General features: G+C 45.7%; 1 protein-coding gene across 1 annotated transcript; it reads right to left on the minus strand.

Annotated features, from left to right (window-relative positions):
• Positions 1–7,921: 7,921 nt before the first annotated feature.
• On the minus strand, positions 7,922–72,196 carry KATNB1 (katanin regulatory subunit B1). Its single transcript, XM_068130335.2, is given in 20 exon segments — positions 7,922–9,228; positions 12,428–12,544; positions 14,189–14,263; positions 17,203–17,279; positions 17,935–18,066; positions 21,661–21,765; positions 22,815–22,888; positions 26,747–26,812; positions 27,463–27,593; positions 27,963–28,129; positions 28,287–28,352; positions 28,354–28,438; positions 42,283–42,354; positions 46,342–46,457; positions 47,078–47,161; positions 52,366–52,407; positions 56,079–56,179; positions 62,355–62,472; positions 67,208–67,338; positions 71,808–72,196. Coding segments are annotated over 20 exon segments (1,932 nt in total). The 5' UTR covers positions 71,848–72,196; the 3' UTR covers positions 7,922–9,095.
• Between the last annotated feature and the right edge of the window lie 71,983 nt (positions 72,197–144,179).

Raw genomic sequence — 144,179 nt, forward strand, 5'->3', positions numbered from 1 at the left:
CGATTGACAAATCTGCAATTTGAATTTCATTTGAGGTTGAAATGATTGCGGGAGATCGCGTTATAGTGATGACGTCTTGGATGGACATCCTCTTCTTCAGTCGCTCATAACTTTGAGTGAAATACGATCGAGTTAAAAATAGTCAGAATTTGAGCAAATCTGTTTCATTCGTTTGTTAATATGCCTCATCTCTTGACAAATCTGCAATTATAATTTTTTTTGAGGTTGAAATGATCGCGGGAGATTGCGTTATAGTGATGACGTCCTGGATGGACATCTTCTTCTTCAGTCGCGCATAACTTTGAGTGAAATACGATCGAGTTAAAAATAGTCAGAATTTGAGCAAATCTGTTTCATTCGTTTGTTAATATGCCTCATCTATTGTCAAATCTGCAATTATAATTTTTTTTGAGGTTGAAATGATCGCGGGAGATCGCGTTATAGTGATGACGTCCTGGATGGACATCTTCTTCTTCAGTCGCTCATAACTTTGAGTGAAATACGATCGAGTTAAAAATAGTCAGAATTTGAGCAAATCTGTTTCCCAAAATCTAATCAAATGTGTCCCGTATAATAACCAATCATCCCACCAAATTTCATGCAATTCGGTTGAATACTTTTTGAGTTATGCGATTAACATACACACACACAGACATACAAATAAATACACAGCGATCAAAACATAACCTTCCGCTTTTGCGAAGGTAATAACAATACTTATGATAATGGCATCATATTAATGATGTATTTTCAATGTCCTAATCTAACATGTCATAATATGCACGTTCTGATCCTTTCAATGACCTAATCTAACATTGAAGGAGCTGGGGCTCCCACGTCGATCGGAAGAATGGACGCGACAAAAAGCTGGAATTCATCCGAGTTGCTTTAATCAAATCAAACACTCAGGCACTCTGAAAACCCTTTTATCGGGCAGCAATATATATCTATTATCCCGGGAGGTTTGCCCAGGCCCGGCGCCAGGGGGTGTGGCCCAGCGTCCTGGCTGCGGCCTGGCAAGTTGAGGGCGAGCCTGCCCGGGCATGCCCGGGCGTCCCGACCGAGGCCTGGCAAGTTGAGCGCGGGCCTGCCCGGGCGTCCTGGACGAGCCCGGCATGGTGATCGCTCCGCGTCCTTGATAGGTGCAAGGCGATTGTGAAAACCCAGCGGCAGCCGCTACACACGTCCCCCCAGAATCGACTTGCACCGGCAGGGTCAATTTGAGGGGGGTCCTGATGACCCGGCCGAAGCGACCCCTGGCGGGTCGTGGGAGGGGGTCCGGTGAGGTGGTGGGCGGTCGAGTGGGGGGCACCGTGGACGGGGGGCGGCCTCGCCGCGGCGGAAGGGCCACCCGTGGTGGGTGGTCGACGTCCACGTGCGCCGGCTTGAGACGGTCCACCGCAATCCGGTCCGACCTGCCGCCGATGTCGATGACGAACGACTTGTCGTCCCGTCGCAGCACCCGGAAGGGCCCGTCGTATGGCGGCTGGAGTGGCCACCGATGTGCGTCGTGACGCACAAAAACATACTCCGCTGTGCGGAGTGCTGGGGGGACGTAGGACTGGGGGTCACCGTGGTGGGATGTTGGCACGGGGGCAAACCGTCGGGCGGCCTCCTGGAGGTCCGAGCGCTGGTGAGCTGCGGACCAGGGACTGGTAGCGCCGGGCACAAATTCGCCCGGGACGCGTAGCGCCTGGCCATAGACAAGCTCGGCGGTGGATGCCTGGAGGTCCTCCTTGGGGGCTGTGCGAAGGCCCAAAAGGACCCACGGCAGCCGGTCGGCCCAACCGCCGTCTTGAAGGCCGGCCATGAGCGCGGCCTTCATGGAGCGGTGGAATCGCTCGCACAACCCGTTTGCTTGGGGGTGGTAGGCCGTAGTACGGTGGAGCTTGACCCCCAGGTTGCGGGCGACCGCGCCCCACAGCTCGGAGGTGAACTGTGGTCCGCGGTCTGACGAGATGTCCGCCGGTGCGCCGAAGCGGGCGACCCAGGTGGCGATGAAAGCCTGCGCCACGTCGGCGGTGGTGGTGGAGACGAGGGGAACGGCCTCCGGCCACCTGGTGGTCCTGTCCACCATGGTGAGCAGGTGTGTGAACCCCCGTGACGGGGGGAGGGGGCCCACCAGATCCACGTTGACGTGGTCGAAACGTCGTTCGGGCACGGTGAAAGGTGCCAGCGGGGCCTGGGTGTGTCGGTGGCCCTTGGCCCGTTGGCAGGCCGTGCAGGTGCTGGTCCAATCGCGGACGTCCCGACGAAGGCCGTGCCAGACGAAACGCGCCGACACCAGCTTCTGGGAAGCTTTCCGGCCCGGGTGGGAAAGGCCGTGGAGGGAGGCGAAGATGCGGCGTTGCCAGGTGACGGGCACGATGGGGCGAGGCTGGCCTTGGGAGACGTCGCAGAGCAGGACAGTGTCCGCGCAGGGGATGTCGGCCAGGCGGAGGCCCGTGTCCGCCGCCCGGAGGGCTTGCACCGTGGAGTCGGTGGTTTGGTCCGCCGCCATAAGCGCAAAATCCACGCCCAGGTGGACCGCGTTCGCGCTGGCCCGGGAAAGACAGTCGGCCACGGCGTTGTTTTTGCCGGCGACGTGCCGGATGTCCGTGGTAAACTCCGACACGGCGGAGAGGTGGCGCTGTTAGCGGGCCGACCATGGCTCCGTGACCTTGGCCATGGCGTAAACCAACGGCTTGTGGTCGACGAACGCCGTGAAAGGTCGGCCCTCCAGGAGGTGGCGGAAATGGCGGACGGCCAGGTGTAGACCGAGGAGCTCCCGGTCAAACGTGCTGTATTTGAGCTCGTTCGGCCGGAGCTGCCGGCTGAAAAAAGCGAGTGGCTGCCAAACCCCGTTCACCCATTGCTCATGTACGGCGCCCACCGCGTAGTCGGAGGCATCCGTGGTGAGGGCGATGGGAGCGTTGAGCACCGGGTGAGCGAGCAGTGTTGCGTCGGCGAGGGCCCGCTTTGAGCGTTGGAAGGCCGCATCCATTGCTGCGGACCAGGCGATGTCGTGCTTGGCCGGCTTGCCCCGGAGGGCTTCGTAGAGGGGCCGCATGAGTTGAGCAGCGCGGGGCACGAAGCGGTGATAAAAATTCACCATTCCCAGGAATTCCTGCAGGGCCTTTATGGTGCAGGGACGCGGGAACGTGGTGATGGCCTCGACCTTGGTTGGCAGCGGCACGGCCCCGTTCTTGGTGATGTGGTGGCCCAAAAAATCAACGGCCGTCGTGCCGAAGTGGCATTTGGCCGGGTTGACGATGAGGCCGTGCTCGCTGAGGCGCCCGAACAGTGTTCGGAGGTGGAGGAGGTGCTCGGCCCGGGACGTGCTGGCGACGAGGATGTCGTCCAGGTAAACGAAAAGGAACGGCAGGTCACGCAGCACGCCGTCCATCAAGCGCTGGAACGCCTGAGCCGCGTTCTTGAGACCAAACGGCATCCGCAAGAATTCGAATAAGCCGAACGGCGTGATGACTGCCGTTTTAGGGACGTCGGCCGCCCTGACAGGTACCTGGTGATATCCCCGTATGAGATCAATTTTCGAAAAAATGACCCGTCCCACCAGACGGGCGGAGAAGTCTTGGATATGCGGGATCGGGTACCTGTCGGGGGTGGTAGCGTCATTGAGACGGCGGTAGTCGCCACACGGGCGCCATCCACCCCCCGGCTTTGGCACGATGTGCAGTGGCGAGGCCCACGCGCTATCGGAGCGCCGCACGATGCCGAGGTGCTCCAACGCGTCAAATTCGGCCTTCGCTCCGGCAAGCTTGGCTGGGTCGAGGCGGCGGGCCCTGGCGTAGACCGGCGGGCCCGTGGTTGGTATGTGGTGCTCGATCCCATGCCGTACTGCGACGGCCGAAAACGTCGGCCGCGTGAGGGCCGGGAACTCCGTGAGCAGGCGAGCAAACTCGTTCGCCGCCGGGACGGTGCATGCCAGCTCGGTCGGCGCGGAGCTGCTCAATGTGCATACCAGGGAGCTGAAGGTTTCGGCGTTGATTAAACGACGCCGTTGGACGTCCACCAGCAGTCCGTGTGCGCAGAGGAAGTCGGCGCCTAGCAGAGCCATGGGCACGTTTGCGGTTACAAACGTCCAAGCAAAGCGTTGGCCGCCGAAGCAGAGGGTGACGTTGCGCGGGCCGAAGGTGCGGATGGTCGATCCGTTGGCCGCAACCAAGGAGGGGCCGCAAACCGCGGATTGCCTGTCCTGGTCAGAGGCGGGTATGACGCTCAGTTGGGCGCCGGTGTCGCACAGGAAGCGCCGTCCGGACGCTTTATCCGTGATGAACAGTAAGTTGCCCGTGTGGCCGGCGCTCATGGCTGGTAATGAACGCCGGCCCGGCCGTTTCCCGGCCTGCCGAAGGTGCACGGGGGTCGGCATGTCCGGGCCTTCTGTCCGAACCTGGCATGATAGTAACACCACGCTTGGTCAGGTGGAGGCCCCGGTCGTCGTGCTGGAGGTGGTCGGCTCGGTGTAGCGGCCGCCAATTGCATCGGCAGTTCGGCCGTCGACCGTGCCGGGTGCTCGGGCGCCATGGGTGTTGCGTCGGACGGCGGTGGGTCCCATGTCGCCGCTGCGATGCGCTGTCCTGCGGCGGAGATCTTGTCGGCTTCTCTGGCAAGGGCCCGGGGATCTGTGATCGTCGTGCTTGCCAGGGCGAGGCGTACCGGGTTAGGCAGCTGACGGAGGAACAGCTCCCGGAACAGGAATGCCGGAGAGTGCTCGCCGAGCAGTGAAAGCATGTAGTCCATTCGCTCGGAAGGGCGCGTGTCGCCGAGCTCAGGCAGTTCGAGCAGGCGCCGTGCGCGTTCCGCCGATGGGAGGGCGAAAGCATCGAGGAGAAGCTTCTTAATCGCGCCGTATTTGTGAGCGGCTGGCGGGCTCTCGAGGAGGCTCAGGGCGCGGGCCGCGGTAGCTGAACCGAGCGCAGCTACCACATGGTGGAAGCGGGTGTCGTCGGCCGTGATGCCTCGCAGGGCGAACAGGGACTCCGCCTGTGCGAACCAAACCGCCGCGTGAGCCTCCCAGAAGGTAGGCAGTTTAAGGGCGACTGCCGTGTCCATGTCGGTAGGTCACCAATGAAGGAGCTGGGGCTCCCACGTCGATCGGAAGAATGGACGCGACAAAAAGCTGGAATTCATCCGAGTTGCTTTAATCAAATCAAACACTCAGGCACTCTGAAAACCCTTTTATCGGGCAGCAATATATATATCTATTATCCCGGGGGGTTTGCCCAGGCCCGGCGCCAGGGGGCGTGGCCCAGCGTCCTGGCTGCGGCCTGGCAAGTTGAGGGCGAGCCTGCCCGGGCGTCCTGGACGAGCCCGGCATGGTGATCGCTCCGCGTCCTTGATAGGTGCAAGGCGATTGTGAAAACCCAGCGGCAGCCGCTACAACATAAGTAATATTTAACTAGAGCTTCCAGGGAAGCAGAACTCAACTGAAGTGACTGGACAACTTTCAAGTAAGTCAGTTGTCTGTACTAGATTTGACTTAAATGAAAAGCCAAGTTTCAGCATCCTAAATTCTTGTGCTTTTCTTAAGAGCTGAAAAAAATATGCAGGCCTATGGCGGCCATTTTGTGACAGATCGGGTTGACATGCGATAGAAACCTACCTTGTGTGGTACGAGTCTCACACACCAAGTTTTATCAAAATCCATAAATATTTGTGGACGTTAAAGTCTTAACGTCGTTTCGGAGCTGAAAACAATATGGCGGCCTATGGCGGCCATTTTGTGACGGACCGGGTTGGAATGCAATAGCAACCTACCTTGTGTGGTAAGGGTTAAACATTCTAAGTTTGATCAAAATCTATTAATATTTGTGGACGCTAGAGTGTTAACGTCGTTTTCATGACCAAAAAGAAAATGGTCGCCTAAGTCCGCCATTTTTCAACGGATCGGGCTGAAATGTAATACCAACCTGGTCCTTGGGGTAAGGATGCTGCATGTCAAGTTTGATCAGAATCGGTTGATATTTGTGGATGCTGGAGTGTTAACGTCGAAAAGTTAACAGACGACAGACGACGGATGCCGGAGGGTTCAGTATGTGATGAATTCAACTGGACGGTATTCCAGTTGAGTTAATAATAATTGGCAATAATAAGGATAACAAGTTTGACATCATTAGCATTAAGAGTTTAGAAAACAAAGTCCGGAAAACTGTTCTTTGCATGACGGACGGACAGACGGAGTGCAAACCGAGTCCCCTCCGGTGTACACTGGTTGGGGACGAATAACATGACTTCCTCTGGCGCTCCGGTCGTAAACGGGTGCACTAGTGCTACGAAATTTGGGTTACAAGTTTAGCCAGTCGCCGACTGGGCATCCTCCGTCGTGCGAAGTCCTTCCTTGGCACACCTGAGCTCCTCACCACATACAAGGCTTTCATCCGCAGCTCAATGGAATACTGTTCCCCCCTCTGGGCCGGTGCTCCTGCCTCACACCGAGCTCGTCTTCATGCTGTTGAAAGCAAAGCTTTCAGAATCATTGGAATCTCCCGCGATGAAGCTAACGCCGAGGGCCTTTCACTCACTCACCGCAAGCAGGTTGGTGGTCTTTCCGTCTTCTACCGACTCCTCTCCGGCCTTGCTCCCCCAGCCCTGTCTGTGCTCTGTCCCCCAAATATTCCTACAGGTCGCACAAGATCTGCCTGCAACCCTCTTATGGTTAAACTGCCGAAATCAAGACTCTCTGCTCACCTTCACTCCTCTTTTCTCCCGCCTCTGGAACAAACTCCCTCACTCCCTTCAATCCCACTCGTCCCTCCAGGTCTTTAAAACAGCTGTTCACCACCATCTCTTATCTTCCCCCATCCAAAACCTTGATCTTTTCTACCCCCGCTAATTCACCTCAGATACACTTTTTTGAAATTCCAACTTCTTTCCTGGAAGTCCTTGCAGTGTTCATATGTTTTATACCTCTCCCACCTCCCCCCAAGCCCTCTCCCTCCCACAGATCTCTCGATGTCCCTGCTCTCAAATGTTGTGTTTGTGTCCTTCCCCCTCTCTCCCCATATTTTGTGTTTTGTGTGTGGGTTTGAGTTTTTGTGTGATTAATGTTTGCTTTTTCACAAGCCTCGATCTTGTATACAAAAAACCCCACCAAAAAACAAAACATTAGACCAGGGTGGGTAGGGATGTTAAACTGCAGAGGGCACGCCGATCACGTGACCGGAAGTGTGGCGAAATGGCCGACTTCGTCAAGTTATTGGAAAAATCACATCAATTCCTTAAAGTCCTCCTGACCCTCCCTTCAGAATGCTACCACATTTAGGTTACATTAGGCCAGGGCCCACATAAGCTTCAGGTCCAGTGGTCCTATTTTTGAAATACAATATTATGCTATACATGTGTATCGTTTTTGGCCCCATCTCTCAAACAGCTTGCTGGGATGAATGATCCCGGTGTGTACCCCGGTTTAGAATAGGTACACCGTATCCCTGCGCATCGTAAGAGGCGACCAAGGGTTGGCGTCAGGAAGGGCATCCGGCCATAAAAACATCGCCTCAAACAGGTAACCATGATTGTCATGGGGCCCGCAAGGCTAACCCCCACTCTATTGGGGAAAATGGCCTTAAAACGATCATTCTTCTTCTTCTTCTTCTCCATGGTGAAGAATCACTTTAAAAATTAAAAAAAATTCTCGGATCCAGATCTTCTCCAAAATCGAATCAATTCGCCCTTGTCACACACCCAACCTGCCCACCAAATTTCATACAAATCCGTCCACAGCCTTTTGAGATATCCTGTACGCAAACAAGCAAACAAGGTTGAATAATGATGGTGAAAATAATAATACCTTATTATATAATGATGATAATACCCTATTATCACAGAAAGTGGAGGTAATAATAATAAGAAACATAAAACACAATAGAGTACCAGGCCTCTAAGGCTTGGTATCCTATGGTAAGAATGGAGATAGGAAACCAGATAGACACCATACAATTTATATAGGATATTTGTGAAAATTAGCTGGGACAATTGCATGACAAATTTGACAATGTAAACTAGAAGAGCTTTATTCTAAGCATTCTTTGATACATTCAACTTGATATGAGATGCATCGAGGCATCATCATGGAGGGGATAAGGCAATGTGAAGAAGCATCAGTTCCAAGGTGAAGACTTGTCAATGATGCAAAAAGGTTATGGCAAGTGTCTAATCAAAAAAAAAGTATACATCAAAAGCGACCAGAAACGTCCCAGGAAGGATGGTTACTATGTTCACCAGTAGCACTGACATTTTGTCAAATGAAACGAATTGTGTTCTGCTTTGCCATCACCGTACATATCAAAGTATATGTTTATTAAATTATATTGTTTATTAAATTATTTATTAAATCAAAAACTTTTTTTCTTTTTAAACACAGCATCAGGAGATTCAGCAAGAAGGCTTGACCATCATGTAGAGGTGCATGACATGAATGGAGGAAAAAGCACAATGTACTCATCAGTTGAACCACGCCATCTTCCCTTCGGAGCCATTTTATTAACAAGCCAAGGAAAAGCTTAGTCGTGTCCAGTGACAGACAAAATGTTAAAACCTATTACGTACTACAAACAAACCCACAAGTATTACAGCCTAACAGGCCATTACGTTAACAAAACCAACAGACCTAAAAAAAAATGCTGTTAACTGTACAATTTGGTGACCTATTGGAACCACTGCATGCAGTGCTGTATTCTGATGAGGAACCACCATAACAGCACACTTACCAATTTTAAACACCTTTGACAAAGCACTATCTTTATTAAAATAAATAAAAATCAGAAATGATCACAAGTTTATTTGGTAAAACGAATCCTTGTTTTTTTATTTTTACATTTCAAAAAAGGCATTGAAAAAAAAGAAAACCAGGCCTCCATGTACCACCTTGTCATTGCTACGGGATGTGTGGTGCAGTAGGTCCTCCGAGGTTACAAGTTCCAGAAAGGCACCACTCAAGATCGCAGCTTCGATGTTCCATCATTACTTTACTGATGTCAAATGATAAATATGTCAGTTTCAGGAAAGCTTTAAAAAACAGGCATCCATTGAAACCTACTCAGAAGAGACGCACAGCTTCTTGACTATGTTCAAGCAGGTCCAGAAGTGCTAACGGACACTTAGTCCAACGTCATCATGAGCAAAAGGAGTTCACGGAAGGTGACACCTATGCGCCCAGCAAGTTGAGCCTGTCTGTCCAGCAGAGGTCGTAGCCTCTGCAGCAGGCCCATGCACTCAAAGCACTTCTTGTATCTAGGTGGAGGGTATGGGACGACGTGGATAACACATCAACGTGACCGACAGTCAGGTTTGCTTGTTCCTGTAGTACACAACCTCTGGTGGCCTTTTCATTACTTCTTTCCAGTGGTATAGTGAAAATCTCCAGGTACAATTGCACAGAAGTATCACTAATTAGACTATGACTAATGCTGTTTTTCTTTTTAACAGCAACAACCCCCCTCCCCACCCTGCACCCCCTCTATTCACTCCCTCACCCAAGCTCATTATATGGAGCTTGCACTAGAATACAAATTACAACTTTAGCAGACAAGAAACAAATAAAGATGGGACGTGGTGTTTAAATCTGGGACCGCAGCATCATAAGCTATATGCTCAGATGAGAACAAACAGCACAACATCCCTCAAAACATGAAACTTTGTCACCTTTCATCATCATTACTGGTTAACATAGCCATACATAGCCATTACTGGTTAACATATTTCTGAACCATTCCTCGGTTTAGGCATGACATGACACGATTGACACGGTGCCATGTTATGCACAAAACAAAAGTACTCGGTGGCCCCATGCCATCACCAAAAATGTGGAAGAGTGATTTAAAAAAAATCCAACTGTTGATGATGATGAACCTCTGAAAGTTTGACGAAGATCTGTCTGGCCATCTGAGAAAAATGGTGACACACAGACAGACAAACATCTTTCTTCTAGTATAGATAATTGTTGCTTCAGACGGTTCCGCTAATGCAGTCTGTCTGTGACTGGGATCCAAGATCCCGCGTATGACTGAAAGGGTGTTTATTTTTACTCCACTGCATTCAGAATATTACCAATCCAGTGCAACGTTTCCCCAAGGATCACCCAAAATGAAGCCTAACCTGGCGGTGTTCGCACGGGAAGGCAGGTAAACGCTTCTTATAATTAAAAGGGGGTTTATTTACAAAGTAAAGGGGAAGACAAGATGCTCAATAAACAGTACAGATCAGGCAGTCGACAAACAAATAGTGATGATGGAACATGCAAACCTACGCACAATGGAAACTATAGCCAAACCCACTAATGGCACCGACACATAGCAGAATCACACAACGAAGGGGGAACAGGAGAGGACTTGTGCAGGCACGAGCTGGTTGTGGCTGCAGTTTGATGTAGCACAAAGCTGGCGTGGTACAAGGTGAAGTGCGGCTTGGAGTGCGAAGAATGGTGATGCAGAGTGATCATGATGAGGACAGGAGACAAGAAGATGGCGGCCTGTCCGATGTCTCCAGCACATACTTCTCAAGCAGTGACCAAAACAGAGGGAGATATTAACTCTGGCAGGGTCCAACTCCAACTGGCATGCGCAAGCATGGCCACGGCCCTCGTAAACTCTAGAAACGCCCTCATGCATGATGGGTCCCTTTCATTGGCCGCCCGTGCCATCCGTCACGCCCCATGGCGGCCCCAATAAAACGTCTTTCACCCCTCTCCAGGACTCTGCAGCAGACTTTGCCACCATGGCTCGTGGTGATCTGGCCAACGGATTGGGATGGTGGTTCCTTTAAAGCGCATAGAAGAGCTTTGTGCCTTTTGTGCCCACAAGTCCTCACCTGGCTTTGCCAAAGAACAGGTTTTACACAATACAACCTTACTCTATCTGCTTTACAATGGATGCTTGCTGCCTTCTCAGTCCATGGTTTACAATACAACTTACTTCTAGACAATAGTGACATGGGCATTGAGGAAGTTAGGAGTGGAGGAATGGTTGATCAGAGTAGTGATGGCATTGTACAAAAGAGCACACACAGCTGTAAGGACGAAGGACGGGAACAGTGGTGAGTTTGAGGTGAAGGTGGGAGTGCATCAGGGGTCGGTACGAAGTCCACTACTATTTGTAGCTGTGAGGGAGGTGCTGGCTCGGAACGTAAAGGAGGGTTTACCGTGGGAGTTGTTGTATGCAGATGATCTGGTGTTGATTGCAGAAAGTATGGATGGACTGAAGGAAATGATGAACAAGTGGAAGGAATGTATGGAGACAAAAGGTCTGAAGGTGAATATCGGAAAAACGAAGGTGATGGCAAGTGGTAAAGTATGTGGTGAGGTGGAAAGAACTGGGAAGTAGCCCTGTGCTGTGTGCAGGAAGGGTGTCCGAGTGAACTCCATTCAATGTACAATGTGTGCTGAGTGGGTTCATCAAAAATGTAGTGGTTTGAGAGGGTCATTAACCAATGTGGCAGCTACATTCAAGTGTAGGGTGTGCACAGAGGGAGCTGCAGATGGAGGAAATGTTGAGTTGGATCTTGGAGACGGCGTGAAGCTGGAAGGTGTGAAAACATTTTGCTACCTCGGAGACATGCTGAATGGAGAAGGTGGATCAGACTCGGCAACGGTTACTCGAGTGAGATGTGCATGGAAGAGGTTTCGGGAACTGAGTGGCGTGCTGACGACGAGGGGAGTGTCGTTGAAGCTGAAGGGAAAGGTGTATGCTGCATGTGTGAGAAGTGTTATGATTTATGGGAGCGAGACATGGGTAATGAACGTAGAGCAGCAACGAAGGCTGGAAAGGGTGGAAATGCGAATGGTTCGGTGGATGTGTGGAGTATCGTTGAGAGAGAGGAAGACAAATGATGAATTGCGAAAGATGATGGGAATAGAGCCTGTGATGGCTGCTGTGAAGAGAAACAGGTTAAGATGGTTTGGTCATGTGTTGAGGAAGGATGAAAGTGACTGGTTGAGAAGAGAGATGGAAATGAATGTAGAAGGAAGTAGAGGACGGGGAAGACCGAGAAAGACTTGGCTAAAGATGGTGGAAGAAGAAATGCGAGCAAGGGGGTTAACAAGGGGAGATGCAGAAAATAGCGCAAAATGGAGAAGATTGTCATGGGGACCGCAAGGCTAACCCCCGCTCTTGCAGGGAAAATGGCCTTAAAATTCCTGTTGTTGTTTGTTGTTACTTCTAGACAAATAGCTCCTACAGGGCAGAAACCTGAGCTACTCGATCACACTCTACACGAAAGTCTTACCACAATCTAGCTATTCACTATGTATGGACATCCCCCCTTACACATAACATAACATGTATGGACCTCCCCCCTTTCACATACATATAATGCAAATTATTTTATCCAAAACCTTTGTCCTTCCCCTTCCCCCAACCTCACTCCCACTTGCTCCTCCTTTCTTTTGTTAAAAAAAAAAAAAATTAAACAATCTCCCTCCCTCCCACTGTCTTACCGCTCCTCACGTGTAATGTCCACTCCAACTGAAGGTGATGCCTTCATGTTTGTCTTTATTATGTCACCAAAGTTTTGTAAGATCAACTTCAGGGTAGCACAACCAGTCTGCATGTAGCTGTAAAAAAAAAAGGTAGTTTTTCATCAACAGCCATTCGCAGAGTAAACCAAGAAAAAGAAAATTGGGAAAATGAAAGTCAAGGAAGGGAGAAAAAAAAGGGAAAGGAAGTGAGGGGGGGGGGGGGGGTTGGGGGGGTTGGGTGGGGGTAGGGGAATTGTAGAGGGGAAGCAGGGTGGCGGTATCATAAATTCCTGTATTCTGTATAGATTCCCCCCAGTGGCACACAAGCACGTTAGTTGCAAATAAATAAATAATAGAACAATGACTGATAGGTCTTTATTACCTCTTCCACTGAAGGTGGATGGAGGTTACGTTTTCACCCCTGTCTGTTTGTCTGTCTGTCTGTCTGTGAACAAGATATTTCAAAAAGTTGTCGACGGATTCGGACGAAATTTGGCAATGAGGTAGTGTATGTGACAAGGACGAAATGATTAGATTTTGGTGAAGATCCGGATTCGGATCCGGCTAGTAAAAAATTTAAAGTTATTCTTCACCATTGCAAGATAGGGCCCAAAACGATATATAACAGGATATCTAAAAAAGTTGTGGACGGATTTGGACAAAACTCGATGGAGAGGTTGGGTGTGTGACAAGGACAAATAGATTCGATTTTGGTGAAGATCTGAATATGGATTTGGATACAAGAGTTATTTAATCTTCAAGTGATTCTTCACCATTGAGAGATCAGGCTAAAACTGACATATAACACGATATTTTAAAAAGTTATGGATGAGTTATGACAAAACTAGGTGGATGAGTTGGTTAGGTGATAAGAACAAGCCGATTAGATTTTGGTTCATGTCCGAATCCAGATCCGGCCTATCAGTGGGATACAAAACAGAAACTGTTCAGCCTGACGGAGGTATACGCTCTACCGAGTACCGTTCTAGTTTTCTTTTGTATACATATTTGAGGCTCATGGAAAAGCTACTACACTGAACGGATCAGGACGTAACAGACAAAAAATGACACAAAAGCCGCAAAAGGTACAGTAGAGAGAGAGAGGAGGGAAACACCACTGCTCTAGGCCATCCTGTCAGCCCACCATTTCTCATATCAATAGCACATGCAAATCCAACATAACACATGCCCATACTCTTTACAGTGCGTCAGGGTGAGAAGTCTTAAATGCTTTGCGACTACAATTAACCCTGGACAGGTCACCACTCCACCACAATGAAACCCACAACAGTGAAGGCAATGCAACAACATTTTACCCACTCCACCCACAATCTGCTCAAGGTATACTGCAACATTCTCCAAGGTATACTCCAAACTCCAACATTGTAAATCCATATTTTGGCCTGCTGTACAGCGATGAAGCGTGTACACTGTACGTGTACAGTGTTGAAGCAAGAGAGGAAGCGCATGGGGGAAAAACAAATCCGTTCTAATCTAAAACGTAAAAACTAAAAATATCCCAACACGTGCAGAATGATATGCTTTGATTAAAAGTACAAGACGACACACACCAGGAATACTTAAAAATAAATTCTGCTCAACATATGATACAATATTGAGAGAAAGAAAGGAGAAAGACAAAGCAAGAGCGAGCGGACAAGCAACCTTGAAAAGAGCATTGTTAATGTATTGAGAATGTTACCATTTCAGAAGTCTGATGTTATACTTATTCCAACCCACCTTTCATGCTTGCTACATAAAAGAATCTCCTGGTGGGGAAGGATCAGCAAACAGATGTCCAACTTCCAGAGGGTCCTGTGCACAGGGACAAATTTCACATTGAGCTGCAATTGGGCATGAGTAACAAATTCTTCCCCCAGGGCTTCAAAATGACAGTTCACTTCCTCCCACTGTATGATTGAAGACCTTATCTACGAATGTGATTTGAGGTTGATTGGGACTTTTTAGTGTACAACATGGAAAAATAAGTTAATTGCTGAAATTTGGTGCTTCTGATATTATCCATGCTGAGGAAGTTACGCAGGAAGTTACATTAACATTGGTGAAAGCATTATAGGTAAACCCAAGATCATCTACAGCTCAATGTAGTATTGATTGCTCTCCGCTTTGGTCTGGCACCCCTGCTCACACCTTTCACGTCTTGATGCCGTGGAGACCTAATGCCCTCAAAATAAACAAATCTTCCGAAATGAAGCCAAACCGATGGACCTGTTACTCCCGCATCACAGACAGATCAGTGGCGTCTGTTTACACCGCCTCCTTTCTGGTCTTGAACACTCTGCCCTTTCCGTGCTCCACCTCCACCGCAAGGTATCTACAGAGTGCATGTGGTCAGCCAATAATAGATTTCGTTTGAAAATCCTAAAATCAAGGTTCTATGCTGATTCCACTCATTTGTTCCTCTTTTCTCCCACCTGTAGAATGAACTTCCTGAATCTGTTCAATCCTATTCTTTCCTCCAGGGCTTCAAAATGGTAGTTCACCTCCTCCTCCTCATTATCTTTTTTACCCTCATTAACCCTCACCAGCCTGGTGTTGGCTTAGCGGTGAGGGCGCAGGCTTGGGATCCTAGGATCCTGAGTTAGAATCTCGGTCGATTGCTGAATTAATGCCAGGGGGGTTGACTCAGCCTGTCATCCTTCCGAGCTCGGCAAATTGAGTACCAGCTGGGGATGAATGATCACGGTGTATACCCCGATTTAGAATAGGTACACCGTATCCCTGCGCAATTCCCCAGGCAAGCACAGTCGTCGTAAGAGGCGACTAAGGGTTGGCATCAGGAAGGGCATCCGGACATAAAAACATTGCCTCAAACATGGAATGAAATGACGGAAACAGGGAATTCAAACAGGGAAAACAAATGATTGTCATGGGGCCCACCAGGCTAACCCCCACTCGAGTGGGGAAAAATGGCCTTAAAACGAGCATTCATTCATTCAACCTCACCAAACTCACCCTTTCCTTTCCAGGTTACTGTGTTTTCTCTCTTCTCTATTCACCTACATTTGTGCTTTTTGTTTGATTGTCCTCCCTGGTTTTCCCTTAATCTTCTCTCAGCCCCTCCTCACTGTACTTGAGCTTACTTCCCATTTCTTCACCCCCTTCCCATGTCCCCCCCCCACCCCCCATCCCCGCATTTGCTCTCATTTGTTCCTTCACCCATTCCTCCTCCAAGTGTCCTACCCTGCTCTCGGCGATTCCCTGCTATTTCCACTATTTTCCATTCTGACACGTTTTATGTTATAGCTCTTCCACGAGCCTCGACTTTGTGGTACAAATAAAAAAGGAAAAACTAAGATCACCGAAGCAGCTGAAAGTCAGAGGAGACTGTGTGTACAACTTGGTGATGCACATCTTTTAAAGTGATTGTCATGTGGTGAGTGATCTTGAGCACTCATGCATAACCTATTTCTGTTACTCAAGAGAGCATTAAACATGTTGAACAGATGATTTTGTACATGTTGAACACATACTTAATATGCATTAAATTGCAGGATTGGAGGTGAGTGATGGAAGTGTGCCAACAATCATTCATTCTCACTTCCAATTTAATATGATTAGTGCAAGGTGTGTACCAAAGGACCTCATCATCATATACCATGGCGTATGCAGAGCATTGGTTCTGCCGAAACAGTTTATATGGCTGGGGTTACAATCCTGGATGGATCGCTACTCCCTACACAGGAAGTTAGGTCAGGAATTTGGAATTTGTTCAGGGTGCCGGCAGACTGGTCACCCAGTTTAACGTCCATTTGAAGGACAGCACACACACTTACGAATCACCCTGCCTGCAAAACTCCAGGAGGACAGTTCATACAGTCGTGGCCAAAAATATTGGCACCCTTGCACTTTTTTCAAATAACTCACAATTTTCTCAAAAATAAGTTGAAATTGACAAAAGTCAAATTGACAAAAGATCTCCACAATTCTTTATTTCACTGTTAATATTACCAAACCTTTGTTTTTGATTTAGAACTTAATATATCCTTTTAAATCAGAGAATAAAAGGAAATGGCATTGACAAAATTATTGACACCCGAGACTTAATATTTGGTAGCACAGAATTTGGACAAAATAACTGCAGTCAAGCGCTTCCGATAGCCATGAATGAGCTTCCTACACCTCTCTACTGGCAGTGTGGCCCACTCTTCTTGTGCAGACTCCTCCAGTCCTCCCAGATTTGAAGGGTGCCTTCTCCCAACTGCTGTTTCCAGATCTCCCCACAGGTGTTCAATGGGATTTAGATCTGGACTCATTGCTGGCCACTTCAGAACTGTCCAGAGTTTTGTCTTGCACAGCAAACGTGACCTCTACTACTCCAGTGGAGATGGATGGAAAGTTCTTAATCATTTCCCCATACAGAGTCAAAATTTGTCACCTTGTGATTTAAATCTCTTCCGACCACTCAAGGAATATCTGGGTTGCATCAAGTTTATGGATAATGAAGACGTTTAGGAAAAGTATACGAAAACCCATCGTAAAATGGGTACGTGCGTGTCTGAGAGAAATCTACGCAGATGGCATCAAGACGATACTACATCGATTGTACAACTGTGTATGCATAGCAAGGGAATACATTGAGAATAGGTGAAGTTCCATCAACTTTCCTCTACTTCTTTATTTTTTAATAAAAAGTTTACAACCTTGAATGCCCCCTGATAAAACCAAGTTGGTAAATAGTTTGTAATGATCAATGAAGTAACTGAAAGCATATTCTAAAGAAATGTACTCACGGATTGTGATTGAGCACGTTCAAAGCATCCACAAAAAGGCAGGGATCCTTCATTCCAACTGCTGTTTCCATCGCTGTCTGATCAGAAGCACAGACACACCATGGCACACAATGTCAAATTTTTTGGTCGAGTCACCATTTTGAAAATACACCTCCATTTGTATTTGTGGCCACAGTCATCCGTATGCACAATGATTCCCCAGGCAAGCACAAATGTGCGTCATCTTGTACAGATGTCATAAATCTCTCTAAAACTAACATTATATGATTACAGTTAATCACAAATAGCTGGTGTTTATCTGAGGGGGGTGGTAGGGATTCCTGTGCACGGACGGTCATTTTGGGGACACCCCTTCCCCCTCCCCCTTTCCCCTCGGTAAACAATGGACAACATAGGATATGGGATCTGAACCTGTTTCCTCAATCATGAGCCAGGAGTTCAAATGGGAACAATAGCAGGCCAACCTGAAGGTAGTAAATGAAATTAAATAAAAGGAGGAAGGAGACCACATTTATTTTAATGCTGGCTTTTTGTCTATTGTACGACAAAATTTAATGTCATTTATGCAGCTGGTAGAAGTAGTCTTATGCGAATTCTACTTATCATTGTCAATATTGTATCTGCCTTCACATGAATGTATATATTAGCCCAAAATTAATGACTGGCTTCATTTTAATTTGAAAATTAATGAAAAAGCAGAGCCCATCGGTTCCCAGAGTAATGACGTCTCACCTTTATGTCACCTGTGGACCAAATGGAGCGAACAAGCTCCAGCTTTTTGTGCCGTGAGGCAAGCACGCTGCATACTTTTTTGTGTCCTCGTCGTGCTCGTGCGACCACGTCTTCCTCGGTAACGGTGTGGTGCTTGAAATGTCATTACCGCGACAGGAAGAGACAAAGAGAGATTAGTGGTTTGCAACGTGAAGGCACTGACACCCGCTTTTGTATACACGGTCAAGGCATGTAGAAGAGCTAGAAAACAGAAAAGAGGATAACAGCTAGAATACAGTGGAAAGCAAGGAAACACCAACAGCAGAGGAAGGCAACAGAGGGACAAAAAAAAGAATGGGCAAGGTGAACAATGAGGGAGTAAGGGGAGAGTGAGGAAGATAAAGGGAGTGAGTAAGTTGGATACAAGCGCAAACACAAAAAGAGGGCTAAAGGAATAAAAGGAGAAAACCAGGGACGAAAGAGCAATGGCACAAATAAACGGAAAGGTGGACAGTGAGGCCGGATTTTGAAAGCTTCACCAGTGGTGGGTGGGATAATAGCAGAATGCGTGCACCATGTTAAACGTAGACTAGTGGGAGATGGGGGGGACAGAATACAGAAAAGGGGTGGGAGCAAAACAAGAAAAGAGGTGGTAGAAGACAGGATACCAACCTATCATTAAGGACGGAGCAACAGGCCTTGATATTCAGCTTCATCATGGGAGATTCCAATGATGTCGAGGGCCTTGGTCTCTGCATCATGGTTTCAAAGGTTTGAGTCAGGGACACCAGTCCAAAGGGAATAGTAGTACTCCATCTGGCTGTGGATGAAGGCCTTCTAGGTTGTTAGAAGTTAGTTTGCCAAGGAACAACTTCGCATGATGGAGGATGCCAAGTTGGCAGTGGGCTTTGGAGGCCAACTTTGATTTCTGGTTTGCCTAAGAGAGAACGTGGCCAATGGTGAAGCCCAAAAGGTTTGAGGGACTGAATCGCGAAGAAGACCGTCGTGAAGATTGTCAGGTGGGAGGATTTGACAGGCGGGGTTTTTTTTTTTGGAGAAACAGAAAGAGTGTGAGATTTGTCAGCGTTTAAAGACATTTTCAAGCCAGCTTCCAATTCTATCAAAGTCTGCAAGGGAAGAAGCTGCTGCCTGCATATCTGAAGGATGCGGGGTGCAAATACGACAGAGGGTGAAATCCTCAGCGAAAAGACAGGGGTCTTTCAGAGAATCAGAAAGACCATTGATGAATATGAGGAACAGGACTGGGCCGAAGACTGCCTTGGGGCACTCTAGACTTGACAGGGATCCAATACAAGATTATCCTGTTGAGAGGCACTGCTCTGTTGTCTGAGATTCAGGGCCTTCATCAATTGTTGGTAGAGCAACAGCAACATGTCCAGGGATGATGATTCAAGATCAAGATCATTTCAAGATCAATTCCCCATCAAGATGATGATTAAACATGATCTAAATTTAGACTGCATTGGAAACCCAGATGCAGACAAGGAGCACGTCAATGATGCTGGCCGTCATTTGCTAAGCACGCTCTACGGCTGCACAAAAAGTGACATTATTCTTGATTAACTTTGGCACCAAATATTTGGCCAGAAAAAGAACAGCCCAAAGATTAAGATGTTGCCACCAACCGAACCAGCTGCAGCACAACATATCCTACATGCTCATTTCCAATGCTGTTTGTGGAAATCTGCCGGGGAGCAAGATCCACCTGACCTTGATATACAGTCGTGGCCAAAAATATTGGCACCCTTGCACTTTTTTCAAATAATGCACCATTTCTTCCAGAAAATTGGTGAAATAAACAAATATTTTGGTATCCACATGTGTATTTCTTTGGTTTACAGTGAAACAAAACAAAAAAAGCTAAACAAAATTACAAAGTCTTAGCTTATTCCACACAGAAATCCTAAAATGGCCCAGACAATAGTATTGGCACATGTTAGAAGTTGTTACAAAATAATTATATTTCAAGCAAGTGATTCTCCTTTACTTTGTAATCACTTGTGGTGAGTTGCAGGTGCCTGCAATATAAAAATTACTCATTCAACCAGTTTGAATGGAGAAAAGGAGTCATTTTGCTGTTTTGTGTCACTGTGTGTACCGCAATGAGCATCGAGGAAAAAAAGAAAACCAGAGAATTGTCTGAGGAGGTCAGACATGAGATTGTAGCCAAGCATGGACAATCTCAAGGCTACAAGTCCATCTCCAGAGACCTTGATGTTCCTGTGTCCACCGTACGCAATGTTATCAGGAAGTTTAAGGCCCATGGCACTGTCGCCATGGACGAGGCCGCAAGAGAAAACTTGATTGAAGATTGCAGCGAAGGATTGTTTGAATGGTGGATAAAGAACCTCAATCAACTGCCAAACAGATTCAAGCTGACCTTCAGACACAAGCTATGACAGTTTCAACTCGCACCATCTGTCGCCAACTCAATGAAAGGGGGTTCTATGGTAGGAGACCCAGGAGGACGCCACTGCTGAGAAAGCCTGACTGAAGTTTGCCAAAACACACCTGAACAAGCCGAAATCCTTCTGGGAGAATGTCCTGTGGACAGATGAGACCAATTTAGAGCTTTTTGGTAAAGCACATCATCTCTATGTTTACAGAAAACAAAACGAAGCCTTCAAAGAAAAGAACACCTTCCCAACAGTCAAACATGGAGGAGGTTCAGTGATGTTTTGGGGTTGCTGTGCTACCTCTGGCACTGGGTGCCTTGAATGTGTGCATGGCATCATCAAATCAGGAGATTACCAAGGCATTTTGGAGCGCAATGTTCAACCCAGTGTCAGAAAGCTGTGTCTACGTCGACGTTCATGGGTCTTGCAGTAGGACAATGACCCCAAACACACTTCAAAAAACACCCAGGAATGGTTCAAGACAAAACGCTGGACTGTTCTTAAGTGGCCAGCAATGAGTCCAGATCTAAATCCCATTGAACACCTGTGGGGAGATTTGAAAACAGCAGTTGGGAGAAGGCACCCTTTAAATCTGGGAGAACTGGAGCAGTTTGCACAAGAAGAGTGGGCCAAACTGCCAGTAGAGAGGTGTAGGAAGTTCGTTCATGGCTATAGGAGGCGCTTGATTGCAGTTATTTTGCGCAAAGGCTGTGCTACCAAATATCAAGTCTAGGGTGTCAATAATTTTGTCAATGCCATTTCTTTTTATTTTCTGATTTAAAAGGATATATTAAGTTCTGAATCAAAAACAAAGGTTCTGTAATATTAACAGTGAAATAATTAATAGTGGAGACCAAATACTTTTGTCAATTGCAACTTATCTTTAGAGAAAATTGTGAGTTATTTGAAAAAAGTGCAAGGGTGCCAATATTTTTAGCCACGACTGTATATAATAAAATATGGATGGTGAATGTCAAAATGATTGATATGCATATTTTCTGCAAAAATATACAATCAGACGTCCTTGAAACTCAAAATTGTTGTTTCCAATGCATTTGTTATGTCAGAAAGCATGTAAAAACACATTTATATCATTCAAATTGGTGCATTATTAACAGTTATAGGGAATTTAGGATTTCACCAAGGCGTCTGTGGCCATTTTGTTTTTTTACGTTTAAAATAAATTGCCCAAATATGAAAAGGTGGAATCCTATGTAATTTCATTCAGGACATACTTGTGAACAAATATTTGAAAAAAATCGATTGTTATACCCATTTCAACGTTTTGGTTCATTTTGCCTTGTTCACTTCGACTGGTAGAAAAACTAACCTGCATGAAGTCACTTGCTTGAAGGCCTCGTGGAATGTTCTTGTTTGATACTTCACTCTTTTCAACGCGATTAGATGGGTGCTGTTTTGGACAAGTTTCATTTCCCTGAAAATAATACGCAAGTAAATGTTCCTTTCCTCACAATGATTTTCAAAACAAAGTTCAAAGAGAGTGAAGCGCGTTGTTGGGAGAAGGCCCCTGTCATGGCATTGAATGAACACCAGGTGGGTTGACTCAGCCTGTCATCCGTCCGAGGTTGGCAAAATGAGTACCAGTGGACGGATAATAGTGGGCATTGCATCATTGCATCATTAGAGGAAAAATACAAAATAAAAAAGCCCACAAGGTAATATATTTAAATTAATTTGTAATTGGTTACTGGCTTTGGGAACAATACAAAATTTTAATGCAGACCCTAGGCATAAAAAAGTTACATATATTGAACGAACAGTTCCAAATGGAGCACCTTGCTGCCATTAGAGCATATGAATTGCAACAGATGTGGCAATAAATGTGAATTGCTGCTCCCAGCTTGCCAGCTCGATGACAGAAGATGCCATTTGCATTTTTGCCCCCTCTGTCCCTACCCCATTTATAATCCCCTGCAGGCATGGGCAACTTGTTAGTATAGCTTATTTAAACCAGACTTTGTAGCTTAATGGGTTAATAGAGAACTCCCTCTGAGTCTGGTAGGTCAGCGGGTCAAACCCAAGCCTAGTAACACCAAAGACTTTAAAATGGTACATGCTGCTTCCTTTCTTGAAATTCAGCATTTAAAGATGTTAGGTTCCCGAGTTTGAGCCCCTGTCATGGCGTTGAATTAACACCAGGTGTGTTGATTCAGCCTGTCATCCCTCCGAGGTTGGCAAAATGAGTACCAGTGGAAGGATAATAGTGGGCATTGCATCAGTGATACAGCCACAACTCCAGAAAATGATGCAACCAGCAGGCACAGGCTGCACACAAACCAAAAGATTACTCGTATTAAGAAAAATAAAAGGAAGGAGGAGGATAAGTGACACAAACGATGGGGATAAGAAATACAAGGAGAAAGCACCAACTTGGTTTTTCCATCTTAGTCCTCAACACTGCTGCCTAATTGCGCATTCATCATCATTGGTCTCTAAAGTTTGCCTGGATTCCCCAAGACCGACCTTGTGCTTTGCATGTTGCACAGGCTTCCTGTTGAGCAAGTTGGAATTCTCATGCTTGGTATGACCTTGTGCCACTGCAGACAAACCAATAAAGCGAGAATAAGGATGTGAAATGTGCAAGATGAAAAGGACAGCCTTCACAAATACATAAATGCATGTGCATTATGCATGTATATTGTATATGTATATATTATACATATATATACAGTCAAGTGAAAAAGTAAGTACACCCCAAGTAAAGTTTTGACTTTTTCAACATATTTCAACATACAGCTATTTGATCTTCATTTCAACAATATTGATAGATAAAGGTGATATAATATCACAAATATCATGAAACATTTACATTTTGTAGTCCATTGTATAATTTAAATAAACATAAATGCAAATTTTGCATGTGGAAAAAGTCAGTACACCCCTACATTTATCACTACTTCAAATACGTAAAATTAGAATCAGGTGCACCAGCTCAGGTGCAAATGATTAGAACATCGTGAGAGAGGATCTTGGAGGAACCTGTCTTATTTAAACCTCAGACATTTAGTTTGGTTTGCTTTTTGTTGTTGAAATGTGCGGCGTCACCATGCCTAGAACAAAAGAGATCTCTGAGGACTTCAGAAAGAAGGTTATAGATGCCTACGAGTCTGGGAAGGGATTTAAAAAGATCCCCAAACAATTTGAAATCAATCATTCGACTGTCCGGAAGATCATCTACAAGTGGAGAAGATTCCAAACAACTGCCAACTTGTTCAGGCCAGGCCGCCCCAGCAAGTTCAGCCCGATAGGAGACCGCAAGATGCTGAAAGAAGTCTCTAAGAACCCCAGAATGTCATCACGGGACCTACAGGTAGATCTTGCCACTGTTGATGTCAAAGTGCACGAGTCCACCATAAGAAAGAGGCTGCACAAATTTGATCTACATGGGAGGTGTGCCAGGAGGAAACCTTTGCTGTCCAGAAAGAACATCAGGGCAAGACAAAAATTTGCCAATGAACACCAAGGCAAAGACCAGCAGTTCTGCAACAATGTGCTCTGGACAGATGAGTCAATGGTAGAGCTATTTGGCCACAGTACCAGAAGACATGTTTGGCGAAAACCAAAGACAGCATTTGACCACAAGAACCTGATACCAACTGTAAAGCATGGTGGTGGAAATATTATGGTTTGGGGCAGCTTTGCTGCATCAGGGCCTGGGCAGCTCACCATGGTAGAATCCACTATGAATTCTTCATTGTACCAGAGGGTGCTTGAGGATAATGTGAGGCCATCTGTCGGAAAGTTGAAGCTCAACCTAGGGTGGACCTTGCAACATGACAATGACCCTAAACATACCAGTAAATCCACCAAGTAATGGCTGAAAATAAAGAAATGGAGGGTTCTGGAATGGCCAAGTCAAAGCCCGGATCTAAATCCCACCGAGATGTTGTGGGGGGATTTGAAACGAGCTGTGTATGCAAGAAACCCCTCAAACATCGCACAGCTGAAAGAATTCTGCATGGAGGAGTGGGCAAAAATTTCTCCCAGTCGATGTCAGAGACTGGTAGACAGTTATAAGAAACACCTACTTGAGGTCGTTTCTGCCAAAGGGGGCAATACCACCTATTAGAGCCAAGGGTGTACTTACTTTTTCCACATGCGAAATTTGCATATATGTTTATTTAAATTATACAATGGACTACAAAATGTAAATGTTTCATGATATTTGTTATATTATATCACCTTTATCTATCAATATTGTTGAAATGAAGATCAAATACAGACTTGGCATTTAATATGGAATATTTTTTTTTCTTGACTTAGGTTTACTTTCTTAACTCAGTATATCAATCTAGTGAGTTTCTTTTACACTTTGGTGATTTATTTGTTAAAAGAACCATGTCACTGATTGTCTGTCGCAGCAAGAAGTCAACAACAGGATTATATCACAGGTGGCGTGGCAAAATGTACGGACTGATGCATTTGATGATTGGCTTCACAGTCGGGTATACAAGGGTTGTTGCGTTCTGTATTAGTGGAAAACAACTGCTGCACGTCTCCAAAAGTTATTGCCGCTTCCTCTGGAGATGGTCCGTCAACTCGACAATGCTGTTTGTCATGGAGTGGTGGCTTTACGAAATTACGGCATGAAACAGCGTGCTATTGCTCGGCAGTATGGCATCACTCAAGGTCAGGTGTCAAAGATCCTGAAACGAAATGCTCAGAGGGGTGTCCCTACTCCAATACCGAGGCCAGGACGTCCCCGCAGAACCACAAGGAGGGATGATCGCCAGCTGCACCGGTGAGTCCGCAATGGCCGTACCAAGTCAGCTAATCGGCTTAGGGCTGAGTGGCAGCAACTGACAAATGTGCCTGTATCCAGAAGGCTAGTCAACCAACGACTGGTTCAAGCAGGCTATCGTGCCAGGCATCCCCTGAGAAAGCCACGCCTGACCAGACAACACCGCGCAGTGCCGATTGCAGTGGGCCAGAGAGCACCGTCAATGGCAGCCAGGACACTGGAATCACGTGATCTTCAGTGACAAGTCTGGATTTCTGGTCTATCGTCAAGATGGCCACGTCCGAGTGCGCAGACAAGTGCATGAAGCCTACAACAAAGATTGTATAGTGCCAAGAGTCCAAGCTGGAGGTGGTGGGGTGACCGTTTGGGCTGCTTTTCATGCAGGGGGCAAAACTGACCTGGTTGTTCTGAATGGAAACCTGAACCAGTTCAAGCACAGGGCCATTCTGGAAGAAACATTGCTTCCATTTGCTCGTGCAGCCTTTCGAGGAAACTTTGTCTTCCATGATGACAATGCATGGCCTCATCGTGCTCACATGATCCAACACTTTCTTGCTGACCGTGGTGTAGAGCATATGGAGTGGCCTGCCATGTCCCCGGATATGAATCCGATAGAGAACTTGTGGGCAGAATTAACGCGTCAAATCGACCACTTGGACCAGCAGCCGACCTCTGTGCGAGAATTGCAGCAGGCTATTGTCACTGCAAGGCAAGCGATTCCTGTCGAAACCTTGGCAAATCTCATGAACAGCATGCCTCAACGTGTACGTGCTCTCCTGAATGCTCGTGGGGGTTACATGAAGTACTGAACTGTAATTTTACTGTCCGTAATCCCAGTCGTAATTTAACTTTTGTTTTTGTTAAAAAAAATTTTGGCTAATGTGCAAAATAAAGAGATACTTCTGGAAAACGTAGAGAAGTTTAACACAGTACTGTCCGTGAATTGAGTTCGATATCAGTTTACATCACTTTCAAGGATCAATTTATTTGTTTCGAAATGTCAAAAGTGGTTTTTCTTTCTTTTAAAGGTCACATTAACAAAATCTAGAATAATTTCAACATAATTCCAATGAACTTTTGGTTCTAAGACATCTTGAAAAGTAAGTTCACCCCCACAAAAAAATATTCCATATTAAATGCAAGTCTGTAGCTGTATGTTGAAATATGTTGAAAAAGTCAAAACTTTACATGGGGTGTACTTACTTTTTCACGTGACTGTATGTGTGTGTGTGTGTGTGTGTGTGTGTGTGTGTGTGTGTGTGTGTGTGTGTGTGTGTGTGTGTGTGTGTGTGTATATATATATATATATATATATATATATATATATATATATATATATATATATATATATATATACACACACACACACATACATACACATTTGTAAAGCTTCAAGCTTGGTTTTGCATGGTGAACGAAATATGTTGAGGTAACGTCAATTCAATGAACTGACCATGGAGAGTGCAGGTCGAGATAGAACAGAAATTGACATTCTCGTTAATAGAAATAAAGGTGGGTTAAAACACGGAGGAAAGTAAATGCAAAGAAGAAATTGAGTAAAGGAAAAAGATGAAATAACATCAGGGAATGTTAAAAAGATAACAGCCTGTGTCATTTGGAACGAATGGTGGGTAATCCATGACAGTGCAATTACCAGTTATTACTGCAACTTCCTCAGCAGGTGCAGGAAACGGTTCGGATGCTTGTGGCAGTGATCGCACTGAATGCAGACACACAACAGAGGCCGGACAATGAGAGTATCAAAATAGGAACCCTCTCAAAACATGGGATACCAAACCATATGATCAGCTTGACAATCATTGTATGGGGCACAATAAGCTGTTTCTGACATTTGGTATAAGATATACAGATACTTAAGAACGGCGATTTGGGCTTATGTCACGCGTCAATCGTGATGAGAAGTTGAACGTGCATGCGTACCTTCACAAGCTGTGACCACAAATTATCACCACGTAATCGATGAGACGAGTTCACACAATCTGCATATTGCAGTCATGTAATGGCTCCTCTCCTGCCTTGAAAGAATACTTCTGAATACCACTGTGCATATTACCACTGCAGTCCCAAATGAATACCACTTTGTGGTCCAAATGTCAAATATGAGCCTTGCCCGATTGGGCAGTGTGAGTTGGTGTTGCGCTTATTTTAGAATATGGATCTTCCTAAATTCAAACATTTATTATTTCTTTATTTGCAAATGTTAACGATTTATTGCACTAATTTACTTGTATAACCCTTAGAATGAAAGTGTAATAGTCGTAGAGTAGCTAATAATCGATTTACTTGGTTGGAAAGCTATTGTCCAACAAGTATGTCAATTTTGTTCAATTCGGAATGCGAGTGACTCACTGAGCAATGGTCTGGATTTAAAGATTCTTTCATAGTCTGCTTCGGTTGTGATTTCCGCAGCAGAGTCCTCCGGTCGCTCATCTTCACCAGTGCTTGATGCTCGACATTCCTCCTTGTCTCGCTTTACTTCACTGACACACAGACAGACACACACACACACACACACACACACACACACACACACACACACACACACACACACACACACACACACACACACACACACACACACACACACACACACACACACACATTACAAGAGTCTCACATCCCCTTCAGACAAGACCAACAAACAAACAATTTCACTTTTGTGGTATAGATTCATCTGGGATGGCGCATTTGGAGTTCCCAATCGTCCATGCTATTTATAATCTTCCAATATCCAAGTAATTCATTTCAAAATGCATCGATATCTTTTAATTCCCCTTTTCTACATATGATTACATACACGTACAAGATCCTCCATTAGCCTGAAAGGATTGTCAATAAAAAACAAGTACCTGGCTTGTTTGTCTACACAGTGAGGTGAAGGCCGAGAATAGTTGCCACGGCTTTGTACTGGGACAGGAGAAGGCAGTTCATAAGGCTTGCCCAGTCCACTGCGGTTCAACCGTGATAAATCCACCACATAAACACTAACCACATTCTTTGTAAATGAAGCTCCAATCTGCAAAAGCAACACCATCAATTCAACAACCTATCACCACAATCACTATCACGAGATGGATTACGCCTTTGCTTTCGAAATACCATGTAAGTGCCGTTTAACCCACTGCAAGCTGATCAACGAGGAAATACATTAAAACATGTTTTCTGGGACTGACCAGCTGGTTCGCTAGGGTGGCAAGGTCTGCAGGGCTTCCCCATTCCACGGGCTGCAAATCAAGCACCCCGTGCAGGCTCCCATCCCAGCACGCAAAGCAAGTCTTGCGAGCCACTGTACAGGCAACTGCCGTCAACCCCAAAAAGAACGCTCCTGCAAGGTAACAATGAACGTGTGCAACATTGTGCAAATCAACAACATTGTGTTAGTGTGTGTGTCAGTGTGTGTGTCTCCTCCATAATTCCAGAAAACCCATCAGCTGAAATTTTGCATGCATACTAAGGGAACTCCAAAGGAGCGCATGAATGAAAACTGGGTAATTGGGTAAATTTAAACACCGCTTTTTAAGATTATTAACGGGGTGCTCATATGAAAAACAAAAAAAAAGGCATACCCTTGGTCATCCCGCTGGGGTCCTAAGCAGCCATTTTGTTTCGCCTATTCAAAAATGCCTTGGCAATTTTCCACGATGACCTCTCACGGACTAATTAAAGTATATAATCGAAATCTGCCTTGCGATTTGAGGATCGGAGCTGGTGGACTAAATAACTGTTGAAATCTGGAGTGAAATCTGAGAATTTAAAGAAATTACCAATTCTTATAACTAAGCATATACCGACCGGTATCTTTAACAAAGCTTTAAGCAAGGCTCCACCTTCTCCATATTTAAGGAAGCATGGCTCCTCCTTCTCCATATGTGCTCCCTCCTTCTCCATATTTTATATTTACACAGGAAAATGTGAAATTGCCATTAAACATTAAATTGTCCACTGTTCAGACAATTATATTGAGTGAAGAAAAGATCAAGGAATGTGCCCAAAGTGTCACTTCATTGAGTGCAATGAAAATAATTAACCAGCAGGATCACCAAGAAGTCTCCCGCAGCTGTGCTTAGGTTCTACGTGGAGGAAATCTCCAGAGTTATGAAGGCAAAATACTGTTACAGACGCGGTCTTGGGTGTTATTTACCGAGCGGTTTGGTATGACCACGTCTGCACAGTTTACCCCGATTATACCCGACGTTGACCAGTCGCGCTACGCTAGATCAATTGACGAAAGGACACACGGCTGGGATTACAAATAGGATACGACACCAAGGGTTCAGTTCTCAAAGGCCTCCGGAGGAGGTTCTATTACGGGATATTCGGAAGGTTAGATTACAGGGGCCAGAGAGACGGCACAGTAAGGTGGGCACTTAATCACACTCTTATATTAATAGCCCCGACAGACGACAGATAAACAGGACAACAACTGACTCACACGGGGTTTGATGGCAAGGATAGGCGGGTTGGTCGCTGGCTCCAGGTGCACCTGGGCTCAGGGCAGAATCGACTCGGTTCGGTCCAGTCCAAAGATGCGGGGAGGTATCGTCGCGCTGGGGGTGTCGGTGGCTTCTCTCTCCAAGCTGGGGGGCGCATCTGCTCTCACTTCCGGTGAGTCGCTCGTATATCCGGCGGGGAGTGACACGCCCACGGCTCGTTAGCTCCGCCCCAGATGGCATCGGCCCGTTGCTTCTCATTGGGTGCGGGGGTTACTGGCTCCGCCCTTGACGAGGGGCCGACAGGGAGCCCCTTCGTGGTAACCCCGTCGAGCACCTGGCCAATGGCGGCTAACCAAGCCGGACTGAGGACGCCCACTCCCCGCGCCGTCACCGCGCCACCCCCCTCTGCTGTTGTAGTTGTTGTAGTTGGCGCTTCTTCATGGGGAAGAGATGCGGGGAGGTATGGGGAGGTCCTAAACTCACTACTGGTGCCATATAATCACATTCTGGTGCAACGAAGAGTCAAGATTAATGGAAACAAGTCCTTAACTGACATAGACTAAGAATAACTAGCAAGATGTCCTATAGTTGTCTACGTGTGATGCGGTGGACCTGGGCACGACATTTAATGGGGGGATGAAGGGGAAGATCGGCTCTACTGGGTGTTGTTTACAGACAATGGGACTAGGGAATGGGGTAAGGGAGAGTTGGGGAGTATTGGGGAAATAGGGGCATATTTACAAGCGGATATGGAGGCCAAATTCCATACCCGCAACATTGCACCCTTCTCTACCCTCGGGGCGTCCCGACCCGATAAATTTTTACCTATTTTAGTGTGGCACTCCGATGTAGTTCCCTCTACTATTAACTCTACCCTGAGTGCGACAGTTTTACAGATATTCACAAATGAGTAAATATGTCCCCCTGCGACGTTGCACCCTTCTCCTCACAGAAACACACCCACAGGATAACCGAATCCGGAAAGAATTCTCAAACTAAACATACAGCCGGTAGGGAGCATTATTTACAAGACTACGCTGCTATTTACACTACGATCCAGGACCTGTTTTTGGAGGAACACATGCAGATGTTATGCATAGACAGAGCACGCATGCTAGCATCGATACACCAACCCACGAGTGCTCTGTGGCCTACGGCCTTTAATAATGTGCAGAGCACCCCTTCCCAGCACCAAAAGCACCACCCCATCATGTACTGTCAGCACCATCCGGTGCACCACCATTGTTTGTTAAAATAAAAACGACAACCCCTAACCCTGCAGGTGTCTCTTGCTCTTCCTGTGGTGCACTTGGCCTTCTTTCCGCCTTCAAAAATAAAGAAAGGCGCCAACCGCGTCCATTTCTATATTGTGGCCTTCAGGGGGCCAACTGTTAGTGGTTCACCTTGTATGGCATAGGTGCCACGTTGACCCATAGGTCCATCCATGGGTGGTGCTTGGCCGCAAGAACTGCGGTCCATGGTGGGTGGCCACAAACATTGCGGTCCATATGGTGTATCGATCCCAGCAGCAAGCAGCGAAAGTGCAGGCCCACAACTGCGTCGCCAGCACCTCTCACTCCTCTCTCTCTACCCCAAAGCCAGATCCTCGGAGGTGGGAGACAAAGAAAAAGACAAGTGAGTAAGGTGGTAAGGGCGCAAAAGTGCACGCAACACAAAGTAATGCACACTAGGGGCACATGGGAACCAGGTGAGACAGGTACGTTCCTACCGTACGCTCCCCCCCCCCCCCCCCACCAGGTAACCTACATGGCCCCTCCCTTACCCCTTACTGTATCCACAAAACACAACACTACTCATAAACATCTACTTTACAAATCAACAAACATCCCTACTGTCTTCCCCGTTCCTCCCATATACCAAATTCGTCTTCTCTTTCTCCTAACCAATCAAATTTGCCATTCTCAACTCTCATCAAAATTTGCCATCTCCAACTCAACATCATAATTTGCCATTACCAATTCGTCATCAGTCCCTCCTAGGGAGGGAGAGATGGAATCACCCCAATGTCTCATCCACGTCGTGATGCGTCTCACAAATCCAACAGCAATCCTTACTTCCTGCAACACAACAAAGAAAACACAGGTGTGGAGTCATCATCATCACCACAGGTAAGTGGCTGCGTATGGTGCGACAGGTTCCTCAATCCTAACTATCTCCTAAATGACTTTAACAACTTTACACTACCCGGGGTCTTTCTCCGGCCAAACCATTGGCCCTCTTACACTATTGGTTCTAAAAACCAATTCCCATTGGCCAAACTGTGGTGCTTTTCAATTTGGGGTCTCACTCCCCTGATTCATCTCCCGGTGCCCTCGCACAATTTCTGGGCTGCGACGTGTAACTCTCCCAGCAGGTCTACCCACCTGCACACCTCCACCACTGCAGTTGCCTCCGAGCTTACCTGCTCCTTACCCTAACCTAACTACCTGGGGAAGGCCCTCTGGCACTCTCCCCACTCGGTGCCCTCTCTGGCACTGGGCTGCCCGATCCACACCCGGGATCCTCAGGCACCCACTCACAACTACCGGCTCCCAGAGCCCACCTGCGGCCTCACCTGGCCGACATCCTCACAGTGGTGGAGTGCCCAACCAACTACACACACTAACAGGCTACACGCCCAGCCATTTCCACGACACTAATGCACCCATCCACAACACCAGTCTGCAACCGCACCACAAATGCCAATATCCAACCACAATTTACCTGTACCCTCTACCTAACACTTACACTACCCGCCCCGGGTACTCGTGAAAGGGGTCCACTCTTCCCCCATCCACACCTTCGCACCATGCGCACCACTCCGTACCACTTACTCCAACTCTCTCCACACACCGGCACTTGCACACCTGTGCTCTCACACCTGGTGCCACCTGCACCCTTCTCTCCCCGAGCGCATTCGCGCTGATCCACAACACTCACTACTCATACACTGCTCCACACTGCTCCACACACCTGCCCAGTTGCACACCTGTGCAATCACACCTGTCCAGCTCTCACACAGCATCATCTCAGCTAACTCCTCCCCTCTGAAACTTGCGCTTCCCAGTCGTCCCTTTAAACTATTGCGCTCCCACGTCATTATCAACCACACTAAACTACCTGCGTCCCCACTACAGGTATCAGTCACTAACTAACCTTAACGTCACCTAAGGTCATCTTCGCTAGATCCCTACACACGATATCCTAACCCACCCGGGCTAGTTTTCACTGCCATACACCCCATAAACTATTGCGCATTTGCCCCCCATGGGAAGGATGGCAGGGATGCCACTCTTACCCACCGGGCACATCGCTCCTCAATCCCCCAGTCCTCTGGCACTCATAAGCCCCCTTTATTCAGAGGTACTGGGTCCCGCCTCGGCATCTAAAGCCGAGGCAATCCACGGGGGCGCCTGCTCGCCGGTGTAAGGTCTTATCCGGTCGGCGTGGACGATCCGAGGGAGGGCTCGTGGCCCCATTTTGATCTTAATGACCACGTCACAGATTTGCGACAGGACGACTCCTGGGCCTTGCCAGGGGGAGGTGAGTTTTGGGCACCTTCCCTTCCGCCTCCGGGGATTAAAGAACCAAATCTTCATCCCCGGAGCGTATTGACTCCCCTGGCTCCGGTCGTCGTACCTGCGCTTCATCTTTTCCCCCGCCAGATGGAGTTGGCGGCGGGCGAAGGCATGGACTAGCTCCATGCCTTCCTCTAGGTGACGTGCGTACCCCTCCCTCGGCGGGTTAACCACTGTGTCTGGCACGGGACCGCATAGCAAGTCGGCGGGAGCCCGTAACTCCCGCCCATACATAAGCAACGCTGGACTGCATGCGGTGGCCCCGTGCTGGCTGGTTCGGTAGGCCATAAGCAAATAAGGGAGATGTTCGCCCCAGTCATCCTGACGGGTGGCGGTGAACAGTGCCAGTTGTTGTATCAATGTTCTGTTGAACCGTTCCACCATCCCGTCAGATTGTGGCCGCAAGGGCGTGGTTCTTGTTTTCCGAATTGACAGGAGACTGCACACATCTTTTAGCAATTTGCTCTCAAAATTTCGTCCCTGGTCGGTGTGCAACTCCTGTGGAATCCCATGCCGGCACACAAATCCTTCCACGAAGGCCTGCGCTACCACCCCTGCTTCTTGGTTGGGGAGGGCGTAGGCCTCCGGCCACTTGGTGAAATAGTCCATCACAACGAGGATATACTTATTACCTTGGCGGGTGCGGGGCAGCGGTCCTAGAATATCCATAGCCACCCGCTCAAGGGGGGCCCCCACCTGATGTAATTGAAGGGGGGCCCTCATCCTCCGTGCTGGTCCCTTTTTGGCAGAACAGGCGTCGCATCTCCGACACCAGTCCTGTATGTCGCGCCCCATATTCACCCAATAGAACCTCCGGCGGACCCGAGATATTGTCTTTGTCCTGCCCAAATGGCCGCCGGAGCGGGTACCATGCACCTGTTGCAATATGACGTTCTTGAATTTGTCAGGGACTATCACCAGCCAGGAAGTTCTATCAGAGGGAACCTCCACCCACTTGCGATACAAGATGTTGCCTTTCAATTCCAGGGTCTGCCACTGAGCCCAATATGCCTTTGTTTGTGCCCCGAGGGGGGTGACCTCTTCCCCCCTTGGTCTTTGCCCCAATTTGACCCATTGGAACACCGGCCCCAGAACAGGATCCTCCTGCTGGGCCGTGCTCCAAGCCAACTCTCCAAATTCCTCGTCCGCGGTTAGTGGCAAAATTGGCCCTCTCACCCGGGTTGCCCGGACAACGAGGGTCGGGTCCGAATCGCCCAATTGCTCCCTCTCCTCGTGTCTCGCACAAAATTTGCAGTTTTCCCCCAGACAAGGACGCCGAGAGAGTGCGTCCGCATTACCATGGGCCTTCCCGGCCCTATGGGCCACATCAAAATCGTACTGCTGCAACTTTTCCAACCACCTTGCAATTTGGCCCTCCGGTTCCTTGAACCGAAGGAGCCATTGCAAGGAGGAATGGTCAGTTCTAACCAAAAATTTCCGCCCGTACAAGTACGGGTGGAAATGGTTCATGGCAGCCAGCATAGCCAATAACTCTTTGCGAGTGACGCAATAATTTCTCTCGGGCCTACTTAAGGCCCGACTATAATAACCAATCACTCTCTCCACGCCCTCCTGTGTCTGAGACAAAACTGCGCCCAATCCTTCCTGGCTCGCATCCGTGTCCAGGGTAAATGCCCCGTCGCTAGTGGGGTAAGCTAGAAGGGGTGCGGATGTTAGACACCCCTTCAATTTTTGGAAGGCCTCGTGGCACTCCCGTGTCCAATTAAATCGCGTCCCCTTCTCCGTAAGCCGGTGGAGGGGACGGGCCAACTCTGCAAATTTCGCCACAAAGCGCCGGTAGTAGGAGCAGAGTCCCAAAAATCCCCGCACCTCCTTGATGGTACGTGGTGCGGGCCACTCCTCTACCGCTTTAATTTTGTCTGGGTCCGTTTTTACCCCCTCGCGGCCGATCACGTGACCTAGATAGGCCACCTCTCTTGCAAACAAAGTGCACTTACTCGGGTTCAGCTTCAACCCTGCCTGTCTGAGGCACCCGAACACCTGGTCCAAATTAGCTACGGCCTGGGGGAACGTTTGGGCATGTACCAGGACGTCATCCAGGTACACCAGGCATGACTGCCATGGCATGCCGCCTAGTACATGCTCCATCAATCTTTCAAAGGTGGCGGGGGCGTTACACAAACCAAACGGCATCACAGTAAACTGATACAGTCCCTTACCTGTGGAAAATGTCGTTTTCTCCTTCCCTGCCCTATCCATCTCCACCTGCCAATACCCACTCTTGAGGTCCAAAGTTGTGAACCAATTTGAGCCCGCAACGGCATCGAGGGTGTCATCAATCCTTGGCAGGGGATATGAGTCCTTGAGTGTCACGTTGTTTAGCTGGCGATAGTCCACGCAGAACCGCGTGGTCCCATCCTTCTTTTTGACCAGCACAACAGGTGACATCCAAGGACTTCCCGAGGGCTCGATCACACCTGCGTCGAGCATTTTTTCAACTTGCTCGTCAGCTTCCGCCCTCTTGCTCCAAGGGAGCCGTCGGGCGGCCTGACGAATAGGCCGGGCCTCACCGGTGTGGATCTGATGTTTCACCAGGCCCGTACGTCCAATATCCTCGGTGGACAGGGAGAAGAGGTCCAAATGGGACCCAACCAGTTTGTGCAAGGCCTCCCTCTGGGTACCTCCCAACTCTACGCTACTACGATTTACCATCTCGCAAATGGGATCGGGCCAATTCCTACTTGTTATTGAAGGCTCCCCCCGGGGTCGGCTCGGCTGGACGTTCTCGCCCCTCACTGTCGCGACTTCCTCAACTGGGGTGCAGCCAGCTACCCTCGTGCCCCTTACTATAGTGCGTGGTTCTGTACTCATATTTATTACTCGGACGGCCACTACCGGTCCGTCCGTTTTTACAAGGGTGCGGCCCACGATTAAACCCGGTATGGACTGTGCTGCCACCGGTTCGACCAGGCCGCAGGACTCCTGCCATGTTGGGCGAGCTGCCCACCGGGCCGGCACTATCGCCTCGGCCCTTGGGGGGATGGTCACGGCCTCGGAAGCCTCCAGCTCCGCTCTCTCGGCCGTGCTCACTCCCCCTAACGGCAGCTCTTCTACTCCCACCTGCAGAATCCCCCGGCACAAGTCGATTTTACAACCGCTGGCAGTCAACAAATCCAACCCTATTAAACATGGGTCGCACACCTCCGCCACCCAAACATCTATCTCCCTCCTTACCGACCCTAACTTGAGGGTCACAGAACCACGCCCTATGATCGGGGCCGTTACCCCGGTAGCTAGCTGCAAACTATAATTTTGCAGGCGCTGGATCTTATCCCAACCACCTGCGCTCGAATCAAGGACCACAGGGCTGATGATCGTGGCGCTAGCTCCTGTGTCCACTACGGCGTCTACCCCCACGCCGGCAATTTTGCATCTAATTGTCAGGCTACCGGTTCCAATTTGGCCACAATAAATGACCTGTCGCGTTAATGAGGGCTCTCCTCCATCCTCTTCTGCCGAACACCGCCCTACGTGCCCGACACCTTCTAGTTTCCCGGGGTCTGGCGGGGGGGTGTCTGGGGTCGGCTAACCCGCTCCCCCCTGGGCGGAGTTGAGGACCTCAACCGCCGGGGATCATCCCGGCGCACGGCTCGACAGTGCCGCGCCAGGTGACCCAGACGGTTGCAGGTATAGCACCTCACCTGATAAGGTGCTTGCCTCCGGAATTCCAAATTTCCCCCCCTGTAGGTCCGAATTGGATTACCTGCTCGTGGTCCACCGCGGGCCACCTCCGGGGCCGCCTGCCATGGTCCAGCTCCCGCCAGGCGCTGGTCCACCAGCCTCCGGACCATGCCCGCCAGGTCAGGTCCCATGTCGGGGGCGGGCCCCCTAAGGGGTCCGCCCTCCATCGGGGGTCCCACCTGGCGGACCGCCATCGCGAGACGCTCGCCCCCCCGGGCCAGGGGCCTCGCTGCTTCCCAACGGGCCGCAGCGTCAGCCGCCTGGCTCAGAGTCTGCGGGCGCCACATGGCGAGCTGTTGCCGGAGCTCAATATCCGGGAGGGCCTGGATAAAATGGTCCAGCGCCAGGCTTTCCCGGGAATCCGTTGCCATGCTAGCATGTGCGATCCCCACTGCGCGGCGAATGTCGTGGGCAAGTTCCCCGATGGCTTCCTGGGGCTTGCGTTTTCGCAGCGCGAGCTGAGCTTTAACAAGCTCGCTCTGCTGTTCAATGCCGAATCGATTAATTAGGGCGTCGCGGAGGGCTGGCAGGGTGAGAGCACCCGCTGGTAATGCCGTCAGCACCTCCGCCGCCGCGCCGCGCAGTGCGGCCACCAGGTGTACTCCACCTTCGTCCTCACCCCAACCGTTGCCCTTACACACACAGTCGAACTGCGCCAGGTACGCGCGTAGATCACTCTTGCCGTCATACGGCGCGAGTGGGACCTTGTGGGACCACCTCGCATGCGAGTCGTTGCCCGCCTGCCGGACCCCGTGCGTCGCCCCTTGCGGGGTCAGCGCGGGGCCGAACCGGCCGGGCCCCCACAGTACATTACCCCCAAGGGGCTCTCGTGCCTCCCCGGTCCCTCCAACAACTACCCCTGTTGGTGTCGATGCATGGGTCACACCTCCGCAACCCGCTACCCATTCCATTCCACCACAACCTTGCTCACCCACACCTCGCACCTCTCGTTCCATACCCTCCGGACCAGCCATACACCTCACTCGTGGCCTCTCACGAACATCCGGGTCTATCTCGACCCCCAAGCTTATTAAATCACCTGGCGCATCATACGCACGACCATATTGGTCACCACTTACACCGGGTCCTCTTTCTCTTCGCTTCTCCTCCATCACCTGCGAATCCCTCATCCGGTTAATGAGCACATCATCACGATCCGAACACAGACTTTGGACCAATTCTTTTACTTCCTCCTTTATCTCTTTCTTATCCTCTCTCCGTCGCTTCTTAATTTCGCTCACCCCTTCTTCCACTTCTTCTAATTTTTGCTTCACCTCCTTCATCTCTTCGTGCGCCCCTTTAAGTTCTTCCTCTAACTCCACTTTATTTTTTTCTATGTGCTCCCGCACCTCCCGCTCTTTAACCTCCATCACCTCTACCACCTTGTCCATTTTCCTCGTCAGGTCCTCATGTACCGTCTGACACTCTTTTTTAATTACCCCTACGTCCTTTTTCATCTCCTTCTGTGTCGATTTTAAACCCTCTATTACCGCTGTGTTCTTCTTTACCTGGTCCCCCAACTCCTTTTGTCCCACTGTCAGTTGTTCTACTCCCAGCGTCAACTCCTCTATACCACTTTGCAATTTTACAGTCCCCTTTCTCACCTCCTTCTCCATGCGCTCCTTACAGTGCCTCACCTCCTCGCGCACTCCTCCGACCTCCTCACTCACTCCTCTTCTGATCTCCTCTCCCATCACTTGCATCTCCTGCCCAGATGCCACCCTCATCTGCTCCATTTCCTCCCTGTGAGCATCCAGTTTGGTTTCTACCCCCATTCTGACCCCCTCTATCTGCTGCCCCATTTGTTTAACTTCCCTTTCCGCTTGGTCCCTCATGTCCCTCAATTTGCCTTCCATGGTGTTTTCTAACCCCTCTAACCCTTTTTGCATCCCTTCCATTTGATTCTCTTGAGCGGCCATTCTGTTTTCTACCCCCATTAACCCCTCCTGTATTTCCCCTAATCTATTGTCTAATTTCCCAAATTTCTTGTCTAATCCCTTAAAATTATTGTCTAATCCCTTAAAATTATTGTCTAATCCCTTAAAATTATTGTCTAATCCCTCACCAGTACCCCTCGCTTCGTCCCTCATTACCCCCATTTGGCCCTCCAATCGCTCACCCTGAGCATCCATCCGGTTCCCCATTTGTCCCATTTGCTCACTCTGAGCCCTCGCTTCGTCCCTCATTACCCCCATTACCCCCATTTGGTTTTCTAATCGCTCACTCATTTGTTCCATAAGGGCCCTCATTTGCAGGAGGAAAAAGATTCGAATCCACCAGGGGCGCTGCCACGGTCGCGGGCGTGGACGCCGTGGCCATCTGCGAGGCGCCATTTTGCGCGCCCGCTACTTCGTGCGTGACGGCGCTATTTTGCGAACCTGCTACCCTCACTGCTTCGCTCTCCTCTTGTCCCTCAATTTGGTCCTGGATCGACCCTGCCTCACTCTCCTCTACCGGACCCCAGCTGTCTTGATCCGCCATAGCGCGACTTTCAAAATTCGGGTTTTTATTTCCGTATAACAAAATCAAATTTCGCCGTTATAATTTCGTCGAGCGCTGTAAACGCGCTCCGGATCAATTTCTCCCTCCCAAAATTTGGGCCTAACAAATTTAGTCCCAGGTCCGAATCCGACACTCCTGACACCAATTGTTACAGACGCGGTCTTGGGTGTTATTTACCGAGCGGTTTGGTATGACCACGTCTGCACAGTTTACCCCGATTATACCCGACGTTGACCAGTCGCGCTACGCTAGATCAATTGACGAAAGGACACACGGCTGGGATTACAAATAGGATACGACACCAAGGGTTCAGTTCTCAAAGGCCTCCGGAGGAGGTTCTATTACGGGATATTCGGAAGGTTAGATTACAGGGGCCAGAGAGACGGCACAGTAAGGTGGGCACTTAATCACACTCTTATATTAATAGCCCCGACAGACGACAGATAAACAGGACAACAACTGACTCACACGGGGTTTGATGGCAAGGATAGGCGGGTTGGTCGCTGGCTCCAGGTGCACCTGGGCTCAGGGCAGAATCGACTCGGTTCGGTCCAGTCCAAAGATGCGGGGAGGTATCGTCGCGCTGGGGGTGTCGGTGGCTTCTCTCTCCAAGCTGGGGGGCGCATCTGCTCTCACTTCCGGTGAGTCGCTCGTATATCCGGCGGGGAGTGACACGCCCACGGCTCGTTAGCTCCGCCCCAGATGGCATCGGCCCGTTGCTTCTCATTGGGTGCGGGGGTTACTGGCTCCGCCCTTGACGAGGGGCCGACAGGGAGCCCCTTCGTGGTAACCCCGTCGAGCACCTGGCCAATGGCGGCTAACCAAGCCGGACTGAGGACGCCCACTCCCCGCGCCGTCACCGCGCCACCCCCCTCTGCTGTTGTAGTTGTTGTAGTTGGCGCTTCTTCATGGGGAAGAGATGCGGGGAGGTATGGGGAGGTCCTAAACTCACTACTGGTGCCATATAATCACATTCTGGTGCAACGAAGAGTCAAGATTAATGGAAACAAGTCCTTAACTGACATAGACTAAGAATAACTAGCAAGATGTCCTATAGTTGTCTACGTGTGATGCGGTGGACCTGGGCACGACATTTAATGGGGGGATGAAGGGGAAGATCGGCTCTACTGGGTGTTGTTTACAGACAATGGGACTAGGGAATGGGGTAAGGGAGAGTTGGGGAGTATTGGGGAAATAGGGGCATATTTACAAGCGGATATGGAGGCCAAATTCCATACCCGCAACAATACATTAAACAAGAGCGAAAATTGCTTTGCAATAAATGTCCCATACAGATGTGATATTTACCAAGTCCAAAAACGGATTAACTAAGAAAAATTGACAAAACACCCTGAAATTTTAACTTGTTCTGTAACTTATCATAATAAAGCCATGTACCAAGTTTCAGTTGAATATGTTAAAGGGTATGGTAAAAAGTGCAGAAAACCACATGTGGGAAGGACGGATGGATGGACAGACGGATATTTAGTGGAGTTAATATGGCTGGGGAGTCGTTTGGCCCCTCTCCCCTCAGATCTCAGCAATGGAAAATCTGATTGTCATAAAAATTGGCAAGTATATAGAAGGTCATTAGACGAACATGCCTGGGTTTTAATGTTTGTAGACGAACATGCATGTGTTGTAAGAAGACAAAAAGGGACCAAACTTCAGATTTATAGATGAGCTAGTGCAAATAACACTGATTTGGATATATATATCTCACACACACACACACACACACACACACACACACACACACACACACACACACACACACACACGCACACACACACACACACACACACACACACACACACACACACACACACACACACACACACACACACACACACACACACACACACACACACACACCCCAATTGCATGCGACCATGAAATTTGGTAATATACCCATGGAAGCTTGCCCACTCTTCGCAAAGGACACCTTGAGGATCTTTATCGTCCACCAACTAATGTCGGGAGACGGGAAGCCCTCTGATATGATGGCTTGTTGTAAGACGGGAAGCCCTCTGAACCAGTGTTGTAACTTGATCCTCTGATATGATGTTTCGTTTGTGTTGGTTTTTAATATTTTCTTATGCCTTCTGTCTCTTAAGGCAAGTAATCACGGCCTTTGGTGATAAAAAGAGGGCTTCGTTAAAAGCCCCGCCCCACTGCTTTTAGAGATTGCAGATCATAAGGAAGTAAAAGTTAATGAACACGTGTATATATATTCGTACAGTTTACTTTGTGCTAGCTATACATGTCAAATAAACAGAGGGGGGGAGGGAGGGGGGGGGGGGGGTGGTAAGAGTTATTGGCAAACAAACAAAGAAAAAGAACTCTGCTCCTGCTAAGCTCGTTTTTGGAATTTTAAAGATTTATCAGAATTTTGAATCAAACTGCATATTGGAGCCGAAAAAGAAATTTCGGGTTGAAAAATGCTTAGAAACATTTTGGTTACTGCTGTTTTGGTAGCTTCATACAAATACTTCGTACTTCGGTTTTCTTCCCTTTTCAGACAATTTGGCCTCGGGCAATGCATTTAATGGAATCAATGTCTGCATGGATTTTTGCCTTTTCTAGACGAGGTAGAAAGAGGAGATCCGATGTAGCAATTTAACACAGAGTGAGGGGCTACTTTCGCTGTTTATTTCATGGAAAACTAGGGGGAGGAAAGGGCGGTGAGAGTTCCACAAGACCTAATGGTGGATCCGTACTTCATATGTTAAGAGATCCAGCTTGATTGAAATGCCAAGATCCTGACAAAGACATTTCAACATTTGCATGTTGCGCAGAACTCAAGATAACATTGGAATAGTTACGAAAGAGAAAATTCCTATAATCCCTTAACTGTTTATACGAATCTCATGGAATAAACAACAAACAACATAGAGAAGAAGGTAAGTAACATCAGCAGTAGAAAATAATTGAAATGAATTCACATATCTCACCTGACTGGCATCGCCTGTCCATCGGTGCAACTCACTTGTGTGAACTTCTCAAGATCCCAGAATCGCACCGTTCTACAACAGAGAATATGTTTTGCATTAGGCATGGCACATACTTAAAGAATGGTGGGGAAAAAAAAGAAAGGCAAATGGGAATTTGTGATAGAAGTGTTAGTATTGAACTAGAGCAATGCGACTGTGTCGCCAATATGCCTCCGCATAGTTCCACAACGGGTAGATGCCCTCATTCTGTCCTAAAAATAAACAAGTTTGATTTAAATCCCTTCAGCCGTTTTCAAGTATCACATTTTCACCAGTGTTACATGTTCCTCCCCGAACCCCGGTTACGGTGCACCTCAGAGTCTCGAGAGGGAACGCGGCAGAAAGATTTGTTATTTTGCGGGTTCTGATAAACCATGGTAAAACCACACCAATGCAATTGTAAAACAAAACAAGTAATTGTATTAAGAACTCTTACATGCACAATAATAACACGATTAAAGAAAGTACAATGAAAATGTCATGTGCATCAATCAAACAATACATGTGATGGTACCATCATTCCCCCAATGCTCTCAAAGCAATAAACTCACAATACGACAAACATGAGTGGAATGTAACATTCCCCAAAGTCTGTGCACTAATCCCGACGCTGGTGGAAGCCGTGCAGAATGACGAGAACAGGCAGGTATCGGCACAACGGCGGACGAGGAGTTACGAGGTGAGAGGTCGATACGGGAATTGAGTCGTTATGTAAACCAACGGTGCTCCACACGGTGAGGTCGATATGGAAATCCCAACGACAAAACAAGATGCACCAAGCGGACAGCCTCTTTGAGGACAAAATGACGTATCTGCCTGTAATGGAGGCGCTTGATTTCTCTCCAACAATAACTCGCACTTGGTGATAAAACCTGAGACGCAGCTTTAATTGCAATTGCAATATAGGACAATGTCACGGGCAATCCCTCCCCCGAGAAGCCTCAACTCATTCACGACCAATATCAAAAAAGTCCACTCGCAGCCCCGATGCGACTTTATGGCTGTATCACTCTCATGGCCGTCTCCTCCTCTCTCTGCCGACTTTTTCTTTCTCCTCTTCCGGCCTCTTTGCCGCGTCTTCCTTTTTCCTTCACAAACATTTATTTTCACCTTTTACTAAAGTCATCTCCATTTCACACAAAAATCTTAACAACAACATTACCTGAAACTAAAAATCCTGCAAGTATATAATAACAACAAAGGCGGAAGTGACGAATCCGTAACAACCGGCCATGACAGGTTTCACATCGATCGGTGAAGCAGTTTCAGAGAAGGGAATTTTTTAAATATCATCGGCTTTCAAGCTAATATGGCTGCCATACCACATGACATATGACCTTAAAAAATATACACTCTGCATATGTATGAGTGGCGGATCACGTTTGTGAAGTTTCGTGTTGATCGTATAAGGTTCGTTTTTTCTATCCAAGATGGCTGCCAAATCACGTGACCTTTGACGTCATCATTTTCAAACTATATGCAACAGTGCTGTTAGATGATATTTGTAAAATTTCGCATGAATAGGGGAAGTGGTTTCAGAGATATAATTATTTAATATTTTCCTTCAATCCAATATGATTGCCACACCATGTGACCAATGATGTTTTTGTGATCATCTTTTAATCGCCATGCCTAGTCAATGACACACATAAAGTTTCGAGTCAATCGATTTGGTGGTTTGGGAGAAGATGCTTTTCTAAGGTTTCAGGTTAAATCCAATATGGCTGCCAAACCATGTGACCTATGATGTCATAAATTTAATATTTCAATACAAATGGGTCATAGATCATGTGCATGGAACTTCAGATTTTTAGGATAAGGAATTCGATTCAAACATTTTTGACTGGTATACCACTTCACCAATGATGTCATCATTATCATGCTTTTGTTCTCTATTAGAAGTACTTGACAATGTGCCAAGTTTAAAATTTTTCCATTCAGCGGTTTCCGAGAAATAATTTTTTAATTAGTTGCGTTTAATCAAAGGTGGCTGCCATACCACGTGAACTATGACGTCACAATTATCATAAAAAGCATTCTGCATGGGTGTCACTCCTACCCTGAAAGTTTCATTTCAATTGGACATGTGGTTGAGAGAAACAAGGTTTAGCCCATACGGACGGACGGACAACTCGAAAACATAATGCCTCCGGCCACCTTCGGGAGCGGAGGCATAATAAAAAGTGCTTAGGACGAGATGACAAGTAAAGTAGAATATGGGAAGATATATGATCATAAAAAGAAAATAGCTCAGTTGGGGACTGACGGCTATTTCCCCATTGTTTCTGAGAAGATTTTAAAATAAATTACCTGAATTTGAGGCGAAGCACCCTTTAAAGGATACATTTGGTAAAGTGAAGGATACGTTGCGGACTACCAAGAAAACCAAGAAGGCTAATCGTGGCTGCAAAGCTATATGGACAAACATTTAGTGCTCGTATTACAATAAGCGTCAGGTGTCAGGATGTTACAATAAGCGTCATGTTTATCAAAGAGTAGTGAACTGCGACAAAATTGAATGTGCTATGAGCTCATAATGATCCTATCGCTTGTTTTAGATAATAAATACGCTTGCTTGGTTTAACAAAATACTGGAGATAGAGATGCATTGTGAGTGTCAGGGAGGAATTAACACCTCTATTGGCCTGATTGAATGGCAGTTTTGCTAACTTGGAGTTGATCTAGCCTAGTCCTCCACTCAAAATCAACTTGTCTATGAATGAAGAAAAGAAAATGGGAAAATTAGCAAATTCAACTTATACTCCACATCGACGTATAGGCCGAAAAATACGGTACATACATTATTATCAACACACTATTGGACACCAACTTGGACCCATCGCCAAGGTAACCAAATTGTGAAAAACAATGTTCAAAGGCAAAGCAATTAGGGAAATTTAAACAGTGCAGACATTACATTTGGAGATGCGTGGTCATAGTCAACAGGGATGTATTTGTAACACATCAACATTCACAATATAAAAATGGCTCACGAGGAAATTTATCAAACTGCCTCTCATACTCCATTCTTTCCACCTAGTTCATTACTCGTTACTTAATGTTTTTATTTTTCAGACATCAAATACAACTTCTATTTTCATAACAAAATATTCCATTAAGGTATCAGCCTTGATGCGAGTCAAATTTTTTTTTGATGGAATTCAATCAGAAAAAACAAGACCGAAAGTCTAACAGCGGCGTAGCCGGGCTTGTCTGATACTTTAGTTTAAGAGGGTAGCATGACCTGGGTGGAGATAGATACCAGTTAGCAAATAATGTCAGTATTAAATTATTTTTTTAAGTGCTCTCAGTCTCCAAACTGTCTGTCACCATGGAAGTGAAGAGATTGCATTGAGACCCTGGTTCATTCAATGTTTCGAGTCAACAATAAACCAACCATACACCGCTTCAACCTAGAAAATTTGCAATAACGACAAAGGGATTGATTGCAGTGTTACGATTATATTTACTATATTATTAATACTAACGCTATTATTATTACAAAACAATACTACTGTATTAAGAAACCTGGGCTAATTTGTCCGAAGTAGCCTGAAGGTGAAGCACGAAGGCTAAGGCCTACACGTACTGTGTCGTTGGAAGATCCGTAATGTCTATGCTTTCAATATTTGATGGTCATTTTAACAATCGGGTTATTTGCGTTTCACAATGAATGAAAAACGTAAAGGTAGATCATGGCGATTGTGATATATGACAGGTTCGACAATATGTTCGGCCTGAACGGCATAGGAATCAATATGGCAGAGTGTGGAGTCGGCCATTGTACGCCATAATGACATCAGAAGTAATCACATCACTCTGTCATGTGACCAGATCCTCATCTGTGATTGGTATACGATTGAGGGGACATACGGACAGACAAACACTTCTAAACGGCTATGCACTATGGGCTATGCCGTAAAAATCAACACACCAAAGTTCTGAAATAGAATGAGCTTGTGGTATTGGAAAATAAATAAATAATAAAGTCAAACATAATATACTGCACAAAGGCAATACCTGTCAGCACTACCAGTAGCAAGGAGGTACTCAGAGGGGTGGAATTCCACAGTGTTTACTGCATCTGTGTGTGCGGTGAAGCTATGGAGAAGCTTTCCTGCAGCCAGATCCCAGATCTGTGAATGGAAAAAAAACCACCGTTTAGAGGCCATTTTCCCCCTCAAAGCGGGGGTTGGCCTTTTCGGGGACCGTGGTAGTTGTTGTTTTTCGGTCCCCTTTTTGAAGCAATGTTTTACGGCCGGATGCCCTTCCTGACGCCAACCCTTTTTGCCGCCTTTAACGACAAGCAGGGAATTACCAGTGAACTGGTACTCAATTAGCCGACCTCGGAAGGATGACAGGCTGAGTCAACCCCCCTGGCATTAATTCGGCGATCGACCGAGATTCGAACCCAGGATCCTAGGATCCTAAGCCGGCACCCTAGCCGCTAGCCCAACACCAGATCTGTGAATGGAAAACACAACACAAAATAATTATCATGTTTAACACAGACCTGAGCATGCTAAAAAGTGAGATAAAGATGCACGGTACTGTAGAAAAAGGAGTTCCCATTAATTTTTTTTTTTTTTTCATTTAAACATTCCACTCCATCCTACTCCACCATGGCCAATGTTATGGTTTTGTTGGACATTCTATGAAATTCACATAAAATATCAATATGTTGTAGATGGTAGGTAGTTAGTTTGGGTAAGTCACATTTAAGAGCACAGATGACTGTGCTAAGTGCCTAACATACCCTAGCACTGCCATCACCACCTGCTGATGCGACCCACCGACCATCGGGGCTGAATCGTACACAATTCACACAGCCTGCATGACCCTGCAGAGATGAAAACAATATAAAACAGTCAAAATAGCAGCGTTTCCACACAACAAAAACCTGTGTTGCTTATAATCTAGCCCAAAATTAAGTTTGATGAATTTCTGTTATTCCACAGGTAAACAGGATGACAAATTGGGGCAATTTCACAATACACTTTCATAAATGCATGCTAATTTGCCTTCCGGTTCGGTATTTGTTGTACGTGGACGTCGACCAACAGTTCCTCTTTCCAGTTCAACAAAGCTAAGTTTCCCGGACCAGATATGTTGTGTTTTACCATTTTATTTTAATTCCTGTCTTGCTGGTCGCATTTGCCATCCTTTATTCTGTGCCAAACGGTATCTTGTTGCACTGAATCGTCGAGTTTGTGTCCCTGGTAAAGTCTGGCATACTCAAGTCGGGTTGTTGCTTCTGCTTCCATTTTTGATCGCACATGCTTCGTTTTCATTCCTTTTATCCCAAGTATTGCTACTTCTGATCCCTCTACTTAAACATTTTCCCCTCCTCGCTCCAAAAATACAACAAAAAACAACTCTTCTTTTTAATGATGAAGGCATGTGGAGAAACATTCTGTGGTCAGACAAGACAAAAATTGAACTTTTGGTCTAAATTCAAAGTGGCATGTCTGGCGCAAGTCTAATACTACACATCACACAGTCAACCCCATTCCCTACTGTCAAGCATGGTGGTGGCAACATCATGTTATGGGGCTGCTTTTCATCAGCAGGGACTGGCAAGCTTGTCAGGATATAAAGGACAATGGACGGTGCAAAGTACAGGAGAATCCTTGATGGAAACCTGCTTGAGTCAGTCATGAATCTGAAACTGGGTAAGACATTCACATTTCAACAGGCCATTGATCTGAAGCACAACGCTAAAACCACACTGGAGTGGCTGAATAAGAAGAAAATAAATGTTCTTGAGCGGTCCAGTCAAAGTCCTGACTTAAATTCAATTGAACATTTATGGCGAGACTGGAAGATTGCAGTCCATCGACGATCCCCATCAAACATTGCAGAACTAGAGAAGTTTTCACGTGAAGAATGGGTAAAGATTTCACTGTCACTGTGCATAGCTGTTGGAGACCTACCCAAAAAGACTCACAGCAGTCATTGCTGCAAAAGGTGCTTCACCAAGTACTGACCTAAGGGGTTAATACTTTTGCAACCAGTGAATTTTGATTTGTACGTTTTTTTACAGGTATTCCTGATATAATTTGTTCACAGGATTTGTACACCTCCTTTAGTGTTTCATTTGATCTCTTCATTGATGAATAAAAAAGTTCATTTGGAATTTTTTCTTCTACATAATTCATCTAAATGTGGCATTCTTGGTAGGGGATGAATACTTTTGCAGGCCACCATCATATAAATTGATGATACTGCTATTTTTTTCTTTTCTTTTTAATACATGGTCTAGGTTCATGGAAGAGCTAGGACACACAACAGATAAGGACAAAACGTAACAAAGGGAACATCAGGAGAAAGGGGAAACACCAATAGCAGGGCTCTTCTGAGCTACACACACCTCACATATCAATTTATTACATATATCATATCAATTTGCAAATTAGAGCTGATATTACATTTGCAAACTCACAAAAGCTCTCTTTCATCCTCATCCCTTTTGTCACCCATAACCCATTTCGGCAGGAATTTGGAACATGGCAAGGGGGCCCGCAATAATGCATCCACTCTTCACAAAAGACACAGTGGCCTGTCCATCAGTTGTCGTATAGCCCTGGACAGTTCTCTCGAACAAGCCCGTGGCAAGGAGACAGCCGATCGATCTTGCCAGCGCGACCCAGAGATCCCCCACATCCAGGATGGTGTACCCCTGCCTTCAGCAAGTCAGGGCCATGACAGAGTTAGAGAGGGAGAGGGAGAGGGAGAGAGGGAGAGGGAGAGAGGGAGAGAGGGAGAGGGAGAGAGGGAGAGAGGGAGAGGGGAGAGAGGGAGAGGGAGAGAGAGGGGGGAGGGAGAGGGAGAGAGGGAGAGGGAGAGAGGGAGAGGGAGAGAGGGAGAGGGAGAGAGGGAGAGGGAGAGGGAGAGAGGGAGAGGGAGAGAGGAGCGAGGGAGAGGGAGAGAGGGAGAGGGGAGAGGGAGAGGAGAGAGAGGGAGAGAGAGGGAGAGAGGGAGAGAGGGAGAGAGGGAGAGAGGGAGAGGAGAGAGGGAGAGGGAGAGAGGAGAGAGGGAGAGAGGGAGAGGAGGGAGAGAGGGAGAGGAGAGAGGGAGAGGGAGAGAGGGAGAGGGAGAGAGGGAGAGAGGGAGAGGGAGAGAGGGAGAGGGAGAGGAGAGGGAGAGAGGGGGAGGGGAGAGGGAGAGGGAGACGGGAGAGGAGAGGGAGAGGGAGAGGGAGATGGAGAGAGAGAGAGAGAGAGAGAGAGAGAGAGAGAGAGAGACAAGAGGGAAAGGGCCGGTTCAGGGGACCGATCAGCACTCTGACTGTGGACCGTGCTGCCCTGACGAATCCGGGCAGCAGGGAAGAATGGGGAAGATTTAGGCCCCGACTCGCATTGGGGGGGGGGGGGGGGGGTACAATCACCGTGAAGAGGCATCCCCGATAGTCGTTGTCCATCAGTTAAAGCGAGTGCTAGCAGACAGGTCCCAAGTTTAACATCTATCTGAGGGACAGCACACTATATGATGCAACACCCTTGTGAAGCACCAATCAGACAGCAATAATAAAGTCAGGTTGGGAATCAAACCAAGGCTACACAGCTTAAATGTACATGTACCACCTCTGCACCATCCTATCACCAAAGTTTGTAGCAGTAGGCATCGATGAATTTCAACCAATACTCAGAGAAGTAAACAAGCATTGGAACATGTCTTTCAATCCTGACAAATCTCACACTCTTACTATGTCTCTCCGAAAAGATCGACTGGACAACCGTCCCATCTACTTTCTCAACAATCCTCTCCAAGAAGTTCTGTCGCTCAAGCTTTTGGGTCTCACTATCTGCCATGATCTTTCTTGGGAAAACCACATTTCCAAGCTGGCCTCCAAAGCCAGTCGCCGACTGGGCATCCTCCGTCGTGCGAAGTCCTTCCTCGGCACACCTGAGCTCCTCACCACATACAAGGCTTTCATCCGCAGCTCAATGGAATACTGTTCTCCCCTATGGGCCGGTGCTCCTGCCTCACACCTAGCTCGGCTTCACGCTGTCGAAACCAAAGCTTTCAGAATTATTGGAATCTCCCGCGATGAAGCTATCTCTGAGGGCCTTTCACTCACTCACCGCAGGCAGGTAGGTGGTCTTTCTGTCTTCTACCGACTCCTCTCCGGCCTTGCACCCCCAGCTCTCTCTGTGCTCTGTCCCCCAAATATTCCTACAGGTCGCACAAGATCTGCCAGCAACCCTCTGATGGTTAAACTGCCGAAATCTCGGCTCTCTGCTCATGCCCCCATTCCACTTATGCCGATTGGCCCCGATTAGCCCCGATCTCCAGGTCGGGAGTGATCGGGACACTTTGGGAAAAAACTGGTCATCTACGCTGTATCTACGTCCTAAGTACGCTCCGATTACGATCACTACGCTGTAACCACGCTCATCGTGGGTAGATCGGGTCCCTGAAGACCCGATCGAAGCCGTTTAGAGCCGCTGTGTTCCCGCTCGCGTACGCTGTAACCACGCTGCATTCGCGATTGCCGCCGCTCTGACACGATGCATTCCCGATCGCCGCCGATCTAAAACTGATCCAACGCCGATGCTGCCGATCTATTGCCGTTTCAACTACGTCATTCCCGACCAAACCGATCTAACTACGCTCTATTCCCGTCTTTAAGCCGACTAAAAAGCAGATTTCAGGTCCCGATCCGTATAAATAGGGCCTGATTTGCTTGCCGATCATCAGTATCGTCAAAGACAGCCATGGATCAACATCAGAGACATGGCCGTCTGCAGCTCGCTCTACTTCTCCAACAATATGCAATTAATGAAAGAAGAGCTGCTCAAGTGAGAAGAAGAATGAGAAGAAGAAGAAGAGCCCCTCAGTTCTGGGTCCGGCCATGGTTGACAGAAGGGTTGAGGGGATGAAAATGCATTGCAAAATGAAAGGTCTTCAAAATAAAAGCTAAAAATTTGACAAGTTTTTGCTGGGTAGAGGGAATCAAAGTTTGCATTCACTTAATTAAAAGGTCATGAAATTAAAAGCGGTAAAATTGATCATTAATAATATTTGTTTAACTTGTACCGCTTTTAATTTTAGACCATGGGGTTATTGGGCAATGCCATTTGGCTCATGCAGTTATCAATTCCACTTAACAACGTTGACAAAAAGTGTCGTGTCGAAATACTTGATCGGGTGAGGCTGATGCAATCCGGACCGATTTATATACAGCGGCTTTGATCGGCATTGGAGCGGGACGGATAGGTAACGATCGTCGTCGAAACGGCACAAGATAATCCTCCCGCTGCAACGACGCTGTAATCACGATCAAGCCGTTCTAACTACGATCAAGCCGTTCTAACTACGATCATTCCGATGGACTACGTTGCATTCACGCTGTAATCACGATCAGTCCCGCTATTTCAGATCGGGATGGAAATTTTAAACATGTTTAAAAAATCGCCCCGATCTATTTTTTTGTCCCGATCGACAAAGATCGAAGACGTTCCGTTTACGATCATGCCGATTGATCCCGTTCCAAATAGGATCGTTCCCGTTGTGCAGATCGGGGTCGATCGGCATAAGTGGAATGGGGGTATCACCTTCACTCTTTCATTCCTCTTTTCTCCCGCCTCTGGAACAAACTCCCTCACTCCCTTCAATGCCACTCGTCCCTCCAGGTCTTTAAAACAGCTGTTCACCACCATCTCTTATCTTCCCCCATCCAAAACCTTGATCTTTTCTACCCCCGCTAATTCACCCCAGATCCACCTTGTTTGAAATTCCAACTTCTTTCCTCGAAGTCCTGGCAGGGCCCTTCCCATGCCCCCCCCCCCAATGCCCTCTCCCTCTCACAGATCTCTCCATGTCTCCATGTCTCTCGGTCCCTGCTCTCAAAATAATGTTGTGTTTGTGTCCTTCCTCCTCTCTCCCCATCTTGTCTACCGCTCCCGATGTTATATGTTTTATGTGTCGGTTTGTCTTTCTATGTGATTAATGTTCGCTCTTTCACGAGCCTCGATCTTGTATACCAAAAAAAAAAAAAGCATAGAGTGATCATAAGTGCAAAGTTCACAATTTGATACAAACCTTATAAGTCATGAGGCAACCCTTCCGACGGAGATCCCAGATCTGCAAAAGGCAAAATAAGTATTAAACTAGACTTTATGCATCTTAATATAATTTATCATATTACCAACACCTCCTGTTCATCTGTGATTATGGATGAGCATCAACAAAAGACGTAAAAAAAAATTTAACACATTTTTATCTTGCATACATATAAAGTGTAAAGTGAATTGTTTTATTAAATCTTAAAGGACAAACTAATGCAGAAGACTCCAGTTAAGATAAATTAATTTGTTCCAAAGACTATTCAACTTGACAAAGCCGGACATTTATTTACACGAGAAAAAAAAACAAAAACAAGGCTGCGGGGTCGCATAATTTGCTGAGGGGCAATGCTGTTGCCACTGATTCAGTGCCCCCTGTAGTTTAGAGCAGAAATTTGGAGAATGCACCGTGATAGATTGCCAACTCTTCTCGAAGAACAGCATGGGATCAACGTCCAACAACTAACGCTGTTAGACAGGACGCCCTCGAGGTTTGGGGATATGTCTTTTGTCTTGCATATAATATGCTCTATCAAACTCTTTCATGCACCTTTTAAAAATGCAGTATATATATATATATATATATATATATATATATATACATACACATATACACAAGAGTGGTCCAGAAACCCCCGGCACATATTGAAGATAGCTCAATGGAATACTGCCCAAATTTGAACAACCTGCAACTGAACTACCTGAACTACCTGCAAGAACGATACCTGCAACAAACAACTAAGTTTATTATTGAAAAACAAAACATGATTACTCGTTAAACAGTCTAATCAGTCTAATATACATGAAACAGATCAGTTCAAATGTTCAAACTGCACTCTGACATGCAGTTCTGCATATTTCAGTAGTTAAGGCAGCAGTCTCATTACGGATGAATTGTTTCAAGTCTCTATGGGTCGTAGGATTCCTCGCATACACTTTGTGTTTGAGGAAACCCCAAAGGAAGAAATCACAGTGTGTTGTTAAATCACAACACCGCGGCGGTCATTCAACCGGACCACGATGGCCAATCCATTTGTCTGTAATGTTCAAATCAAGGGCCTGGCGTACACTGGCAGCATAATGAGCAGGCGCACCATCATGCATGAACCACATTTGGCAATCATTGAGTGGAAATACATGCTGCTCCAACATTAGAAGGTAATTTGCAGCATTCACATTTTCTTCTAAAAATATTGGTCCAACAATGCCTCCAAAAGCCTGCCCAGATGAACACACTAGCTTGATACCGGACGTTGTGCTCAACAGGAAATCGTGGGCTGTCTACTGCCCATATCACGCTGTTGTGATGATTCACAGAACCAGATAAGGTAAGCTTGGATTAATCTGACCACAAGATCCTGTTCTGCAAATCATTGTCCATATCCATTAAACCAAGCAATGTCACCAGTCAGCCACCAAGATCGCCACCAGTGAATGTAGTGTATCTGGATTAGGTGCTTCTGAACACCAATGGAAAGGACATATCTGTGGTCTTTGAACATACAAGGTATGTTTAAAATGATATTTACTATAAATCATATTGGGAGGGGAGGAGCGATGTGAGCTGCGAGAGCTGTTATTAATATAGTCTGTTTGGTTCCAGGACCACAAGAGAAAGTATACTAGATTTTTGCATCGATTGCTGAGAAAAGATGTGTGTGTGTGTGTGTGTGTGTGTGTGTGTGTGTGTGTGTGTGTGTGTGTGTGTGTGTGTGTGTGTGTTAAATCCACAGTCAAGGCTAGCTTGTATTAACAGGAAATGGTACAAACCGGACACCTCACATCCACTGATATCTGTCATATTTGCTATATTTCCATGAGTCCAATTTACATTTAGAAACGGAACAATTATGGTTTAAAACCATTTCGAAATTTCCACTCTTTCATCTAAATGATGAAAATTATGTTGAAAAGACGATTTGAATAACAGGTTTTGTGCTAGTAATGGCAGGTCAAAAGTGCCGGTCGAGCAAAACCGAGTCACTGAAAACACACACAGTGCATGCGCAAAAGGCCTCGTTTAGCATTCATACGTCATTTTGAAAGTTGAGTATTGTAGAGACAGCAAATGCAATAATATCTGTGGAAAAAACAACAAAGATGAAAATTTGAGCTTGTATTTCAATCTTCACAACGTTTTCATCCAATGAGTTGCAAAGAGTGTGTGCATGGCAATTGGTTGTACACGATTACACGTCTATCCGATAAAGTATGAATGGTCTGTGCATTTGTTTGTTTGCCAACTCCAACTACTACTACAGTTTTTGGCAAATCTCAAATAAACTTGGAATGCACATTCAGTGACCTCCCAGGGTTGGCATCCCAATTCCCTGCGTGTTATGACAAAGTTAAAACTATCACTGTAAGTCACAAGGGTGTAATGCACCGCTGTACAAATGATCTCTGGATCGCAAAATTAAATGTCAAATGAATGTTAGGTGTCAATGGAGTGTTGAAAGATGAATCCCATATGTCCTATATGATACAGGGCTGTAAAAAAAAAACAACAGCCCAAAATGGGCTGATGGTTATCTCTTGAGGTTGCAGTTCAGACCTCTGCTGATTTGGGCCCTCTGGGAGCCCTTTTGATCCCCTGGGAGCCCCGATGATCCGAAATCAAAAAATCAAAGCCTGAGCGATTGTGGGGGCTACTATATTGTATTCATGTATAAAGTTTCAGAAAAAGCAGCCGGGTGATAAGGGAGGAGTAGCAAGAATAGCAAAATAAAATTAGACGGCCAGACTGACAGATGGACATCATGACCCATTTCATAAGGTCATCTCTTTGAGATCAAGATAAGATGGCCTAAAAAATAAAAAATAAAAAAAGCAAATTCTGACACGATTATTTAAGAACTTTGATGGATGGATGGAATGAAGGCCAAATATCTAAGCGGCTTCATCGTTTAAAAATAAACCTCTTCCAGAAGCGGTCGAAGGTGGCTGTAGGTCTTCTTTCTCCTTCAATGAACATGGGCATATTTATCGATCAGAGGCAAACTTCATAGCCCGGAAACATAAACAGCATGTTTACCAGCATCCATTCGACGAATAACATCTGATTTCACTTCAATGGTAACCTTTACAATGCATCTTAGCCAATCTACAGCGCAGTGCATTTATTTACGTGTGATGCAAAGTACAGTAGTTCTTTCGGAAATTTTGTGATCTCCTGATTTGGTCCCGTTTAGCGCTTTATTCTGGCATCCTTATTAGTCTTTTAAGTTCTGACAACACTGGGGAATAAAAGGTATGGCTTTTGAAACGACGCAAGTGTGAGTTGAGACAACTAATACTGAGAAGTGGTATTAAAAACGTCACGACGTACTCTTAAAATGACATAAAAAGGGGCGACATAAACTGGGGTATTACTGTATTTCAAAACCTTTTGTTAGCTTGTTTGGCATTACCATCTGAGCAAAACAAAGCTCAAACTCCATGCTGTGCTGTAAAGATTTGTTCATTGTCTATGTCTGTCTTTGTCCTGCATGTACAAATTTTCCATGAGCCTGAAACAATGTATAAAATACATGTGGTGGGAGAGCAAGGAGGGGAAGGGGGGCGGGGGGGGGGTGAAAACAATGAAATGAATTTCTAAAATCTAACTGACTATGCCCGTTCAGTACTAAAGTAATACAACAATAGAACCAGAGTTTGGGAATCAATTTTAAGAAGAGGAGCGACATTTACCTTGACGCTTTTATCCAATGAGCCTGACGCGACAAACTCCCCGTATGGATGAAAATCGAGCCCCCGAACACCAACTTGGTGACCAGTCAGTGTTCGCACAACTGCATGCGTGCGCGCACACACACACACACACACACACACACACACACACACACACACACACACACACACACACACACACACACACACACACACACACACACACACACACACACACACACACACACACACACACACACACACACACACACACACCAATGTTTTATAGCTCCACATATTTTATAGCTACAACACATCCAACTGGAACATCAAGCTTCATCCCGAGTCATATCTGCAACTTTGTTGCACAAAGCAGCACTGAAAAATAGAAAAGCACCTACACAGTCCATGGGCCAGAGCAGATATCGGTACCACCTGGGGGGACCAAACCAAAGTAGTACTAAAATGTTTATAGGGTTGATATGAGTGTAATAAGATATGATAGCCTTTTGAGATAGGTAGCTTTGTCAATAATTTTTAAAACTCATTTTTTTGTCATTAGCACCATTGTGTAATTTGCAAAAAATGAAAGATACGCCAGTGTCAAATTTCTATCTCCACCAATGTGGATTAAAACAATGCAAATAAGGTTATTTCCTTTTGATTAAAAAGCAAAATGCAAAATAAATGTGATTCACACTATTTTTTACATTGTATTGTGTTTACTGCCTGCAATAATTGTATTTATCTTCAGCTGGAAACTTAACATTTTGAATTACAGGTAGATTTAAGCGTTTTTTTTTCACCAATTATACTTATATCTTAACCAATATTATCTTTTTGTATGTTGCAGATAGTGTTGTACAGTGATCAGAGTGATGTCGATGGATCAAGGTACCACCCTGCCGAAGAAGCGGCCGTGCACAAACTGTCTTATTCATTGCTCAGACGATGACTCTGATTCCCTGGTGACATTGAGGGACCTGGATTCATGGAAGGCTTTGCTCCGGGCTGCAGAGATCAGACAGCATGCCCCAGTCCTTGACTTGGCAAAAGGACTAAAAGAAGAGGAAGTACCTCAGGTACAGTACCATCGCAAATGCCGCAGCATGTTTACCATGAAGAAGTCTTTGGACTCGATCCTCTCCAAAGGTGCCAGTGCTGAACCCACAGAAGCTGCTTCCAGAAGATCATCATCCAGGACCAGGGATGCACCAAGTAGGCCTACTTCAAGACTGTATGACAAGATCTGCATCTTCTGCCAGAACCCGAAATACATCAAAGGACAAAAATCAAGGGAACCTCTTATGCAGTATCTTGAGTTACGAGCAGACGACACCATCCGCAAGGCGGCAATAAAGAAATGTGATCTAAGAGTGCTTGCATTGCTGAGCAGAGACCTAGTTGCCGCAGAGGGGAATTACCACAAGACGTGCTACAAAGAGTACACAAGAAGAGTGTCTTCTACCAGCTCTTCAGAAGTACAACAGGAAGAGAGTGAGGCAGCAGATTATGAGGAGACAGAGAGACAAGCCTATGAGGAACTGTTCATGCATGTGAGGACTGAATTCCTCCCAAACCCTGAAATATTGCCTTTAACAGACCTCACAGCCAGGCTTGAGAGATCCATGAACTCCCATGGCATCACCAAGATCAAACCCTCGACAAAGAAGCATGTTCGTCGCAAGCTTGAAAGTGAGCTGGAAGGGTCACTTCACTTTGTCTCAAATGAGAAAGGAAGGGTGCTTCTCTATCCAGACAGCCCGTCAATGGATGACCTTGTCAAGGAAGCCCACAACATGAAGCACGATCTACGTGAAGCACAGTCTATCAAATCCATGGATATCCTCACCAAAGCAGCCATACAGCTGAGGAAACAGATCAAGAAACAAGATGTCCAACAGTCATGGTCACCTGATACACAGAAAAGTGTCATCCCTGAAGCTGTCACAAAGTTCCTGTATACCCTGCTGACTGGGGATACTGAGTGTGCAAATCCCTCTGAAAGAGTCCAGCGTCTTGCTGCTTCTTTTGGCAGTGATCTAGTCTTTGCTGTCACCTGTGGCAAGACTAAGCCACCCAAGCACATACTCCTCCCATTTGCTGTGAAGTCACTGACAGGAAACACAGAACTGATACGAAGTCTGAATCGTCTTGGCCATGCTATTTCCTACTCCCAAGTGGAGGAGATTGACACAGCTCTTTGTGTCCAGAAGCTGGAACGCTCAGCAGAGGACATACCACTGCCAGAAGACATGCATCCTGGTGTGTTTACCACCCTGGCCTGGGATAACATTGACCGTCTTGAAGAGACACTGAGTGGAGAAGGCACCTCTCACAGGGTCAATGGCATTGCTGTCCAACCCAAAGTTGCAGGGCCCATGCCACAGAAGGTCCTGCCTGCAGTCAGCAAATCCAAGAAGAGGAGCATCAGTCCTGCCCCAATGATGCTACCAACCTACAATGTTGGACAGCGAACTGGGCCACCTAAGACTGAGACCCTTGATTCCGACACAAACAAAGAAGTTCAAGATGCAAAGAAGAAGAACCATGTATGGCTCCTGACTCGAATGTCAGATCCTGAGAACCAGACCATAAGCAGCTGAACAGGGTTCAACATCCAGATCCGCAATGATGTGACAGTGAACCAGGACACTGTGAGCTACCTTCCCACAATCAATGCTCCTGCAACTGAGATGTCAACTGTGAATGACGTACTGGAGCAAACACTTGGCATCATGCAGTCCTTACAGCTCAACAAGATCGTCTGTGTGTTTGACCAAGCACTCTTTGCCAAGGCTGCTGAGATAGTGTGGAAACATGACAAATTCAAGAACATCATCATCAGGATGGGCGTCTTCCACACAATCTGCAACCTCCTGTCCATCCTAGGGAAGAGATTTGAAGATGCAGGACTCAGAGATGTGTTTGTTGAATCAGGTGTCATTGCAGAAGGGTCTGTGGCTGGGCTGATGGAAGGTCGCAGGTACAACCGGGCAGTTAGAGCACACAAGACTGCATATGAAGCACTGATGAGGCTTGCTTGGAAAGGCTTCCTTCTGTGGATAGAGAACACTCATCCTGAAGACAGCCAACACCTAGAAGAAGCCCTGAAGAGCATTGGAGAGTTCCACAACAATGTTTGCAAAGCATCCTTCCAGGACCTGCTTCAGGATGAATCATGCACACGTATCTTGGAGCTGTTCGAAACCTACCTGAACTCCCTCAGAGATGAGAACAGCCTTGCAGCCTTCTGGATGTCTTACCTAGACATGGTTGAGATTATGCTGGGCCTCATCCGAGCATCTCGAGAAGGTAACTGGATGCTTCACCTGGCAGCTATTCGAGAGATGATTCCCTGGTGCTTTGCCTATGACAAGATGAACTACGCCCGGTTCCTGACCTACTACTATGCCACAATGTCTCGGCTACCCATCGAACATCCTGACATCCATGCCCACTTTATGCAAGGTGGGTTTTCTGTGCAGATCGGCTGCAAGAATCCCTTTGGGCGGATACCTGTGGACCAGACAATCGAAGAGACTGTCAACAAGGACACCCAGACACCTGGAGGCACAAAAGGGTTCAGCCTGAAACCTGGAGCTGTGGCTAGATACTACCTGGCATCTGAGTACCGAAGCACTTATATGAGACAGCTAAGGGACATGGTTCATGTAGGCCAACATGACAACTTCAGTCATCCTGACCTACAGATGCCAAGAATCAGAAGAGATGAGGCTGACATCCAGTCCATGGTTCCACTGATGGAAACCAGCTGGTTGAATCCATTCAACCTTGACCATGGAGAGCTTGTCAGTCTGTCAACTGGTGCGGTGGCCCCAGCAGAAGTTGCCAAGGACCTTCTCGACACCCGCAAGGTAGGAGAGGAGGCATATCAAACATTCAAACAAGAGCGCTTGGAAGCAGCTGCCCCAGCTACAACGTTTCATGACAAGATGTCAAAGAAGAAGCTGAAGACGTTTTCAGACATCAGAAAGAAGTCATGTAGTAAAAACTCTGCCAAAGAAGTAGTCATCAAAGCTGACAGGAAACTGTTTGGCCAGATGATACTTGTTGCCGAAAGCAGGAAACTACACATGAGTGACGTGCTGGCTCATCCACTGGGGCCCCTGCCATGGGCTCTGGCCAATGGTGATGGGTCTCTCCGCAAGACCAACAAAGCTGCCCTTGCCAGGGAGTTGGAAAAGAATGTTTCTCCAGCAGAAGTCATCCCAGAGCCCTCAGCAACAGTCATTGATGGGATGAGCCTAGTCCATAAACTGAAAGGAAATGAAAAGACCTTCTCACAGCTGGCAGAATCAGCACTGTCTCAAGTCCTCCACGAAGGTGGAAAGAGCCACCGCATTGATGTCGTCTTCGATGTCTACAGAGACACATCCATCAAAAATGCGGAAAGGGTCAACAGGGGAGGAGACACAGCATTGCAGTTCAAGACCATAGCACCTGGGCACAACATTCAACGGTGGAGAAAGTTCATCTCCAGTTCATTTAACAAGACCAGCTTGATCGAGTTCCTTGTGCAGACGTGGAAAGGGCCAGAACACAGGCAGAAGCTTGACAACAAGTTACTGTATGTGACCTGTGGACATCAATGTTACAAACTGTCGAAAGAGCACTGGGAGGAGGCCACAGAGCTAAAGTCCTCACAGGAAGAAGCTGACACCCGCATCTTACTACATGGTGTTCATGCAGCAGAATCTGGCATCAGGTCCGTTGTGATCAGTGCAGAAGACACAGATGTCCTCGTGCTGTGCCTGGCTGTTGCCAAGTCCATCCCATGTCCCATGTACATGAAGTGCGGAACCAAGGCCAGGACAAGATACCTTGACATCCAGAAGCTGAGCCATGCTCTGGGAGGTGAGGTGTGTGAGGCACTGATTGGTATGCATGGCTACACAGGCTGTGATACAGTCAGCGCATTTGCTGGACGTGGCGAGTTGGCTGCCTTCAAGCGAATGAAGTCTGACAAGACCTATCTGGAGGCCTTTGCTGAACTTGGTCAGTCATGGGAGGTATCTGGGGAGCTGTTCAGTAAACTCCAAAAGGTCACCTGCCATCTCTACATGCCTTCTGCACAGACTGCCACAGTCAACAAGCTTCGCTACCAACTGTTCTGTGCGAGACGTGGTGAAGTAGAGTCTAGCCAGCTGCCTCCCTGTGAGGACTGTCTCTTCCTGCATGCCCTCCGTGCGAACTATCAAGCAGCCATCTGGAGGAGATGTTTGCAGAGTCACCCATTCATCCCTGACCCCAAGGACTGTGGTTGGACCACAGATGAAGAGGGCAAGCTTGCTGTGCAGTGGATGCGTGGATCACCTGCACCAGAAGCTGTGCTCCAGTTGCTGTCCTGCAAATGTGTGCGCTCATGCAAACTACCAGACTGTACCTGCCTGGCATATAGCTTGAAGTGCACAGACATGTGCAAACTACAAACCTGCACCAACCAAGCCAGAGAAAAAGAGCTGGAAGTAGAGTTGTCAGACTCGGACACTGATGATGACACTGATTAACTTGGCAGTGTACAGTCATGTATGAGAGTGTGTATCACGGTAACAGAAATTTCAATTTTGACTTGGGTTATTAAGTGATGACATGATAAGTGACATATTGGTTTTATTTTATTATTTAGGCTTTTCTGAACAGAATAAGGGTGTGAATCCATGTAAATATAAAAAGTTCTTTGAAATGACATTGCCAGAAGTAACAACATTGAGTGTATGAACACATTTATTTCAATTTACCTTCAAGTGTGTGAAACATCCCAGTTCATAAAAAGACACATTTTAAGGTTGTTTTCTACTGAAAAATAACTCAAAATGTACTTTTGACTCTTTCCTAACTATCTTAATAAAGTTGTTATTCTTAGAGTAAAGCACAAGGAAAAACGTGTGTTTCGTCTTTTTTGCGCAGGGTATGTTTACATATGAGGTGATAACCACCATTAAGCTACTCATCTACAAAGGCTATCATACCAAAATGTAAACTAGGGACATCTAGCAAGCTGAAAATAGCAATTTGGTTTGGTCCCTCTGGGTGGTACCAATATGTGAAAATTGGGGTCTGGGCTCAAGGACTAAAGAAGAACTTTTACAGTCAGATAGCGTTTTTGTTGTTGTTTGCTAGAACAAAACTTCATGGAGACAAAGTTCACATGAAATTGATGCAAGATTATGGATTCAAAGACAAAAGCAAAATAAAATGGATTAACAAAAGCTTGCACAAGCATCAACCCAAAGCTACAAGGTTGAAAGTAGCAAATATTCCAAGGGTGCATACGCTTAGCTGCCTCCAGGTTCCAGATCTTGAGTGAGCCTGATTGCGAACCAGCCATTACCAGCTCTTCTGAGTCCTTGAACCGGACACTCTCCACGGGGGATGTGTGGCCTGTTAAACTCTGAAAAAGAAAGAAAAATAAGCCACACCAACAACCTTTAAGTAACTGAACAACCTTTCAACAATATCCTATGTGATATCCTCTAGTTAATACCCCATATCTCTAATCAATAATGCTGCTAGTGCATGGAAATGATGAAAGATTACTGATTACTGTACATCAAATACCATGTTGCTCAACAATTGTTCCACTATATTAATACGAGGATAAATCGTTTATAATCATGGACATATCTAGATTCTCGAGAGTGCTGCAGACAACCTGTGATAAAAGTGGATAAACAAACAGAACTCCAACATATTTGGCAAAAGCAACCTTGAAGGCATATTTTGATTCGGTTATATTTGTATGAGCGACGAGTGATGCATAGACTTGATTTTGAGGAATGCTGTTGTTTCGAGCTGTCGAAAAAGAAAAAAAGAATACTGCGTTGCACAAGATTAAGGTCATATGGGATAAATGGGGATTGAGGAACGTGGCCACAGAACGTAATATATGGGCAAATATTTTATATGTAAAAATTATAAAAAAATAAAAACCCTCAGAGGGAATACATATACAGTGCCTTCAGAAATTATTCATACCCCTTGACTTTTTCACATTTTGTTGTGTTGCAGCCTGAATTGAAAATGGATTATATTTAACATTTTTGTCAAATTGGAATTTTTTTCCAGAAAATTTTACAAATCAAAAATGAATACAAAAAGATCTAATTTACACAAGTATTCAACCCCTTGAATCAATACTTCGTAGAAGCACTTTTGGCAGTGATTACAGCTTCAAGTGTCCTTGCGTATGTCTGTATCAGTTTTGCGCATCTGGATTTGGGGAGTTTCTCCCATTCTTCCTTGCAGATTTGCTCAAGCTCTGTCAAGTTAGATGGTGAGTGTCTGGTGAACAGCAATCTTCATGTCTTTCTTTCCACAGATTCTCAATGGGATTCAAGTCTGGGCTTTGGCTGGGCCACTCAAGGACTTTCACGTTCTTGTTCTGTGTGTTGTGTTACGGATTCGTCACTTGCTTTGTTGTGGTTTTCATCCACTGTAAACATTTTTGATTCCAGGTACTATTATTGTTTTCAAAAGGTTTATTGTTTATGAACTATTTTCAAAAGGTAGAAAAGTTAATGTTAAAATGAAACCGGAACCGAAAGACGACGAAGAGGAAGAGGAGAAAAAGAAGGTGGAGCGAGTGGAGTCGGACAAGAAGCATAGTTGCTTTGAGTTCTGGAGTGAACGTTGGCGAGCAAGAGTCACGAGTGAGCTTTGGGTTTCCCAGGAAAGGGATTCCTGCGACAGAGTGGTTATCGCTGTGACAGATTAACCTGCGTGTTAGGTTTTGCAATCGATTCCGGAGAGAATTATCGGCGGGCCGTTACGTCTCGAGAACGGGCCGTCACGTCTCGAGAACGGGCCGTCGGCCATTTTGACTGACGCGCTTTGCGCGTCGAGCAAGGTTTCTTTGCTTCGCTTCAGCCTTTGCGCGTCGCGCAAGGTTTTTCTTTGATTCCCGTCAGCCGTTTTCAGCGCAGTCAGACGTATCTGGTGTGTGTGTGTGTGTGTGCAACGCGGATTTTGAAGGTAAATCGGAGGTTTGCCGACTGTGAGCGTTGGAACGTCCATACTCGAGGGTGTGATTTCCCAGTCGCCTGGAGGGCGCCTTTGGATTTCCCAGTCACCTGGAGGGCGCCTTTGCACAGCTTTGGCAGCAGAGACTGTAACTGCCAACCCCAACGGGATTCTGGTCTCGATTGGACATTGATCTGACGATCGCTGGAGCGAATCAACTTTGGCTGGAAGCCGGGGAATAGAGACATTGGGAATCTTCTTATTTTCGCTCACTTGGAGCACAGTGAGTTATATTGTACGAACCTGATGGTACCATCATAGGAATGATATACTATTTGTTGTACAATTGATTACTATTGTTTTTGTACTGTTATTCTTGTGTGATCTTAATACAATACTTGCTGGTTTGTAACAATTGGTGTGGCTTCCCCATTGATCTTTGACATACAGAATAACACACTTTTCTTCCGTGACTCCTCTCGGGGCTCGGAGGTACACCGTGACCAGGGGGTCGGGGAGGAGCACGTAACAGTTGCTTTAGCTGTATGCTTGGGGTTATTGTCCTGTTGGAATGTAAATCTTCCCCGCAGTCTAAGGTATTTTGCACTTTGAATCTGGTTCTCCGCAAGGATTCCCCCCAAAAAAATTTGGTGTACAAAGTCGAGGCTCGTGTAAGAGCTAACAAATTAAACACAAAAAAACAAACTGACACATAAAACATAAAATAAAGGGAGCGGGAGACAAGATGGGGCGAGAGAGGGAAGCACACAAGCACAACAGTAGAGAACAGGGACATCGGGAGATCTTTGGTAGGGAGAGGGCTGAGGGGGAAGGGGGGAGGGATGCACGGTATAAAACAAATGAACACTACTAGGAATTTCAGGAAAGAAAACGGAATTTTAAAGAGGTGAATTTGGGGTGTATCAACGGGGGTAGAAAAGATCAAGGTTTTGGATGGGGGAAGAAGCTAAGAGATGATGGTGAAAAGCTGTTTTAAATACCTAGAGGGATGAGTGGGATTGAGAGTATGGGAGATTGTTCCAGAAGCAGGAAAAAAGAGGAATGAAAGAGTGAAGATGAGCAGAGAGTCTTGATTTTGGCAGTTTCACCAGAAGAGGGTTGCTGGTAGATCTTGTGCGACCTGAATGAATATTTGGCAGACAGAGCTGGGGGAGCTAGGCCAGAGAGGAGTCGGTAGAAGACAGAAAGACCACCTACCTGCCTGCGGTGAGTGAGTGAAAGGCCCTCAGAATCAGCTTAATCGTGGGAGATTCCAATGATTCTGAAAGCTTTGGTTTCAACAGCGTGAAGCCGAGCTAGGTGTGTTGTTCTAGGTGTTAGCACTTACAGAACTCCATCAAACTGCGGATGAAAGCTTTGTATGTGGTGAGGAGCTCAGGTGTGCCAAGGAAGGAGTTTGCACAACGGAGGATGCCCAGTCAGCCACTGGCATTGGAGGCCAGCTTGGAAATGTGGTTTTCCCAGGTAAGATCATGGCAGATAATGAGATCCAAAAGCTTGAGTGACAGAACTTCTTCGAGAGGATTGTTGAGAAAGTAGATGGGAGGGTTTTCCAGATGGTCTTTTTGGAGGGACATAGTAAGAGTGTGAGATTTGTCAGGATTGAAAGACATGTTGCACTTGTTTGACCAGTTTGTGATTTTGTCCATGTCTGCAGAGAGTGAAGAGGCTGCAGTCTGCCAATCTTGTGGTTGAGATATGGAGCGGGAGAGAGTGGAGTCACCAGCAAAGAGATAGAGAGGATTTTCATAGGATTTGCCTGTATGTGGCTCCATTAATTGTTCCCTCTGTCCTTACAAATCCCCCAATCTTTGCCGCTGAAAAGCATTCCCCTAGCATGATGCTGCCACCACCATGCTTCATGGTGGGGATGGTGTTAGATGGGTGATGAGCTATGCTCGGTGTCTGTCAGACATAGAGCTTTACATTCAGGCCAAAGAGTTAAATATTCGTCTCATCAGACCACAAAATCTTTTGCCTCATGCTCTGTCTGCCATGTGTTTTTACAAACTCCAGACGTGTTGTTATGTGCCTTTCTCTCAGGATTGGCTTCTCTCTGGCCACTCTCCCACAAAGTCTAGATTTGTGAAATTCCACAGAGACTGTTCTCCTGAAAGGTTCTCCCATCTCAGCCAAGGAACTCTGTAGTTCTGTCAGAGAGGTCATTGGGTTCTTGATCACCTTCCTGACCAAGATCATTCTTGCCCGGTTGCTAAGTTTAGTCGGATGGCCAGCTCTAGGAAGAGTCTGGATAATTCCATATTGAACGATTTGGTTCAATGACTTGAACCCATGTGCTGCCTTCTACTAGACCATGTAGTGAAAATAAGTCTTATTTTTATTTTTACCCACATTCAAACAATGTCCCCACATTCGCAAATTTGACATTCACGTCATTTTCCAAGTACGTATCCTCCGCGAATGTCGGGGTCTGGCTGTATTTATTTCTTCTCCGTTACATATTTTATGGGTCATCCACACCTAAGAGTGGTTCCCTTGTCATACCAGGTGTGCCCAGGGGCATTGGCCCTATTTTTATTCCTTGAACAAGGTTACTGCACAGAAAGGTTGGACAATGCCTACAACATGATCAAAAATTACTAAGCATTACTCTACAATACCCTCACTCTGACAAAAATGTTTTCACATTGAAAAGCACAACAATCAACATCATGGAAGCAAAACCTTACTTCTAACATCAGGATATCAAAACACATCAAACTTTGTAGCAACTGTTAGAACACTACAGTACTTCAAGGGATGAAAGACACAATTAATATTAAACAACCCCGAATCAGCATGCATGGAACAAGTCATTACCAACAATATGCTTTAATGACAAAACGTTTAAAAGCTTCAAAGTGGTGTAAAATCTGGCATTTTTATTATATCAAGACATTTTAAATATTTGTGAATGCAGCATTCTTTCACCATCAATTGCTTTTCGAATTTTTTGTTTCTATTCCATTTAAAAGCCACAATGATATAAATTGTGCGTTTGTTTCAACTAGTGGTTCATATAGATTCACGAACTATTGTGTTCAATCTGAAGGGTATCTTTCAAATAAAATGCATTCAAAAGTCAGAAATTTGTGAGAACATGAATTAATGTCTTGAAGCACCATCATCCAGTTGTAGATCCTTACCATGATGCAGTTGGGCTTGCCGAGAGCCCAAAGGTTCACCCTCTGATCATCTCCTCCAGTGACCATTACATGGCCCGAGTTGTGACCTAATGCCAGGCATGTCACCTCTCCAGTGTGTGCAGAAATCTCCTCTGTAAAGGCCACAACAAATATTACTTTTTGCCACTGTGGCATCATCATCCATGGATACCACAAATCCCTCAAACAAACTATTAAGGACAGGCCTTATTGGCATTACACCATTTTCAATAAATAGCTGCAGATGGTGATGCAAACCAATCTGCAATGATACTATTTGGAACTTAATCGTTATCCAACCCAATTGAAGACCTACTTCTTATCCATGATTGGCCAAAACATACAAGATGTCACTTTCTTTTCAAGATCCAATCAGGAAACCAAAATAGGCTTGACATAGATGCCTGTGCTGACATTTCTGAGAATACTGAGGAAGTGGAATATTTGGCTTAATGATGCATTTTCTTTTTCCAGATAGTCAAACTGAATTCTCCAAAGGCCTGAAATACATAGTCTGTTATCCAAAATGGCTCCATTTTCTGTTACTTATTAATGTGCAATTCTGGCACTCGGACACATTTTTACCTGTGACGCGTTGCAGGTCTACAAGAGCTCCGCATGGTTGTTGTTGTTCTTGTTGGGGGTCGATTTTTGAAGCGTCCACCCATTGGTCGGACAGCTGCCGGAACCCACCCACATTTGTCACTCGACTCCACCCACAAAAGCACCGACACAAAATAATATGGTCACCATCCTGGTTTTCTGGTGGGCCCAAGACATCAGGCCTGTAGGCCTCTGCTGGTTATACACTGCCCAGGCTTGTTGCAGCAGACTTCCATTTGTTTTGTTTGGGTCGAGTGTTCATTGGAAGGGAGAGGGAGGGAGTCTTCAAGTGTTACGCAATATCTTAGGTGGTGTGAAACAAGACCCAGTTGTCCGTCAGACTCGTAATTGATATTGAACCAAACCATGAAGACCCTCGGAGATTAATTGTATAATACCTTCAACAGTAAGGATAATGGAGTTGAGTGAACAGAGGAGGTCTTTTTACTATATTTTGTTTTGCAGGTTGTGACCACAGTGCGGTCATTCTTGTTAGGTATATACAACCTCTTGGAATTGAAACCAAGAGCTAGACTTAGAGGTATGTGCAAAAATAATGATAATGATGTCCTCAGTCACGTGGTACGAGCACCATCTTGGAAAAACAAAAAAACTTTGCACCTCTATATCTCCGAAAGCGTTACATAGAAAAAATTGAGACATGGCTCATTGTAAAGATCTCTCCATGGGGAATAACGTGTTAATGATGATGTCATAGGTTCCTCCATTATGACGTCATAATTCGACAAGTACAAAACCTCATCCGATCAAGATGAAATTTCTTGAGCATAACCTATGGATAAATTGGCGGAGAAAAGGAAATGATGGTGTCATCGGTCACGTGCTTCGGCCGCCATATTTGTTTTAACACAAAAGCCTTAAATACTACTAAAAACACGTCCTGGCGAGGGTCTGCAATCTCTGATTGCTCTTTCTTGTTTTGAAATGCGATTGACATGGACCTTGCTCCCGAATCCGGAAGTGAACCGATGATGATGGTTCGCTGGTTTGATAATATCTCAATACAATTGTGATTTATCATTATACAGACTTGGCATTTAATATGGAATATTTTTTTTGTGGGGGTGAACTTACTTTTCAAGATGTCTTAGAACCAATAGTTCATTGGAATTATGTTGAAATTATTCTAGATTTTGTTAATGTGACCTTCAAAAGACACAAAAACCACATTTGACATTTCAAAGCAAATGAATTGATCCTTGAAAGTGATGTAAACTGATATCGAACTCAATTCATGGACAGTACTGTGTTAAATTTCTGTACGTTTTCCAGAAGTATCTCTTTATTTTGCACATTAGCCAAAAATTTTTTAAACAAAAACAAAAGTTAAATTACGACTGGGATTACGGACAGTAAAATTACAGTTCAGTACTCCGTGTAACCCCCATGAGCATTCAGCAGAGCACGTACACGTCGAGGCACGCTGTTGACGAGATTTGCCAAGATTTGGACAGGAATCGCTTGCCATGCAGTGACAATAGCCTGCTGCAATTCACGCACAGAGGTCGGCTGCTGGTCCAAGTTGTCGATTTGACGCGTTAATTCTGCCCACAAGTTCTCTATCGGATTCATATCCGGGGACATGGCAGGCCACTCCATATGCTCTACACCACGGTCAGCAAGAAAGTGTTGGATTCATGCGAGCACGATGAGGCCGTGCATTGTCATCTTGGAAGACAAAGTTTCCTCGAAAGACTGCACGAGCAAATGGAAGCAATGTTTCTTCCAGAATGGCCCTGTACTTGAACTGGTTCAGGTTTCCATTCAGAACAACCAGGTCAGTTTTGCCTCCTGCATGAAAAGCAGCCCAAACGGTCACCCCACCACCTCCAGCTTGGACTCTTGGCACTATACAATCTTTGTTGTGGGCTTCATGCACTTGTCTGCGCACTTGGACGCGGCCATCTTGACGATAGACCAGAAATCTAGACTCGTCACTGAAGATCACGTGATTCCAGTGTCCTGACTGCCATTGACGGTGCTCTCTGGCCCACTGCAATCGGCACTGGCGGTGTTGTCTGGTCAGGCGTGGCTTTCTCAGGGGACGCCTGGCACGATAGCCTGCTTGAACCAATCGTTGGTTGACTAGTCTTCTGGATACAGGCACATTTGTCAGTTGCTGCCACTCAGCCCTAAGCCGATTAGCTGACTTGGTACGGCCGTTGCGGACTAACCGGTGCAGCTGGCGATCATCCCTCCTTGAGGTTCTGCGGGGACGGACGTCCTGGCCTCGATATTGGAGAAGGGACACCCCTCTGAGCATTTCGTTTCAGGATCTTTGACACCTGACCTTGAGTGATGCCATACTGCCGAGCAATAGCACGCTGTTTCATGCCGTAATTTCGTAAAGCCACCACTCCATGACAAACAGCATTGTCGAGTTGACGGACCATCTCCAGAGGAAGCGGCAATAACTTTTGGAGACGTGCAGCAGTTGTTTTCCACTAATACAGAACGCAACAACCCTTGTATACCCGACTGTGAAGCCAATCATCAAATGCACCTGTCCGTACATTTTGCCACGCCACCTGTGATATAATCCTGTTGTTGACTTCTTGCTGCGACAGACAATCAGTGACATGGTTCTTTTAACAAATAAATCACCAAAGTGTAAAAGAAACTCACTCGATTAATATACTGAGTTAAGAAAGTAAACGCAAGTCAAGGAAAAAAAATATTCCATATTAAATGCCAAGTCTGTATTTTGATAAATTAACACCATAGTATTAATTTGTGAATGGAATGAAAATATGGAGAACGTGCTGTCAATGCCTCATGTTCAACTGAAGGTGACACAGGAATGTAGAATTTATTGGTTCATCTTTTGCCATTCGCAGTTTCTTTAACCAAGTCATTCATGAACCGGCTGTCCATGCCTGAAGTCAAAAACATTTAACACTTACATTATTTGCTAGCTGCTAACTGGTATCCTCACCCAGGTCATACCGTGTTCAACTAAAGTATCAAACAAGCCCTGCTACGCCATTGTTAGACTATCGGTCTTGGTTAACTCAACAATAAATACGAGGCACGGGGAGGTGAAATTCGCTGAACGTGATGTGCAACGCGTTCAGAGTAAACAGAGTGTTCATTTACGTCCGTACGATGTCTAATAAATAAAGGAGATTATCAGCAAACCTGACACTGGGCTGACACTTCAGACACGAGGCTGCACCGTAGAACAAACCGTTCCAAGTAAGAACTAGAACGCCACTCAGTAGAGCGTATACTCCCGCAGTGGTTCAAGTTGGAGCCCTATCTTCCAATGGTAAAAAATCCTTCAAAAAATTCCTGGTTCCGGAATAATATCCTGAGCTTCACCGAAAACTAATCAATTCTTCCTTAACCCAAGGGCAATCATCCCACCAACTTTCATCCAAATGCGTTCAGAACTTTTCCAGATATCTTGTTCACGAACACACACACACACACACACACACACACACACACACACACACACACACACACACACACACACACACACACACACAAACAAACAAACACACACAAACAAACAAACACACACAAACAAACAACACACACACACACACACACACACACACACACACACACACACACACACACACACACACGGTCGAATGCATTACTCCCGTAAATTGCTTTTTACTAGTAAGGTCAAATATTCCACTCACTGCACCGAGGCCTAAGCCTAAGGGGAGCAGAAGACAATACAATGGAGCCATTCTCATCCGCACGGACCAGCAGATGCTCATCGAGGCAACAGCTTTGATCAAAATATAAATAAATAAAAAGTATCCTGCATTAAGCAGTAAATGAATCTCGCAACGAATAAAACAAACGATCTGTGGTATACATGAGTGTACTTCCGTGTAATTGACAACGAATTATTTAATTAAATGACAATTTATACCGAAAACAAAAAGCGCAAAATGTCACCGAATCTTTTCAAACGTATCCGATACTTGTCCAAACTTACGCAGCTTCCACGATTTCCTCGCAGCTCCGGCCGCCGACATCACTGCCAGGAGCTGTTCGGCGAAGCGGGCAGCATGAGGAGCCACTGGGCCTTCGCGGGCTCGCCTAGAAAACGGTTCGGAGGCCTGCACGAGGCCTCCGCACAACGGCGCACCGCTACCGCGGTATCGCCAACGGCTCGGAAATGAAGACCACAGAGCGAGCGCATTACTCAGGGACGAGCTGGCGGAACGTGGCAGGAGCGTTCGAACATGCCGATGTCAAAACGAATACATTTCGCGGAAACAATCGATGTTGACTTGTTGTGGAAGCATCAAACGACGCCGCAACGCCTATTCACCACACGAAATCGAATGCGAGAAACGTTCATTTCGCTCCGCTGCTCCAAATGGTTATTTCGCAAAAGCAGAACTTAAAAGGCGTCAAGTAATTTATTTTAAAAAAGTTAATAATGTTCCCTTCAAAAGTGCACGTTGTCATGGGAGTGCCGTATAAACAGGAGTCAGGAGCGTATCTCAAACCGGGGTGTGTTCCGTTAGCAAACAGCTTGCTATCGCTCGCCAAGCGGCTTGCTTGATTCAAAGCGCTCAAGGAAGCGCCCCAATGGAACGGAGCGCTCGGCACCGCTTAACAACATGGCGATCTCCATGGAAACAGCGCTATTGTGATACTCCAACAAACGCAGCTCGGGCCGTCGTTTTCAATTTTATTCGATCATCTTGTGACAAGAACTTCCTCAAACGAATTTATTGTATTAGCAGCGGCTACAGAGAGTATTGGGAAGAGTAAAATATATCAACAAAAGACACGCCCATCAGCCTCGCCGCTCTTGGTGGGCTGTGCAGTGCAGTGTGAGGTAACACTAACATGGTTGGTGGTGTTCCGCTTGTCACGAAACGCTTCGGCCACGTAAGGATCTTCGTTTGCAGGCGGTATGGACCACTACTTGTGGGGCTGGGCAACCGCCGATCATTGGGAAAGTTATATAAGCAATCCTCCACAGTACGGATATCGAACATTAGGAAGAGGAAGAAGAGGTAGAAAAGGGGAAGAAAAAGAAGAAGATAAAGCAGAATAAAAAGAGGAAGAAGAAGATAAAGAGGAAGAAGATTACGAGGATTGCTGATATGAGTGATAAGTGATAATGAACATTCCTACCACGGTAGTAGGCCTAATGGTTCCTTCTGATGTTGCTATTCGGGTTCCTTCTGATGGCTCCAATACAGTATTTGGTTAAATCGCTACAACCTCCATCGTGTGACCCTTCGTCTCATTGTCAAGTTTGGTTGCGATTGGATGAGTAACGATCGAATGTATCATGGTCAAAAAAAAATCACTCGAACACCAAATTGCATATTTTAGTATGACTAGTAGGCTCCACCCGGAGACTCCGTGAGGGGCAGGAAGGGTCATTGGGGTATATAGATTACAGTCGATCTATAAATCGGCTCTCAAGAACATTGGGTGTGTGTTCATTTACCAAATTTATTGTGGAGAGATTGTCAAGTGGTTTAAGCATTTGAGCAAGCACTCCATTCAAAACCGTTAAGGAACGGCTTGCTTGGCAAGCGCTAGCTAGCTGCTTGGTAAATGAACACAACCCGAGCTTCTCCCTTTCAGTTTCGTATGAAACAGCAGGAGCAAGTTTCAAAAGTTCGCTACGAAAAATGCCACGACAGGCGGTAGCGGCAGAAAGGGTCATGTTATTAACCCAACATTTGTGGGTTATATAGAGTACAGTAGATCTTCACTCAGTTCTGTAAGTAAATCTTACTTCACGGATGTCGGGATTCCTCCAAATTTCTTCACTTCATGTTATAAAGAGCATTAGTAACTGTTTAAAAAGCTAAGCTAATGTGTTTGTGGTTTATAATATTTTTACTTCCTGTTGAAGCCGTTGCTCCTGTTGTGATTGGTAGTACGTACTGCGTATGGACGTCTGGGGGCGTGGCTTCAGTGGTTAATGGCGGCTCGTTATGATGGCCGTCTGCTCTGTGAGAGCTTGGTATCGTCTTTAATAAACCATTTGATTAAAGGAGATTCCTGAACTTACTACATGGTGGCAGCGCGGGATCGTGAAGATCAACAAGCAGTTTGACGTTTGGTCTTGTTTTTCTTTGCGGATTACCACGGCGGCACGTTCCGTGTTTTTTCAACATGGCGAAGTTCCCGACAATGGACTGGTCCAGCTCGGAGCTGGCGGAGACCTTCAAGTTGTTCAAGCAACGAATGAACTTGGTGCTGTCGGACGAGGGCATCGATACTAAAGCCAGACAGGCCATCAAGATTCAGATTGCTGTGGGAGACGAAGGATTGAGGTGGATCAATGCATCGACTCTGAGTGAGGATGATAAAAAGGATCCGGATAAATTATATAAATTATTCGAGGATCAGTTGGACATTCATGTAAACTTTCGGATTCACCGGCTGGAAATGATGAGATTTCGGCAGCAAGAAGGAGAGTCCATTGATGATTTCGTCAACCGATGCCGACGGAAGGGAAGGTTGTGCAATTTCTCCGAAGCAGAACTCTCGGAACGGATTATCGAGTTGATTGTTGCGAGCACTCCACATGATGATTTTCAAAAGCATCTGCTCGACCAGGAGGTCGGGTACGACATGGACCTGGTTTTAAGTGAGAGATGCAAGTACGAAGCAATGGTAATCGGAAAGCAGGCCATCCAGAAGATGGAAGGGCCTTCATCGTCTGTGAATGCCATGACACATCGACAAAAGTGCAAAAAGTGTGGACTATCACATCCACCACGGAACTGCCCAGCATATAATGATTATTGTAAGTATTGTGGTGAACTGGGACACTGGGCCCGTTGTTGTGAAAATCCCAAACGAAGCACGAGATATGCTGATGGGTACGAGTGGAGTTGCCGTCCTGCCATGGGTGGAAGAGGCTGTCCCGTCAGCAGAAGCAAGTTGAGAGGTATGCTTCGGGGGAAGTAACAATAATGGGACCTCGGTGAATGAAGTGTCGGGGTATTGTACTGAAGGCGATGAAGACAGTTACGAAAGTGACACTGACGCATATGAACACACCAAGCCGTTTCACGTGATCAGGGTATCCGCACTGTGTATGAAGGAGACGAGGGATGAAGTGTACACATTGTTGAACATTGTATGCCCTGACATGAAAGGTGTATACAAACTGCAGTTGAAAGTGGATACAGGTGCGTCAGGGAATACTTTGCCGACATGTATTGTTCTCTTCCAAGGTCGACAGGTACTAATTCCAGAGCAGCTACGGAAGGATATCCTCAACCAGCTCCATGAGGCGCACATGGGGATCGAAAAGACAAAACGTCTAGCACGCGAATGTGGTTACTGGCCAAGTATATATCTGGACATTGAGAGAGCTGTCAGAACATGTAAGGCATGTCAAGAGAACCAACCAGAACAAAGACGTGAGGCTATGATAGCTCATGAGATACCAGCGGTACCATGGACAAAGGTAGCCAGTGATATGTGTGAGCTACACGGGCAGACCTACCTCTTGGTGACGGATTATTACACCAAGTACCCAGTTGTGAAGAGAATGGAATACATGACGAGCAGTGCAGTAGCCAAGGCCACATCTGAATGTTTCAGTATGTTCGGCCCACCTCTGGAGATCATATCGGACAATGAACCTCAATATGTGGGTAAGCCGTACCGTGATATGTGTACCAAATGGAATGTAAAACACACGACAACATCGCCGAGGTATCCACGCAGTAATGAATTGGTTGAGAGACAAGTTCAAACGGTGAAGAACATGATCAAAAAGTGTATTAGATCAGGGAGTGACATAGATATTGCACTACAACACCTGTAGATTCCCACCTCCCAAGTCCAAGCGAAATGCTGTTCAACCGGCCCATACGCACCAACCTACCAAGTCGTCTGTTGGTTCCTGCACAACAAAGGCATCAGGAAATTCAGGAATGATTGAAGGAACGTGGAGACCGGATGGCGAAGCAATACAACAGAACGGCTGGGCCGCAATTGCCTGAATTGGCTATTGGACATCGGGTTCGGATTCTGAACAAGGACACGCACCAATGGTACCCCGGGAAAGTTGTGGCTCACTGTAATGAACCCCGCTCGTATATAGTACAGACGCCTAACGGGACGCATCTTCGAAGAACCAGGGCACACTTGCGTGAACTTCATCCACCCGATTGTGGCGCCAAGTGGAAGGACGAACCGACCCAACCAACACATCAAAGTCTACCAACTGCTCGACACGTACCTTTCAACAACGACGCTTCAGCAATGGAAACTAACAGCTGCTCCAGCTCCAAGGATGACGAGAGTGCTGAGACAACAAGGCCGGACAACTCTCCGTACTCGATCAGATCAGGCCGTGTGATTCGAAAACCGTTGAGATATTGTGATGGTGAATAACGACCATCAGAAATCAGCCCTTGTAATGTTGGTGCAGAGACAATGCGTTGATTGGAATGATTCCGTGTTTTCCCTGTTTTAGCTAATCACACTGAGCAGTAATTACATTTTGGTTAAGAGTTATAACAGTAACCCCATATCCCATCTATGTGTGGTTCAAGTTGTGTCTGATTGGGTTTATTATTTTTATTTAGTTTAGTAGTGTTTTGTTGCATACAAACATAATAATTTCAATGAAAGGGAGATGTTGTGATTGGTACTACGTACTGCGTAGTGATGTCTGGGGGCGTGGCTTCAGTGGTTAATGGTGGCTCGTTATGATGGCCGTGTGCTCTGTGAGAGCTTGGTATCGTCTTTAATAAACCACTTGATTAAAGGAGATTCCTGAACTTACTACAGCTCCCATGGAACCGCCATTATAACTAGAGGATATTTATACACGTTATCACTGCAGGAAAAACGCCTTGGGGAGGTGGGACATTATTAGTTTTAATATTGTTTTGTAATAACATTAACAATATGCGATTATCATTAATTTTGTTATTGAAAGCGTCTTTGGAAAAACGCCACGATAAATCTTCTTATTTGGAAAAACGCCACGATAAAGCTAACATAATACGGCTATACACCCCAACACTTAACCCCATTGACGCCAATGGTGGAGAAAACCCTCTCGGGGGAGAAAAACCCCTTGGGGATGGGGGCAAATGAATGCGCTACAACCTTCATTATGTAACCCTTGGTCATCCTGTCAAGTTTGGTTGAGATTGGATAAGTAAGGACGGAATGTATTGGCGTCAAAAATTAATCAGACAGATGGACAGACACAACAAACAACAACAACAACATGCATTTTAAAGGCCATTTTCCCTGCTAGAGCGGGGGTTAGCCTTGCTGTCCCCATGACAATCTTCTCCATTTTGCCCTATTTTCTGCATCTCTCCTTGTTAACCCCCTTCCCCGCATTTCTTCTACCACTATCTTTAGCCAAGTCTTTCTCGGTCTTCCCCGTCCTCTACGTCCTTCTACATTCATTTCCATCACTCTTCTCAACCAGTCACTTTCATCCTTCCTCAACACATGACCAAACCATCTCAACCTGTTCCTATTCACAGCATCAATCACAGGCTCTATTCCCATCATCTTTCGCAATTGATCATTTGTCTTCCTCTCTCTCAACGATACTCCGCACATCCGTCGAACCATTCACATTTCCACCCTTTCCAACCTTCGTTGCTGCTCTACGTTCATTACCCATGTCTCGCTCCCATAAATCATAACACTTCTCACACATGCAGCATACACCTTTCCCTTCAGCTTCAACGACACTCCCCTCATCATCAGCACGCCACTCAGTTCCCGAAACTTCTTCCATGCACATCTCACTCTAGCAACCGTTGCCGAGTCTGATCCACCTTCTCCATTCGTACTCCTCCACCACACACCTCCACCACTCACCTTCTTCAGATGGACAGACACAAATGGCGTATTTTAGTATCTATATTATAATAGGCGAAGGTGATTCTGCCTGTCTGTCTGTCTGTCCGGGGTGTGGCTTAGTCCGTTTACAGAGCTCCACCCATTCTTGGAGAGGCTTCATGTAAACAAATATCCACCATTTTTTAACTCGAATAGCTTTGAGGCCTGTTTAGTTAGGCCGTGCTGTCTTTCTCTCTCACACAGATTTATTTCAACTCAAATTCGATATATCATTTCATTTTTTACAGTCGCTAACATAGTTTTAGACTCGGTTGAAAAAAAAAACGGGAAGAAAATCCCATTAAAGTTTCCGTTTATAGAATGAAATGAATTCTCAAAGGCCTGTAAAATAAAGCCCATTCATTGAGTCACCCTCACGATTTTATATCGAATTCACCATCTGATTTCATTTTTATCGATGGTTTTAGACTCGGTGTCAGAAATAATTGAGAACATTCACGCACATACGGGAAAATGCAGTTATATTTTTAAAAATCGCGCCATGATGATACACGAAAATACACCGCCTAAAATAACAGTCGGGGAAAATGTCGACATATATTAAAAATTCGCTTTTTCTTTTCCGTTAAAATATATTACTTTTCCGTTTGATGACAGTCGTCACAAAAACGTCAATAATGATGCCGGCATATATTTCTTCGTTCTTATTTCATTCAACATTATTATCCGGAAGTAAAGGTTCACGTGTTAATTTCACGTGTGAAAAAACAAACTCCATTTCACGTGTGCATGGACTTGTAATTCACATTTGTAAAATATATAAATTAAGAGACGGGAAATTGCTGAGAGATATTTCTTCGTTTTTATTTTATTAGTTACGTGCAGAAGTACCCGGTGTACTTGTGTGTGTGTGTGTGTGTGTGTGTGTGTGTGTGTGTGTGTGTGTGTGTGTGTGTGTGTGTGTGTGTGTGTGCGCACGCACATGCATTCACATGTTATCAGAAGTAAATACATTGTGTAGTTTACATCATTTGTGCATCTGATAAATTGCCAGTAACCATTTTGTGAAACTGAATGTGCAGGTGCAGCATCTAACTCAATATGTCGAAATGTCACACACGTCCATGCCCGTGGGATTCCCACGGGTGACCCCACTAGTGATAACTATAAAACATCCGTTCCCTACGAGTGCGGCAGGAAGGGTTATTTCTTTCTGGGGTATATAGATTACAGTAGATCTAGGGTCGGGCCTCAAGGGCATCTGGGGCGGGGCGAGAGGATTGTTCATTTACCAAGTCTCTCGTGGAGAGCTCACCAAATGGTTTAAGGCTTTAAGCATTCCAGCAAGCGCTCCATTCATAACCGCTTACTAGTACCCGACTGCAAAGCCGCAAAGAGCCGGCGAAGCCAAAGCCTCTTGCCACTATTTTACCCATCACTATGGCATCAGTAGGTTAGGTAGTTGGTAGTAGGTAGGTGTAGTACGTACCGTACCTAGTTCAAAATGACACCATTTGCATTCTGGATGAGATTAAAATTTCCTTCTTGATTAATTCGGAAAATTCCGTCTCAACTTCGGATATTTCCGGCCGTGAAAAACTATCCCCTATGGCCGCGAGATTTCTAAAAAATAATTCTTCGTCAATTTTAGAATATTTGACGCCGTTTTCAGCCTCCGAAACGCGTAATAAGCTTTTTTGAAATATTTTTTCAAATGCTCGAATCTCATTGGTTCCGGTGTTTGGTGACGATTTTCGTTGAAGATAACCAGGGCCCATGTGGGCCCGGGGAACGAGGTTGGTCTTAAAGTATTTTAATTACAAATTAGAGGTGCATAAGAATGTGAATCAAACAAAGACGGGTGAAACAAACTCCTATTGAACTTTTTCGCAATTTTTTATCCATACTTCCGCATCCCCAAGATGGCGGCCTCCATGGAGCGATTTGGTTTTTGAAATATTTTTTCAAATGCACGAATCTCATTGGTTCCGGTGTTTGGTGACGATTTTTGTTGAAGATAACCAGGGCCCATGTGGGCCCAGGTGACGAGGTTGGTCTTAAAGTATTTTAATTACAAATTAGAGGTGCATAAGATTGTGAATCAAAAAAAGACGGGTGAAACAAAGTCATATTGAACCTTTTCGCAATTTTTTATGCATACTTCCGCATCCGCAAGATGGCGGCCTCCATGGAGCGATTTGGTGCATCAAAGCTTCGAAATTCTCAAAGGATTCAGCAAAATCTAGCTTTTCAACATAATACGTACGTCGTACGCGTTCATTCACAACACCGGCTTCGCCGGCTACTAGTACACTATTGCAAAACCGCAATGAGCCGGCGAAGCCAAAGCCTCTTGCCACTATTTCACCCATCACTATGGCATCAGTAGGTTATGTAGTTGGTAGTTGGTAGGTGTAGTGGGTACCGTACCGAGTTCAAAATGACACCATTTGCATCCTGGATGAGATTAAAATTTATAAAATTTACTACCTGATTAATTTTGTGAATTCCGTCTCAACTTCGGATATTTCCGGCCGTGAAAAACTATCACCTACGACCACGAGATTTCTAAAAAATAATTCTTCGTCAATTTTAGAATATTTGACGCCGTTTTCAGGCTCCGAAACACGTAATAAGCTTTTTTGAAATATTTTTTCAAATGCTCGAATCTCATTGGTTCCTGTGTTTGGTGACGATTTTCGTTGAAGATAACCAGGGTGCGGGCCCGGGGAGCAAGGTTGGTCTTAAAGTATTTTAATTACAAATTAGAGGTGCATAAGATTGTGTATCAAAAAAAACGGATGAAACAAACTCCTATTGAACTTTTTTGCAATTTTTTATGCATACTTCCACATCCGCAAGATGGCGGCCTCCATGGAGCGATTTGGTTTTTGAAATATTTTTTCAAATGCTCGAATCTCATTGGTTCCGGTGTTTGTTGACGATTTTCGTTGAAGATAACCTGGGTGCGGGCCCGGGGAACGAGGTTGGTCTTAAAGTATTTTAATTACAAATTTGAGGTGCATAAGATTGTGAATCAAAAAAAGACGGGTGAAACAAACTCCTATTGAACTTTTTCTCAATTTTTTTATGCATACTTCCGCATCTGCAAGATGGCGGCCTCCATTGAGTGATTTGGTGCGTCAAAACTTGGAATTCTCAAAGGATCCAGCAAAATCTGCTTTTTCAACATGATACGTACGCGTTCATTCACAACACCGGCTTCGCCGGCTATAAGGAACGGCAGGCTTGGAAAGCGCTAGCTAACTGCTTGGTAACTAAACACACCCTAAATAAATTTTCATATCAGCTAACTGAAATCAACCACCAACTATTTTTTTGATCATCATAGGCCAAAAGGTCAACATAGGCCAAAGGTCAATAACCTTTTAACGAAATTTCTAAAATCCTCAATTTTCATCTGGTTTACTTGAAAGTTGAATAGGATTTTCATATCAGCTTACTGAATTCAAACACCAATTTATTGTATTTGAGGTCAACATAGGTCAAAAGGTCAACATAGGTCGAATTTTTAAAATTGTCACTTTTCATCTGATTAACTTAAACTTTGAAGACGATTTGCATATCAGGTCACTGAATTCAACCACAAATTATTTTTGAGGTCAACAGGATGCTCCACTGATTGCCATTCTACTTCTCTTTTGCCAAGTGTTGCTCCATGAGTGATTTTTCATTCTGTCTGTCTGTCAATCACCTACAGGTCACAATTCTAATCCGATCGTCATGAAACTTTATCAAATTGTAGAGGAAGTCACAACTGAGAAGCGAATTGATTTTGAGGTCAAAGGTCATCTTGAGGTCAAATTTCTAAAATTTACATTTTAGGCTTGACATAGGATTCTTCATTTTAGGCTTCATCCAATTAACTTGAATGTTGAACATCATTTGCATATTGAGTCACTAAATTGGGAAACCAACCATTTTTTAGGTCAAAAGGTCAAAGGTCAACTCACGGTCAAACTTCTAAAATCATCAATTTTCATCTGAAAAAGAATCAATTTTCATCCAATTGATCCGAGCTATGATTACGCTCATCAATTTTAATCTTGATGAAGTGGACAATTTTATGTCTCCATGGAAACAGTTTTTTGGGGGAGAGGTCAGGGTGGATTTTGCACATATCCTGCTCTGCACGGCAATCTTTCTCGTATTTAGTGTTGTTACGTTTGTTATTAGAAGCGGCCTTAATTGGAAAAACGCTACGATAAAGCTATCTTAACACGGATATACACCTCAACACGCAATCCCCTTTGTGGGTAAAACTCCCTTGTAGTGGGGGAGGGGGGAAGGGGTTAAATCGCCAAAACCTCCATCGTGTGATTGTCTCCCCAGTGCCGTGTATATTGAGAGTCTGGCCAACTGAAATACTGTCGCCATGTTGCATACCTAACTTCGCGCGCTAGCACTGCGAGATGTATGTCAGCTGTGGCAATCCTGTAGTTCTGCGACGAGGGAATCGATGTTATTACTGTTTGGTCGCAGATTTAATGAGGAACAACTAATTCAAGTTAAAGTGACGTGTTGTTTGTTATTGGAATAATAAAATCTGCAAGCGGCGTCATTTATTCACACGAATTGTTTGCCTGTCGCAGCACACGATTTATTGTCAGCTGCATACAGCATACTGAATGAATGAATGAATGATCGTTTTAAGGCCATTTTCCCCGCTAGAGTGGAGGTTAGCCGAGGACTTGCATACTTGCAAGTACTTGCATTGCAAGTACTTGCATACCGAGTCTTGCAAGTACTTGCATACCGAGGACTTGCATTGCAGCCGAGGACGAGGCCGAGGATACAGCATACTGATAAATTTTATTTCTCTTGGCATGAAATTGTAATTTGATAAAATGGAGCTTGTATACTAGTTTTCATCTATTATCTGGAAACGTAACATACAATATTCCCATAATGCTACGAAAGTACAATGTCTATTATTTTATTCATTAGCTTTGGGTTCACAAATGTTGTTATAACTTGACTCGCACCATAATCAGCAATAAAAAAAGTAAACAGACTCAGAGGTACATTGTTTATTTGTTATTCTTGAAGAAATCCGCCATTAAACATTATAACCTTGGTGATATATTTAGATAAAATAGATATATATATCAAATGTGTACGTGTATATACATATATCCTATTTAAATTTCTTGACAAACGCTCGCATTGCCATACTTTTGCTGCCATGCTCTCCGGTCGTAACTTTACGTTGCGTTTTACGGCTGTGTGCTTGGGCTCCATATCAACTTACACCCACAACGTTGTGCAGAGTCCTATCTATTGAAACAATCCAAATTAACTGCTTTTTTTGGCAGTATAATATTTGGAAACAGTATTATTTTCCCCCCCAAAAAATGATACGTTTTCAAAGAACACTTTACTCGGGAAACTGACACAAACAGTGACAAATATTGCATCATAAACAAGTATTTCCTGATATATAAGCATATATAAACAGTGCATGTTACAGGGTATTGTTACTTATTACTTATTATTACGACTTATTACGACTTATTGTTACTTATTACGACTTGTTACTTATTATATGTATAATAAGGGATTATGTATAATACCTGATTTTCAGTTATTATACATAATCCCTTATATATATATATATACCCTATACACTGCATATATACACGAAAAATGTTACAGGGAATATGTATAATATTGTTACGGACACGACTTTGATGTTATGGTGGGCCGAGCGGAATGGCCGCCGTGTTCGCACAAGTTACCCGATTATACTCGAACCTTGGCCGAGTCGCGCTACGCTAAATCAATTGAGGAAAGGACACAACGGCTGGGTTTAAAATGACACGACACCAGGGGTACGGTTCTCAAGACCTCCGGAGGAGGTTATAATATTGCGGAAGGTTAGATTACAAAGACAAGAGAGACAGCATAGAAAGGTGGGCACTTAAACACGGTCTTATTGTAGCCCCGACAGACGACAGATAAACAGGACAAAACTGACTCACACGGGGATTGATGGCAAGGAAAGGCAGATAGTCGATGGCTCAAGGTGCACTCTTGGCTCAGGGATAGAATCGACCCGGTCCGGTCCAGAGATGCGGGAGGTCTCACTGCGCTCGGAGGTCGCGACTGGTTCTTCTTCGTGGCTGAGGCGCATCTGACGTCACGTCCGGTAGGCTGCGTATATCCGGCGGGGAGTGACACGCCCTCGGCTCGTTAGCTCCGCCCCAGATGGAATCGGTCCGCCCTTCTTATTGGGTGCGGGGGGTTACCGGGCTCCGCCCTTGACGAGGAGCTGACAGTGAGCCCCTTCGTGGTAACCCCGTCGGAGCGCATGATCAATGGCGGCTAACCAAGCCGGTGTGAGGACGCACACTCCCCGCACGCCGTTCTTGTAGTTGTTGTTTCATGGGGAAGATGGGAGGAGGTATGGGGAGGTCCTAAACTCACTACTGGTGCCATACAATCACATTCTGGTGCAACGAAGAGTCAGAATTAATGGAAACGAGTCCTTAACTGACATAGACTAAGAATAACTAGCAAGAGGTCCGAAAGTTGTCTACGTGAGATGCGGTGGACCTGGGCACGACATTTAATGGGGGAAGAAGGGGAAGGTCGGTTCTACAGAGTGTTGTTTACAGACAATGGGACTAGGGAATGGGGGATTGGGGATAGTTGGGGAGTATTGGGGAAATAGGGGAATATTTACAAGCGGATATGGAGGCCAAGTCCCATATCCGCAACATTGCACCCTTCTCTACCCTCGGGGCGTCCCGACCCGATAAATTTTTACCTATTTTAGTGTGGCACTCAGATGTAGTTCCCTCTACTATTAACTCTACCCTGAGTGCGACAGTTTTACAGATATTCACAAATGAGTAAATATGTCCCCCTGCGACGTTGCACCCTTCTCCTCACAGAAACACACCCACAGGATAACCGAATCGCGGAAAGAATTCGCAAACTAAACATACAGCCGGTAGGGAGCATTATTTACAAGACTACGCTGATATTTACACTACGATCCAGGACCTGTTTTTGGAGGAACACATGCAGATGTTATGCATAGAGAGAGCACGCATGCCAGCATCGATACACCAACCCACGAGTGCTCTGTGGCCTTACGGCCTTTAATAATGTGCAGAGCACCCCTTCCAAGCACCAAAAGCACCACCCCATCACACAGTCAGCACCATCCGGTGCACCAATAAAATGTTTAATGATCATGGTGTGGTGTCGCAGCCGGCCGATGTTCTGCCGCTGGTCTTGCCTTCGTGTGGTGCACTTGGCCTTCGTACTTCTTTCAAAAATAAAGAAAGGCGCCAACCGCGTCCATTTCTTTATTGTGGCCGTCAGGGGGCCAACTATAAGTGGTTCACCTGTATGGCATAGGTGCCACGTTGACCCATAGGTCCATCCACGGGTGGTGCTTGGCCGCAAAAGAACTGCGGTCCATTGTGGGTGGCCACAAACATTGCGGTCCATATGGTGTATCGATCCAGGCAGCAAGCAGCGAAAGTGCAGGCCCACAACTGCGGAGCCAGCACCTCTCTCTCCTCTCTCTCTGCCCCAAAGCCAGATCCTCGGAGGTGGGAGACAAAAGAAAAGACAAGTGAGTAAGGTGGTAAGGGCGCAAAAGTGCACGCAATACAAGGTGATGCACACTGGGGGCACATGGGAACCAGGTGAGACAGGTACGTTCCTACCGTACGCCCCCCCCCCCCCCCCACCAGGTAACCTACATGGCCCCTCCCTTACCCCTTACTGTATCCACAAAACACAACACTACCCATAAACATCTACTTTACAAATCGACAAACGTCCCTACTGTCTTCCCCGTTCCTCCCATAAACCAAATTCGTCTTCTCTCCCTCCTAACCAATCAAATTTGCCATTTTCAACTCTCATCAAAATTTGCCATCTCCAACTGAACATCAAAATTTGCCATTACCAATTCATCATCAGTCCCTCCTAAGGAGGGAGAGATGGAATCACCCCAATGTCTCATCCACGTCGTGATGCGTCTCACCAATCCACAGCAATCTCATTTCCTGCAACAAAACAAAGAAAACACAGGTGTGGAGTCATCATCACCACAGGTAAGTGGCTGCGTATGGTGCGACAGGTTCATCAATCCTAACTATTTCCTAAATGACTTTAACAACTTTACATTACCCGGGGTCTTTCTCCTGCCAAACCATTGGCCCTCTTACACTATGGGTTCTAAAAACCAATTCCCATTGAGCAAACTGTGGTGCTTTTCAATTTGGGGTCTCACTCCCCCGATTCATCTCCCGGTGTCCTCGCACCACAATTTCTGGGCTGTGGCGTGTACCTCTCCCAGCGGGTCTACCCACCTGCACACCTCCACCACTGCAGTTGCCTCCGAGCTTACCTGCTCCTTACCCTAACCTAACTACCTGGGGAAGGCCCTCTGGCACTCTCCCCACTCGGTGCCCTCTCTGGCACTGGGCTACCCGGGTCCGTCCTCCGGATCCTCGGGCCCCATCCACAACTCTACCGGCTCCCAGAGCCCACCTGCGGCCTCACCTGGCCGACATCCTCACAGTGGTGGAGTGCCCAACCAACTACACACACTAACAGGCTACACGCCCAGCCATTTCCACAACACTAATGCACCCATCCACAATACCATTCTGCAACCGCACCACAAATGCCAATATCCAACCACAATTTACCTATACCCTCTACCTAACACTTACACTACCCGCCCCAGGTACTCGTGAAAGGGGTCCATTCTTCCCCCATCCACACCTTCGCACCATGCACACCACTCCGTACCACTTACTCCAACTCTCTCCACACACCTGTACCTGCACACCTGGGCTCTCACACCTGGTGCCACCTGCACCCTTCTCTCCCCAAGCGCATTCGCGCTGATCCACAACACTCATTACTCACACACTGCTCCACACACCTGTCCAGTTGCACACCTGTGCAATCACACCTGTTCAATTCTCACACACACGGCATCATCTCAGCTAACTACTCCCCTCTGAAACTTGCGCTTCCCAGTCGTCCCTTTAAACTATTGCGCTCCCACGTCATTATCATCCATACTAATCTACCTGCGTCCCCACTACAGGTATCAGTCACTAACTAAACTTAACGTTACCTAATGTCATCTTCGCTAGATCCCTATCAATATAACCTAACCCACCCGGGCTAGTTTTCACTGCCATACACCCCATAATCTATTGCTCCTTTGCCCCACCATGGGAAGGGTGGCAGGGATGCCACCTTTACCCACCGGGCCCATCGCTCATCAATCCCCCAGTCCTCTGGCACTAATAAGCCCCCCTTATTCAGAGGTACTGGGTCCCGCCTCGGCATCTAAAGCCGAGGCAATCCACGGGGGCGCCTGCTCGCCGGTGTAAGGTCTTATCCGGTTGGCGTGGACGATCCGAGGGAGGGCTCGTGGCCCCATTTTGATCTTAATGACCACGTCACAGATTTGCGACAGGACGACTCCTGGGCCTTGCCAGGGGGAGGTGAGTTTTGGGCACCTTCCCTTCCGTCTCCGGGGATTAAAGAACCAAATCTTCATCCCCGGAGCGTATTGACTCCCCTGGCTCCGGTCGTCGTACCTGCGCTTCATCTTTTCCCCCGCCAGATGGAGTTGGCGGCGGGCGAAGGCATGGACTCGCTCCATGCCTTCCTCTAGGTGACGTGCGTACCCCTCCCTCGGCGGGTTAACCACTGTGTCTGGCACGGGACCGCATAGCAAGTCGGCGGGAGCCCGTAACTCCCGCCCATACATAAGCAACGCTGGACTGCATGCGGTGGCCCCGTGCTGGCTGGTTCGGTAGGCCATGAGCAAATAAGGGAGATGTTCGTCCCAGTCATCCTGACGGGTGGCGGTGAACAGTGCCAGTTGTTGGATTAGAGTTCGGTTGAATCTTTCCACCATCCCGTCAGATTGAGGTCTTAAAGGCGTTGTTCTGGTTTTCCGAATTGACAGGAGACTGCACACATCTTTTAGCAATTTGCTCTCAAAATTTCGTCCCTGGTCGGTGTGCAACTCCTGTGGAATCCCATGCCGGCACACAAATCCTTCCACGAAGGCCTGCGCTACCACCCCTGCTTCTTGGTTGGGGAGGGCGTAGGCCTCCGGCCACTTGGTGAAGTAGTCCATCACAACGAGGATGTACTTATTACCTAGGCGGGTGCGGGGTAGTGGGCCTAGGATATCCATGGCCACCCGCTCTAGGGGGGCCCCCACCTGGTGTAATTGAAGGGGGGCCCTCATCCTCCGTGCTGGTCCCTTTTTGGCAGTACAGGCGTCGCATCTCCGACACCAGTCCTGTATGTCGCGCCCCATATTCACCCAATAAAACCTCCGGCGTACCCGCGATGTCGTCTTTGTCCTGCCCAAATGGCCGCCGGGGCGGGTACCATGCACCTGTTGCAATATATCGGTCTTAAATTTGTTTGGGACTACCACCAGCCAGGAAGTTCTATCAGAGGGAACCTCCACCCACTTGCGATACAAGATGTTATCCTTCAATTCCAGAGTTTTCCACTGAGCCCAATATGCCTTTGTTTGCGCCCCGAGGGGGGTGACCTCTTCCCCATTAGGTCTTTGCCCCAATTTGACCCAATTGAACACTGGCCCCAGGACAGGATCCTCCTGCTGGGCCGTGCTCCATGCCAAAGTTCCGAATTCCTCATCTGCGGTTAGTGGCAAAATTGGCCCTCTCACCCGGGTTGCCCGGACAACGAGGGTCGGGTCCGAATCGCCCAATTGTTCCCTCTCCTCGTGTCTCGCACAAAATTTGCAGTTTTCCCCCAGACAAGGACGCCGAGAGAGTGCGTCCGCATTACCATGGGCCTTCCCGGCCCTATGGGCCACATCAAAATCGTACTGCTGCAACTTTTCCAACCACCTTGCAATTTGGCCCTCTGGTTCCTTGAACCGAAGGAGCCATTGCAAGGAGGAATGGTCAGTTCTAACCAAAAATTTCCGCCCGTACAAGTACGGGTGGAAATGGTTCATGGCAGCCAGCATAGCCAATAACTCTTTGCGAGTGACGCAATAATTTCGCTCGGGCCTACTTAAGGCCCGACTATAATAACCAATCACTCTCTCCACGCCCTCCTGTGTCTGAGACAAAACTGCGCCCAATCCTTCCTGGCTCGCATCCGTGTCCAGGGTAAATGCCCCGTCGCTAGTGGGGTAAGCTAGAAGGGGTGCGGATGTTAGACACCCCTTCAATTTTTGGAAGGCCTCGTGGCACTCCCGTGTCCAATTAAATCGCGTCCCCTTCTCCGTAAGCCGGTGGAGGGGACGGGCCAACTCCGCAAATTTCACCACAAAGCGCCGGTAGTAGGAGCAGAGTCCCAAAAATCCCCGCACCTCTTTGATGGTACGTGGTGCGGGCCACTCCTCTACCGCTTTAATTTTGTCTGGGTCCGTTTTTACCCCCTCGCGGCCGATCACGTGACCTAGATAGGCCACCTCTCTTGCAAACAAAGTGCACTTACTCGGGTTCAGCTTCAACCCTGCCTGTCTGAGGCACCCGAACACCTGGTCCAAATTAGCTACTGCCTGGGGGAACGTTTGGGCATGTACCAGGACGTCATCCAGGTACACCAGGCATGACTGCCATGGCATGCCGCCTAGTACATGCTCCATCAATCTTTCAAAGGTGGCGGGGGCGTTACACAAACCAAACGGCATCACAGTAAACTGATACAGTCCCTTACCTGTGGAAAATGCCGTTTTCTCCTTCCCTGCCCTATCCATCTCCACCTGCCAATACCCACTCTTGAGGTCCAAAGTCGAGAACCAATTTGAGCCCGCAACGGCATCGAGGGTGTCATCAATTCTTGGCAGGGGATATGAGTCCTTGAGTGTCACGTTGTTTAGCTGGCGATAGTCCACGCAGAACCGCGTGGTCCCATCCTTCTTTTTGACCAGCACAACAGGTGACATCCAAGGACTTCCCGAGGGCTCGATCACGCCTGCGTCGAGCATTTTTTCAACCTGCTCGTCAGCTTCCGCCCTCTTGCTCCAAGGGAGCCGTCGGGCGGCCTGACGAATAGGCCGGGCCTCACCGGTGTGGATCTGATGTTTCACCAGGCCCGTACGTCCAATATCCTCGGTGGACAGGGAGAAGAGGTCCAAATGGGACCCAACCAGTTTGTGTAAGGCCTCCCTCTGGGTACCTCCCAACTCTACGCTACTACGATTTACCATCTCGCAAATGGGATCGGGCCAATTCCTACTTCTTATTGAAGGCTCCCCCCGGGGTCGGCTCGGCTGGACGTTCTCGCCCCTCACTGTCGCGACTTCCTCAACTGGGGTGCAGCCAGCTACCCTCGTGCCCCTTACTATAGTGCGTGGTTCTGTACTCATATTTATTACTCGGACGGCCACTACCGGTCCGTCCGTTTTTACAAGGGTGCGGCCCACGATTAAACCCGGTATGGACTGCGCTGCCACCGGTTCGACCAGGCCGCAGGACTCCTGCCACGTTGGGCGAGCTGCCCACCGGGCCGGCACTATCGCCTCGGCCCTTGGGGGGATGGTCACGGCCTCGGAAGCCTCCAGCTCCGCTCTCTCGGCCGTGCTCACTCCCCCTAACGGCAGCTCTTCTACTCCCACCTGCAGGATCCCCCGGCACAAGTCGATTTTACAGCCGCTGGCAGTCAACAGGTCCAACCCTATTAAACATGGGTCGCACACCTCCGCCACCCAAACATCTATCTCCCTCCTTACCGACCCTAACTTGAGGGTCACAGAACCACGCCCTATGATCGGGGCCGTTACCCCGGTAGCAAGCTGCAAACTATAATTTTGCAGGCGCTGGATCTTATCCCAGCCACCTGCGCTCGAATCAAGGACCACAGGGCTGATGATCGTGGCGCTAGCTCCTGTGTCCACTACGGCGTCTACCCCCACGCCGGCAATTTTGCATCTAATTGTCAGGCTACCGGTTCCAATTTGGCCACAATAAATGACCTGTCGCATCAATGAGGGCTCTCCTCCATCCTCTGCTGCCGAACACCGCCCTACGTGCCCGACACCTAGTTTCCCGGGGTCTGGCGGCGGGGTGTCTGAGGTCGGCTAACCCGCTCCCCCCTGGGCGGAGTTGAGGACCTCAACCGCCGGGGATCATCCCGGCGCGTGGCTCGACAGTGCCGCGCCAGGTGACCCAGACGGTTGCAAGTATAGCACCTCACCTGGTAAGGTGCTTGTCTCCGGAATTCCAAATTTCCCCCCCTGTAGGTCCGAATTGGGTTACCCGCTCGTGGTCCACCGCGGGCCACCTCCGGGGCCGCCTGCCATGGTCCAGGTCCCGCCAGGCGCTGGTCCACCAGCCTCCGGACCATGCCCGCCAGGTCAGGACCCACGTCGTGGGCGGGCCCCCAAAGGGGTCCGCCCTCCATCGGGGGTCCCACCTGGCGGACCGCCATTGCGAGACGCTCGCCCCCCCGGGCCAGGGGCCTCGCTGCTTCCCAACGGGCCGCAGCGTCAGCCGCCTGGCTCAGAGTCTGCGGGCGCCACATGGCGAGCTGTTGCCGGAGCTCAATGTCCGGGAGGGCCTGGATAAAATGGTCCAGCGCCAGGCTTTCCCGGGAATCCGTTGCCATGCTAGCATGTGCGATCCCCACTGCGCGGCGAATGTCGTGGGCAAGTTCCCCGATGGCTTCCTGGGGCTTGCGTTTTCGCAGCGCGAGCTGAGCTTTAACAAGCTCGCTCTGCTGTTCAATGCCGAATCGATTAATTAGGGCGTCGCGGAGGGCTGGCAGGGTGAGAGCACCCGCTGGTAATGCCGTCAGCACCTCCGCCGCCGCGCCGCGCAATGCGGCCACCAGGTGTACTCCACCTTCGTCCTCACCCCAACCGTTGCCCTTACACACACAGTCGAACTGCGCCAGGTACGCGCGTAGATCACTCTTGCCGTCATACGGCGCGAGTGGGACCTTGTGGGACCACCTCGTATGCGAGTCGTTGCCCGCCTGCCGGACCCCGTGCGTCGCCCCTTGCGGGGTCAGCGCGGGGCCGAACCGGCCGGGCCCCCACAGTACATTACCCCCAAGGGGCTCTCGTGCCTCCCCGGTCCCTCCAACAACTACCCCTGTTGGTGTCGATGCATGGGTCACACCTCCGCAACCCGCTACCCATTCCATACCACCACAACCTTGCTCACCCACACCTCGCACCTCTCGTTCCATACCCTCCGGACCAGCCATACACCTCACTCTTGGCCTCTCACGAACATCCGGGTCTATCTCGACCCCCAAGCTTATTAAATCACCTGGCGCATCATACGCACGACCATATTGGTCACCACTTACACCGGGTCCTCTTTCTCTTCGCTTCTCCTCCATCACCTGCGAATCCCTCATCCGGTTAATGAGCACATCATCACGATCCGAACACAGACTTTGGACCAATTCTTTTACCTCCTCTTTTATCTCTTTCTTATCCTCTCTCCGTCGCTTCTTAATTTCGCTCACCCCTTCTTCCACTTCTTCTAATTTCTGTTTTACCTCCTTCATCTCCTCGTGCGCCCCTTTAAGTTCTTCCTCTAACTCCACTTTATTTTTTTCTATGTGCTCCCGCACCTCCCGCTCTTTAACCTCCATCACCTCTACCACTTTGTTCATTTTCCTCGTCAGGTCCTCATGTACCGTCTGACACTCTTTTTTAATTACCCCTACGTCCTTTTTCATCTCCTTCTGTGTCGATTTTAAACCCTCTATTACCGCTGTGTTCTTCTTTACCTGGTCCCCCAACTCCTTTTGTCCCACTGTCAGTTGTTCTACTCCCAGCGTCAACTCCTCTATACCCCCTTGCAATTTTACAGTCCCCTTTCTCACCTCCTTCTCCATGCGCTCCTTACAGTGCCTCACCTCCTCGCGCACTCCTCCGACCTCCTCACTCACTCCTCTTCTGATCTCCTCTCCCATCACTTGCATCTCCTGCCCAGATGCCACCCTCATCTGCTCCATTTCCTCCCTGTGAGTATCCAGTTTGGTTTCTACCCCCATTCTGACCCCCTCTATCTGCTGCCCCATTTGTTTAACTTCCCTTTCCGCTTGGTCCCTCATGTCCCTCAATTTGCCTTCCATACTATTTTCTAACCCCTCTAACCCCCTTTGCATCCCTTCCATTTGATTCTCCTGAACGGCCATTCTGTTTTCTACCCCCATTAACCCCTCCTGTATTTCCCCTAATCTATTGTCTAATCCCTCTATTCTACTCCCTAACCCTCCGATCTGCGCCCCCATGTCCTCCCTCAATTTCTCGCTATTGGACCCCATCCTTTGTTCTAACCATTGGCTATTGGCCCCCATGTCCTCCCTCAATTTCTCGCTATTGGACCCCATCCTTTGTTCTAACCGTTGGCTATTGGCCCCCATGTCCTCCCTCAATTTCTCGCTATTGGACCCCATTTGGCCCTCCAATCGCTCACCCTGAGCATCCATCCGGTTCCCCATTACCCCCAATTGCTCACTCTGCAGTTTGAGGGACGCCTGCATTTGCGCCATAAATTGCTCCATGAGGGCCTGCATGTCAATCGGCTGCATGTTAAAGCCCGTTGATACAGCGGGCTCGGCTACCGCGCGCTCTTGCGAGGCGCCATTTTGCGCGCCCGCAACGTCGGGCGCAACGACGCTATTTTGTGCGTCTGCTACCCTCACTGCTTCGCTCTCCTCATGTCCCTCAATTTGGTCCTGGATCGACCCTGCCTCACTCTCCTCTACCGGACCCCAGCCGACTTGGTCTGCCATAGCGCGACTTTCAAAATTCGGGTTTTTATATTTTGTAAAACACAATCAAATTTCGCCGTTATAATTTCGAGCGCGTAAAACGCGCTCCGGATCGAATCTCACTCCTCGACACCAATTGTTACCCTAATGGTACAATTGGTGTTCCAAAATTTGGGCTAAATGAATTTAGTCCCACGTCCGAATCCGACACTCCTGACACCAATTGTTACGGACACGACTTTGATGTTATGGTGGGCCGAGCGGAATGGCCGCCGTGTTCGCACAAGTTACCCGATTATACTCGAACCTTGGCCGAGTCGCGCTACGCTAAATCAATTGAGTAAAGGACACAACGGCTGGGTTTAAAATGACACGACACCAGGGGTACGGTTCTCAAGACCTCCGGAGGAGGTTATAATATTGCGGAAGGTTAGATTACAAAGACAAGAGAGACAGCATAGAAAGGTGGGCACTTAAACACGGTCTTATTGTAGCCCCGACAGACGACAGATAAACAGGACAAAACTGACTCACACGGGGATTGATGGCAAGGAAAGGCAGATAGTCGATGGCTCAAGGTGCACTCTTGGCTCAGGGATAGAATCGACCCGGTCCGGTCCAGAGATGCGGGAGGTCTCACTGCGCTCGGAGGTCGCGACTGGTTCTTCTTCGTGGCTGAGGCGCATCTGACGTCACGTCCGGTAGGCTGCGTATATCCGGCGGGGAGTGACACGCCCTCGGCTCGTTAGCTCCGCCCCAGATGGAATCGGTCCGCCCTTCTTATTGGGTGCGGGGGGTTACCGGGCTCCGCCCTTGACGAGGAGCTGACAGTGAGCCCCTTCGTGGTAACCCCGTCGGAGCGCATGGTCAATGGCGGCTAACCAAGCCGGTGTGAGGACGCACACTCCCCGCACGCCGTTGTTGTAGTTGTTGTTTCATGGGGAAGATGGGAGGAGGTATGGGGAGGTCCTAAACTCACTACTGGTGCCATACAATCACATTCTGGTGCAACGAAGAGTCAGAATTAATGGAAACGAGTCCTTAACTGACATAGACTAAGAATAACTAGCAAGAGGTCTGAAAGTTGTCTACGTGAGATGCGGTGGACCTGGGCACGACATTTAATGGGGGAAGAAGGGGAAGGTCGGTTCTACAGAGTGTTGTTTACAGACAATGGGACTAGGGAATGGGGGATTGGGGATAGTTGGGGAGTATTGGGGAAATAGGGGAATATTTACAAGCGGATATGGAGGCCAAGTCCCATATCCGCAACAATATATATATATGGTTGACTAAATAAATGTTAAGCTCACCAGAGACCTAATACACACGTGTCATGTCACTTTTGATTTGAAACCAATATATATTAAGCGATTTCACTTACCGAACATTAATATGAGTAAGGTGATGGATTCCATCCAACTCGGCGTGTTTTAACTGCCAAAATAGCACTTCGTTCCTTGTCTCGAGGAAATCTGTGCATTATACGACCTTGTCCTGGTCTAACAGAACATCCCCAAGCGGCACAACACACCATATTGGTTGATTTTATTGAAATATTACTCAAATGAAATATGCAACGATACGAAGCAATGACACGGAATGGGTGCAGCGGGAAAGCTGCTCGGCTGAGGTGGTATGCAAAATGGCGCCTGTAAACCACGTGACGCGGGCTCGACCAATCACGGCGGTAGTTGAGCAGATCAAAGGCTGGCCAGACTCTGTTAATATACGGCACTGAGTCTCCCTGTCGAGTTTGTGATTGGATAAGTAACGACCGAATGTATCACGGTCAAAACTCGTCAGACAGACAGACACGAAATTGCGTATTTAGTATGTAGACGGCATATTATGCAGTATAAATCAGTGACAAAAAAAATCTCAGTTTAATCGATTTTAATTTCAGGCTGTAACACAACAAACTTTGAAAACAGTCAAGGGGTGTGAATGCTTTCTGAAGGCACTGTACGTGTCCATTGGTCGTTACAGGGTTAATAAGGGTACAGGGATGCTGCTGCAGCTTCTGGTGGGCACAACATGGTGACACGACTCCCATTGCCGAGTCTCAACTCTGATGCAAGCCACAACCAAAAACCGGTGGCCGAGTTTTAATATTCATCGGGAAAGATGGGTAGGTAACCTTGTCAGGTGCACATGCTTCCAAAATGTCCTCTACTTGTTTAACATTCCCCAGATCCCCTTTTTTTTGAAATCCCGACTTCTTTCTTTCCTGTAAGTTCTAGCAGTATCCATGTGTGAAAGGTTCACTACCTTTCCCATTCCCCCACCCTCGCCTTCCCATGCCTCCCCCCCCCCCCCCCCCCAAGTCCTCTCCCTCCCACAGATCTCCCTATGTCCTTGTTCTCTGCTGTTGTACTTGTGTGCTTCCCTCTCTCTCCTCATCTTGTCTCCCGCTCCCTTTATTGTATGTTTTTTGTGATTGATGTTAGCTCTTACATAAGGCTCGATCTTGTATACAAAAAAATTAAAACATCCACAATCATTCCAACCTTGTTGTGAGGTCAGCCAGGGGTTCTTCGGCCCAAGTCCCTCATAAACCTGTGGCAGGAATTTGGAATTTGTTCAGCGTGCTGGCAATAACTCATTTTCACTTTGTGAAAGACATAATGGGGTCTTTAACGTCCATTAACTAATGTCAGCAGGCAGGATACCCACATCCCAGACAGGATACCCACATCCCAGACAGGATACCCACATCCCAGACAGGATACCCAGATCCCAGACAGGATACCCAGATCCCAGACAGGATACCCAGATCCCAGACAGGATACCCACAGCCCAGACAGGATACCCAGATCCCAGACAGGATACCCAGATCCCAGACAGGATACCCAGAGCCCAGACAGGATACCCAGATCCATATGGGACGGTGGACTTTGTACAGTAACGCCGTGCCTGGGAATCACCAACCCGACAGTTTATAGTCAGGTAGTGAAGCTAAGCCATGATAAACACCTGTAAAATCAGTGCACCACCTCTGCACCATACTGTTGGACTTGCTCCCAAGAAAAATATTGGAAAATGGCACAATAGGGTCGCCAACTCCCCCACGGGAGGGCGCTGCAAGCGAACCTAGACTCCAAAATTTCACTTTGACATAACTTTCCTTCTGTCATCTTAAGATAGGGCAAGGGAAACATTAGAGTGACGAGGGGACATCGGTTCACTTTTACATGAATTCCAAGGACATTAGTTAACAATGGACAAATCAACACAGTTTATCGGATTTGAAAACTGTGTTCCTAACATCATAAGTTAAGTCCTCAGATGGGAATGCCAAACAGGCCAATGGTCGTTAAATAAGTAATAGTAGTACAGTACTTGTTTTCCTATCTCAGGAATGCGTGGTCGGATTTTAACCAGGATTGATTGGTTTTGTTCATCTTGTGATCCTGAGCATTATATGATGAATTTAGTGATTCAATGTTGAAAGCATTTTTGCATTGCAGTTAATTTGTGTCATTGCACCTTCACAAATTGTAATCGGTATTATTGTAATTTCAAAAATTGTAATTGTCCAAATATTCCTCCAGGTCCACAAGATCTGCCAGCAACCCTCTTATGGTGAAATTGCCAAAATCAAGACTCTCTGCTCACCTTCACTCTTTCATTCATTCCTCTTTTCTCCCGCCTCTGGAACAAACTCCCACACTCTCTTCAATCCCACTCCTCCCTCCAGGTCTTTAAAACAGCTGTTCACCACCATCTCTTATCTTCCCCTATCCAAAACCTTGATCTTTTCTACCCCCATTAATTCACCCCACATCCACTTTATTGAAATATCAACTTCTTTCCTGGAAGTCCTAAGTGTCCACGTGTTTTTTGTTTTTTTACCTCTCCCACCCCCCCCCCCCCCCCTTTCCCATGCCTCCTCCCCCAAGCCCTCTCCCTCCCACAGATCTCCCGATGTCCCTGCTCTCCATCTTGTCTCCCACTCCCTTTATCATATGTTTTATGTTTTATGTGTCAGTTTGTCTTTTTGTGATCAATGTTAGCTCTTACACGAGCCTCGATGTTGTATACAAAAAAATAATAATAATAATAATAATAAATGTGACAAAATATAGTTCATAAGATATTGTTACGAATTTGGGTAGTGATATATGTAGAGCAGAGTAGATCTGAGTAGGTAACATGCTTCAACTGTCGCGATAGGGAATCTACCTGTAATAAGTTCTGTGTGTTTAGGCGTTTTGTCGGTCAAGGTGTATAATTGTGAATCTACCAGGAGATTCGGGTGATAGGTAGTGTAGGGGTTAATGAGTAGAGCCCTTGTATGTCTCACCTGGTTAGCCAAACCTTTGTCCATTTTGGCACTGCACACCACTTAAACATTAGTTAGGACCTTTAGTACAACACTAAATGACACCCTTTCCCCCTGACATGACTTAGGAGAAATGGGGCTAGAACACCGCCACACGGCCGCCACCATTTGCACCTCCACGAGGCCTATCCACCTCGCATAGCACGTGCTACAACACAAGGAGCAGGATTGAGAGTGACGCAGTGGGCGTGCCCCTGGACGAGCCGGCGAGTCGGTGGAGGCTCTGATTGGCAGGACAGTGCGCCAATGATGTCATCGGCCAGAGATATTAACGGGGGCCGAACGCCATTTTAGAGGAGTTCGTTTTGGGCAGGAGAGAGAGAGAGTCGTTCAGTTGGAGTCCCGGTGCGAGTGAGTTGAGACTCGGTGTGTGGAGTTGCGCAGAGTGTAGTGAGTTCGTGCGCAGTTCGAGAGTTGATGAACGAGCGCCGAACGCCAGTTGGTTCGCAGTCGAGTTGAGAGAGGCCTGTCTTGCTGGTTGAGTTCGTTTGTGAGTTGGATCCTGAGTGAGTTACGCATGAGTGAGCAGTTACGCACCAGTTGGATTCCTGGCAGTCGTCCCGGTGATCCGAGTTGGCTTGTCGACCGTGTACGAGGGTCGACCTCGTGGTGATCGGTGCTCGGTACTTTGGAACTTGGAGCGAGGCGTGCCGCGTGACGAAAGGAGCCGCGTGTTGGACGGCGGCCAAAGCCAACGACGAGACAGATAAGACCGCACGCCACGTACATTTTACATGATGAACGTGTTCTTTTCTTTCATTCATATTCCCCTCGTTGTGTTTCTGCGGTCGGTGTGCGGGATCCCGATTTAGGATATTTTATTACCGACACGTGCTTTTCCTGTCCTTGCTTTCATTGAATAAACCCTTATGCAGCAATACCCCGTTTTACGCCATTTCGACCTACGTCAAATCCGACTTTACGCCACTCTTCTAGAGTAAATTTCAGTTCAGTGAACGTCATTATGTGCGACTTTACGTCACTCCTACATCATATTAGGAGGACGTGGAAAAAAATAATTTCACCATGACCCATGAACCATGAACGCATACCAACGAGCCAGCTGCTGATACAGGAGAAGGCGAAGTCTTTGTTCCAGGATCTTCTGAAGAAGTACCCAGAGGATAAGGACACAACCTTCGTTGCAAGCTCTGGATGGTTTGCATGCTTTAAACGGCGCTTCAGCTAGCACAACGTCAAGATTCAGGGCGAAGCCGCAGCTGCCGACACCGTAGGCACCGAGGAATTTCCTGCCACATTGAAGAAGATCATTGAGGACGAGGGATTCTTGCCCGAGCAGATCTTCAACGTCGACGAAACGGGCCTTTTTTGGAAGAGGATGCCCGAAAGATCCTATATCTCGAAGGAGGAGAAGACCATGCCAGGCTACAAAGTCGCGAAGGAGCGGCTAACGCTAATGCTTGGGGGTAATTGCACTGGCGACTTCAAGCTGAAGCCGCTCTTGGTGTATCATGCGGCGAACCCCCGGGCATCAGAAATCAGTGCAATCTTTATCTGAAGGTTGTGCAGGAGAATCAACACCCCACCTACTCTGAATTCTCCTGTAAAGCAGGTGTATTGCACTGACATTTGAACATTTACCAGCGAGAGAGTAAGCACGTATGTTTCAATGTCATACCTCGTAGTGTGGATCCATGCTTCTCTACCATAAAGCAGGATCGACTCAACTGTTGCCATGAACAGTCGTTCCTTGATATGATGAAAGAGTGGTGACATCCATGTTCTTGAAAGTTTGTTGCAAGCTCTCCATGCAGCAGCTTGCCTTTGTTTCACATCCTGAGCAGTTGTGTGAACCCAAAAACGAAGATACTTGAAGTCATTGACCGTCTCAAGTTTTATTCCATCGTTCGATATGATTTAGACATCTCTCGACTGGGTAATGAAAGATAACAGGCAATACCATTGTTAAAAACAAAAACACAGGCAGGTCAAGGTTATTGATAGATCAGACTTCATAATATATTTTAGCACAATATTACGTTTAATCACCACCATTTGGTATAACGTATAACTGCATGGTATTCCAATATTTGGTTTTCCCATCTGAGGAACCAAGTTCACATTCTCTTCAACTAGTGAGAGTGAGATACCCGTGCTACGCACGGGTGGGAGGCCAGAAGCAAACAGGCAATGCAGATACAGCAAATGCTAAAGCATGAAACCAATAAATTCCACATTCCTGCAGCACCTTCAGTCGCACGTCAGACATGGACAGCAAGTTTGTGAAGGACTTCCATGAAAAACGTACCTGTTCGCAAACAAACGGGTACGTTCACGTATGGAAACATCGATCGTGGGTCCGTGGCGAATCTGCATATGGCGATCCGCGAAGTTCATGTTCAGAAAGTAGAAACCATCACGGCATGTCGTCATTCACTTGAACTTGATATCTCTTTTTTCATTCCAAACAACATAACTCCAATCACAAATTAATCACAAAATAAACTTTTAACAACATTGTTAAAGTTTCCTTCATTGTAAAAACTACCAAATCAACAGTTAAAAGGATTTTGAGCCGATAGGTGTTACGGCTTTGGCAAGATCGATGGAGACAGCGATCTGTTAGCGTATTCACCGCCCAAATAGCTATGTGGAATTCTCTCATGTGGAGATTAAATGTCGTTTGAACTTTGGCTGAGGTCATTATTTACTTTTAATGATGTTTATATACGAATGATGTTTAAATTGGTTTTGGGTCGTCCTTTCCGCATATTTCGTGGGATTGTAAGTTGGAGAGACGGCCGTGATGGCGGGAGGGGGATGGAATTCTCTCAAGCAGGGATTCAACCCGTGTCCTTATAAAAGGTCTTTGTCCAAGGTCACCGAGTCTGATCGGTGCGCTGTGCAGCGATCGGTGCAGCCGTTTGTGCGGCACCCGGGAAAACAACATCGTCACAATGAGAACATCGTCACAATGAACGTCATGCGAACGCGAATGCTATGCGGGAGTCCAAACCTGAGAATGCTGGAGACCAAAGCTGAAATTGGGAAAACTAAATAGCCTATTTTACTCTTGGAGATCCCAGGATTATCCACCCAAAATATCGTTGCGATCGGTTCAGCAGTTTTTACGGTACCTTCGAACGGACAGACAAACAGACAGACGGACGGACATTTGGTGAATTATAGTAAGATACCAATCTTCCCTCCAGGTCTTCAATATGGTTGTTCACCACCATCTCAGATCATCCTCCCATCTAAAACTATGATCTTTTCTCTACCCCCATTAACCCACCCAAGCCCATTTCTTTCCAAGTTTTCAGTTTTCCCTTCCTGAGAATTTCCTTCTGTAAGATCCATCTTGTCCACCTGTGTATCCTTCCATGCACCTCTTTCTTCCCCACATCCCTTATTTCTCCAAGTCTCCCTCTATTTTGTCCCCCATCCCTGCATTTGGTGTTTCCCCATTTTCTTTCTACTCTTCCTTTTGTTATATTACATCCTGATCTATTCTATGTTCCAGCTCCTCTACGAGGCTCGACATTGTATACAAAAAAGAAAACTGGTCAGTATCTTTGTACCAAAGGCTGACGAACACCCTATTGAAAATCAAATAAATGGTTATTAATTAATGAGACTGACATTTACATTACTGGACAAATAATCTTACTATAATTCACCAAATGTCTGACTGTCTTTTTTTTCTTCTTTTTTGTATACTGAATCAAGGCTCGTGAAAGAGCTAACATTTATTTCACAAACAAATCAACCAGACAAACAAAATATACAAAAAGAGGGAGCGGAAGACAAGATGGGGAGAGAAGGGGAAGCACACAACCACAACATTTGAGAGCAGGGAGAAGTGTGGGAGGGAGAGGGCTTGGGGGCCCTCTACGAGGCCTATTTTACTCTTGGAGAGTTTTACTCCAAGGGGAGTCTGTCTGTTTGTTCCCAGGTACCGCAAAAACGGCTGAACCGATTGCAATGAAATTTTGGGTGGGTAATTCTGGGACCCCTTGGAGTAAATTAGGCTGTATTATTTTTCCAATTTTTCCCCAATTTTCCAATTTTTCCAATTTCCAATTTTTCAAATTTTCCAGTTTTTCCAAACAAGATGGAATAATATTTACCGATATGAACAGTGATGTGGCTTTTATTGAAATTCCACAAATACTGTTTAGATTTTGATGATTTGCATGATATGATTTAACGGATGTTTATATAAATTGTTTAAAATTTAAAAAGCCTTCAATTTCTGATATTTTGCCTGCTTTTTTTTCTGATGCAATTTTCTGACCTCGGAAGGATGACAGGCTGAGTAGTGAGTCAACCCCCCTGGCGTTAATTCAGAGATTGAGCGGGATTCGAACCCAGGATCTGAGGATCCCAAGCCGGCACCCTAACCATTAAACCAACACCAGGCTGATTTTGATAATATTATAATTAATATTATTTATAAGGGTGAGTAATTTGACTCAGTCATTTTAAATTCCGTTATCACTTTGATAATAAATATATTTCTCAAATAATCATACTTTTCTTTTTGAAACAAATTAAATCCACAAGCCTGTGAGTTCTATTCTTTACAACTGCGATGGTGGTCTTCGTGCTCTTGGCCACGTCATTTTTGATGGGCTTTACAATCGTATCGTATAAAAGAGGTGTCCATCCGTTGTTGTGCGAACCTGCAGTGAGTGGCTGTACACAGAATACTGGTGTTGATTTGCACACACACAATAGACATTAAAAGTAAATTTCACAGGATGGACAGAGGTAGGTGTCTAGTCTTGGTTTGATTAGACAGCAACCTCTGTCTCTGTCTTCCTTTGAGCTGTCTAGTCTTGGTTTGATTAGACAGCAACCTCTGTCTCTGTCTTCCTTTGAGCTGTCTAGTCTTGGTTTGATTAGACAGCAACCTCTGTCTCTGTCTTCCTTTGAGCTGTCTAGTCTTGGTTTGATTAGACAGCAACCTCTGCCTCTATCTTCCTTTGAGCTGTCTAGTCTGGGTTTGATTAGACAGCTACCTCTGTCTCTGTCTTCCTTTGAGCTGTCTAGTCTTGGTTTGATTGGACAGCTACCTCTGTCTCTGTCTTCCTTTGAGCTGTCTAGTCTTGGTTTGATTAGACAGCTACCTCTGTCTCTGTCTTCCTTTGAGCTGTCTAGTCTGGGTTTGATTAGACAGCAACCTCTGTCTCTGTCTTCCTTTGAGCTGTCTAGTCTTGGTTTGATTAGACAGCTACCTCTGTCTCTGTCTTCCTTTGAGCTGTCTAGTCTTGGTTTGATTAGACAGCAACCTCTGTCTCTGTCTTCCTTTGAGCTGTCTAGTCTTGGTTTGATTAGACAGCTACCTCTGTCTCTGTCTTCCTTTGAGCTGTCTAGTCTGGGTTTGATTAGACAGCAACCTCTGTCTCTGTCTTCCTTTGAGCTGTCTAGTCTTGGTTTGATTAGACAGCTACCTCTGTCTCTGTCTTCCTTTGAGCTGTCTAGTCTTGGTTTGATTAGACAGCAACCTCTGTCTCTGTCTTCCTTTGAGCTGTCTAGTCTTGGTTTGATTAGACAGCTACTTCTGTCTCTGTCTTCCTTTGAGCTGTCTAGTCTTGGTTTGATGAGACAGCAACCTCTGTCTCTGTCTTCCTTTGAGCTGTCTAGTCTGGGTTTGATTAGACAGCAACCTCTGTCTCTGTCTTCCTTTGAGCTGTCTAGTCTGGGTTTGATTAGACAGCTACCTCCGTCTCTGTCTTCCTTTGAGCTGTCTAGTCTGGGTTTGATGAGACAGCTACCTCTGTCTCTGTCTTCCTTTGAGCTGTCTAGTCTGGGTTTGATTAGACAGCTACCTCTGTCTCTCTCTTCCTTTGAGCTGTCTAGTCTGGGTTTGATTGGACAGCTACCTCTGTCTCTGTCTTCCTTTGAGCTGTCTAGTCTTGGTATGATTAGACAGCTACCTCTGTCTCTGTCTTCCTTTGAGCTGTCTAGTCTGGGTTTGATTAGACAGCTACCTCTGTCTCTGTCTTCCTTTGAGATGTCTAGTCTTGGTTTGATTGGACAGCTACCTCTGTCTCTGTCTTCCTTTGAGCTGTCTAGTCTTGGTTTGATTGGACAGCTACCTCTGTCTCTGTCTTCCTTTGAGCTGTCGAGTCTTGGTTTGATTAGACAGCAACCTCTGTCTCTGTCTTCCTTTGACCTGTCTAGTCTGGGTTTGATTAGACAGCTATGAGCTGCCTCTGTCTCTGTCTTCCTTTGAGCTGTCTAGTCTTGGTTTGATTAGACAGCTACCTCTGTCTCTGTCTTCCTTTGAGCTGTCTAGTCTTGGTTTGATTAGACAGCAACCTCTGTCTCAGTCTTCCTTTGAGCTGTCTAGTCTGGGTTTGATTGGACAGCAACCTCTGTCTCTGTCTTCCTTTGAGCTGTCTAGTCTTGGTTTGATTAGACAGCTACCTCTGTCTCTGTCTTCCTTTGAGCTGTCTAGTCATGGTTTGATTAGACAGCTACCTCTGTCTCTGTCTTCCTTTGAGCTGTCTAGTCTTGGTTTGATTAGACAGCAACCTCTGTCTCAGTCTTCCTTTGAGCTGTCTAGTCTGGGTTTGATTGGACAGCAACCTCTGTCTCTGTCTTCCTTTGAGCTGTCTAGTCTTGGTTTGATTGGACAGCAACCTCTGTCTCGGTCTTCCTTTGAGCTGTCTAGTCTGGGTTTGATTGGACAGCTACCTCTGCCTCGATCTTCCTTTGAGCTGTCTAGTCTTGGTTTGATTAGACAGCTACCTCTGTCTCTGTCTTCCTTTGAGCTGTCTAGTCTTGGTTTGATTGGACAGCAACCTCTGTCTCGGTCTTCCTTTGAGCTGTCTAGTCTGGGTTTTATTGGACAGCAACCTCTGTCTCTGTCTTCCTTTGACCTGTCTAGTCTGGGTTTGATGAGACAGCTACCTCTGTCTCTGTCTTCCTTTGAGCTGTCTAGTCTGGGTTTTATTGGACAGCAACCTCTGTCTCTGTCTTCCTTTGACCTGTCTAGTCTTGGTTTGATTGGACAGCAACCTCTGCCTCGATCTTCCTTTGAGCTGTCTAGTCTTGGTTTGATTAGACAGCTACCTCTGCCTCTATCTTCCTTTGAGCTGTCTAGTCTTGGTTTGATTAGACAGCTACCTCTGCCTCTATCTTCCTTTGAGCTGTCTAGTCTTGGTTTGATTAGACAGCTACCTCTGTCTCTGTCTTCCTTTGAGCTGTCTAGTCTTGGTTTGATTGGACAGCAACCTCTGTCTCGGTCTTCCTTTGAGCTGTCTAGTCTGGGTTTTATTGGACAGCAACCTCTGTCTCTGTCTTCCTTTGACCTGTCTAGTCTGGGTTTGATGAGACAGCTACCTCTGTCTCTGTCTTCCTTTGAGCTGTCTAGTCTGGGTTTTATTGGACAGCAACCTCTGTCTCAGTCTTCCTTTGAGCTGTCTAGTCTGGGTTTGATTAGACAGCTACCTCTGTCTCTGTCTTCCTTTGAGCTGTCTAGTCTTGGTTTGATTGGACAGCAACCTCTGTCTCGGTCTTCCTTTGAGCTGTCTAGTCTGGGTTTTATTGGACAGCAACCTCTGTCTCTGTCTTCCTTTGACCTGTCTAGTCTGGGTTTGATGAGACAGCTACCTCTGTCTCTGTCTTCCTTTGAGCTGTCTAGTCTGGGTTTTATTGGACAGCAACCTCTGTCTCTGTCTTCCTTTGAGCTGTCTAGTCTGGGTTTTATTGGACAGCAACCTCTGTCTCTGTCTTCCTTTGACCTGTCTAGTCTTGGTTTGATGAGACAGCTACCTCTGTCTCTGTCTTCCTTTGAGCTGTCTAGTCTGGGTTTGATGAGACAGCTACCTCTGTCTCTGTCTTCCTTTGAGCTGTCTAGTCTGGGTTTGATGAGACAGCTACCTCTGCCTCTATCTTCCTTTGAGCTGTCTAGTCTGGGTTTGATTAGACAGCTATGAGCTACCTCTGTCTCTGTCTTCCTTTGAGCTGTCTAGTCTTGGTTTGATTAGACAGCTACCTCTGTCTCTGTCTTCCTTTGAGCTGTCTAGTCATGGTTTGATTAGACAGCTACCTCTGTCTCTGTCTTCCTTTGAGCTCTCTAGTCTGGGTTTGATTAGACAGCTATGAGCTACCTCTGTCTCTGTCTTCCTTTGAGCTCTCTAGTCTTGGTTTGATTGGACAGCTACCTCTGTCTCTGTCTTCCTTTGAGCTCTCTAGTCTGGGTTTGATTAGACAGCTATGAGCTACCTCTGTCTCTGTCTTCCTTTGAGCTGTCTAGTCTTGGTTTGATTAGACAGCTACCTCCGTCTCTGTCTTCCTTTGAGCTGTCTAGTCTTGGTTTGATTAGACAGCTACCTCTGTCTCTGTCTTCCTTTGAGCTGTCTAGTCATGGTTTGATTAGACAGCTACCTCTGTCTCTGTCTTCCTTTGAGCTGTCTAGTCTTGGTTTGATTGGACAGCTACCTCTGTCTCTGTCTTCCTTTGAGCTGTCTAGTCATGGTTTGATTAGACAGCTACCTCTGTCTCTGTCTTCCTTTGAGCTGTCGAGTCTTGGTTTGATTAGACAGCAACCTCTGTCTCTGTCTTCCTTTGACCTGTCTAGTCTGGGTTTGATGAGACAGCTACCTCTGTCTCTGTCTTCCTTTGAGCTCTCTAGTCTTGGTTTGATTGGACAGCTACCTCTGTCTCTGTCTTCCTTTGAGCTGTCGAGTCTTGGTTTGATTAGACAGCAACCTCTGTCTCTGTCTTCCTTTGACCTGTCTAGTCTGGGTTTGATGAGACAGCAACCTCTGCCTCTATCTTCCTTTGAGCTGTCTAGTCTTGGTTTGATTGGACAGCTACCTCTGTCTCTATCTTCCTTTGAGCTGTCTAGTCTTGGTTTGATTGGACAGCTACCTCTGCCTCTATCTTCCTTTGAGCTGTCTAGTCTTGGTTTGATTGGACAGCTACCTCTGTCTCTATCTTCCTTTGAGCTGTCTAGTCTTGGTTTGATTAGACAGCTACCTCTGTCTCTGTCTTCCTTTGAGCTGTCTAGTCTTGGTTTGATTAGACAGCTACCTCTGTCTCTGTCTTCCTTTGAGCTGTCTAGTCTTGGTTTGATTAGACAGCAACCTCTGTCTCGGTCTTCCTTTGAGCTGTCTAGTCTGGGTTTGATTGGACAGCAACCTCTGTCTCTGTCTTCCTTTGAGCTGTCTCGTCTTGGTTTGATTGGACAGCAACCTCTGTCTCGGTCTTCCTTTGAGCTGTCTAGTCTGGGTTTGATTGGACAGCTACCTCTGCCTCGATCTTCCTTTGAGCTGTCTAGTCTTGGTTTGATTAGACAGCTACCTCTGTCTCTGTCTTCCTTTGAGCTGTCTAGTCTTGGTTTGATTGAACAGCTACCTCTGTCTCTGTCTTCCTTTGAGCTGTCTAGTCTTGGTTTGATTGGACAGCTACCTCTGTCTCTATCTTCCTTTGAGCTGTCTAGTCTGGGTTTGATGAGACAGCTACCTCTGTCGCTGTCTTCCTTTGAGCTGTCTAGTCTGGGTTTGATGAGACAGCTACCTCTGTCTCTGTCTTCCTTTGAGCTGTCTAGTCTGGGTTTGATTAGACAGCAACCTCTGCCTCTATCTTCCTTTGAGCTGTCTAGTCTGGGTTTGATTAGACAGCAACCTCTGCCTCTATCTTCCTTTGAGCTGTCGAGTCTTGGTTTGATTAGACAGCTACCTCTGTCTCTGTCTTCCTTTGAGCTGTCTAGTCTGGGTTTGATTAGACAGCTATGAGCTACCTCTGTCTCTGTCTTCCTTTGAGCTGTCTAGTCTTGGTTTGATTAGACAGCTACCTCTGTCTCTGTCTTCCTTTGACCTGTCTAGTCTGGGTTTGATTAGACAGCTATGAGCTACCTCTGTCTCTGTCTTCCTTTGAGCTGTCTAGTCTGGGTTTGACGAGACAGCTACCTCTGTCTTCCTTTGAGCTGTCTAGTCTTGGTTTGATTAGACAGCTACCTCTGTCTCTGTCTTCCTTTGAGCTGTCTAGTCTTGGTTTGATTAGACAGCTACCTCTGTCGCTGTCTTCCTTTGAGCTGTCTAGTCTGGGTTTGATTAGACAGCAACCTCTGCCTCGATCTTCCTTTGAGCTGTCTAGTCTTGGTTTGATTAGACAGCTACCTCTGCCTCGATCTTCCTTTGAGCTGTCTAGTCTTGGTTTGATTAGACAGCTACCTCTGTCTTGGTCTTCCTTTGAGCTGTCTAGTCTGGGTTTGATTGGACAGCTACCTCTGTCTCTGTCTTCCTTTGAGCTGTCTAGTCTTGGTTTGATTAGACAGCTACCTCTGCCTCGATCTTCCTTTGAACTGTCTAGTCTTGGTTTGATTAGACAGCTACCTCTGCCTCTATCTTCCTTTGAGCTGTCTAGTCTTGGTTTGATTGGACAGCTACCTCTGTCTCTGTCTTCCTTTGAGCTGTCTAGTCTTGGTTTGATTAGACAGCTACCTCTGCCTCGATCTTCCTTTGAGCTGTCTAGTCTTGGTTTGATTAGACAGCTACCTCTGTCTCTCTCTTCCTTTGAGCTGTCTAGTCTGGGTTTGATTAGACAGCAACCTCTGCCTCTATCTTCCTTTGAGCTGTCTAGTCTGGGTTTGATTAGACAGCAACCTCTGCCTCGATCTTCCTTTGAGCTGTCTAGTCTGGGTTTGATTAGACAGCAACCTCTGTCTCTGTCTTCCTTTGAGCTGTCTAGTCTGGGTTTGATTAGACAGCAACCTCTGCCTCTATCTTCCTTTGAGCTGTCTAGTCTGGGTTTGATTAGACAGCAACCTCTGTCTCTGTCTTCCTTTGAGCTGTCTAGTCTGGGTTTGATGAGACAGCTACCTCTGTCTCTGTCTTCCTTTGAGCTGTCTAGTCTGGGTTTGATTAGACAGCTACCTCTGTCTCAGTCTTCCTTTGAGCTGTCTAGTCTTGGTTTGATTAGACAGCAACCTCTGCCTCTGTCTTCCTTTGAGCTGTCTAGTCTGGGTTTGATTAGACAGCTACCTCTGTCTCTGTCTTCCTTTGAGCTGTCTAGTCTGGGTTTGATTAGACAGCAACCTCTGTCTCTGTCTTCCTTTGAGCTGTCTAGTCTAGGTTTGATTAGACAGCTACCTCTGTCTCAGTCTTCCTTTGAGCTGTCTAGTCTTGGTTTGATTAGACAGCAACCTCTGCCTCTGTCTTCCTTTGAGCTGTCTAGTCTGGGTTTGATTAGACAGCTACCTCTGTCTCTGTCTTCCTTTGAGCTGTCTAGTCTGGGTTTGATTAGACAGCAACCTCTGTCTCTGTCTTCCTTTGAGCTGTCTAGTCTGGGTTTGATTAGACAGCTACCTCTGTCTCTATCTTCCTTTGAGCTGTCTAGTCTGGGTTTGATTAGACAGCAACCTCTGTCTTGGTCTTCCTTTGAGCTGTCTAGTCTTGGTTTGATGAGACAGCAACCTCTGCCTCTATCTTCCTTTGAGCTGTCTAGTCTTGGTTTGATGAGACAGCAACCTCTGCCTCTATCTTCCTTTGAGCTGTCTAGTCTTGGTTTGATTAGACAGCAACCTCTGCCTCTATCTTCCTTTGAGCTGTCTAGTCTTGGTTTGATTAGACAGCAACCTCTGTCTCTGTCTTCCTTTGAGCTGTCTAGTCTTGGTTTGATTGGACAGCAACCTCTGTCTCGGTCTTCCTTTGAGCTGTCTAGTCTTGGTTTGATTAGACAGCAACCTCTGCCTCTATCTTCCTTTGAGCTGTCTAGTCTGGGTTTGATGAGACAGCAACCTCTGCCTCTATCTTCCTTTGAGCTGTCTAGTCTTGGTTTGATTAGACAGCTACCTCTGTCTCTGTCTTCCTTTGAGCTGTCTAGTCTTGGTTTGATTGGACAGCAACCTCTGTCTCGGTCTTCCTTTGAGCTGTCTAGTCTTGGTTTGATTAGACAGCAACCTCTGCCTCTATCTTCCTTTGAGCTGTCTAGTCTGGGTTTGATGAGACAGCAACCTCTGTCTCTATCTTCCTTTGAGCTGTCTATTCTGGGTTTGATTAGACAGCTACCTCTGTCTCAGTCTTCCTTTGAGCTGTCTAGTCTGGGTTTGATTAGACAGCTACCTCTGTCTCTGTCTTCCTTTGAGCTGTCTAGTCTGGGTTTGATGAGACAGCTACCTCTGTCTCTGTCTTCCTTTGAGCTGTCTAGTCTTGGTTTGATTGGACAGCAACCTCTGTCTCGGTCTTCCTTTGAGCTGTCTAGTCTTGGTTTGATTAGACAGCAACCTCTGCCTCTATCTTCCTTTGAGCTGTCTAGTCTGGGTTTGATGAGACAGCAACCTCTGTCTCTATCTTCCTTTGAGCTGTCTAGTCTGGGTTTGATTAGACAGCTACCTCTGTCTCAGTCTTCCCTTGAGCTGTCTAGTCTGGGTTTGATGAGACAGCTACCTCTGTCTCTGTCTTCCTTTGAGCTGTCTAGTCTGGGTTTGATTAGACAGCTACCTCTGCCTCTATCTTCCTTTGAGCTGTCTAGTCTGGGTTTGATGAGACAGCAACCTCTGTCTCTATCTTCCTTTGAGCTGTCTAGTCTGGGTTTGATTAGACAGCTACCTCTGTCTCAGTCTTCCTTTGAGCTGTCTAGTCTGGGTTTGATGAGACAGCTACCTCTGTCTCTGTCTTCCTTTGAGCTGTCTAGTCTGGGTTTGATTAGACAGCTACCTCTGTCTCTGTCTTCCTTTGAGCTGTCTAGTCTGGGTTTGATTAGACAGCAACCTCTGTCTCTGTCTTCCTTTGAGCTGTCTAGTCTTGGTTTGATGAGACAGCTACCTCTGTCTCTATCTTCCTTTGAGCTGTCTCGTCTTGGTTTGATTAGCCAGCAACCTCTGCCTCTATCTTCCTTTGAGCTGTCTAGTCTGGGTTTGATTAGACAGCAACCTCTGTCTCTATCTTCCTTTGAGCTGTCTAGTCTGGGTTTGATTAGACAGCAACCTCTGCCTCTATCTTCCTTTGAGCTGTCTAGTCTTGGTTTGATTAGCCAGCAACCTCTGCCTCTATCTTCCTTTGAGCTGTCTAGTCTGGGTTTGATTAGACAGCAACCTCTGCCTCTATCTTCCTTTGAGCTGTCTAGTCTTGGTTTGATTAGACAGCAACCTCTGTCTCTATCTTCCTTTGAGCTGTCTAGTCTTGGTTTGATTAGCCAGCAACCTCTGCCTCTATCTTCCTTTGAGCTGTCTAGTCTGGGTTTGATTAGACAGCAACCTCTGTCTCTGTCTTCCTTTGAGCTGTCTAGTCTTGGTTTGATTAGACAGCTACCTCTGCCTCGATCTTCCTTTGAGCTGTCTAGTCTGGGTTTGATGAGACAGCTACCTCTGTCTCAGTCTTCCTTTTGAGCTGTCTCGTCTTGGTTTGATGAGACAGCAACCTCTGTCTCTGTCTTCCTTTGAGCTGTCTAGTCTGGGTTTGATGAGACAGCAACCTCTGTCTCTGTCTTCCTTTGAGCTGTCTCGTCTTGGTTTGATGAGACAGCAACCTCTGCCTCTGTCTTCCTTTGAGCTGTCTAGTCTGGGTTTGATTAGACAGCTACCTCTGTCTCTGTCTTCCTTTGAGCTGTCTAGTCTGGGTTTGATTAGATAGCAACCTCTGCCTCTGTCTTCCTTTGAGCTGTCTAGTCTTGGTTTGATTAGATAGCAACCTCTGCCTCTGTCTTCCTTTGAGCTGTCTAGTCTGGGTTTGATGAGACAGCAACCTCTGCCTCTGTCTTCCTTTGAGCTGTCTAGTCTGGGTTTGATGAGACAGCTACCTCTGTCTCTCTCTTCCTTTGAGCTGTCTAGTCTGGGTTTGATTAGACAGCTACCTCTGTCTCTGTCTTCCTTTGAGCTGTCTAGTCTGGGTTTGATTAGATAGCAACCTCTGCCTCTGTCTTCCTTTGAGCTGTCTAGTCTTGGTTTGATTAGATAGCAACCTCTGCCTCTGTCTTCCTTTGAGCTGTCTAGTCTGGGTTTGATTAGATAGCAACCTCTGCCTCTGTCTTCCTTTGAGCTGTCTAGTCTGGGTTTGATTAGACAGCTACCTCTGTCTCTATCTTCCTTTGAGCTGTCTAGTCTGGGTTTGATGAGACAGCTACCTCTGTCTCAGTCTTCCTTTTGAGCTGTCTCGTCTTGGTTTGATGAGACAGCAACCTCTGTCTCTGTCTTCCTTTGAGCTGTCTAGTCTGGGTTTGATGAGACAGCAACCTCTGTCTCTGTCTTCCTTTGAGCTGTCTCGTCTTGGTTTGATGAGACAGCAACCTCTGCCTCTGTCTTCCTTTGAGCTGTCTAGTCTGGGTTTGATTAGACAGCTACCTCTGTCTCTGTCTTCCTTTGAGCTGTCTAGTCTGGGTTTGATTAGATAGCAACCTCTGCCTCTGTCTTCCTTTGAGCTGTCTAGTCTTGGTTTGATTAGATAGCAACCTCTGCCTCTGTCTTCCTTTGAGCTGTCTAGTCTGGGTTTGATGAGACAGCAACCTCTGCCTCTGTCTTCCTTTGAGCTGTCTAGTCTGGGTTTGATGAGACAGCTACCTCTGTCTCTCTCTTCCTTTGAGCTGTCTAGTCTGGGTTTGATTAGACAGCTACCTCTGTCTCTGTCTTCCTTTGAGCTGTCTAGTCTGGGTTTGATTAGACAGCTACCTCTGTCTCTGTCTTCCTTTGAGCTGTCTCGTCTTGGTTTGATGAGACAACAACCTCTGTCTCTGTCTTCCTTTGAGCTGTCTAGTCTGGGTTTGATTAGACAGCTACCTCTGCCTCTATCTTCCTTTGAGCTGTCTAGTCTGGGTTTGATTAGACAGCTACCTCTGTCTCTGTCTTCCTTTGAGCTGTCTAGTCTGGGTTTGATGAGACAGCTACCTCTGTCTCAGTCTTCCTTTGAGCTGTCTAGTCTGGGTTTGATGAGACAGCTACCTCTGTCTCAGTCTTCCTTTGAGCTGTCTAGTCTGGGTTTGATTAGACAGCTACCTCTGTCTCAGTCTTCCTTTGAGCTGTCTAGTCTGGGTTTGATTAGACAGCTACCTCTGTCTCAGTCTTCCTTTGAGCTGTCTAGTCTGGGTTTGATTAGACAGCTACCTCTGCCTCTATCTTCCTTTGAGCTGTCTAGTCTGGGTTTGATTAGACAGCTACCTCTGTCTCTGTCTTCCTTTGAGCTGTCTAGTCTGGGTTTGATTAGACAGCTACCTCTGTCTCTGTCTTCCTTTGAGCTGTCTAGTCTGGGTTTGATTAGACAGCTACCTCTGTCTCTGTCTTCCTTTGAGCTGTCTAGTCTGGGTTTGATTAGACAGCTACCTCTGTCTCTGTCTTCCTTTGAGCTGTCTCGTCTTGGTTTGATGAGACAACAACCTCTGTCTCTGTCTTCCTTTGAGCTGTCTAGTCTGGGTTTGATTAGACAGCTACCTCTGTCTCTGTCTTCCTTTGAGCTGTCTAGTCTGGGTTTGATGAGACAGCTACCTCTGTCTCAGTCTTCCTTTGAGCTGTCTAGTCTGGGTTTGATGAGACAGCTACCTCTGTCTCAGTCTTCCTTTGAACTGTCTAGTCTTGGTTTGATTAGACAGCTACCTCTGTCTCAGTCTTCGTTTTAACTGTCTAGTCTTGGTTTGATTAGACAGCTACCTCTGTCTCTGTCTTCCTTTGAGCTGTTTAGTCTGGGTTTGATTAGACAGCTACCTCTGTCTCTGTCTTCCTTTGAGCTGTCTCGTCTTGGTTTGATGAGACAACAACCTCTGTCTCTGTCTTCCTTTGAGCTGTCTAGTCTTGGTTTGATTAGACAGCTACCTCTGTCTCTGTCTTCCTTTGAGCTGTCTAGTCTGGGTTTGATGAGACAGCTACCTCTGTCTCAGTCTTCCTTTGAGCTGTCTAGTCTGGGTTTGATGAGACAGCTACCTCTGTCTCAGTCTTCCTTTGAACTGTCTAGTCTTGGTTTGATTAGACAGCTACCTCTGTCTCAGTCTTCCTTTGAGCTGTCTAGTCTGGGTTTGATTAGACAGCTACCTCTGTCTCAGTCTTCCTTTGAGCTGTCTAGTCTGGGTTTGATGAGACAGCTACCTCTGTCTCAGTCTTCCTTTGAACTGTCTAGTCTTGGTTTGATTAGACAGCTACCTCTGCCTCTATCTTCCTTTGAGCTGTCTAGTCTTGGTTTGATTAGACAGCTACCTCTGCCTCTATCTTCCTTTGAGCTGTCTAGTCTTGGTTTGATTAGACAGCTACCTCTGCCTCTATCTTCCTTTGAGCTGTCTAGTCTTGGTTTGATTAGACAGCTACCTCTGTCTCTGTCTTCCTTTGAGCTGTCTAGTCTTGGTTTGATTAGACAGCTACCTCTGCCGCTATCTTCCTTTGAGCTGTCTAGTCTTGGTTTGATTAGACAGCTACCTCTGTCTCTATCTTCCTTTGAGCTGTCTAGTCTGGGTTTGATTAGACAGCTACCTCTGTCTCAGTCTTCCTTTGAGCTGTCTAGTCTGGGTTTGATTAGACAGCAACCTCTGTCTCAGTCTTCCTTTGAGGTGTCTAGTCTGGGTTTGATTAGACAGCTACCTCTGTCTCAGTCTTCCTTTGAGCTGTCTAGTCTGGGTTTGATTAGACAGCAACCTCTGTCTCAGTCTTCCTTTGAGCTGTCTAGTCTGGGTTTGATTAGACAGCAACCTCTGTCTCTGTCTTCCTTTGAGCTGTCTAGTCTGGGTTTGATTAGACAGCAACCTCTGTCTCAGTCTTCCTTTGAGCTGTCTAGTCTGGGTTTGATTAGACAGCTACCTCTGTCTCAGTCTTCCTTTGAGCTGTCTAGTCTGGGTTTGATTAGACAGCTACCTCTGTCTCAGTCTTCCTTTGAGCTGTCTAGTCTGGGTTTGATTAGACAGCTACCTCTGTCTCAGTCTTCCTTTGAGCTGTCTAGTCTGGGTTTGATGAGACAGCTACCTCTGTCTCAGTCTTCCTTTGAACTGTCTAGTCTTGGTTTGATTAGACAGCTACCTCTGCCTCTATCTTCCTTTGAGCTGTCTAGTCTTGGTTTGATTAGACAGCTACCTCTGCCTCTATCTTCCTTTGAGCTGTCTAGTCTTGGTTTGATTAGACAGCTACCTCTGTCTCAGTCTTCCTTTGAACTGTCTAGTCTTGGTTTGATTAGACAGCTACCTCTGCCTCTATCTTCCTTTGAGCTGTCTAGTCTTGGTTTGATTAGACAGCTACCTCTGTCTCAGTCTTCCTTTGAGCTGTCTAGTCTGGGTTTGATTAGACAGCTACCTCTGTCTCAGTCTTCCTTTGAGCTGTCTAGTCTGGGTTTGATGAGACAGCTACCTCTGTCTCAGTCTTCCTTTGAACTGTCTAGTCTTGGTTTGATTAGACAGCTACCTCTGCCTCTATCTTCCTTTGAGCTGTCTAGTCTTGGTTTGATTAGACAGCTACCTCTGCCTCTATCTTCCTTTGAGCTGTCTAGTCTTGGTTTGATTAGACAGCTACCTCTGTCTCAGTCTTCCTTTGAACTGTCTAGTCTTGGTTTGATTAGACAGCTACCTCTGCCTCTATCTTCCTTTGAGCTGTCTAGTCTTGGTTTGATTAGACAGCTACCTCTGTCTCAGTCTTCGTTTGAACTGTCTAGTCTTGGTTTGATTAGACAGCTACCTCTGTCTCTGTCTTCCTTTGAGCTGTCTAGTCTTGGTTTGATTAGACAGCTACCTCTGCCTCTATCTTCCTTTGAGCTGTCTAGTCTGGGTTTGATTAGACAGCTACCTCTGTCTCTGTCTTCCTTTGAGCTGTCTAGTCTGGGTTTGATTAGACAGCTACCTCTGTCTCTGTCTTCCTTTGAGCTGTCTAGTCTGGGTTTGATTAGACAGCTACCTCTGTCTCTGTCTTCCTTTGAGCTGTCTAGTCTGGGTTTGATTAGACAGCTACCTCTGTCTCTGTCTTCCTTTGAGCTGTCTCGTCTTGGTTTGATGAGACAACAACCTCTGTCTCTGTCTTCCTTTGAGCTGTCTAGTCTGGGTTTGATTAGACAGCTACCTCTGTCTCTGTCTTCCTTTGAGCTGTCTAGTCTGGGTTTGATGAGACAGCTACCTCTGTCTCAGTCTTCCTTTGAGCTGTCTAGTCTGGGTTTGATGAGACAGCTACCTCTGTCTCAGTCTTCCTTTGAACTGTCTAGTCTTGGTTTGATTAGACAGCTACCTCTGTCTCAGTCTTCGTTTTAACTGTCTAGTCTTGGTTTGATTAGACAGCTACCTCTGTCTCTGTCTTCCTTTGAGCTGTTTAGTCTGGGTTTGATTAGACAGCTACCTCTGTCTCTGTCTTCCTTTGAGCTGTCTCGTCTTGGTTTGATGAGACAACAACCTCTGTCTCTGTCTTCCTTTGAGCTGTCTAGTCTTGGTTTGATTAGACAGCTACCTCTGTCTCTGTCTTCCTTTGAGCTGTCTAGTCTGGGTTTGATGAGACAGCTACCTCTGTCTCAGTCTTCCTTTGAGCTGTCTAGTCTGGGTTTGATGAGACAGCTACCTCTGTCTCAGTCTTCCTTTGAACTGTCTAGTCTTGGTTTGATTAGACAGCTACCTCTGTCTCAGTCTTCCTTTGAGCTGTCTAGTCTGGGTTTGATTAGACAGCTACCTCTGTCTCAGTCTTCCTTTGAGCTGTCTAGTCTGGGTTTGATGAGACAGCTACCTCTGTCTCAGTCTTCCTTTGAACTGTCTAGTCTTGGTTTGATTAGACAGCTACCTCTGCCTCTATCTTCCTTTGAGCTGTCTAGTCTTGGTTTGATTAGACAGCTACCTCTGCCTCTATCTTCCTTTGAGCTGTCTAGTCTTGGTTTGATTAGACAGCTACCTCTGCCTCTATCTTCCTTTGAGCTGTCTAGTCTTGGTTTGATTAGACAGCTACCTCTGTCTCTGTCTTCCTTTGAGCTGTCTAGTCTTGGTTTGATTAGACAGCTACCTCTGCCGCTATCTTCCTTTGAGCTGTCTAGTCTTGGTTTGATTAGACAGCTACCTCTGTCTCTATCTTCCTTTGAGCTGTCTAGTCTGGGTTTGATTAGACAGCTACCTCTGTCTCAGTCTTCCTTTGAGCTGTCTAGTCTGGGTTTGATTAGACAGCAACCTCTGTCTCAGTCTTCCTTTGAGCTGTCTAGTCTGGGTTTGATTAGACAGCTACCTCTGTCTCAGTCTTCCTTTGAGCTGTCTAGTCTGGGTTTGATTAGACAGCAACCTCTGTCTCAGTCTTCCTTTGAGCTGTCTAGTCTGGGTTTGATTAGACAGCAACCTCTGTCTCTGTCTTCCTTTGAGCTGTCTAGTCTGGGTTTGATTAGACAGCAACCTCTGTCTCAGTCTTCCTTTGAGCTGTCTAGTCTGGGTTTGATTAGACAGCTACCTCTGTCTCAGTCTTCCTTTGAGCTGTCTAGTCTGGGTTTGATTAGACAGCTACCTCTGTCTCAGTCTTCCTTTGAGCTGTCTAGTCTTGGTTTGATGAGACAGCTACCTCTGTCTCAGTCTTCCTTTGAGCTGTCTAGTCTTGGTTTGATGAGACAGCTACCTCTGTCTCAGTCTTCCTTTGAACTGTCTAGTCTTGGTTTGATTAGACAGCTACCTCTGTCTCAGTCTTCCTTTGAGCTGTCTAGTCTTGGTTTGATGAGACATACATTAAAGGGCCTTTGGTATATCTCCAAAGAGTAGTGCATTGTGTGCCAGTACAATGATTAATATTCCCTGCCTGTAGATACATTAAAGGGATCTCTGAGTTAATGCTAAGTGAATGGTATAAGAATGGGGTTATAGTGTGTAAAAGATAAAGTGACAAATTCAATTAATGGTCTGCGGAGAAAAATCAATGGCACAATGGACCAGTTGGCCTCCTCTTGTATCCAATTGTTTTTGCATATAACATTTTATTTCCACCGACTTTATATGTCGAACAGTTTAAGTCAAAATGGAGTTTTATTCCAAGCCCTTCTAAAGTCATCATAATTCAGTGTTGCATTTGTATCTTATAGCTTTTGTGAGAAACCTGCTTTTTGCTAATGATTTATTTACGTTCATCTCCGTTTATATGCTCAGCATCCTATTACAGATGCCTGTCACATGATCTTGTGATTTGAAGATGAATCATCTAAATTGGTCACACAGGAAACTGCCTGTCAAGCATGTCACAATGGGACAGTGTTATTCGAGCTGGGAGGTTTCTGTACAAACACAGGAACATGACACCAGCTATGCTTTAATAAAGGGGGTCAAGAACACACTATACTCCCATCGGAGTTAGCCTGAGTTGCACCATTCTGAAGGTTGCACCATTTTGAAGGTTGCACCATTCTGAAGGTTGCACCATTTTGAAGGTTGCACCATTTTGAAGGTTGAACCATTCTGAAGGTTGCACCATTCTGAAGGTTGCACCATTTTGAAGGTTGCACCATTCTGAAGGTTGCACCATTCTGAAGGTTGCACCATTCTGAAGGTTGCACCATTTTGAAGGTTGCACCATTGTGAAGGTTGCACCATTGTGAAGGTTGCACCATTGTGAAGGTTGCACCATTGTGAAGGTTGCACCATTGTGAAGGTTGCACCATTGTGAAGGTTGCACCATTCTGAAGGTTGCACCATTCTGAAGGTTGCACCATTCTGAAGGTTGCACCATTCTGAAGGTTGCACCATTCTGAAGGTTGCACCATTCTGAAGGTTGCACCATTCTGAAGGTTGCACCATTCTGAAGGTTGCACCATTCTGAAGGTTGCACCATTTTGAAGGTTGCACCATTCTGAAGGTTGCACCATTCTGAAGGTTGCACCATTCTGAAGGTTGCACCATTCTGAAGGTTGCACCATTCTGAAGGTTGCACCATTTTGAAGGTTCCACCATTCTGAAGGTTGCACCATTCTGAAGGTTGCACCATTCTGAAGGTTGCACCATTTTGAAGGTTGCACCATTTTGAAGGTTGCACCATTTTGAAGGTTGCACCATTTTGAAGGTTGCACCATTTTGAAGGTTGCACCATTCTGAAGGTTGCACCATTCTGAAGGTTGCAACATTTTGAAGGTTGCACCATTCTGAAGGTTGCACCATTCTGAAGGTTGCACCATTCTGAAGGTTGCACCATTCTGAAGGTTGCACCATTTTGAAGGTTGCACCATTCTGAAGGTTGCACCATTCTGAAGGTTGCACCATTGTGAAGGTTGCACCATTTTGAAGGTTGCACCATTCTGAAGGTTGCACCATTCTGAAGGTTGCACCATTCTGAAGGTTGCACCATTCTGAAGGTTGCACCATTCTGAAGGTTGCACCATTCTGAAGGTTGCACCATTCTGAAGGTTGCACCATTCTGAAGGTTGCACCATTCTGAAGGTTGCACCATTCTGAAGGTTGCACCATTCTAAAGGTTGCACCATTCTGAAGGTTGCACCATTTTGAAGGTTGCACCATTCTGAAGGTTGCACCATTTTGAAGGTTCCACCATTCTGAAGGTTGCACCATTCTGAAGGTTGCACCATTCTGAAGGTTGCACCATTCTGAAGGTTGCACCATTCTGAAGGTTGCACCATTCTGAAGGTTGCACCATTCTGAAGGTTGCACCATTTTGAAGGTTCCACCATTCTGAAGGTTGCACCATTCTGAAGGTTGCACCAAGCCAATATATTGACTGGTGAAACCTCCATATCCCTGCAATACTCCAACGTCTTGGGGATGGTTGTCAAGAATGCAGTTGCACAGATGTAATTTCAAACGGATCCAGGATAGCTACAATCGTATACTCTTTTTGAAACATTATGTGACCTTTTGCATGATCCACGAAGCAGGTTCTCGTAGACGTTTATGGTAGAGAGAAAAAAGAACAATTTGTAGTTAAATCCTTTTGGGTTTCAGAGTGGACAACTCAAAGGATGGTATGTGCTACCACTTCAATTTGGCAAAAATGCTACATCATTTAGATCTTGAAGATCCACACCAGGTAAATGACTGTAAATTGTTAATGCCTAGGTCACACATAGGCGGATTTGTCGGCGACTACTGGCGACTGAAAAAATCGCCACCATCCGCCGACAATCGTAATGAAACCGTAATGGACGGTCGCCTGTAGTCGTGGTTATCCTCCCCAGGTCGCCTGCAGTCGGCAAGAGTCGCAAAGTGGCCAAAAAGTTTTTAAAATGTTTAAAAACGGCGCGCTCAATCGCAATGGAAAAAAATCCGCCATGCTGTCGTCGGTATCTGTAATAAGAGCGTAAAGCGACCGCAACCCAGTCGCTCATAGTCTTCCGCAATCGCCCCACAGAATGGTGCCAGGAATTGCCATATAAACAATGGAGAGCGACATTATCTTATTTAAATGGAGCGACATTATCTTATTTTTATCTTATCGACAAACGGTTATCGACAAACCACATGTCACGGACTGCTTTATAAACATTTATGACATCAATTGCTTATTTTTAGGTTCAAATAAACATACTCATCCACCATTGATGCATACACATTCCTTCAAGGTGAACAACACATCCGCAGATGGCGCAGACCCATCGGCCGATGGGACCGATCCACAGATGGGTTCCAACAATTACATTACAATGATACATCTTTATTAACTTTATAAATTGTACATCAAACATCTTTATGCTTCATGTCATACATCATTGAAATGAATAAAGTGAAATGTAAAATAGAGAAATAAAGATTTAAAAAGTTGTGTGAATCGTCTCCAATCGCCGGCGGTCTTATTGCAGTCTTGCGGACGTCGGAGTAAACCGCCATCCGGGCCCAATGCAGTCGCCGCGATCCGCCATCGGTCGTAATCTAGCCGCCAGACTGTCACCACGCTGCCGCCGTGCATCCGCAATGTAGTCGTCGTCGATCTTCGACAGTCGCCATCCCACTCGGGGCGTCGTCGCAATGCAGGCGCAATGTGGCCGCCTGCAGTCGCCATACTGCCGCCTGACCATATTTGACCGCCCGACATCGCCAGTAGTCGCCGAAAACTCTTGATCGCCGGCAGTCGCCGGTAGTCGCCAAAATATCCGCCTATGTGTGACCTAGGCATAAGTGTACAGTCGTGGCCGGAATACAATTCAATGTGATCCTCTGGGAGACACGATAAGACAATTTGAGAACGACAGCTTCAACTTGGTAGCATTGGTGAAACTATCTAAATCCAGGATCACTGCTCACCTCACTAAATCCAGGATCACTGCTCACCTCACTAAATCCAGGATCACTGCTCACCTCACTAAATCCAGGAGCACTGCTCACCTCACTAAATCCAGGATCACTGCTCACCTCACTAAATCCAGGATCACTGCTCACCTCACTAAATCCAGGATCACTGCTCACCTTACTAAATCCAGGATCACTGGTCACCTTTCTAAATCCAGGATCACTGCTCACCTCACTAAATCCAGGATCACTGCTCACCTTACTAAATCCAGCATCACTGGTGTCAGGGAATTTACTGGGGGACTCACAGGACTCCAACGACCGGACACAGGTTACAAAGGTCTAGTTTATTAAACTGTATTCACTTCATCCAATTACCAAAATGATACCGCATAATATAATGGATCAGGTTAACTCTTTTCGCTGGTCCTTCTCGTTCATCCGACACTCCCGTTCGGTCAGCGCTTCACGTAGCAAGTCCTCGTTCATTCCATCGTTCCGTCGGGCAGGGCTTCTGAGGACAAGTGTACTTTACTCAACGTTTGCTCTCGTTATATCACCAAACTGGACTTAATCTCCTCTCCGCTAATGTCCCGAGGTCATGCATCGCACCGAGTCCTGGCATCAGCTCGCTCCCCTCCTGCTGTGTAAATGGAAATCACAGCAGGGGGGGGTGCTCTAGCCTGGGGCCTTGACCAGGTGTTTCAAGAGATTACATTGTTCATACACATAAAATGTATCTGCTTTGTTACCAGGTTAATTAATAAGTTACCAGGGCCAATCAATATGTTACACTGAGTTACACTTCCACAATTCCCTCATCTTTTTGTTTTTGTTTATATTAACCATTAATCTAAACATCAATATTAGTAAACAATCAATCACTACTAGTAAACATCATTACAAGTATAAGTAAATAATCAATCACTTTGTAAACATCATTACAAGTATAAGTAAATAATCAATCACTTTGGTAATCAAATTCCCTTAGGCATACACCGTCATCCTGCAAGAATCACAAAACATTTCGTTGGTCATTGACTCCTTCCATATTGTTCAATCTATTGCATTTGCATCACAAATATATTTTCAAAACAACACTTCACCATCACCAAGATACAACAATTTCACTTCATTTTCAAGTTTTGTAAAGCATCTGCACCATCTGGCAAAAACGTTTGCCTCCACACAAATGTTAACTTTGTTTGAAAGGAAGGGCTGATCACTTGTGTTTGAATCCAGGTATGAAACATTTTCTCCTAATGTCTTCATAGCTCCTGCACTACTTCGTGTAGGATTTCGCTGTTGTGGTAACACTGCGGAGTCATAGACTGACCCTGCTCTCCTTGTAGCATTCTTGCCACTTTTTGCTGTAAACCATAGTAATTCCTGAACAAGGCCTTCACCCAGTTGTAGTCGACTTGCCTCCTCCCTTATTGTGAGTGGGCAGCAAGTATTGGTGTGACATTGATTGGCCAGCAAGATGTGGAACAGGGATGCCGGATGCATCCACAATGATGTTGGGACCATGGTGTTCAGGTCATTCATGGTCCTTACCAGGAGCAATCCAGCAGAATCGTGCACAGCTGTTGTGACAAGGGCACAGCCGTTTTTTGCAGCTCCATGCTGGTTCCCCGGACGTTGGTGAAGTAATAACATATGTCCCCGCATTTCACAGAGGTTGCAGGTAAAATGTCGTTGTCCTGCAACTTCTGATGTGGTGAATGTTCGAAGTCTTCGAACAAGAGTAAGTGATCGCCTTTCTTTCATATGTTGCAGTGTGATCCAGGCAAATGGTCACATAAATTTCCTTGGTGAAGGTAAGCATTCATCTCCAAGTTACACGGGAGAATGTCTTCATCATTCTTTGAGAAAGAGGGTGTATGCCACGATTAACTTCATTTTTTAGCCACAAATTTTCTTTCTTTCTTCTTCCCAATTCCGTTAGCAATCCCTCCAAAATGTGATCTCGTCTTATCCTTATGCTCAGTCATATCTGAATCTGCTTTCCGCACACACTGAATCAGATAGGGTACATCTTACCATGAAATCAGTATAATCATGTATATCTTCCGACAGTTTCACATTCAACAATTTGTTGTTTTTCCTTAACACAAAAAGTTATATTCATTTATATGCGTCACACAAATAATATTCAATCAGGTATGTATTTTATTACTAAACTAAGAATAGCATTGTATATGATTACAATCACACACGGGAATACCTAATTCCCAACAACAATTTTCCCAAACCAACAAATTAAGCATAATGTATTATTACCATAATTCCTCTCCACTTTTTCTTTTCCCTCTTTTTTTTTCTAACAGTGTGTCACTCGTGGTGATATGAGTTCATTGATATTGTAATTGACACAACTCATAACATTGTCGTTATGCCATTATCTTAATTCTACTGTTTATGTCGCCATAAAAGTCTTCCTTTTCTGGTTCCACATTTCTTTCCTCATTTGTCACTTCATGTGTTATCATCGTGTTGTTGGTTACCTTATTCAAACACACCGTCACTAAGGCTTTCAAGCAAGCCACCACTAAAACAATTGCCAATATAACTACTAAACCAACAAACAAGTCTGCTACTCCTTGTATATATTCATATCTATGACATAGTTATATGTCGATGACATTTAACATTATATACCAAACTAACAAGCTTCCTAAAAGGTAAATAAAGAAAATCCCTTAATATGTAACATAATCAGATTATTTGTCTTACCCTGATCCCCCTATCTCCCGGGGTTGAACTCAATCCCCTGATCATGAGTGTAGTTGTGATACATTTTTTCACTCATGCTGTATTAATATCAGCAGGTAATTGTATGTCATGTAGGCAAATAAATGTCACTATTCCAAGTAGGAATATCACATGTTGAAAATGTAATGTTTATCAATGCAAGGGGTGTTAAAATGTAATTCAAATGACTGTAAATCATGACTATCCTTTTTCTACCACTGAATGTTCTGCTGGGCTGCTAGGTGCAGCCTCATTTTCTGTGGGATCGTCCACCTTAGCCCCATGTGCTTGCTTGCAATGAGAGGCATGAATCCAACTTTCTATTTTGGGTCCATATTTGTTTCTATTCTTATCAATCTCCTATGGTTTATCAATTCGTTCCAAGATACCGCAACCAAAGGTTTTAACCAAAGCTCTACCAAACTATTTCCAATTTGAACAAAAATGCCAGTGAAACAATGATTCGAAGGATTAACTTCAAGGGGTCAATAAATTTATTCTATAGCCAGATCTAATTTTCCCATCCAATAGTTTGCCTTGCCACATGTCATATTATAACACCTTAATAAACCTTCGAAAAAATGTTTCCCATCTCAACAAATTTCCTTTTTTACAAATAGCCATGTGTAACTTACGTATTTAACTACAATTTCCTCTCAATTTGTTTGGCCTAACTGGCCGCAAAAGTGGCTGCTAGCATGCAGTACCGTTTTTTATCTACCAAGGAAGTGTTCCACACAAGACCTCTACCAAAATGTTGTTTGTAAAAACAAATCTGGGATTTCTGATTACATGGATGCACACTCTCAGGACATTTTCAGGCTGCTGTTAACAATCCACTACGATGACTTAATTCCTTTACCCACAATCAAATAATTAGTACAAATTGAGGATATTATCCCTATCACATTCTTTTATAGATTCATTATGTTGGATCTAATTTTTTTCAATAATTTTCCACTGCTGTAAGGCGGAACAATAGCTCTCATAAGTCTTAGTAAGTAATATCGTACTTAATTTGCCCAGCAGAGAATAATTTATTTACTATCCTTTCTCATCTGTTAACCAGTGACTTTGTTTAAACTCCAGAACTGAAAAACCCACAATAGTTCAAACCAGCAAAATTTTCTTTACTCTTTTCCCATATCATCTATGCCTAAAACACATCCATACATACAGCACAATTTATATGCTGATAAAATTCAAGTTTATATATATAAAATCCATGAGCAGAGTATTCTGGGAAGTCAGTGTAAGACCTCTCCCAAATTTGGATGATTTTGTACTTCCTCATTTCCTTTTATGAAGCTCATATCCATAAATAGATGTTATTCTCATATACATTCTATCAAAAATGGAATCCCAAAATTACTCACAATTTTACTATTAATTAATGGCTGCTCATAACCCAGCACATCAAATTTTTTTTTTTTTATATTCCATTTCCCTTGACAAAAGAGATAATGTTCATAATCAAATTATATTTCTATTTTATTTTACGGATTCTCTGGATATTCAATCCCATCCACATATCCCAATCCCATCCACATATAACTATCCATTTCCAGACAGGCACACTGTCGGTGTCAACAATCTTGTAAGATTGATACACAAAAACACACACACACATGCATTATGCATATTTGTTTGCGTTGGAACCATTATTTACAGATCAGATGGGTGTCAATTTTATTTCAATTTCATAAAATTTGTCAATCAAATTCAAAATGCTTATAGACAAATAAACCAAAAGTCCATTCTTAGAAAACCCTTATGATGTCAAATTGAAATTACCCTTTCTGCCTTCACAATAATCTATCCAAATTTTGACTACACACCCATTTGCATGTCAGTCGACCATTGACCTATCAATCGTGCGGAACAATAGTCCGAAATTCCCACCTGATCATCATGTGACTCTTGTTACTTGGTTTGCCAACAATTGCAACGCAATTGTTCCAAACTTTGTAAATTTAAAATTGCTGTGCCCAAAATAGAAGATCCAATTTTGGCATTTGATCAATTAATTATTAATTTGTTAACAAGCAAAAAGAAAAATGAATCATTCTTGCTCTGAAAACTTTTCAGACACAAGAATCATTGACAGTTGTTCATGTTTGTCCAGTAATCGAATCTGTTGAGGCCAATCATCATTTGGGATTTGCAGCAATGAAGGCCTAATCATTGTCTGAGGTACCGGTAAGCACTGGTACCCTTGATCTTGGTTTGCCCCATGACCTTGTCTTCCTGTTGACATACGGACATCTTCTTCTCCAATGTCCCATCTTTCCACACTCGAAACACCGGTTTCTGTCGTTGTCTGATCTGTGCGCCTGTGCACTTGTATTGCTGGGCTGCATCTCTACATCCCTGAGTTGCCACTGCAATCTCTCGTTATCTCCTGAAACACGAAAAAATTCTCTGTACCGTCCTTTTGGGGGAGACAACTGGAAATCAGATGGGACAACTGTGACTTTCATTCCTAATTTCGAGGGCAGTTGTGCATTTGTCTCCTCCACTGTATCCTGTATCCTTTTTATTTTAAGTTCTAGTTCCGTTATCCGTTCTTGCTGTTCCCGTTGTCTGGATTCACCATCCCAAAGATGGAATGCAAGCCAGTCTACCGTTAGATTCTGTCTCTTCCTGGCTTTCAATCTTTGTTCCAATCTTTCCAATCGACTTCGCTCAAATGTACCATCTCTTGGAAACTCCTCATCATGTCCCTTTGTCCACAAATACCAATTCTCGACCTGCCTTATAGCTTCGGCACCATAACGGTCGTACATATGATGTGTACAAGTACCTTTTTGTGGAATCTCTGGTTGTCCTTGTGTGTTCTTGCAGGCTCCATTTCCCATTCTGCCTTTTATCAAAGTAGCGTTGGATGTGTTGTAGCTTGTTCCAGGTTCCTCTAAAGCTTCACTCGTACCTCCAGGAAGGATCTCTCCACCTGTTCGCACGGTGATTTCCAGAGAATCTCCCTCAGCTGTGGCTTTTGCACAATCCAATCTCACAGATCAGTATTTGCAGATGAGCCGGAGGGTCAGTATGAAGTGGGTGAATCCTCAGGTGTCCGCTCTGTTTGACGGGGAAATCACACAATGGTAACCGCACATACATATCTGTATATAAACTCACCACCTTGCTCAATTTTCCCAGGTTGTCTCCACATTGATAATATCTCGCAAAGATATCAAAGCTTCTTTCTTGAGACCGCATTTTCATCAATCAAACAATCAATATATTCAATTCAATTTATTCAGTTCAATTTATGCAATTAAATTCAATCAATTAGATTCAATCAATTAACAATTCAATCAATTATTCAATTTCAATTAATTCATCAATATTCATCAATAAATCAAATTAATCATTTTGAATGACTCCTTGCATAAGCCCTTTCCCCAATGATGTCAGGACAGGTCCATCCATTGACTGAGATCGACTCATCGGTCGTCACCTCTGGTTCGTACCTCATGTCAATTGATGAATCACCGTCCTGTCCTAGGGTCATATCTGACATATTTCCCCATTTTGCCTGGTCTCCACAAATTTTCTTTGCAACCACTAAAGGCAACTCATCCTTCATTCGTGAGACAGCCAAAATGGATGGCAGATATTAAAGTTCATTGGAAAAAATATCTCATCATTTTTTTTCTTTAATAGTACCCAAAATCTCTTGGCAATTTAAATTTCGTAAAACTACTGAAATAAGACTGTAAAATTCCTTCAATCATGCTAAATTTTGAAGCTCCATTGCTTGTAACACCCAATTTATCCCATAGGGCTTGAAAGTTCTTTCCCAAGTTCATGCAATCATTCTGCATTTGAACCCTATGATATCATTCATAATAATCATCATGATTTTATAGTCATGGTCATATCATAATCATCTATTTAAAACGAACATTTCCTTTATCACCACAATTATGTGGTATAATCAACAATATAATAAAACTGTACATAGCAACAGGCTACCTCATGGCCACTCAGTATACCTATTGACAATAAGTCATAACAATATCGAATAATCATTGAACAATTCAAAAATCGCTTCCACTGCTCCAGCCGCAGCATTCGTCATTTTGTTTGCTCATCCGCATGACCAAAACGAAATAAAGGGAGCTCAACCATTACACAGCGCTTTTAATGGCGCATGCCATAGAAACTCAACGCAATTTCGACTCAGCCAGAAAACGAGCAAATTTTGCAGGATGTTAACTGGAATTAGTCGTGAAAATATATCCAAAATACACAAAAAATACACATCCACAAAATAAACAACAAACCCAAACAAACCCAAGGTCGACCCTCTTACACAGTAAATTACATCATTTCAGCATCGTATTGATTGCTGAAATATTCCAGGGTTTATACATACCTTAAAAGAGGTATGCGTGGTGTTGCCCCCTCCCACGTTTATTCCAGGGTTTATACACACCTTAAAAGAGGTATGCGTGGTGTTGCCCCCTCCCACTTTTAATTCCTCATTAAATTACTTATTAAATTACTTATTAAATTACTCATTAAATTACTCATTAAATTACTCATTAAATTATTCGTTAAATTACTCATTAAATTACTCATTAAATTACTCATTAAATTATTCGTTAAATTACTCATTAAATTACTCATTAAATTATTCGTTAAATTACTCATTAAATTACTCATTAAATTACTCATTAAATTATTCGTTAAATTACTCATTAAATTACTCATTAAATTACTCATTAAATTACTCAGTAAATTACTCATTAACTTAACCGTTAAATTACTCATTAAATTACTCATTAAATTACTCATTAAATTACTCAGTAAATTACTCATTAACTTAACTTACATAGTTTCAGCATTGTATTGATTGCTGAAATATTCCAGGGTTTATACACACCTTAAAAGAGGTATGCGTGGTGTTGCCCCCTCCCACTTTTAATTACTCATTACATCGTTTCCATTTAAAAAAACATCGCTTCTACTGCTCCAGCCGCAGCATTTGTCACTTTGTTTGCTCATCCGCATGACCAAACCGAAATAAAAGGAGCTCAACCATTACACAGCGCTTTTAATGGCGCATGCCATAGAAACTCAACGCAATTTCGACTCGGCCAGCAAACGAGCAAATTTTGCAGGATGTTAACTGGAATTAGTCGTGAAAATATATCCAAAATACACAAGAAATACACAAAAATACACTCCCACACAAATAAACAACATTTATTCCGTTCAACAGAACAAACATTTCCTCTATCATGACACGCATGTCTTCAAAATTATATGACCAAGAGAAAAAGTAAAATTAATTAAAACTGCGGGCAGTGATGATCCGGGGACCATACCGCTCCATCCTGATTGGACGAGTGCGTGCTAGAGTCGTTAACAACGACAGTCCAGATCCGATTGTTCAAAATTTCAACTCAATCGATCGAAAAATGAACGCAGGGATGCATTTTAAAGGTGCAGTGGCACTAACTGAGTTGCCACGAATATGGCCACGAAATTGCCAATATGGCCATCACAAAATATTTTCCTTAATCAATTGGCTCATAGCATAACCAATCTGCAAGTATTTCATCCGAAGATGTATCTCTCAGGAATTTTAATTAAATAAGTCATTTATAAATCAACGAGTTAATTTATTAAATGATTAATCAATAAATCAATATTTTCCTTGACAGCCACATCACTTGGTCAGTGTCATGTCCAAATATCAGCTTCCTTACTCAAAAGGTGCCTGAGTTAATGTAATGTAATTACTGTAATAAGATTACTGCAATTACTGTAATGATTACTGTAATTACTGTAATTACCGGAACTGTAATTACTGTAATTACCTCAGGTAATTACTGTAATGTAATTACTGTAATGTAATAAGAAATGTAATTAATTAAATAAGTACTTCATTAATCGTTAATAATGAAATAATTCCTGAATTCTCATTCGATTCACTTGACATTCGAATGTCCCCAAAACGTTGGAGCAAAACGTTGCAACAACGAAAGTGAAACGTTGTAGCGACGTTGTGGAAATGTTAGCAAAACCCAACATTTGAATGTTCCCATTCATTCCAACAACAAGTTCCAACAACAAGTTCCAACAACAAGTTCCAACAACAAGTTCCAACAACAAGTTCCAACAGCAAGTTCCAACAACAAGTTCCAACAACAAGTTCCAACAACGAGTTCCAACAAGTTCCAACAACAAGTTCCAACAGCAAGTTCCAACAACAAGTTCCAACAACAAGTTCCAACAACAAGTTCCAACAAGTTCCAACAGCAAGTTCCAACAGCAAGTTGCAACAACAAGTTCCAACAAGTTCCAACAACAAGTTCCAACAACAAGTTCCAACAGGTTCCAACAGCAAGTTCCAACAGCAAGTTCCAACAACAAGTTCCAACAACAAGTTCCAACAGGTTCCAACAGCAAGTTCCAACAGCAAGTTCCAACAACAAGTTCCAACAACAAGTTCCAACAACAAGTTCCAACAACAAGTTCCAACAGCAAGTTTCAACAACAAGTTCCAACAACAAGTTCCAACAACAAGTTCCAACAAGTTCCAACAGCAAGTTCCAACAACAAGTTCCGACAGCAAGTTCCAACAACAAGTTCCAACAAGTTCCAACAAGTTCCAACAACAAGTTCCAACAAGTTCCAACAGCAAGTTCCAACAGCAAGTTGCAACAACAAGTTCCAACAAGTTCCAACAACAAGTTCCAACAACAAGTTCCAACAACAAGTTCCAACAACAAGTTCCAACAAGTTCCAACAGCAAGTTCCAACAACAAGTTCCAACAACAAGTTCCAACAACAAGTTCCAACAACAAGTTCCCACAACAAGTTCCAACAGCAAGTTCCAACAAGTTCCAACAGCAAGTTCCAACAGCAAGTTCCAACAACAAGTTCCAACAACAAGTTCCAACAAGTTCCAACAACAAGTTCCAACAGCAAGTTCCAACAACAAGTTCCAACAACAAGTTCCAACAGGTTCCAACAGCAAGTTCCAACAGCAAGTTCCAACAACAAGTTCCAACAACAAGTTCCAACAAGTTCCAACAGCAAGTTCCAACAGCAAGTTGCAACAACAAGTTCCAACAAGTTCCAACAACAAGTTCCAACAACTACTTTCATTTGCTATAGCAGCCCTTGTATGGGCTAAATGTAAAAAAGTATTAATCCCGTGTAATCCATCGGATTCTAAAGGTGTGTCTTTATCCTTCATCAAACTTCTCTTCTGCTTTTGTCGTTCCGCATGATCATATATCTGTGTATCATTTGCTGGTGTTGCGTTTTGTTCCCTCATTACCCCAAAATAATCCATACAACACAGAGTCCCCACTACCAGAGAACCCATTCCTAGGATAAATATCACCATTTTCAAGGAGTATCTGAAGTAGAAGTCTCTGGTTTCCCTTGATTGGTCGGCTTGTCTTGATACGGTGTTTCCCTTTGTCCCACCTGTATCCATCTGTAAAACATGTGTCTGACTATCATCTTTATCTCTGTTTGTCTCTATGTCTCTCTTTCTTTCTTTTTCTGTCTATCTCTCTCTGTCTGTCTCTCTTTCTCACTTTGTCTCACTCTGTCTATCTCTTTTTGTCTGTCTCTCTCTATGTGTCTGACTATCATCTTTATCTCTGTTTGTCTCTATGTCTCTCTTTCTTTCTTTTTCTGTCTATCTCTCTCTGTCTGTCTCTCTTTCTCACTTTGTCTCACTCTGTCTATCTCTTTTTGTCTGTCTCTCTCTATGTGTCTGACTCTGACTATCATCTTTATCTCTGTTTGTCTCTATGTCTCTCTTTCTTTCTTTTTCTGTCTATCTCTCTCTGTCTGTCTCTCTTTCTCACTTTGTCTCACTCTGTCTATCTCTTTTTTTCTGTCTCTCTCTATGTGTCTGACTCTGACTATCATCTTTATCTCTGTTTGTCTCTATGTCTCTCTTTCTTTCTTTTTCTGTCTATCTCTCTCTGTCTGTCTCTCTTTCTCACTTTGTCTCACTCTGTCTATCTCTTTTTGTCTGTCTCTCTCTATGTGTCTGACTATCATCTTTATCTCTGTTTGTCTCTATGTCTCTCTTTCTTTCTTTTTCTGTCTATCTCTCTCTGTCTGTCTCTCTTTCTCACTTTGTCTCACTCTGTCTATCTCTTTTTGTCTGTCTCTCTCTATGTGTCTGACTATCATCTTTATCTCTGTTTGTCTCTATGTCTCTCTTTCTTTCTTTTTCTGTCTATCTCTCTCTGTCTGTCTCTCTTTCTCACTTTGTCTCACTCTGTCTATCTCTTTTTGTCTGTCTCTCTCTATGTGTCTGACTCTGACTATCATCTTTATCTCTGTTTGTCTCTATGTCTCTCTTTCTTTCTTTTTCTGTCTATCTCTCTCTGTCTGTCTCTCTTTCTCACTTTGTCTCACTCTGTCTATCTCTTTTTGTCTGTCTCTCTCTATGTGTCTGACTATCATCTTTATCTCTGTTTGTCTCTATGTCTCTACAATGATTCGAAGGATTAACTTCAAGGGGTCAATAAATTTATTCTATAGCCAGATCTAATTTTCCCATCCAATAGTTTGCCTTGCCACATGTCATATTATAACACCTTAATAAACCTTCGAAAAAATGTTTCCCAAACCAACAAATTAAGCATAATGTATTATTACCATAATTCCTCTCCACTTTTTCTTTTCCCTCTTTTTTTTTCTAACAGTGTGTCACTCGTGGTGATATGAGTTCATTGATATTGTAATTGACACAACTCATAACATTGTCGTTATGCCATTATCTTAATTCTACTGTTTATGTCGCCATAAAAGTCTTCCTTTTCTGGTTCCACATTTCTTTCCTCATTTGTCACTTCATGTGTTATCATCGTGTTGTTGGTTACCTTATTCAAACACACCGTCACTAAGGCTTTCAAGCAAGCCACCACTAAAACAATTGCCAATATAACTACTAAACCAACAAACAAGTCTGCTACTCCTTGTATATATTCATATCTATGACATAGTTATATGTCGATGACATTTAACATTATATACCAAACTAACAAGCTTCCTAAAAGGTAAATAAAGAAAATCCCTTAATATGTAACATAATCAGATTATTTGTCTTACCCTGATCCCCCTATCTCCCGGGGTTGAACTCAATCCCCTGATCATGAGTGTAGTTGTGATACATTTTTTCACTCATGCTGTATTAATATCAGCAGGTAATTGTATGTCATGTAGGCAAATAAATGTCACTATTCCAAGTAGGAATATCACATGTTGAAAATGTAATGTTTATCAATGCAAGGGGTGTTAAAATGTAATTCAAATGACTGTAAATCATGACTATCATTTTTCTACCACTGAATGTTCTGCTGGGCTGCTAGGTGCAGCCTCATTTTCTGTGGGATCGTCCACCTTAGCCCCATGTGCTTGCTTGCAATGAGAGGCATGAATCCAACTTTCTATTTTGGGTCCATATTTGTTTCTATTCTTATCAATCTCCTATGGTTTATCAATTCGTTCCAAGATACCGCAACCAAAGGTTTTAACCAAAGCTCTACCAAACTATTTCCAATTTGAACAAAAATGCCAGTGAAACAATGATTCGAAGGATTAACTTCAAGGGGTCAATAAATTTTTTCTATGAGCCTCGACCAGAGAGTGGTTGCTACTCACAAAACACCATTTCCTGTAATTATCTCTCACTAGGGCATGCCCGTACTATATATATATCTAAAATTATATCCCCCGCCGAGCAAGTCGCTGGCTCCAAGTCGAGTGCTTTGAACAAAAAAGAAGTACTCTAAACGGTGGTTTTTTATTCAACCGTGAAGCATGTCTCAAAGGCTTCTTGATGGACCTGGACAAAATTTGATGCAATTTTTTTCTCAATCGCCATCTTTCATCATAATTCTGGACCGGCATGAGGGGGGGTTGTCTGTCATGAATTTATAGGCATGGCGGGAAAACTGAAAAAATTATTTATTTAAAACGGGTGTACACGATTGTACACGTGTACGGACGGACCTTACCGAACCGGCAAACAAGTCGCTTCATGCACATCAGTGGTGCGTTTCTTCGTGGCGCGTGTCAGAAGAATTACACAGCGCAGGAAAAATACGTATTTACAGAAATCGTTAAAAAAAACTCGGATAATCGCTAAAATCGTTGTGGCCGGTGTACCATATTGGAAATATATATATATATAAGTATAATTCCGTTTCCCGGTTCCCTGTCGCTCGCCAAGCGCCGATCAAGTCAAGTGCTTCGAACAAGTGCAAAAAAAAAAGTAGTACTTTATCCGTGTGCTGGTGGGTAAACGAGTGTACCGGCCTTACACGTCCTGGAAGCAAGCGGTCGCAAGGTGCACACTTGCTCCGCCCGCTTCCAGGTCACAGTAAGGCCCTTTAATAACCAGCGTAAAAATACGTATTTACAGAAATCATTTAGAAAAAAAAACGAATAAATTGCTACAGTCGTTTATCGAAATCCCATTCGTGATGGCTCACGCCACCTATATCGCGGCATCTCTGCGCAAAGAAGCCCCAGATCACCTGCTCCCCCATGTATGTACCCATAACTTCCAAGTTCGTAAATCATATTGGACAAGACAAGACACACTCACCTTTTAAAGAAGACTTGCTTGTACAATTGATCCCAGCGGTGCCTCCAAGATTGTCAGGGAATTTACTGGGGGACTCACAGGACTCCAACGACCGGACACAGGTTACAAAGGTCTAGTTTATTAAACTGTATTCACTTCATCCAATTACCAAAATGATACCGCATAATATAATGGATCAGGTTAACTCTTTTCGCTGGTCCTTCTCGTTCATCCGACACTCCCGTTCGGTCAGCGCTTCACGTAGCAAGTCCTCGTTCATTCCATCGTTCCGTCGGGCAGGGCTTCTGAGGACAAGTGTACTTTACTCAACGTTTGCTCTCGTTATATCACCAAACTGGACTTAATCTCCTCTCCGCTAATGTCCCGAGGTCATGCATCGCACCGAGTCCTGGCATCAGCTCGCTCCCCTCCTGCTGTGTAAATGGAAATCACAGCAGGGGGGGGTGCTCTAGCCTGGGGCCTTGACCAGGTGTTTCAAGAGATTACATTGTTCATACACATAAAATGTATCTGCTTTGTTACCAGGTTAATTAATAAGTTACCAGGGCCAATCAATATGTTACACTGAGTTACACTTCCACAATTGTCACCTTACTAAATCCAGGATCACTGGTCACTTTACTAAATCCAGCATCACTGGTCACCTTACTAAATCCAGCATCACTGGTCACCTCAATAAATCCAGCATCAGCATCACTGGTCACTTTACTAAATCCAGGATCACTGGTCACCTCACTAAATCCAGGATCACTGGTCACCTCACTAAATCCAGGATCACTGGTCACCTCACTAAATCTAGGATCACTGGTCACCTCACGAAATCCAGGATCACTGGTCACCTTACTAAATCCAGGATTACTGGTCACCTTACTAAATCCAGGATCACTGCTCACCTCACTAAATCCAGGATCACTGCTCACCTTACTAAATCCAGCATCACTGGTCACCTTACTAAATCCAGGATCACTGGTCACTTTACTAAATCCAGCATCACTGGTCACCTTACTAAATCCAGCATCACTGGTCACCTCACTAAATCCAGCATCAGCATCACTGGTCACTTTACTTAATCCAGGATCACTGGTCACCTCACTAAATCCAGGATCACTGGTCACCTTACTAAATCCAGGATCACTGGTCACGTTACTAAATCCAGGATCACTGGTCACCTCACTAAATCTAGGATCACTGGTCACCTCACTAAATCCAGGATCACTGGTCACCTTACTAAATCCAGGATTACTGGTCACCTTACTAAATCCAGGATCACTGGTCACCTTACTAAATCCAGGATCACTGGTCACCTCACTAAATCCAGGATCACTGGTCACCTCACTAAATCCAGGATCACTGGTCACTTTACTAAATCCAGGATCACTGGTCACCTTACTAAATCCAGGATCACTGGTCACTTTACTAAATCCAGGATCACTGGTCACCTTACTAAATCCAGGATCACCGCTCACCTCAATAAATCCAGGATCACTGGTCACCTCACTAAATCCAGGATCACTGGTCACCTCACTAAATCCAGGATCACTGGTCACCTCACTAAATCCAGGATCACTGGTCACCTCACTAAATCCAGCATCAGCATCACTGGTCACTTTACTAAATCCAGGATCACTGGTCACCTCACTAAATCCAGGATCACTGGTCACCTCACTAAATCCAGGATCACTGGTCACCTTACTAAATCCAGGATCACTGGTCACCTTACTAAATCCAGGTTCACTGGTCACCTCACTAAATCTAGGATCACTGGTCACCTCACTAAATCCAGGATCACTGGTCACCTTACTAAATCCAGGATTACTGGTCACCTTACTAAATCCAGGATCACTGGTCACCTTACTAAATCCAGGATCACTGGTCACCTCACTAAATCCAGGATCACTGGTCACCTCACTAAATCCAGGATCACTGGTCACCTTACTGAATCCAGGATCACTGGTCACCTCACTAAATCCAGGATCACTGGTCACCTCACTAAATCCAGGATCACTGGACACCTTACTAAATCCAGGATCACTGGTTACCTCACTAAATCCAGGATCACTGGTCACCTCACTAAATCCAGGATCACTGGTCACTTTACTAAATCCAGGATCACTGGTCACTTTACTAAATCCAGGATCACTGGTCACCTTACTAAATCCAGGATCACTGGTCACTTTACTAAATCCAGGATCACTGGTCACCTTACTAAATCCAGGATCACCGCTCACCTCAATAAATCCAGGATCACTGGTCACCTCACTAAATCCAGGATCACTGGTCACCTCACTAAATCCAGGATCACTGGTCACCTCACTAAATCCAGGATCACTGGTCACCTCACTAAATCCAGGATCACTGGTCACTTTACTAAATCCAGGATCACTGGTCACCTCACTAAATCCAGGATCACTGGTCACTTTACTAAATCCAGGATCACTGGTCACCTTACTAAATCCAGGATCACTGGTCACCTTACTAAATCCAGGATCACTGGTCACTTTACTAAATCCAGGATCACTGGTCACCTTACTAAATCCAGGATCACTGCTCACCTCAATAAATCCAGGATCACTGGTCACCTCACTAAATCCAGGATCACTGGTCACCTCACTAAATCCAGGATCACTGGTCACTTTACTAAATCCAGGATCACTGGTCACCTCACTAAATCCAGGATCACTGGTCACTTTACTAAATCCAAGATCACTGGTCACCTTACTAAATCCAGGATCACTGGTCACTTTACTAAATCCAGGATCACTGGTCACCTCACTAAATCCAGGATCACTGGTCACTTTACTAAATCCAGGATCACTGGTCACCTTACTAAATCCAGGATCACCGCTCACCTCAATAAATCCAGGATCACTGGTCACCTCACTAAATCCAGGATCACTGGTCACCTCACTAAATCCAGGATAAACTGGTCACCTCACTAAATCCAGGATCACTGGTCACCTCACTAAATCCAGCATCAGCATCACTGGTCACTTTACTAAATCCAGGATCACTGGTCACCTCACTAAATCCAGGATCACTGGTCACCTTACTAAATCCAGGATTACTGGTCACCTTACTAAATCCAGGATCACTGGTCACCTTACTAAATCCAGGATCACTGGTGACCTCACTAAATCCAGGATCACTGGTCACCTCACTAAATGCAGGATCACTGGTCACCTTACTAAATCCATGATCACTGGTCACCTCACTAAATCCAGGATCACTGGTCACTTTACTAAATCCAGGATCACTGGTTACCTTACTAAATCCAGGATCACTGGTCACCTCACTAAATCCAGCATCACTGGTCACCTTACTAAATCCAGGATCACTGGTCACCTCACTAAATCCAGGATCACTGGTCACCTTACTAAATCCAGGATCACTGGTCACCTTACTAAATCCAGGATCACTGGTCACCTTACTAAATCCAGGATCATTGGTCACCTTACTAAATCCAGGATCACTGGTCACCTTACTAAATCCAGGATCACTGGTCACCTCACTAAATCCAGGATCACTGGTCACCTTACTAAATCCAGGATCACTGGTCACCTTACTAAATCCAGGATCACTGGTCACCTTACTAAATCCAGGATCATTGGTCACCTTACTAAATCGAGGATCACTGGTCACCTTACTAAATCCAGGATCACTGGTCACCTCACTAAATATAGGATCACTGGTCACCTTACTAAATCCAGGATCACTGGTCACCTTACTAAATCCAGGATCACTGGTCACCTCACTAAATCCAGGATCACTGGTCACCTTACTAAATCCAGGATCACTGGTCACTTTACTAAATCCAGGATCACTGGTCACCTTACTAAATCCAGGATCACTGGTCACCTTACTAAATCCAGGATCACTGGTATACCAATATTTGGTTTCGCCATCTGTGGAACCAACGTCCACATCCTCTTCAATGTCATTCTCCTCTCCAGGTCTTCAAGGTCGACATTCCTACCCTCGTTATACCCCTCTCGCCCTCCATCCCCTTCACCAACCTCACCCCAAGCCTTCGTCCCTCCAAATTTCCAGTTTTCCCTCCTTGGAGTTTCCTTCTATATCCAACTTATCCACGATTTGCATCTTCTCTGCCACTCATTCCTCCCCACACCCATTATACTCAGGCGCAAATCAAAATGCTCGGCAGGTGAGTTGACCATACACCCCCATTGTGCCCCATATGCCCTCATGGCTGTGGTTAGCTGAAATTGCTCAGACATCATTACTGTAAGAAAGTATAACGTTGAAATTTTATCACTATGTATTGATCGGCTTTGTTAAGTTCACGTGTTTTTTGCAAACCGGCACAAAAACGCTTTGAGACACTCACTTGGTGCAAAAATGCCTCTGTCGGCTGAATGGCAGCGGTTGGAGACAACAGGAAAAACGCAACTCTGTAGCAAAAGTTGGACAAACAGCAAAATCAAAGACAGATCTATTGACTTATTGATACCGTCTCTGACATATTGACTTATTGAGTAGGTGAATGGTTTGATGGATCTCAGAGTGAGACCAGCACCAATCTTTTAAGGATAACACACACACACACACACATATATATATATATATCTGGAAGGAGTGCTGAAACCCTAGAGCAGGGGTTCTTTACCTTTTTTGAGTCATGGACCCCTTTGAGAATCTGATGAAAGCTATGGACCCCTCCCCAGAAAAATGCACATAAACACAAAATTTTGCCTACAATGAATACATTTTATTGCATAGGAAAATTATTTCCATCATGTACCGTCATAATCAGAATAAAAAAAACAATCTTTACAAAGAATATATCTCACTTTTCTCATGCAAAAATCAATGACCATTCCCTGAATAAAATGAAATATATCCAAATTGTGCAATTTAAACAAAATAAACTTCAATTCTGCTCAAAAGTACATTTCAGTTTTGTTTTTTTTGTTTTTTTTTGTATACAAGATCGAGGCTCGTGAAAGAGCGAACATTAATCACACAGAAAGACAAACAGACACATAAAACAAATAACATCGGGAGCGGTAGACAAGATGGGGAGAGGGGGAAGGACACAAACACAACATTTGAGAGCAGGGACCGAGAGACATGGAGACATCGAGAGATCTGTGGGAGGGAGAGGGCTTTGGGGAGGAGGCATGGGAAGGGGGGGGGTGTTGGGAGAGTATAAAACATATGGACACTGCCAGGACTTCCAGGAAAGAAGTTGGAATTTCAAACAAGATGGATCTGGGGTGAATTAGTGGGGGTAGAAAAGATCAAGGTTTTGGATGGTGGAAGATAAGAGATGGTGGTGAACAGCTGTTTTAAAGACCTGGAGGGAGGAGTGGGATTGAAGAGAGTGAGGGAGTTTGTTCCAGAGGCGGGAGAAAAGAGGAATGAAAGAGTGAAGGTGAGCAGAGAGCCGAGATTTCGGCAGTTTAACCATCAGAGGGTTGCTGGCAGATCTTGTGCGACCTGTAGGAATATTTGGGGGACAGAGCACAGAGAGAGCTGGGGGAGCAAGGCTGGAGAGGAGTCGGTATAAGACAGAAAGACCACCTACCTGCCTGCGGTGAGTGAGTGAAAGGCCCTCAGAGATAGCTTCATCGCGGGAGATTCCAATGATTCTGAAAGCTTTGGATTCAACAGCGTGAAGCCGAGCCAGGTGTGAGGCAGGAGCAATAGCCCATAGGGGAGAACAGTATTCCATTGAGCTGCGGATGAAAGCCTTGTATGTGGTGAGGAGCTCAGGTGTGCCTAGGAAGGACTTCGCACGACGGAGGATGCCCAGTCGGCGACTGGCTTTGGAGGCCAGCTTGGAAATGTGGTTTTCCCAAGAAAGATCATAGCAGATAGTGAGACCCAAAAGCTTGAGCGACAGAACTTCTTGGAGAGGATTGTTGAGAAAGTAGATGGGAGGGTTGTCCAGTCGATCTTTTCGGAGAGACATAGTGAGAGTGTGAGATTTGTCAGGATTGAAAGACATGTTCCACTTGTTTGACCAGTCTGTGATTTTGTCCAGGTCTTCAGAGAGTGAGGAGGCTGCAGACTGCCGATCTGAGGGAATAGGAATGGAGCGGCAGAGAGTGGAGTCATCAGCAAAGACAGAGAGAGAGGATTTTCCAGAGAGTCGGAGAGATCATTGATAAAGACCAGAAAAAGCACAGGGCCCAGCACACTGCCTTGGGGGAACTCCAGCCTGAACAGGAAGGGGAGATGAGAGAAATCCATTCAGGGCCACACGTTGACAACGACCAGAGAGGAAGTCCGCAAGCCATGCATGGAGATTTCCATGGATACCATAGGAGGAGAGTTTGGTGAGCAGAGCTGGGTGCCAGACCATATCGAAGGCACGTGATATGTCAAGGGAGACAGCTCTGATTTCCTGTTTGGCATTGAGGACCTCCAGCCATTGTTGAGACAGCAGAAGCAGCATGTCCAGAGTAGAGTGACCTGGTCTGAAACCAAATTGATGATCAGAGATCAAGCCATTGGAGAAGAGGAAAGATTTCATATCCGAAGCAATGATGGATTCCATGACTTTGCTGATAATAGGGAGCAGGCTGATTGGTCTGTAGTTGCAAGGATCTGTTTTTGCACCTTTTTTGTGTAAAGCGGTAATGTTTGCTGATTTCCAGGATGCTGGCAGATGACCTTGAGCAAAAGAGAGGGTGAAAATAACAGAGAGAGGGTGAGATAGAGCGGCAGAGCAGGATTTTAGGACCCGTGGGCTGATGCCGTCTGGTCCAGTTGCAGAATCAGAGTCGAGGTTTGACAAAAACTCCTCCACCTTGTCAGGAGAGAAGGACACAGAGTCCAGGAGCAGTTGGGTTCGACTGGGAAAGGTGGGAACAGAGAGAGATGGGTTTGGGACACAAGATTTTGAGGCAAACACAGAGTTGAGGCATTCGGCTTTGTCACGTGCGATGTCAACTGTGTGGTCATTTGAGGTAAGGGAGGGGATGGAGGGGGAACAAACACCAGAAACGGATTTGACCAGACGCCACCAGGATTTGGAGGAAGGAGACAGGTTTGAGAGTTCAATCTTGAGTGAGGAGAGATAGTGCTTCCTGGCACTCCTGAGGGTAGACACACACTTGTTCCGAGCTTGGTGGAAGGAACTGAGATTGCCTTCAGTTGGATTAGCCTTCCAAGAGGCAAAGGCAAGTTGTTTCAGGGCAACTGCCTCACCACAAGATTCAGTGTACCATGGACGGGAGGAAGGGTAAGACAACTGAAGGCGAGATGGGATAAATCTGTGCATGAGAGAGATCAGTTTGCTTTGGAAGAATTCCCAGGAAGAATTGATGTCAGAGGCAGTGGAGATGGGAGACCAATCCAGACGATTGATGGCTGCCTGAAGACCGTCCCAGTCGGCCTGAGTGAAATGCCAGACTTGTCGACGCTGAGGAGGCTCTCTGAGAATGGCCAGAGAGATGTCCACTTTGACAAGCACATGATCAGAAGAACCGATTGGAGCAGAAGAAGAGCAGCAGACATTAGCAGGGAAGTTTGTCATAACCAAGTCTAGAAGAGAAGATACTCCATTGGCTGAGATCCGGGTCGGGAAATTGACAGATTGTGTCAATCCCAGTGAGTCACAGAAGTCCTTTGCTGAGGTGCCATGACTGGTGAGAGAGGAACCCACACCCAACCAGGTGGCATGATGACAGTTGAAGTCACCACATATGAGGAAGAGAGAGTTGGGATGAGTGGATAGAAGTTGGTCCATGTTGTCAGACAGTGAAATGTAGATGGAGTCATCACTGTTTGGGGGACGGTACAGAACACATATGAACAAAAGGTGGGAGCGGAGAGGAAGCCGTAGCCAGAGGTACTCCTGGGGGTGAGGAGGAGAGAGGGCAGTGCAAGGAGAGTGAGGAAGAGAGTTTTTGATAAAGATAGCCACCCCACCACCAGGCCGAGGCTCAGGTCTATCATACCGGAGGAGGGAGTAACCAGGAAGAGATATTAAGGAATCAGAGACATCTTGAAGGAGGAAGACTGTTGTTGTTTGGCTTCAATAAGAAGATGAAATTGGGGAGTGATCTTTGACAAGGCAACACGCATGTCATGTTTGACATCCAATCGATTTCTACTTTTCGTTTTGATGGTAACAAGTGCTGAAAATCCTGACTCGCAAAGATACGTAGTTGCTTTTGCACAGCACAGCTCGCTTTGCCAGACGAGGGTAGGCTTGTGCCAAGGAACACCAAAATTCTCCAAGACTCTACGAGTTGAACTCATGTCGTATCATTTCCTTTGTCCTCAGGTCAATGAGGTCATCTTTGGCAAGGTCTGCATCATTAATACAGTTTATATCAGCAAAGAAAGGATTATGAATCCACGTTTCAACTTCAAGGTCATCTGAGCAGAAGTAACTATCGAAAGAGTTCTGCAGTGTTCCCAGGTGTCTGCACATTTCTGACTGGTTCACGGACCCCTTGAAGGGGTCCATGGACCACAGGTTAAGAAACCCTGGTTTGGCGGATGTGTTGGTTTGGCGGATGTGTTCGTTTTGTGCATGTGTTGGTTTGGTGCATGTGTTGGTTTGGCACATGTGTTGGTTTGGTGGATGTGTTGGTTTGGTGGATGTGTTGGTTTGGTGGATGTGTTGGTTTGGTGCATGTGTTGGTTTGGTGCATGTGTTGGTTTGGTGGATGTGTTGGTTTGGTGCATGTGTTGGTTTGGTGCATGTGTTGGTTTGGTGCATGTGTTGGTTTGGTGGATGTGTTGGTTTGGCGAATGTGTTGGTTTGGTGCATATGTTGGTTTGGCGCATGTGTTAGTTTGGCGAGTGTGTTGGTTTGGCGCATGTGTTAGTTTGGCGAATGTGTTGGTTTGGCACATGTGTTAGTTTGGCACATGTGTTTGTTTGGCGAATGTGTTGGTTTGGCACATGTGTTAGTTTGGCAAATGTGTTAGTTTGGCGAATGTATTGGTTTGGCGCAAGTGTTGGTTTGGCACATGTGTTAGTTTGGCGAATGTGTTGGTTTGGCGCAAGTGTTGGTTTGGCGCATGGGTTAGTTTGGCGCATGTGTTGGTTTGGCGCATGCGTTAGTTTTGCGAATGTGTTGGTTTGGCACATGTGTTGGTTTGGCGAATGTGTTGGTTTGGCAAATGTGTTAGTTTGGCACATGTGTTAGTTTGGCGAATGTGTTGGTTTGGCACAAGTGTTGGTTTGTCGCATGTGTTAGTTTGGCGAATGTGTTGGTTTGGCACATGTGTTAGTTCGGCACAAGTGTTAGTTTGGCGAATGTGTTGGTTTGGCGCATGTGTTGGTTTGGCGAATGTGTTGGTTTGGCACATGTGTTAGTTTGGCAAATGTGTTGGTTTGGCACATGTGTTAGTTTGGCGAATGTGCTGGTTTGGCGCTTGGGTTAGTTTGGCGGATGTGTTGGTTTGGCACATGCGTTAGTTTGGCGATTGTGCTGGTTTGGCACATGTGTTGGTTTAGCTAATGTGTTGGTTTGGCGCATTTGTTAGTTTGGCGAATGTGTTGATTTGGCGCATGTGTTAGTTTGGCGAATGTGTTGCTTTGGCACATGTGTTGGTTTGGCGAATGTGTTGGTTTGGCGCATGTGTTAGTTTGGCGAATGTGTTAGTTTGGCGCAAGTGTTGGTTTGTCGCATGTGTTCGTTTGGTGAATGTGTTGGTTTGGCACATGTGTTAGTTTGGCGAATGTGTTGGTTTGGCGCATGTGTTAGTTTGGCGAATGTGTTGGTTTGGCGCATGTGTTAGTTTGGCGGATGTGTTGGTTTGTCGCATGTGTTCGTTTGGTGAATGTGTTGGTTTGGCACATGTGTTAGTTTGGCGAATGTGTTGGCTTGGCACATGTGTTAGTTTGGCGAATGTGTTGGTTTGGCACATGCGTTAGTTTGGCGGATGTGTTGGTTTGGCGCATGTGTTAGTTTGGCGAATGTGTTGGTTTGGCGCATGTGTTAGTTTCGCGGATGTGTTGGCTTGGCACATGTGTTAGTTTGGCGAATGTGTTGGATTGGCAAATGTGTTGGTTTTGCAAATGTGTTGGTTTGGCACATGTGTTAGTTTTGGCGAATGTGTTGCTTTGGC

Source organism: Myxine glutinosa, chromosome 11 (assembly GCF_964187855.1).
Source record: "Myxine glutinosa chromosome 11, kmMyxGlut1.1, whole genome shotgun sequence".
Lineage (NCBI taxonomy): Eukaryota > Metazoa > Chordata > Myxini > Myxiniformes > Myxinidae > Myxine > Myxine glutinosa.